Source organism: Vombatus ursinus, unplaced genomic scaffold, assembly GCF_900497805.2.
Source record: "Vombatus ursinus unplaced genomic scaffold, bare-nosed wombat genome assembly UNPS02014769.1, whole genome shotgun sequence".
NCBI lineage: Eukaryota > Metazoa > Chordata > Mammalia > Diprotodontia > Vombatidae > Vombatus > Vombatus ursinus.
The window spans coordinates 1811616-1955794 of record NW_020954547.1 but is presented as its reverse complement, the minus strand read 5'-3'; the positions used below and the strand labels follow the sequence as shown (position 1 = coordinate 1955794).

General features: G+C 36.9%; 2 protein-coding genes and 1 long non-coding RNA gene across 6 annotated transcripts in view; 1 reads left to right on the top strand and 2 right to left on the bottom strand.

The window, feature by feature from the left end:
- The window catches only part of ALG14 (ALG14 UDP-N-acetylglucosaminyltransferase subunit), an 87816-nt gene extending 64752 nt beyond the window's left edge, over positions 1-23064 (bottom strand). Inside the window, exons 1-2 of one of the 2 annotated variants that reach the window (XM_027862619.1) lie at positions 22198-23064; positions 16881-17032 (exon numbers count right to left, since the gene is read on the bottom strand). In XM_027862619.1, coding sequence (XP_027718420.1) covers positions 16881-17032; positions 22198-22336 — 291 coding nt within the window. In that variant the 5' untranslated portion in view covers positions 22337-23064. The remainder of the gene's footprint in view (positions 1-16880; positions 17033-22197) is intronic. The other variant, XM_027862618.1, reaches the window with a different exon arrangement.
- A 36754-nt stretch (positions 23065-59818) lies between these two features.
- LOC114043566 (transmembrane protein 56-like) lies at positions 59819-139399 on the top strand. 2 transcript variants are annotated; one of them, XM_027862624.1, is made up of 8 exons: positions 59819-59902; positions 85927-86006; positions 86369-86528; positions 95202-95291; positions 97914-97972; positions 98992-99086; positions 131662-131735; positions 133791-139399. In XM_027862624.1, exons 3-8 carry the CDS (start codon positions 86380-86382, stop codon positions 134107-134109), a joined length of 786 nt encoding a protein of 261 aa, XP_027718425.1. In that variant the 5' UTR covers positions 59819-59902; positions 85927-86006; positions 86369-86379; the 3' UTR covers positions 134110-139399. The 2 variants fall into 2 exon arrangements, with proteins under 2 accessions (XP_027718425.1, XP_027718426.1); XM_027862625.1 differs by lacking the exon at positions 59819-59902 and adding an exon at positions 74111-74180.
- LOC114043568 lies at positions 63229-69959 on the bottom strand. Of its 2 annotated transcripts, none has more exons than XR_003569129.1 (3): positions 69883-69959; positions 69476-69655; positions 63229-63306 (listed from the first exon to the last, which is right to left on the bottom strand). It is a non-coding gene; the product is annotated as an uncharacterized LOC114043568 (long non-coding RNA). The 2 variants fall into 2 exon arrangements; XR_003569128.1 differs by having other exon boundaries at positions 69528-69655.
- Positions 139400-144179: the final 4780 nt, after the last annotated feature.

Here is a 144179-nt window from a genome sequence, read left to right as displayed (position 1 = left end):
CCATGCAGTCCTCTATGATGGGAAATTCTATCATGTGAAAGTCCCTCTGCTTCGTGGTTCTAGGGTGAGGCTAAATCTCTTTATAACTAAAGAACTATGTGATCTGTTGAACTTTGTGAATTCAGTGTTTGTTGAACTGAACTGAACTAAGGCCAGGCAAATTTATCAATCTCAGAAATATAAAGTTCTGCTCTCCCCAGTTTTTGTATAGAGTGTGACATGAAGGAGCCACTTGAGGTCACCTTTGCAATTTCAGGACATGTCTAGAACCCACTGCCAAATCCTGTTTTATCCAGTTCCATGACAGTAGTAATCTCTGCAGTGAAGGAATGCTTCTCAAACACCCTTTTATGTCCAGATTTGTGAAATATTGTTCAATAACTTTAAAAAAAAAATAACATTTGGAACACCAGATGGAGGGGAGAGAAAACTGGGCAGGTACTGGGAAGCTAGGTTTATGCAGGTTTAAGAGAGGTCTGGGTGGTAGTTCCAGCTAGGAGCGCCATCTGCTGGCTCATGCTGAAATAGCACTCTGAATAGCTAGACAGGGCTGTGGGCAGGTGCCAGGGCACTGCTGCCCCACTGCCCCACACCAGGTCTCCTTCCTTCAGTGACTACAAAATGGCAGGTGCTTCTACACAGAAGGAAATGACCAGTTCTAGCACTCCTTACATATAAAAGGAGGATAATAATGACTGCAGCATTTGCCTCACTGGACTGCTGTAAAGCACTTGTAAATGTGAACTTCTGTTACATTCTGTTCTGTTGTCCCATCAAGTGGAAAGGCCAGTGATCTGGTGCACAAAGAAGGAAGGGGTCAGCAGACAATTTGGCTTGGTTGACTCCCCTGATTCTCCCTCTCTTTTTAACTAGTTTCTTGTTGGCCTTTCAGCTGTAGCTGTTTGGCCTACAGTTCCAGACTTGTGACTCACCTTCTTGAGCTTTGTCTCTGCTCAACCAATTTCTTTTCAAAATCAATACTTACAGACCTAAATTGCTCACATTTCTGTTAGACTCCCAGATTTAGCCCCTTTAGTTCATCAATGATACTGATCTATAGCATTCTTTCTATGCTTAATCTTTCCCTGTTTAGGTATCAGATTATATTTGTCTCATAAAAGGATTCTGGTAAGGTGCTTGCTTTCTCAATTTTTGAGAATAAATTGGGGGGGCAGCCAGGTGGTGCAGTGGATAGAACACCGGCCCTGAAGTCAGGAGGACCTGAGTTCAAATCCAGCCTCAGACCAAATACTTGACACTTAATAGCTGTGTGGCCCTGGGCAAGTCACTTAACCCCAATTGCTTAAAAATTAAAAATAAATAAATAAAATGAAAATGAGAATAAATTGGGAATTATGTGTGTTAACTACTCTTTAAAAGTCTGACAGAATTCTCCAGTGAATCCATCAGATTCAAGAGTTTTTCCTTTGGTAAGTTTCTTTACAGCTGAATCAATTTCCTTTTCTGAAATTGGGTTATTTAAGAACTTTATCTGGTCTTCTGGTAGTTTGGATATTTTATATTTTTGAAGGTATTCCTCTATTTCTTTTGTGTTTTCAGTTTTGTTATCATATAACTGTGCATAATATGTCCTAATTATTCTTTTCATTCCTTCTGGTTTTTGCGATGATTTTACCTTGCTCGTTTTCTATTTTATCGATTTAATTTTCTGCTTGCTTTTTTAATCACATTAACTAAGGTTTTATTGATTTTATTGGTCTTCCAAAAATCAGCTTTTGGTTTTATCATTTCTATGGGTTTTTTGTTCCTAATTTATCTATTTCTTCTCTAATTTTTTAATGTCTCTTCTTTTCTGCTTGTTTTAATTCTGGGCAGTTTTCTTGTAATATCTGCTTCATTATGGTGTTAAGGTTTTTGGGTTTTTTTTGTCCTGTCATGTTCTTCTGGGAGACTTATGATCCTTAGGTTGTCTTTACCCATCTTGTCTCTGAAATTCACATGTTTGGCTTACATAGTGAGCATACTTTCTTTGAAAGTTTTTGTTGTTTGCTTCTCTTCTAGGTTATCCTTCACCTCTACATATTTGCATTCCCAATCTATTGTTCTCTCTTTTGCTTCTTTGGTGAGGCTTGCCATCACAAATTCAAATTTTTCTATTCTGCTTATAATTTTTGCTGTGCAAGACAAAAATTCTGCTATCATAATTTTCATTTCTCTTTTAAATCATTCAGGAACAGCATGTTGTGGTTCTATGTTCTCAAATTCTACAGGGTCCTCTGTCTCTCTCATCAAGTGCTAGATCATTTTCCTTCATTTTACAGATTTTGGTTTCTTTGGGGGCTGGATCTCAAAATGTCTCAGCCTTCTCCCACAACGGGCAATTCGTGGTTCACCAGCCTAGATCCCTGCCCCAATTGACTTTTGAGAGGTCAGAAATAGCCCCAGCGAGGTGCTGTGCTCTTTCCCTCAGTCTTTTTGGGAGTACAATGTTCTGTCATGGTGACCTGTCTCATCCCTCTGTTCTTAGTTCTCTGGCCCAGCACAAAGCCGAAGCAAACATCTGGAGCCTGAAGCCAGGATATCAACAGCACTGAAAAGAGGGAGGAAGGACCAGGGTCTAAGTATGAACTTTGATATAAGCCTGTGTTGTGTCCCTGCTTCTGCTAGTGTGGTTTATTGCCAGTAGTGTGGGAGGTGGAGGAGGGGTGCTCAGTGAGCTCAGGATCAGTGTCAGTTCCTAGGTGTGGGTATTTTGTTTCATTTTGTTTTCAACCTTGTTTTGGATTCTGGGTGTCCTAGACCATGAAAACAGCTGAAACACACAATTTCTCTTTTGGAGAGGTTTGAGAAGTTGTAAGGAATCAGAGAAAATGTATAGTCCATGTTACAAGATGAGGTCTGATGGTCTTGGGGCCTGCATGAAGGCATCCCATTAAGGGAGGCTGTAAGCTTATAAAACATACTCATGAAAAGATACTGACAGTAATATTTTTTGAAGTTTAGCACAGCCATGTCCTCCAAATAATATTTTGTCTACCAACAGCTTGTCTTTCTCCTTGATAACAATCCCCCAGATAATATTTTGCCCTGACTTCTGATATGACAATTGGTCAGATCCAAGTGGCCATCTCACAAAAACCTCACTCAGAAGGGCAACTCTTTTTGCTGAATGGACCCGTCTCTGCGCTCCCCAATGTACTGCTCACATGAGTTATACTGTATGCTTGAATTGTAGTATGTTGGGTCCCCTTTTCTGTCTCCTTTTCCCACTGCTTGCAATAAAGCTTAGAACTGAACTGAATCTCATTGTCTTACACATTATTCTCAGCATCTGAACTCACTAAGGGGTTGTTTACCCCCAACATCTCTGGCTGGTCCATAGGCCTTCCCTTAACCATAAAGCAGGTCCCTGGATGACGGCTTAACCTATTGTCAGCTGCACATACACTGGGGGAGTATGGCAGTGTGAGCCCAGCTGTAGACAGCAAGGGTCAATAGGGGAACCCTACATCCCCCTAGGAAGGTCTCCCTTATGTCAGAGATGTCACAAAGCCATCTACAGTCTTGTCGCTCAAGTCCATGGAGGGATTTCAAGAGCATTTGTGAACTGGAATGAGAAAAAAATGCACATCCTTATTTTTACTAACCCTTAACTGAGACTGAGTATTTCCGTCAATTATTTAAAAACATTCTAAGAAGAGTCCCATAAGTTTCGTAAGGCTGCTGAAGGAGTTCAGGGTATAAAATAAAAGGGAAGAACTCCTTGTTCTAGAAGGAGCTGCTCAGCTTGACAAAGCACTGCTGGGCCCACTGTTGCCTGCTCCTGGCTCAAAGGAATCAAACTGGTTGAAGCAGTCCTTTGGCACTGATTTATTCTTCTACCTCCTTCCTGGTCTCCAGTATCAAAGAACCACAGTTAAAGGTTATAGGAGAAGCACAATTTATGGCTCCTGCTCTCATTGGCCTTTTAAGGTAGAAAGGGAAGATGAGGCCACTGGAAAACCGCCCGAGGCTACTTTAGGCTCCAATCTCTTCCTGCTCTAATCCATCACACACTGTCATATCAATCTTCCTAAAACATAGCTCTGTCTACATCACCCCTCTGGTGAGAAACTTTCAGCTCTTCTCCACTGACTATAGTATAAAGTCCACACTCTTTAGTCTGGTATTCAAAGCTGCCCACAATCTCCCCCTACCTATGTCTCCATATTTAACTCCTACTATGCCAAAACTGATCCCTTCTCTATTTTCCATATACTCCATGGCCATCCCTGCCTGCAGGAGGTTTCTTCCTTCAACTACTGGCCATCCTCTATAGATTTTACACTATTCTGCCTTCCTATTCCTCCATTTGTGCCTGATGATCCTTAGGCCTAGCCCCGCCATCTGCCTGTCAAATTTCTATTGCATCCTTTAAAGCTCAAGTAAAATATTATCTTTTCCAGGAATTTTCCCATGATCCTTGCTTTAACAATGATTCTTTCCTTGGACATCACAGCACAGCACTTTATTTACCTTTCTCCTAGATGTGTTAGGGGAATGCTGTTCAGTAAAAAAACAATTTTCAGAAGGCAAGAGAATGCTACTTAAAATTACATAAAAGTTCAAATGTATATATTTATTGAGGGATCGTTGTACCAATCTAGGAAATTTGATTCAGGAACCTGGTAATGAAAAGGGGCCAATTACTAACATCTCATGCTATTCTAAAATAATCTTTTGCTTTATGTAACAAAATCACAAGAATATATGTGTTTTGAAATGCTAAGATACACAGGGTATTTTTTATTGAGCAAATATAAAATTTTAAATTTTAAAGCAGAAGGAAAGAGTGATACACAGACCCACCAGCAGGCTAATGCTAATAATGTGAGGCCATGAGCGCCTGCACCTCAGGGGTGGCAGTGTCAGAGAAGAGAAGGGGGCGTTTTTTGAGGGAAGTTACAAAGGTGAAATAGACAGGCCTTGGCATCAGATTGGATATGGGAAGATAAGAAAGAGTGAGGAGTCAAGGATGACATTTAGGTTGAGAAGCTGGGGAAGTGGGAAGATGGTGGTACCCTCCACAGTAACAAGGAAGTTTGGAAATAACAGGAAATTTGAGGGAGGAAGATAATGATTTCAGGTTTGAAAATATTAACTTTTAAATGTCTGCAGGATGTCTAACAGGTAGTTGGAGATACAAGACTGGAGGTCAGGAAAGAGGTTAGGGCTGGATAAGTTGATTTGAGAATCATCAGCTTAGAGATGATGAAATCAAATGAAATGTGAGGGAGAAAAAAAGATGGCCCAAGACAGAGCTTGGTAGATACTCCTGGCTAGTAGGCATCACCTGGACGAAGATCCAGTAAAGGTGGCCGAGAAGGAAGAGTCAGATAGGCAGTAGAATAACCAGGAGACAGCAGTGTCACAAAAACTTAGAGAAGAGGCAGCTAGGTGGCGCAGTGGATAGAGCACTGGCCTTGGAGTCAGGAGGAACTGAGTTCAAATCCGACCTCAGACACTTGAAACTAGCTGTGTGACCCTGGCCAAGTCACTTAACTCTGATTGCCTCACCAAAAAAGCAAAAAATAAAAAAACAAAAACTTAGGAGAAGAGGGTGATCAACAGTGTTAAGAGCTGCAGAAAGATCAAGAAGGATGAGGAGTGAGATAAAAAAAAAATACTGTACTTATTTATTAATTTTCAAAATCACGTTTATCATTTATTTATAATTGCCAAATATTGCATATGGCAATTAAGAGATCACCAGTAACTATCCAGCAAACAAGTAGGTTGGAAAGGAGGACATTAGCGGTTGTAGGAACCAGGAAAGGGTTCATGTGAGAGACCGTGCCCAAGCCGTACCTCAAGGGAAAAAGGAAACTGTGACAAAGGTAAAAAGAGTGAAATATGGGGCCAGTGCACAGTCACTGAGTTGGAGTGTCTTGTGTGAGGAACAGAGAGAAAGCCAGTTTGGCTGGATTGTAGAGTGGTGAAGGGTGATTATTGTTTAAATGAACACATTCATTGCTATAAACTCGTTTCTTTGCACACTTTGCAGATAAGGACTTTCCTCCTGAGTCCTGTCCAGAAAGCGATCAAAACCTTTAGAGAGCAAAGATTTAGTTTCAGGCTTCATTTTCTTTCCTATAACGCAGTTTGATTTAGCAGTTGCATTGGAAGATGTTTCTATGCAGATCCCAGCTCTCTTAGTGGAAAATTTTACTTTGGCTACTATTTACTTTAGAACTAATCCCAGTGGAAATTGTTTTTGTTTTCTTTAGATGGCATTTAAAATTTTTTTTTTACATGTATAATTCTACAGTTAACCCATTCTTCCTATGTGACTTGGTGACTCCTTCTTCTTGTCTAGTCTCAACTGCAGCTAGCTAGAGGAAGCCTGCTTTCTCTTGGGAGATTATCTGAAGTCTTCAGGGAAAGACAGCAAAGATGTCAAAGAACATACTATTTTGTTTCTTTGTTTGTCTTAAAGCATGGCATACTCATTTCTCTTTTATCTTTCTCAATTTATGAAGTCACATAAAAATCATAAATCCTAGGGAAGATAAATCACTGGATATATATGGCTAAACCATTTCTTTTGTTAACCTAGTGCAATGAAAGTTATCGGCCTCAACTTATTTCAGGGTAAAGAATTTTCAGGATCTAATTAAAAATAGTTATCTAACTTTATAAAATAATATTACTAATATAAAATGTAGCTCAGAAGCCTAATATGCATTTAAATCTGATATAGGTTGGTAGAACACAGCATTTAAATATTAAATTTGTTTATTAAATTAGTTAGTTTTTAAGAAACTCACTACCAAAGCAATTTTCAATCTCTAGATTGATCATCGAAATTTAGTTATGAGTCAAACTACAGAAAGCATTCCTTTTCACTGGTGTAACTCAAATAAATGATTAATGGCTCCTCATTTCTGTCTTAAGGTTTCTGTGAAAATTTTGCTTTGCATATATTTTTTTAAAAGAATGCTTTGCTGAAAATGTTATTCTTGGCTCCTCACTAAGGCATTGTAAAAAAGTAATGTAAAAATATTTCTGAAGTGAGAGACTTAAGTGAAATGCACTATAAAAAACACAAACCATCATTATTGTTAATGGTTCAGGAAGGAGCAAATTTTCTGATTCATTTGCAATATCTTAAGAAATGAAGATTAAAAAATAAATAGACACGGGCCCCATATTATCCCACAGTAACAAGATATATTTGTTGTATTTGGCCCACTCATCATTTCAAAAAATCATCAAGGAGATTTTTGTTATTTAAGACCTAAAATGGGCCAGAACTGATAGAAAACATGGAAGTTTGAACTCAAAATGGAGAAAAGGAATTATATAAAATTGATTTCTGAATGTTTAACAAAGGATGAAATAATAGCCAGTTACTATAAACATCATTTAAATGTAGAATCTCCAACATAATTTGACAATACATAATATATTCAATTGGGTCTGATAGTATCAATATAGGCATTCCCTCTATACCTGCTAGAGTTCTCCTATAGGATTTCTAATAGGATCCAATGAAAATGCCAGGGACCTTCCCTGAGTTCTCCTGATAATCTGGAATTACAAATTGAAGCAACCAGGCTGTCAACGGGTTTTCCCTTGCTTTTGTCACATGACCAATCCATCTCTTTTTCAATCATACATTTCTTTCATGACATTCTTTACAACTCTTCCTAATTACTTATGTTTAATATTACAGCCTACTCACACTTACCACACACCTCTTCCATTACCATTTGGTAATCTACAATGTCATTTCTTCAAAAATTGTGGCACTCCATTACTTACTGCTCCACAATATCAATGGAAGAACACTGGTATTAAAAATATGAGCCTTTAGTTCAGAGAGAAACTGGGGATCATTAAAAGAACTTTGTAATTTTCCCAAAGGCAATCCTTTGGCAATGCTGGTCTTTCCTTATTCAACTCTGGGCCCAACTTATTTCCATTTATAACACTGGTCCAAGATGTGTATAGTGATGGCCAAGCCCTACAAGTTATCTATCCAACTATATCAGTCTGGATAATAGGCTTGGTGTTTTCTGTGTGAAATAGTTGGGTCAAATTCTTTTGAATGATTAGTAATCTCATTTAGGAGGCTCTGCAATATTTGAGAGTTTGATGAAACCAAGACAATGAAACCAAGCATATGGCGACCTTCACCATTTATAGAGTATCCTTCTTTGACTGGAACCCTAGACTGCATCTCCTCCAAGACACTGTTTCCTGTTTTATGCCTTGCTTAATTTAAATTTTCAGAGGGCTGAATAAACTTATTTCAGCTGTCATATCTTTCAAGTAATCTGACATAATACATATATATATATGTATATATCTACATACACATATATATATGTATTAAAAAAAGAGGCACTCTACTGTGGAATGTCATTTGTGAAAGCCTAATTTGACTGTTTGTAATATGGAGGATGGCAGAATATTATAAGCAATATTGTCCCATAATACAATGACAAGTAGTAAAGATTAAAAAGTTTAAAGAAAGCTTGGCAAGAGACCTTACTAAGTAACGTCATCCCAAGAACATTTAAGGATGAAAACAAGAGCAAATGAAAGATGGAAAGGATCTACTAAGATTTTTATAACCAAGTCTTTTCACCATTAAGGAGAGCAGAACCACCATATTTGAACTCTTACATCATAGACGTTCTAGATGTGCTTATAGAGGAAACTGAACTGCCTTAAGGAGTATAAGTAATGGGAAAATCAGCTGTATTGAACTAAGTGTTTGAAGAGATCTGTGCTGGAGAAGACACAATTTTAAGGGCACTGAAGAATCAATCCTCATGAGATCTGAAGGAAGGAAAGATACCAAAGAAAAAAGTCTCAAACCCTATTATGGATAAATGAATGAAAAAGCATTTATTAAGTGTTTACTGTATGCTGGGCACTGTACTAAGTGCTGAGTGCACAAATATAAAAGCAAGGCAATTAATTCCTGTTTATATCTTCCCTAGGGGGAAAGCACATATATGGGAAATGTGGAAAAGAAAGGGAGTCCCTGGGAGTTATGGCAACCATGGTGAGTTGATTCACAGGACATTCGGGTGACACACCCTTTCCAGAAACAATGGCATTATGATAATATTGATTTGATTATTGAGGGGAGGAGGGTGCTAGACAGCAGAGCTAATGGTAAGATGACTGGGCTAAGGTGAACAGCTAGAAAGGACTGGTTTGGTAGTTTGGAGCTGGCTAGATAGAATGGACCAGTTGAATCTCTGCTTACTTAGTCACTCACCAATCAGGTGGAAGTTCCAAAGTTAAGGTGAATTAGTTCCCCCAGGGATAGGGGACATTAGTTTGGTTTTTGTTGTTGTTTTTTTTTTCCCCCGTCACTCATATCCAGAGGTGCCATTCCAGCTCAGGGGGAAGAAAGCAGGGCTATTCTTACCAAAAAACTTCATAGTACAATAATTTTTTTCTCTAAGTATTTTATTTATCATTGAAGAAAAAACACAGCAGTAAGTACTGTATTGGCTTCAATAAGACTAAAGAGTTAATAATTAACATGGCTACTACACTTCAAAACTGAAGTCAACACAGTCATTACTACAATGCAGTAATTTTTTAAAAAGAAAAACCAGACCAGACTCAGTAGTCCCCAAATCAAAATGACACATACAAAGTGTGCTGAATCAAATATATGGCAATTTTTCTCAAAATGGCAGATTCACTTAGTTATTATATTGAGAAACTGGGACTTCTGAAGGGTTTATTTTTTGCAAAGAAATAACTATGAGTAAAAGAAATGGAATTGATAACCAAGTCTTTTCACCATTAAGGAAAACAGAACTACCATATTTGAACTCTAACATCAGAGACATTCTAGATGTGCTTATAGAGGAAACTGAAACTGCCTGAAGGAGGATAAGTATGGGAAAAGCAGTTGAATTGAATCAATATACCATAATTAGACCAGCCATTTCCCAATTGATGGGCACCTCTTAACTTCTAGTTCTTTGAGACCAAAAAAAAAAAAAAGCTACTTTAAATATTTTTGGATACAAAGGGCCTTTTTCTCTTTGATCTTTTTGGGGTACAGGTCGAGTAGCAGTAAAGAGTACTGGGGTAAAGAAAATGTACAGTTTAGTTAGGCACAGTTCCAAACTGATTTCTAGAATTGTGGGACCAAAATGATTCCATCAATAGTACATCAATGTACCTATTTTCTTGCAACCACTCCAACATTTGTCATTTATCTTTTTTTTTTGGCCAACTTTACCAATTTGAGAGGCATGAGGCTTTAGTTTGTATTTCTTTTGTTATTAGTGTTTTGGAAAATTTTTTTCATTAGGCTACAGATGGCTCATTCCCTTGAGAACTGCCTGCTCATTTCTTTTGCCCATTTCCCAATTGAAGAATGGTTCTTATTCTTACAAATTTTAATCAGTTCATTATATAACTTGGAAATGAGACCTTTATTAGAAAAACTTCCTGCAAAGCTGCTTTCCCATCTAACTGTTCCTCTAATAAATAATCTTAGCTGCATTAGACTGGTTAATGCAAAAACATCTTAATTTTATGTAATCAATTGTCTATTTTATCTTGTGTGATCTTCTTTATCCACTGTTTGATCGTGAACTCTTGCCCTATCCATAGATCTGAAAGATAATTTCTTTCTTGTTCCTCTAACTTGTTTATGTGACAGTTTAGATCTAGGCCACGTATTCATTTAGAGTTTATTTTGGTGTATGGTATGAAGTGTTGGTCTTAATTTAATTTCCACCAGACTGTTGTCCAGTTTTCCCAATAGTTTTTGTCAAATACTGGGTCCTTACCATAGTAGCTGGAGTCTTTGGATTTATCCAACACTAGTAGATTGGTTTGCTTCAGTATGGAGTAGCCCTAATCTGTTCAACTGACTGACCTCTATTTTTCGATCAGTATCAGATTGTTTTTGATGATTACTGCTTTGTAGTATAGTTTTATGTCTGATATCTAGGCCTCCTTCTTTCTACTTTTTTTTCATTATTTCCTTTGAGACACCTGACCTTTGGTTCCTCCGGATGAATTTTGTTATTTTTTTTTTCTAGTTCTACAAAGTACTGTGTTAGAAATTTGATTATTATGGCACTAAATATGTAAATTAATTAAGGCTGTTTTGCCATTTTTATTTATTGGTTTACCCATGATCAATTAATACTTCTCCAATTACTTAGATCTGTTTTTATTTCCATAAAGTATTTTGTAGTTGTATTCATATGATACATATGTGTCTTGTTCTATAGTTTTTGAATGGAAATTCCCTTTTTATCCCTTCCTGCTGGGTTTCATCACTAATATGCAGAAATGTTGATGATTTATGTGGATTTTATGTCCTGCAACTTCGTTAAAGTTATAAGTCTTTTCAAAAAATTTTGTTGATGTTTTAGGGTTTTCTAAGAACACTATCATATTATCTGCCTAATGTGTTAATCTTGTTTTATTTGTCCCTGCTAATTCTCTCAATTGCTTTTTCTTATCTTATTGCTATAGCTAGAATTTGTAGTATCATATCAAACAGAAGTGATAACAATGACTATCCTTGTTTCACCCTTGCTCTTACTGGAAAGGACTCTAGTTTATCCCCATTATATAAAATGCTGGCTTTTGGTTTTAAATACATACTATTGACTATGTTAAATAAACTTGTTTCTCTTGTTTTGAAGGCAACTAGGTGGTGCAATGGATAGAGTTCTGGACCATAAGTCAGGATAACCAGAGTTCTAATCAGGCTTCAGATACTCACTAGCTGGGTGACTTTAGGCAAATCACTTAAACTTTGTCTGCTTCCATGCCCTCAGCTGTAAGATGAGAAAAATAATAGTATCTACCTGCCAGGATTGTTGTGAGGATAAAATGAGGTAATATTTATAAAGTACTCAGCAAAACCTAAAAGGCTATAGAAATGCTAGTTACTATTATTATAAATGGGTGTTGCATTTTATCCAAAGCCTTTTTCTGTATATAGTGATACAATCATACTATTTTTGCTGTTCTAGATAGTAATAACTTATTAATATATTCAATTAGGTATTTTTCCTATTATCAAACCAATCCTGCATTTCTGTATAAATCCAAACTGGTCATAGTCAAGAAAGATTTATAAAAATTATATGATCTTTGTGATATATGGTTTAGCCTCTTTGCTAATATTTGCTAATATTTTATGTAGCTTTTTTTCTCTATTTTGACTTTCCCTGGTTCAGGTATCCAATCATATCTGCATCATTAAAGGAATTTGGTGGATCCCTTCTTTTCCTAACTTTGTAAACAGTTTATATAATATTGGAATTAATTGTTCTTTGAATGCCTGACAGAATTCACTTGTGAATTCATTATTTTTTCCTTTGGGAGTTTTTTATTTGATTTCTTTTTTCTGACATTGGGTTGATTAAATTTTCTATTTCTTGTTCTGTAAGATTGGACATTTTATATATTTCTGTAAATATTCATCCATTTCTTTTAAGTTGTTGGTTTTGTTGGCACATAGTTAGGCAAGCCAGTTTCTAATCACCTATATTTCTTCTCCATTTGATGTGAATTCTTTTCTAATTTTTGAAACTGATAATTTGGTATTCTCTTTCTTTTTAGTCAAAGCTAACAGTTTACCTATTTTATTTTCCCTTGAAATAAAACCTGTTCTTTATGGGGCTGAGTCCAAGGTCCCCTCTCCCAAAGTACAGCCATAGAGTTACTGGTCTTTGCACCTGGTGGTCAAGTCCTAAGTCACAGTTCCCTTTTCTGGAATAAAGTGATCAGTCATGTGAAACGCTGAGTTTCACATCCTCCTCCTGGGGATCGTGATGAGAGCAACCACACTGGGGCCATGCTCCTTCTCCAGTCTCTGAGCCTGGGGGAGGGCTGAATCACATGGTCAAGGCCAAGTCTTGTAAAGGTCAGGAGAGCAGGGCTCCAAGTGCTTCCTCCTACTTTGCCATGTTGGCCAGTCCTTTCTGCTGAAATTGATATGTTCCTTTTGAAGCACCTCTCGCTCATGGCAGCCCTTACTACCATACTACCATGGACTGATTTCATGGTCTATCCCACCTAACACCACATCCAACTAGAGCCCCAAGTCATTACAGGATCCAATTTTAAAATGAGTCTTTATAGGGAGAACTTTAAGAAAGAGCAAACCCCTGAGGTGAAGACCTTCACATGGGGTTCACGAATACTTCATCCTGTCCAACAGACAAGAACAGCAGGTACACCCAACCAGGCCACAACAATGTGGGGAGGGAAGAATGGAGAGTTATTTCAGTCCTTTTAGGAAGGTTTATTTTTCTCTCCAAAAGGCAAAAATATTTGTCTTTGATTTTTATTTTTAACTGAAGCAATCTGGCTTATATATAGCAGGGAAAGAATTTTAACCCTCCTCACCCCCAAAGGAAAAGATAGCTATGAATTATTGTTGGTAAAGGATAACAGATTTATTTATAGATATGTTTTGGCATGTACTTTCCATGAATACACCAAAAAGGAATTGTGTGCTGCCTCAATATAACAATAATTTTTTAAACTCATATTTATATAGTTTTAAGATTTACAAAGTATCTTCTTCTTACAAACTCATAAGTTTAGTAGTACAAGTATTATTATCTCCATATTTCAGATGTGTAAATTGGAGATTACATGTTTTGCCCCTGGCCACGTAATTTGTAAATGTCAGAGCAAGACTCTTTCTAATATATCATGGTTTCATATTTTCCCTAATCCATCATACGTTGCCAGGTTATGTTGTAAAGAGATAGCAGAGAAGCCAATATAACATTCAATAGAGAAACACCATAAGCATTTCAACTAAAATCAGATCCAAAGCAAAGTATGCTCTTTCCTATTGGTTTTATTTGATATGTTATTAGAAATTCTAGCAATAAAACAAGACTAAAAGGGGTTAACGCTGGGATTGAAAAAGTCAAAATATCATTATTTACACGACATGGGACCATATCTAAAAAATCCAACCATTTCAACCAAAATGTTACCAGAGACAATGCATAAATGGAAAATGACTGTAATGTGAAAAATAAAATTATTATTTTTAAAGCTCTTACTAAGTAGCATCATCAAAACTACCTGAGACTGGGCAAAAAATAGAGAAGCAGATAAATGAAATAAAATAAACCAGACATCTAATCAAATGTATATAAAAGATAACTGTTTAAGAAAACTTTAGAAAAAAATTTTTTTTATTAAAATGGGAAAAGGATTAATTATTTAATAGAAACAAAAAAATGGACTGAAATCTTTCTCTCCATTGTGGAAGCGAGATTTTTTTTTTTTTTTTTTGCTTTTTGGTGAGGCAATCGGGGTTAAGTGACTTGCCCAGGGTCACAGAGCTGGTAAGTGTCATGTGTCTGAGACTGGATTTGAACTCATGTCCTTCTGACTTCAAGGCCAGAGCTCTATACACTGTGCCACCTAGCTGCCCCGAGATTTTTTTCAATTTAACAAATGGAAGGAATTATTAGAGACAAAAAAAATATGCCTGTCTACATCAATTTTTAAAATTGTACAACCAAAAGAAAAACATACTGAGAAAAAATTTTGGCAACAATTTATTTCATTTAGTAATCTTTTTGTAATGTTTTAGAGGCTGGAAGTATAAGACCCTCTTCATCCTTCAGCTGCTTCTCTCTTGGCCAATTAATATTCTTGTCTGCTTTCTCTTCCACACAAACTTCATTTGATTTTGTATTATTCTATATAGAAGTCCCTTAATATACTGATTTCACTAATATGGGGAACTTCCAGATGATACCAATACAGCTCAGCACCTTCTCTGCAATTTATAGTCTTCAAGAGTTGCCTAGAAAACACTGAGAAATGAAGTGACTTTCTCAGGGTCCAACAGCTAGTATTGTGTTAGAAAAAGGACTTGAACCCAGGTCTTCTGATTTTGGGGTCAGCTGTCTATTTGCTATGTCAATCTGGTCTTAGATGGAAAATATGACAAAAACTAACCCCTAAAATATAAAAGGAAGTACTAGTAAGTCACACTGGTAAGTCCTAACCTACAAGGGGTAAACAGGCTAGGAATATAAACAGCCAATTTTAAAAAGGGAAATATAGATTATTATTTACTTGAAAAAATATTAAAGTTCACTAACAGTCAAAGAAATGCAAATTAAAACAATTTGAGAGTAACCCCATAGCCATTAAATTAGTAAAAGTGATTAAAAGCAACAACATTCAGTGCTGGTGTAACATGGTGATATGCACACTCATTCATTCCTCATGAAACTGCAAACTTGTAGAGTACTTTGGGGTAGCAATCTGCCACAATATACAGTCAACAATAAAGTGATGGTCATACCTCTATGATCCAATAATTCTATTGTTGGGAATATACCCTGGTAATGCTATCAAAGACCAAAAAGAAAGGTCTATTTGATTAAAGATTTTCATAGCAACATTTTATGTAATTAAAAAAAGCAGGGAAGGGGGGCGCAGCTAGGTGGTGCAGTAGATACAGCACTGGTCCTGAAGTCAGGAGGACCTGAGTTCAAATCAGGCCTCAGACCAAACACTTGACACTTACTAGCTGTGTGACCCTGGGCAAGTCACTTAACCCCAATTGCCTAAAAATAATAAAAAAAAATTTTTTAAAAAGGGGGGGGCAAGTAGTCTAACAGGAGAAGGGTTAAAACAGGGGTGGTGAACCTGCATCCCTAAGACCACATGTGGCCTTCTAAATCCTTAAGTGCAGCCTTTTGACTGAATCCAAATTTTACAGAACAAATTTTGTCCTAATCTGTTCCTTAAGGCCATGTGGCCTTAAGGCTGCAGGTTCCCCACTCCTGGGTTTAAGTCAAAAAACCAGATCCAGAAAGATGGATGACACGCTAATGACCGCCAGATGAAGAAGAGGAAAGAAGGATAAATATACCAAGAATTGCAATGGTACTTGGAGGGAGAGGCTGGAAAGGTGTGGTGATCACTTATTTGGATGAGGCCTGTGATTTCATTGGTCTAGAGAAACAGAAGGTTACCCTGGCTGCCACTGGGAGGCTTAGAGAACTGTCCAGGGTCAGCCAAGATGTGGCAGATGCCACTTCCCCATGCTGCCTTTCATAATAACTGATCGTTATAACGTGATGGCACTAATATAATGAAATGATTTATTAATAGAAATTCATTTAAATGTACGCTAAGTAAATTCTGTGGGTTGTACTAATGTTCAATATTCAGTTTTGAGAAGGCAGCTCTGGAGTCAGAAGATTTGGGTTCCTACCCGGATTCTGCCACTGTGCCCTGAATGACCTTGGGCAAGACATTCCTAACCTCTGGGCCTCACTTTCTGAAGCTGTAAAAAAGTGCTACATTACATGACTTCTGAGGTCCTTTTCAGCTCTAAATCTACAATCCTACAAAATAATTTAATTTAAAATTGGTAGCATAGTATACATAACACATAAATGAATATACACAAATGAATTTCAAGGCAGATAAAAATATAATTTGGAACATAATAGAAGAATTAGTTAGAAAACAACCCCAAATTACAAAAAATCAACAAAGAATTTTAACGAAGAGCTAAGTAAACTCATACATACATTTCCATGACACTAGAGTCATCATAAACCCCAAGTTCCAGGGCATACATAAATGAAACAACTTGATTTAAAATAGTTAATATTTAAAATATTAAATCAAGCATTAATATTTAATATTCAGATATTTCTAGACATTAGGTAGAAAACTTTTTTCACTTAAAATTTAATGTTTACAAGACTAAAACAATTCTGGAGTTATATTTTTGCTAAGTTCCTTTTCTAAGGTTAAATGAGGTAAAAATTGAATTTCAATAATAATCATAATTACACCAATCTTGGCATTCAGTAAATTGCATTTAAACCCCATGAAAACTCATATATAGCTTAGAAAAGTGACTAACTTACCAAGGATTCAGAGTCTCTCTCAGCTCTCTTCTCTTCAAACGAACGTATTTTAACAGCACTCATCTTATCGGTATCAGCAAAGACATAATGTCTTGGATTATAGTGTTTGGACAAGCTCCCAAGCAGTCTCAGAATTTCTGTGGTATGCCCACCTGAAAATAATATTGAAGATCATATAGATTAAGAAATATACAATGTAAATCAACAATTAACAAGCAACAGGCCTATCTGCCCATCTGATTTTACAGTAAATATTTAGATAGAAGACTACAGTTCCTTCCTAAGAAATAAATAAGGAATGGAGAGATTAATCTCTGCCTTCATGCACCATCCAATCAGAGTGGCAGCAGCTTCCAGATACCTGGTCTTATTTTTGGCCCAGCATCTGTAGCAACCATACAGAGAAGCAATTCCTATGGAGAAAGGAGCTAGCCACCCCCAACTTCCATCTACTGACCTAAGGAGAGGGAAGTTCTCCTCAGAATAATGTTTTTCTAAACTAAAGGAAATGCTAACTTTCACATAGAGATGAGTGAAAATAAAGATTTACTGTCCTCCCCCACACCTCTTGCCACACACACATTTATGGACACTCTGAAATCTACCCACTGACCCAAGCTTAAGAACCCCTGATTTAGAGAGACCTTAGAGGTACACCCTCTATCTCTCTACCTTGCTCTGTGTGTGTGTGTCTCTTTGTCTGTCTCTGTCTCTTTATATCACTGTGTGTATGTGTGTGTGTGTGTCTCAGACAGTAACCTGCAAGAATGTATTAATATCAAGAAAGGCTATTCCTCTTCTCTTTGGTTTAGTTAGAAGAGATCCTCTGACTCCTTTTCACCTCTATAAATGCTGCAGGTGGTACAGTGGATAGCGCACTGGGTCTGGAGTCAGGAAGAACTGAGTTCAAATTCTGCCTCAGATGCTCTAGCTATGTGACCCATGGTACCTCACTTAAGTTCTGTTTGCCTCAATTTCCTCAAATGAAAAATGGAAGTATCACCTACTAACCAGGGTAATTATAAAGATTAAATGAGATGCTATTTGTAAAGTGCTTTGTACAGTGCCCAGCACACAGTAGGTGCTTAATAAACACTCATTTCCTGTCTTCCTATACAGAGTCTTGTTTTATGACTGATCAAAGAATTTAATGAACAGTTTACATTTTCAAGATTTAGTAGCCACAAATTCTATTGCCATGTAGAAAGCTATCTTGAGAGTTAGCTTAATCCTCCAAAACTTTATCACCACAATGCCTAAAGAAAACCTTAAATAGACATATAGCAAGATCCTGATTGATGCGAATAAATAATGAAATCTCATGAAGTGGTTGAATTATTCAAAATGTGTACTGCGTGTTTCTACAGGGTTGGAACCAATGACCACATTTTACACAATTATAACTTCAAGTAGTGTGAATTCAAATACCACTTGAGGGGATTTATTATTTGCACTAATCAGGACCCAGATGTAACACTTCGATTTTCCTTTATTCCTCTAACCCCAGATTTTGCAGACCCAAGTCTCACAGAGTCAACTGTCTCTGTTCATCTAAGTTATTAGTCACCTCTCAGTTTTTCTGGATGACCATCTACCTACATAATGCTCTGTGTCTACCTACATTGGACTTTCCATGTTAAGAGCAGATGAGGTTCATGTGTTTTGTTATTCTACTTTTTTTAAAAAAAGATTTATTTATGTCTATTTTTGATGGGCATAAAAAATTTCCCAATATCGTTCCCCAGCATCCATCACAGAGAAAAACAGTTAAGTGACCAACAAAATGGCTATGCACAATAATGTATACAACATTCCACACTTGTCAAGTCAAAACAACAAGCCTTACACATCTAACCTGTATGGAGTTGCTTGCCTTCTCAATGAGGGTAGGTGGGGAGGGAGGAAGAGAGAAAATTTAGAACCTGAAGTTTTAAGAACAAAAGTTGGAAGAAAATAAAAAACAAAAAAACCAAACTAACACCAAGCATTTATTAAGCACCTACTATATACTAAGCACTGTGCTTCAAAGCATTCAAAGACAAAAAGCAGTCCCTGCTTTCAAGGACCTCACAGTCTAACAAGGGAAACAACGTGCAAACAACTATGTACAAACAAGCTATTTAGTGGGTAATTGGGGGTAGTATCAGAGGGAAGGCAGTAAGATTAAGGAGGGCTGGAAAAGGGTTCTCACAGAAGGTAAGACTTTAATTGAGACCCAACGGAAGCCAGGAGGCAGAGAAGAGTCAGGACAGAATTCCAGGTACAGTCAAGGAACAGCAAAAGACTACCATCACTGCATCCAGTGTTACTGCAGGAGCAAGATATAAGAAGATAGGAAAGGTAGGAAAGGCCCAGGTTGTGAAAAGCCAAACAGAGGATTTTATATTTGATCTTGGAAGCAACAGGAGTAGAATGAATAGGACAGGGTACCAGACAGAGCTGAGCTTCCAGAAGGTCAATCTGAGAGCTGACTGGAAGAGGGGAGTGACAAGACCCAGGGAAACCAAATAGCAGCAGGAGGTGATGAGGGCCTGAGCCAGGGTGGAAGAGTGTTGGATGATAGACACAACATTCCACATCTGTAGTCCCCACACCTTTCTACCAAGAGGGGAAAAAAATGTGTTCCCACACCTGCCTGCTGGAACCAAGGCTGCTCACTGCATTTAACAGGAATGCTGGTGCCTAGAGGTGTCGCTCTTTTTTATCTTATTATACTCACTGTGCAACCATTTCTGTTTCTGCTTATTTCATTTCGCATCAGTTCACGCAAGTCTTCCCAAGTTTCTATTTCCTGATATGTGTAATTTCTTACAGCGTAACACTCCACGACACTCACACAGCACAAATTGTTTAGTTGTTTCCCAACTGATAGGAACCCTTTTATTTCCAATTTTTTAATACTACAAAAAGTAGTAGGACTTTTCTTTCTTTAACCTTCTTTAGGTACATAAGCATAGTAGTGGAATCTCTGGGTCAGAGGATATGGACAGTTTACTCACTTTTCTAGTATAAATCCAAATTATTTTCCAGAATAGATAGACCAATTAATTCACAGCTCTACCAAGAGTGTATTAATTAATGTGTCTGTTTTCCCACAGCTTTTTTAATTCCTTTCATCTTAACAAGGTATTATGTGCTTAATAAATGCTTCTTAGATTGGATTTATTGTAAATATTTACAATTTAGCTTTATTTCAACCTAAATATAAGAATACTGTTGTGAAGCTCAATGGAGAGGATGTAAAGGTGATTTGCAAATCTTAAAGTGTGATAAAAGTGTATGTAAATATGAATATATAATGTATAAATATAAATGTATGCATATACACATAAATATAAATGTATGTGCATATAAATAGATATAAACATATACTGTGTAAGCAAATATTTAAATACAAATAATATAAATGTATAGGTATACAAATATAAATATGAATGTATAGGTATATTTTGTTATGTCATTTTTCAGTCAGGTCCAACCCCATTCGGGGTTTTCTTGGCAGAGATACTGGAGTGGTTTGCCATTTCCTTCTCCAGCTCATTTTACAGATGAGGAACTGAGGCAAACACGGTTAAGTGTCTCATCCAGGGTCATAGCTAAGAAGTTCCTGAGGCCAGATCTGAATTCACAAATATAGGTGTGTATGTGTATATACATACACACACACACACACATATACACACACACACATATATATATAAATGCACAGGCATATAAATAAAAAATGTATAGAGATACAAATAAATTCAAATGTATAGGGATATAAATCTAAATTAAAATGTATAAAGATATAAATATTAATGCATAGGCATAGGAATATATAAATAAAATGTATAGGCCGTATAAATGGAAATATAGAGATATAAACATAAACGTGTGGTATATAAATGTATAGGTTTAGAAACATACAAAATGTAATTACAAACATATATGAACACAAATATATAAATACATATACAAAATGCATACAAATAAATAGGTACATGTAAAACTATAAATAAATGACTTATAAATGTCTCTCCAGGTAATCTCCTTCAGAACTGGGATTGTTATCTTTGGGCCTCCAGTACCTAGTACAGATGGCTCATGCTAGGTACTTAATAAATGCTTGTAGATTCATCCTATATTTGCATTTATATGTATGTGTACACACACACTAATGCCTAGTGGGAGACCCTGAATGTCAGTAACCTGTGGGATTATGAAACTTTCTATCCAACTGCCAGATCAGAACTTTGCCTCACTACTCCATGCTAGAATTGTGTGTGTGTGTCTATATACACAGGTATTTATTTCCATATTTATGTACATATACATGTATATTTGAATACATTTATATACCTATACATTTCTAGAGAGAGAGCCACTGAGGCTGCTCATCTCCTAAGAGGGGGAGCCTGGTTCTGTGGCAAGTTTCTCTATTTGTTGTCAAAAGACCTAGGTCTGAACCCTGGCTCTGCTGCTTACTAGAGCGGGTGATAACCTCTCTGGGCCTCACTTTCCTCATGTGTAAAAAAGAAGTCACTGGACCAGGTCCTTCCCAGCTCGAAATCTGCGGTCCTAGGACCCCAAGTCCTAGGCAAGGAGGTGACCAGTATGGGGGGAGGAAACTCACATGGAGGAAATCACAGAGGAGTCAATGAGAAGCTTCTAAGTTCTAGTTCCCTGTTTGGGGGTTTTCTTGAATTCAATTAAGAGGAATCTAAGGGTGCAGCTAGGTGGCGCAGTAGATAGAGCACTGGCTTTGGATTCAGGATGACTTGAGTTCAAATGCGACCTCAGACACACAACACTTACTAGCTGTGGGACCCTGGGCAAGTCACTTAACCCCATTTGCTTAGCCTAAAATAAAAAAAAGAGGAATCCAGAAAGCTTCAACATAGGTAGCTGGGGGGTACAGTGGACAGAGGGCAAGACTTTAGATCTGGGAAAACCCGAGTTCAAATCCTAGCTGTGAGACCCTGGTCAATTCACTTAATGTCTCTGCGTCTCAATTTCCTCATCTGTAAAACAAGGGCTAGGGCATCAATTTTCTATTTGATGCTTTAAAATCGATTATGTTATTCATTCGGATCATTAACGTCACTGAGCCCCAAATCTCCAGTTAAACGTGGATTCATCCCAGGCCAGTAATTCACAAAAACCACATAGACCAGCATGCAACGCTTCAAGCAAAGCAGAAAGCGAAAGTAGGGGGTGGGGGGCGGAAGATGAGAAACTACAAAGCCGCGTTGTCTTCTGGGTCTTGTAGTCCTGAGGGAAAACAGGGCGGGGAGATGTCATGTGACCGGTGAAACTACGACCTCAATCTACTCACCGGACCCGGCCACCACCAGCACGCTGACGGACACAGTCTGCAGCCCCTCTTTTCGGGGGCGTAGCACCAGCCACAGCCGCAGCAGTACGAGAACGGCAACAACACCCCCCACAGCGATCAGGCAGAGGAAGAAATTCATACTAGCCGAGAGGGTCCATGATCGCCGCTACCAGGAAGGGAAATCGGCCGTGGAAGTTCGAAAACTACGGGAGCCGAGGAAGCTCGAAATGTCTCAGCCCCGCCTCTTTCCCTTACGTTCTCAGCTGCCTGGACGCCGATTTGCTCGAGAGGTGGCGCTCGGGTCTAAGGAGGGCGGGGAATGATGGGAGGTCGTAGTCGTCCTCTCATTTACCACGCAGCTGTTGGCCCGGGGGCGGGACTTCCGACTGCAGGAAACGCGAAAGCGCGAGCCCGGGTACCTGTGCAGTCTCCGCCTCCAAAGATGGGCTCCTCCTTATAGAGCCTGGCGTTAATCTGTAATTACTCCCTCAGCCTTCTGCCCCTCTACCCTTAATACCACGTCCACGTTGTGTCCGCTAGGGCCCCGGATATCCTTCTATTCCTTTCGTAGTCGGAATAATTGCCGCCGCCACCTCACCCCCAGGACTAAAGCCAAGCTGCTGCTTTTAACGCGCAGGGTTCGGTGGCTGGCCCGGGTAATTAGCTCCAGGGCGGGGATGATCCTGGCCTCCTGAGCTCCATAAGCCGGGCTCTCATCTCCTGGTGCAGTCGTGGATATCCCACCTACCTTTCTTCAAAACGGTCCTGCCTGTGCAGGTGATCAAAGAAGGTGGATATCTCCAGTTGATCAATGGTCAAAGGATACGAACAGGCAGTTTTCAGAAGAAGAAATCGAAGCCATCAATAATCGCATGAAAAAATGCTCTAGATCTCTAATGATAGAGAAGTGCAAATTAAAATAACTTGGAGGAAACACCTGTCAGAGTGGCTAACATGACAGAAAAGGAAAATGACATGCTGGAGGGGATGTGGAAAGATAGGGACACTAATGCATTGTTGGGAGAGTTGTGAACTCACCCAACCACTCTGGAAAGCAATTTGGAACTATGCCCAAAGGACCTATAAGCTGAGCATGCCCTTTGACCCTGCAATACCACTACTAGGGCTGCATCCCAAGGAGCTCAAAGGAAAAGGACTTATATGTACAAAAATATTTACAGCAGCTCTTTTTATGGTGGCAAAGAATTGGAAATTGAGGGCATGCTTATCAATTGGGGAATGGCTAATATGATTGTTATGCAGTAAGGAATGATCAAAAGGATGGCTTAAGAAAAGAGTGAGAAGACAATATGAGCTGATGCAAAGTGAAGTGAGTAGAACTAGGAGAATGTTATATACTGTAATAATATTGTAATGATGATCAACTTTGAAAGATTTGGCTACTCTGATCAATGTAATGACCCAAGGCAATTCCAGAGGACCCTTGTTGAAAAATGCTATCAATCTGTAGAGAAAAAATTGATGGGTACTGAATACAGATTGATTTTTCCTGTATTTTTCTTGCTTTCCCTCTCCCCCACAAAGTGGTTAATGTGGAAATGTTTTGCATGACTTTATATGTATACTGTATATGTATTTCTTGCTTTCTCTCCTCAGGTGGAGGAGAGAGGGACAGAATTTGGAACTAAAAAAAAATTAAAATAATTTTTTAGAAGATGGATAGTTTACATGTAAAAAAGGCACAACCAGAGCAGCTGAAAGAAAATGCTAATTAAAACAGCTCTGAGATGCCCTTTGAACATCTAGTAAAATGGCAAAAACAAAATCAAAAAATCCTTTGTTGTGGGGAGGATTTGCTGTGTGGAAACAGATATATTGCTGCAAATTGATTAAATTCAAATCAACAAAACTTTTCAGCCATCTCAACCAAAAACAATTTATGGATTTAATAAATAAGTTCAGCAGAGTCTAGGTTACCAGATTAATCTGCAAAAAGACTACATTCTTATTTGTTAGTAATAAAGATTAAAAAAGTTTTTAAAAAAAGGAAACCGTATTTATAGTATCAAGGAAACCAAAATTAACTATCAAAATAAGAGAAGACAAATAACTGGTGGGTCAGTATTCATGATTTGGTAGGATTAATAGAACAAAAATTATATTCCCCAAACGAATTTATATATGTGTATATATATTCTGCACTAACAATCAAAATACTATGAGGCTAGCTTCCTCATAGAGCCAGATAATTATTATAAAACTTATGTGGACAAACAAGAGGGCAAGAATATTAAGCTGATTCTTACATTTTTGTCTTTAAATCCCCATAGCCAAGTACAGTGTTAGGCACTTCTTAATTGCTGAATTTCATAGGATCATAGATTTAGAACTGGAAGGGACCTTAGAGATTATCTAGCCCAACCCTCTAATTTTATATATTAGGAAACCGAGGCCCAGAGTGGGTAAGTGACTTCCCCAAGGTTACATAGGAAACTTGCCGAAGGTTCCATAGTCAGTGGTTGAGTTGGGATTTAAACCCAGGTCCTCTGATTCCTATACTTCCAGACAGTTGTATCAATTTGGGAATCTCACCAGCACAGACTGAAGAAATTTTACGAAAGACTGCCCTTTCTAGCCTTTGAATTATTTTGTCCCTAGTCTCACTTTGTATCTTGGGAATTGTTTATACAACCCAAGTGTTTCAGTAGGGGACAACCTTAAAAATGAAATTCTGAAGACAAAAAGAATTCTGAAGAAAAAAAAACAATTTGAATGAGAAGAAAAAGGAAGAGTCAGCAGTCAAAGTAAGGTACTGGCTTATAACTAAACTAATGTGGAAGCACAGGGACCTTTCCAATCAACTTAAATTTGAAAAACACTTGTAAGATAAGCAAGCAACAAGAACAATTAAAAACACTCATCCAGTGTTTGGCAAACTCCAGAATATAAATTAGTGAGGGGTGAGTAAGAAAAATTGCTGGGAAAACTAGAAAGCACTTTGGCAGAAATTAGGTTTGGTTTAAAATCTTACACCACATACTATAATAAGCTCAAAGTAGATATTCAACCTGAATACAAAATGTCATACTGCTTAAAAAGTAGAAAAGATCAGTGACCTTTCACTACTCTGGCTAGAGGCAGAATTTTTAATAAAATGGATGGAGGAAATTATAAAAGATAAAATAAGCAATTTAGACTACATAAAATTTAAAAGCTTGTGTAAATTAAATAACGAAGATATAATTAGAAGAGAAATGATGAGAGTAGGAAAAAAATCCCATTGAATGTCCGTAAAAGTTTAATATCCAAAATAAAGAGGTAATTGTCAGAAATATATGACACCAACAGTCATAAAACTGTTCTCCAATAAATCACTGGTCATAAGATATGAACAGTTTTCAAAAGAACTGCAAACTATAAATGACCACATGAAAACATACTCCATATCCCAAGTGTGAAAGGAATGCAAATTAAAACTGTGATGAGATTTTACCTTAGACGACGCAAATTAAGCATGATAACAACAGATGAGGAGTTAGTGTTGAAGAAGCTGTGGGAAAGCAGGCATAAGATGAAATGAAGGAGGTATTGTACTCCCAGACCTTTCAAAGTAGTTACCACCAAAACTATATAGCACTGGTTGAATGGTCAAGTTCAAAGAGTAGTTATTGACGGATTAATACCAGTTGGGCAGGATATTTTCAGTGGAGTGTTTCAGGGCTCTGAACTTGGCCCTATACCATTTAACTTTTTAGTCCCAAGTAGAACACTTATCAAATTTTAAAATGACACAAAGTTGAGAAGAATAACGAACACATTGCATGACAAAGTCAGGATCCCAAAAGATCTCAGTGCGTGGCACATAGTAAGTACTTAATAAATGCTTGTTGATTGACTGATCAATCTCAATAGGCTATATCATTGGGCAGAACTTAATGAAATGAAATTTAATACAAATCAATGTAAAATCTTATATCTAGGCTCAAAAAATCAATTTCACAAGTTCAAGATGAGGAAGGCATGATGAGTGGCAGCTCATCAGAAAAAGATCTGTGTGTTCTAGTGGACTCCAAGCACAATATGAATGAACAGTGTGTTTTGGAGCCAAGAAAGCAGATGCAATCTTAGGCTGTACTGAGAGGTATAATAATGGAACAAAGAAGTGATGGCCCCACTGGATTCTGCCTTCATGGGACCAGATCTGGGCACTATATTTTTGGAAAGATATTAATAATCAGGAGATCATCTGAAAGAGGGGAGCCAGAACAATTAAGGGCTTTGAGTTCATGCCATATGAGAATCAGTTGAAGGAACAGAAGATGTTTAACCTCAAAAAGAGAAGACTGGGTAGGGAAAAGGAGAACATGATAGCTGTCATCAAGAATTTGAAGGGCTCCATAACCTGGAAGAGGCATGAGACCTGTTCTCTTCAGCCCTGAAGAGTAGAGCTGGAGGCAGTAGGGGGAATTTGGAGACAAATTTAGACTGCTCTCAGGAGACATTTCCCAACAATTAATTGTTGGAGTGGGCTGCCTTTGGGAGCTGCCTTTGGGATCCCCTCACTGGATATCTTCAAGAAAAGGCTAGATGACTACTTGTAGAAAGGATTCTTTTTCAGGTATAAGTCAGACAAGATGGCTACTAAAATTCCTTTCAGTTTTGACATTCTGAAATTCTGTGAAACAATGCTTTCCAAGAACTTCCCTTTTTTCACTCATCCTTTCTAATTTTCAGATCTTCTTAGTCCTGATTTCCTTCTCAGTCCATCTTTATATTCCACCAGTTCCAAAGTCTAGATATTTCCCTTAGTTCTCTGTCAATCTCCAGTGGAGCAGAGCTTCTCAGCCATGATTTACTTCCTTGGTAGCCTTTTAAAAAATTTAAAAAAAATTTTTCATTTGTAGAATAAAATAAACATTGTCATAACATAGTACAAAAAAAAAGATGATTGTACATGAAACTGCAAATCTATTATGCACTTGTTATTCCTTTCAAACACATAACAAAATTATCATGGAAATTTTTTTTTTCTTTCTCTGCCCCCCCCCCCACCAGAGGTGGCTACCATTAGACACGAATAGGTAAATATATATAAAATTATTCTAGACATACTTCTATTTATCAGTTCTTTCTCTAGATGCAGCTAGGGTCTTTCTTCATATGTCTTTACAGTTAATTTGTGTATTTATAATAGACAAAATAACTTATTGGACCTATAGAAGGGAGGCTAAGTGATTGATCAAGTCTGTATTATTATTGTTTTTGTTATTGTTATCATTATTTATCATCTATTGTAACTGTAAGTGCTAGCTCTATCTTGGGAGATGCCCATCCTGAGTAGGAGAAATTTTTATATTAAGTGTAGTTTATTGTAATCCTTTCTGCTTGCACATTGATTTAATAGTTTTCTTTGAAGCGCAGCTGTGAGAACTGTGAGAAGCAAAGCATGAACTTCGAAGCGTATTTATGAGGCTTTGTAGCCTCATAAATTTGCTTGTCAAAAGTGCAGTAGTTTTTTGGTACTTCTTCTTTTAGCTTTTGCAAAAGATTCTTACCCTTTCTCCAAGACTATGATAGTTCCTGTCAAACTTATTCTTAGATTATTAGTGCAAGCTGAGCAGACTCTTCATTCTAAAATAACCACTACCTCCCAATGTCGCTAACCATAAGCCATCCTTAGATTAATTTTAGGAGTCAGTCCCTAGACAGCAGGTGCTTACATCTAAGGCTGTTGAGGGTCAGAAACCAAACACAAGTACAAAAGGGCCGTTCAAGAGCTAGCTTATGTTCTCTGGCCAATTAGCACACAGAAAAAAGCTTTTGATGAGCTCTTTAAGGCACAAAGGCATGTGCCACCTGGAAAATTAGTAATTATAAATCTTCAGGAACACTTGGAACAGTGAAAGGCCCCACTGATAAGAATTAACATCAAAGGCAGAACTTTCCCACTCTATAAATGGGAACCTTGAACCATGTTGCTGCTAAAGACCTTGTGTGACCCTCATGTGGATAAAGGCGAGTTCTTGTAATGGCGTGGAGAAAGCTGGCACAAGAATAGAAGAAATCTTATATTCCTTGAGGGGTGTGTCCGTCAGGAAATGCTCGAGGTAGTTGAGAGCAGTATTCGGACTGAACTGGATTGAACTGTTATTTCACTAGTCATGGTGTCAAGGTTACATATTATTGTGTCCAGGCCTCAGTGTTACATAGTTGCATGTATCAGGATAATATGACTTTCAACTCGGTAAGATCAGTACCTACAGAAAACAAGGATGAAGGCTGTCTAATAGATTGTAAGTTTCTTGTTGGCAAGGGCCATTTTCTTTTTTTTTTTCTCCTTTTTTTGTATCCTCAGGACTTGGTATAGAACAGGCGTGGGGAACGTGCATCCTCGAGGACACATGTGACCCTCTAGGTCCTCAAGTGCAACCCTCGGACTGAATCCTCGAGGCAGCAGGTTCCCCACCCCTGATATTGAAATTCTTTCACAGGAGATGGGAAGTGGGCCTGTGAGTTCATTGACATAAAAAACTCCCGGGTAAGGAAACTCTCCACCAATTCAATTTGACACTTTCACTATAGCTTGTAGCCTTAGAGAGTTGCCTAAAGCACTGAGAGGGTAGTTGACTTGCCCAGGGTCACAAAGCCAGGATGTGTCCAGAGTGGGACTTGATGCACATCTTTCTGACTTCAAGGCTAGCTCTCTATTTACTGTGCCATGACTACATTGTCGTGTTCATAATATATGTTTAATAAATATGCATTGAATTGTTTGAAAACGTTTGAACTTTTCAGACGTGTTGGGGGGCTTCATGTTCCCCATCATTCCTTTTGGCTATTTCCAAGGTAGAAAAAGACCAAACAATAGTTAATCTAGTGCTGGCTGTAGACAGAACTACATCTATTATCCATAGCAGATGATTTTCTATCTTTTGATTAAAGATGTGGAGGAAGTAAGATTGTATAGATTTCTTGGGTCAATAGTCGCCTGATTGTCATTTGATACTCTTGGAGCGTCTTTTATTTCCCAAGTACAGACCTCCCCTTACAACAAGGAAGCAATTTCTCTATGCCTTCTCATGCTGTACAATTTTTACCTTCTTTTTATCTCTCCAGTGCAATAGAGGCCTTCCTCATGTTCTTTTGGGATCTCTGGAGTACCAATGTGCCATTTAGACTTGCCATCTGCTATCTATTATTTTTGCCAGCTTACCAGTTTTTCCAATTGTACTCATCCCTCACACACAAATTGTTATGGGTAATACAGCATGTATTCAAATTTGCATTATTCAAAGTTATAATTGTACAAAATGTGGTAATTGGTTCCAGCCCAATGAAAATATGCAGGGTAGATTTGAAATAATATGACCACTATACCAGATTCATCATTTGTGCTAATTGAGACCTGGCTGTATGCTATATATAGCCTGAGTATGTCATCATGCATCTTTCCGTTGACTTTTAGTTTATTTATAATTTAGGGGTTTTTTGGGGATCATGGGGTTCCATGATTCATAGCTAAGTATCATCACTAAAAGGAATACTGTTGTTAAAAAAATTTTTTTCAGTAGCCAGCAGGTTGGAATCATTGACAGTACTTCAGTTTCTCAAATGTAATCCATGTCAATCTCCTCCTCCTTGATTCCAAGCCCAGCCTATTATCCATCTGCAGTGTTTATCCAAGGTACACATATTGATAGGCAAATCTGATAGTCTGCCTATCTGGCTGCATATCATAATCTGAGAAATATGCATTTTTCATCTAATTTGTTTTTTTCAGGGTAGATGATTAAATGAATCACTTTTATATCATTATAAATTTCATTGAGAAGGGTTTGTAGTGTTCTGGGGCTTGATGGAATTAGTACAACATAGTCTATAAATGGCAGTATTTAGAGAATTCTGTCATTAATAAGAAATATTTCTTTCATCTGGACACTAGTGCAGTCCTTATAGGCTTAAATTCTTCCTTGAACTCAGGTATTTCTTCTCACTAAGTGAACTAGTATGTCATACCAGTAGTTTTTGATTAATACATTTCTTGTTCAATGTGATGTTATCATGTTAACTTACGAACCACCTAGTATTCATCTGGATGTTTGGAAAATCTGACAAATGATAGAGAAAATTTGGCTACCCCATGTCATCCAGGTAAACAACATAGCAATAGAAGCTCCATCAGCCGTCCAGTGTCTCCCTGGCCTTTCCCCACCTGCTGTGAAATAGAAGTACCTCAAGGACAGGGCCTGGTTTTTGTTTTCTCTTTGTCACTTGCTTTGCCTGATTGTCCAGCACAGTGCTTTGCACATCATAGGCATGGAATAAGTACTTGTTGAATTGAATCAAATAATAAAATCTATTTGAGTGTCAGAGCATTTAGCAAGAGCCTGTTTGTCCTGCCTTATTTACCTCTAAAATCAGAATCTCATAGGAAGAAAGGGGTGGAAGAGGGGCTCGGGACCTTTTCAAGAACTTCTCTATGCCAGTCAAGAATATCTTTCCCATTTCTCAGTTTTTTTTTCCTCCAAGCTCAGCCACAATAGATGTGATACCTAAGATCCTGGAAAGGACTTGAAACCGGGGGTTGTTTTCAAGTCCTGCCTCTGAAACATACATGTGGAAGATCTGTCTGAGCATGGACAGGTCTCTTAACCCCTTAATGTACCAACAAGTCTCTAAAACTACAAGTTATAAGTGAGTTGATAATCTGTATTAGTAGATTTTCTACAATGGGAGTCCCCAAATGAATTCCTCACACCACTGATAACACAGATCTCAGAATATTCAATGTATATGTGTGTACCTACATACACGTACACACATGCAGTATAGGCATGTATGCATATATATGTACACCCATATATATCTCTATACATATACATAATTATCCATTGGCATTTTGAAATATGTGCAAGATACTCTGCTGTACGCAATAGTCCTTGTGTATAAATGAAAAACAACAGCCCTTGCCTTCAAGGAGCTTAAAATCTAATTATGTATTTGTAAATAAGTAGTATCATGGTATAATGGGAAAAATATTAGACTTTGAATTAGAAGAGACCTGAATCAATTTCTTCATCTGTAAATGGAAATAGTGCTTACCTTAAAAAAAAAAAATTGTTGTGGAGGTCAAATGAAATAATGTATAGAAAATGCTATATAAACCTAAAATTGTTATATAAATATGAGTTATGATTTATATATTTATACATGTGTGTACCTATGTGTATACATGTATGTACGTGTGTGTATCTATGTATGCATGCGCATGCATACCCAGTATATATGTGAATATAGATCAGACTCATGATTTCATTGATACAGGAAATTTCCAGAAGAAGTAATTCCCTCCATCAATGCAGGTCAGCACTTTCTCTGCAATTCATATTGTAAGAGATTTGCCTAAAGCGCAGTCAGATTAAGAGACTTGCCCCTGGCCACCCAACCAGTATATGTTAGGAGTGGGACTTGAACTCAAAAGGCCAGCTGTCTATCCCTATGACATGCTGCCTCTTCTCATGCATATATCTCTGTGTGTATGTGTATGTATGTATAAAATAAATACACACATCATCATCATCACACCCAAATCTCACAGGTTCATAATCGTTCTAAAGTTAATATAGCATGAAAAATGTATTTTAAAAGAAAATCTCTAAGCTATCCTGGGAAATATCAATACAAACCATTTTATGCTGCTCATTTATTCATGAGAAAGGCCCTGGCAGCATCTTCTTTCGTTGTCCTAGTTACTAAACTTTCAGTTCTAGAGTTCACAGAAAAAGTAAGAGCATCTCATATTTCTTGTCCTTGGATTCCACTGCTTGAATTCTCTCCAATTTGAAAACCCCCTCTCTCCAGTTTTAGAGTAACCGAGCTTAGCCCAGAGCCAGCCTCCTTCCTTTCCTTTTTCCTTTCTCTGTTTCTCTGAATCTTTTTTTCCTTTTCTCCCCTAAGTTCTTTTTAGCAGCTTAGAGAAGTGAGTTTGATACAAAAACACAAGGTGTACTTTAGTCCTTTTCTCCCCTTAACTCTATGTTCTACCTTCTCTTTGCTTGAAGAAGAGCATCCAGTGTGAAATGTGTAGTTATTTAGTGTGGAATTGGGGCAAGAACACTGGGCTTGGAATCAAGAGAGACCTGAGTTCAGAATCTCAACTGATGTTTAATAGCTCTCTGACTTTGACTTCCTTCAGCTTCAGTTTCCTGGTCTTGGAAATGGGAATAACAAACCTATGATTTGTATTGAGGAAAGTACTTTGTAAATCTTATTTAAATACTTAAGTAGACCTGTGAGCTCATCAATTTGAGAGTTCCCTTTAAGAGTGCTGATTATAACTGCAGATAATCCTTACCTGCCCATCCTGTGCAACTCTTATCCATGCCCTCCCAGGTAGTCATCAAAAGAGGTCTATATGACATCTTTGGAGGCTCTCTCTCTTTCTTCTGACATTTTGAGGGTACCAGTGGAACACTCTGGACATCCAAGTGTAATCCTTTGCTCTCACCAAATAACCAGCTCATCTTTTTTTCTTTCTTTTCCTATCATGTAATTCTTTGGTGATATTCTTTACTTCTGTTCCTTGGACTTCCTTATTGGTTATATGTTACATCCTGATGAGCATGAGTAACTATTATTCATGAAGCGTTTTGCTATTTGTATGCCGTTGCAAGAAGTAGATTGCTGTGTCTACCAAAAGATAGATGTAGTGTGGCCTTCTAATAGTTTCTGAAGTGTTAGTAACTGTTTTACTTAGGAAAGGTAGATAATACTGAAGACATTGTGTGCCTGCCAAAATCAGAGCAACTAAATTTGTGGGTTTGACTTAATGATAATCTCATCTTTCAAAACATGAAGGAATCAATGAAAGAAAGATTCTTGACCAAATTTTCACTTGGTTTTGGGTGTGGAAACTATGGGAACTTTCGGGGGAAGTAGCAGCTTAAGTCAAATGACTTATGATAGAAGAGAGAAAAGACATGCCTAGATTGGCATACATCCTAGATATGAAAAGCAGAATTCAAAGGATTCAAAGAAATGATAAGTAGGGTACTGCTGACCTAAAATTCTAAAGGGAAGTAAACTAAGGAGGGAAGAATAGCTTTCATAAGTCAAATTCTGAATATATAAAAAGAAACAATTTTGACAAAAAATAAAAGGGGATATTATTTAAAGAGATCAATGTGGATGTGCAGGGAAGTTACCAACAAATTTAGATTTTCAAAAGACGTACAGACAATGGCAGAGGGAGCAGATATTGGATGATAAGTGAAAAAGCATATCACAGTCCTCTAAGAATAATGTCATGAATGCTAAAACTAGAATAAGCTGAGGTTAGCAAAGAAAGCTAAGGATAAAAAAAGAGTTCTTAAAGCTACATTGGGTAAAAGAGAAGGATCAGAAAAGGGACAGAACTACTTGGGAGTAGATGAGATAATGCAACAGATGAAAGCGTGAACTTGGAGATGCTTCCATGAAGAATAATCTTTGAAGTAGAAGAAAGGACAGAACAAAAATAGTTGGGACTATTAGGGATAGAGAGTTGAGACCTAAGTAAGGCGCTAGTAAGAGAGGACCTTGAAGTCACCAAGCCCAGATGTAATATATTCAAGGGTAATGAAAGTGTGATATGGTTCATAAACTACTGTCAGTGATTTTTGAAATAGTAGAAAGGAAGATGTGCTACAGGATTGGAAGAGAGTTCAGATTTTCCAAAAAAGTGTGGAGTCTACAAACTATAGGCTAGTAAGCTGAATCTCAATTCTTAGCAATATTTCAGGACGTTTTATTTCAAAGATTATTGGTAAACATCTAGAAAAGGAAACAGGGATTACAGAGTGCCAACATTGCTACATCAAGAATTAGTTCTGCTATATCATCTTCATTTCCTTTTTAGACAGAGTTACCAGATTAGTAAATACTTTTTATATAATTTGCCGAGATTTTAGCTAAACATTTAACAAAATTTCTCATGCTATTCTTGTGGAAAAAGACAAAAAAAGATGTGAAATAGATAAGAAATAGTACTGTTAGATAGATTTGGAACTGGTTGAATGGTATTGTATCCAGAGAATAGTCATTAGTAGATGTTTAAAAATTAATATTGTACTCTGCAGTTGGGACACAAGTCTGCTAGAAACAATTTTGTTAACATTATTTCAAATTCAAGTATTTCTAGTATGGAGAAAAATATCCAAACTGACATAAAGTTCTCTCTCTCCCCTCTACCTCTACTCTCACCCAACGTCTTTAGAAATCTCTATGCCATGAGACAATTTGAGCTAACATTTATAGCAGTCTTGAACAAGGAAAAAGTCACAACATGTTAAAACAAAGCTTTGGATTAACATTCTACACCATTAAACAGTAATTACAATAATTATTCAATTCCTTCCTTGATCACTACTCTCAAGAATTGAATAGGTCATAGTATCAATAACTTCAGAGGATGGTGAAGACAACTCTTTTATAAAAAAAGAAATAAAATTTTTGTTGATATCTTTTGTTTTTTCACATTATCATAGTTTTCCCCAGGACCCTTCTCCCTCCCAGATAGCCATCCCATACAACAAATAGTATTTTTTAAAAGACGAAAATAAAAACAAAATAAGTGGAAAAAATCAACATAACTGATCAGTACGTTGAAAAAGTGTGAAAACATATTCTGAACAAAGCATTGCAACACTGATGGAGGGGTTCACCAGTGTTGCAGCGTGCAGCTCCATGAAGGACTGTGTTGTAAACATCTTTTCATGTCTCTTATTTCAAGTTGTGCTTGTTCTTTATAGTTTGGAACATTTACTTTTGTTTTATTTTGTGTGTGTGGCTCCATTTCCATTGTTGTAGTTACTGTGTATATTGTTTCTTGGCTCTGTTCACTTCACTCTTTATCAGTTTGTGTAGATCTTTCCATGCTTTTCTGTATTCATCACATTTTTCTTTTTTTCTTTCTTTCTTTCTTTTTTTTTTTTTTTTGCTTTTTTGGCAAAACAATTGGAGTTAAGTGACTTGCCCAGGGTCACACAGCTAGTAAGTGTTAACTGTCTGAGGCCAGATTTGAACTCAGGTCCTCCTGACTCCAAGGCCGGAGTTCTATCCACTGTGCCACATAGTTGCCCCCACATTTTTTATTTCTTAAAGCACAGTAATATTCATTACATTCAGGTACCACAGTTTAGTTTTATTTTGATTTGTTTAGCCATTCTCCAATCAATGGGCATCTACTTTGTTTCCAATTCTTTGCTATCACAAAAATTGCCACTGTAAATATGTTGATGTATATGGGGACTTTCTTCTTATCAATGATTTTCTTAGGGCATAAGGGGAGGGGAATAAATACCTACATAGCACCTGCCATATACTAGGCACTATGCTAAGCACTCATTTGATATGACATTATACTGGTTATAAGCCCAGTAACTGAATCTCTGGGTCAAACTAATGATCTCTTAATTGCCAAATCCAATGGCCTTTTTTCAATTCTCATTCTTCTTTACCTCTCTCTGCCTCCTTTGCCAGTGCTGATTACTTCTTGTTGTTTTTGTTTTTTGTTTGTTTGTTTATTTTTGGCAAAGCAATTGGGTTTAAGTGACTTGTCCAGGGTCACACAGCTAGTGAGTATCATGTGTCTGAGGTCAGATTTGAACTCAGGTCCTCCTGACTTCAGGGCCGGTGCTCTATCCGCTGTGCCACCTAGCTGCCCCTGATTACTTCTTGTTGATCACATGCTTCTTCTCGGTCTCCTCTCTTCTCTCTATGTTCCCGTGACTTTACTCTCTTCTGACTCTCCTCCTACTTATTTGCCTGCTTCTTCTCAGTCTCCTTTGCTGGGTCTTCATTCTAGTTACACATGCTAATTGTGGGTATCCATCCCACAGGGATCTGTCCTGGGCTCTCCTACACTACTTCACTTGATCTCAATGGCACAGTGGCTAGCATACTGGACTTGGAGTGAGGCACAGTGAACTTGGAGTGTTTGAATTTTTCCTTGACACTTACTAGCTGGGGAGCCATAGGTATGTCATCACATCATTTCTAAGTTTAGGTTCCTCATCTGTAAAATAGGGAAATATAATACCTATGATGACTTTCTCATAGGATTGTTATGAAGCTGAAGAGAGATAATGGCTACAAAATGCTTCTCAAACTTGAAAGGGACAAGTAAATATCAATTATTATGATTAGAGGAAGTTCTTAACCAGGACTGGTTTGGACTAGAAGTACCCTCCAACTCTGAGATTGTGTGATTCCCTGTACTAGAGTGAAAAACTACAACAGTATATCAACTGCTACCTTTACAACATCTTTTGAATGTGTCCCCTTCTTTCCTCTCATCCTGCCACCACTTTAGTGCAGGGCCTCATCACCTCCTGTATGGACTATTGCAGAAGCCTACTGGTGGGTTGGCCTACCTTAGGTCTCTATTCCAATCCATCCTCCATTTATCCTCCAAAGTGATTTTCCTAAAGTTATGTTCAACCATATCACCCCCTACTCATTAACCTCCAATGGCTCCCAGTCCCTTTTAGGATCAAATATAACATCTTCTGTTTGACCTTTAAGTCTTTTACAACCTGTCCCTTTCCTCCCTTTTGAGTCTTCTTATACTTTATTCTCCTCTATAGTTCTGAACAACCTTGGCCTGCTAGCTGTCTGTTTAATGCAACACTGTCTTCCAACTGTGCTTTTTTACTTTTTATTGGCTGTCCCCCCATGTTTGTCTTTACTTCCTGCGTTCTTTGACTTCCTTCAAGACTCAACTCAAATCCCACTGTCTATAAGTGACTTCTCCTGGTATCTGTCTTCCCCCAACTCTTCCCTCTGAAATCACCTGCAATTTACCCTGCATATATCTTGTATCTTTATAATTCTTTACATGTTGTCTCCCCCATTAGACTGTGAGCTTCTCAAGGGCAGAGACTCTTTTTGCTTCTTTGCTTAGCACAGTGCCTGGCACATAATAAGCCTTGACATTTCTGAGGCATGTAACATGGAAATGCTGTTTTCTCCTTCCCAAATGTCACTATAAATTATTTAATATCCTGCTCCACTCTTATCACTATGAAACCTCTTACTCATGGTGAGTCTTTATTCAATTTGTAATGGGTCCATTAATTTGGGTATTTGCATATGTTTTTATATAAATCTAGGCTTAGATAACTTTAGGACCCAGACTCTTTTCTACACCATGGAGAGAACCCCTGAGGGACCTTTGCTTTTTATATCTGACTTTGGATTGCTACATGAAATGAACAAATAGAAAAACTGAAGTGGTCTTAATACTCTATAATATTCAACTAGTGCTTGCCTGTGAGCTTGGGAATTATTTTGCTTTAATGAAAAACTTAGGATAAAGACCAAGCATCCTTTTCCACAGAGATGGTATAAAATTCAATAAAATATTAAAGGTATTGAATACAGAGCTACAAAAGTGACCCAGATTCCAGGCTGTATCACTACCTTCTCCAAAGGCCTCGGTATTCAGTTTCTCATTCTCATTCCCTAGAGTCTAATTGAAGGCTTAGACATTAACTAGGCCTTGTCTCAATTTTTGCAGCATAGAATAACTTCAATCTAAACTTCTTTGGTAGTTAAGCTATCTTCATCCAAAATAGATGTTAAGTTCCTTGAGGGCAGGCGTTTCCGTTTTTTTTTTTTTTTTGTCTTTGTATCTTCACCACCTAGTGCAGCAGTCATTTAATAAATGCTTGTTGATTTAAATGTCATCTCCCCTGAGGTAGTTGTGAAAACATACAGCTTTATTATGAAGAATGTGTTCCTTTATTCAGGCTTTATCACAAGGACCTAATGTTAATAAGAATTTGTATTCTTTTTAGTGCAGATCATACTGAAAATTTGATTTTCCCTGGTCTTAGTAGTGTTCTGCTGGCTTGAAACAGATCAATTTACCTATCATGGCACAAATAGAAACTTCATGACAAGCAGCAGTGGTATGGCTTCTAGCAAACAAATATTCAAGAAACACATATTATTTCCTCCCTATCCTTCAGGATTCAGGTCATAAAGCTTCTTTTCTGTGAAGTCTTTTCTGATCCCCCAGTTGGAAATGATTTTCCTTAGATTTTCCCTAACACTTTGTACTTTATTTTGTATTACTTTTGAGGTATATATAAAATTACCCCCTTCTAAGTTGTAAATTTCATGAGGGGAAGAACTATGTTTTATTTCTGGTTTTTATATCTTCATCAACACCTACAACAGTATTCTGCATATAGTGAGCATTTAATAAATGATTGTTGAAGTAATGTTTGAAATGTAATCTTACTTCAAAATTAAATCACAGTGAACTTCAAGGGGATTTCTAAGTATCTTCCCTCTCTAAAGACAAACTAGGCTGGTATAAGGGGGCGGGGAATAGTGTACTTCGAGTCAGAAGACCTGAATTCAAGTGACCCTGGACTCAGTCTGAGCTCCATCTTCTCATCTATAAAATAGGGATAATATTGGCACTACCTACTCTTAAGGGTTGGTAAGGCAAAGATGTTGCAAAGTATTATAGAAACATAAGTTGCTATTTGAACGGTATTCATTATGGTGGGATTTGATCTGATAAAAGGATTGTAGAAAGAGGTTTTGGAGATCAGTCTCAACAAAACTAATTATTGAAAATTCTCATATATATTTTACATATCCAAAATTGATTAATTTCTTCCTACAACCGAGAATTTTTATAACAATAAAGCTGTGTTTTCTTTAGTGGATTACTTTTTGGGGGCCAGATTGCCACTAATAGCTTTGTAGGTCAAATTTGGTCAGTTAATTAGCTCTTGGTATTTTTAGATTGACTTTAATTTGAAGAATTTAAAATGCTAATAGAATTAATGTTCTCTGGTCATTTATTGTTGAAACAGTAATTATAGACCACAGATGACTTTTTTAAAAAAGCCCAATAAAATGCAGACTTACATTATTTAGGTACTTAATGGTGGCTATGACTTTTAGAAGAAATAGCCCCATGTATCTGTGCTGTTTTTTTTTAAATCAGAATAATAAAAGTTCTTTTGAGTGGTTCTGCTTTTTTCCTTTTTTTCTTTTTTGTTGAATACCACGAGATTTCTGAGTTCCGATGTTTTCGTTAATTTAACTTTAGTTCTATGTGCACCTGTGTATTCCTTGTTGAAATGCTAGTAATTTGGCCCAAGTTTGAATGATTATGATTGAACTCCCTTCATCTCTTAAAATAGTGCGCCAGGGGGACTACTTTCCCTTTCTGTAACAGTAGAATATCTCTGTCATAAAGCTGAGTTAAGCCAAACAGTTAGACTTTTATGTCAGCTGTTACAGTATTCCACATGCAAAGCAGAGGGCAGTGTCTCCATAAGCACTTTCCCTGGGAAAAGGAGTTCTGTGAATCACTTCAAAGGGTTTTTCTTTTTTAAAAAAATTATTAGGTTTGTGTAATTGCTCATGCTCAAATAATGGGGAAGAGCAATTCATTTCTTAAGAATTGTTCATTCTCAATTTTCTGGCTCTTACATGGTTTTAATTTTCTCTTTCCTCTTTAATTGCAATTTCTCAGTAGGATTCCCTCCAGAACTCAGGATTTCCTGTGTGCTCCATGGCTCCTGAGTGGTGAGTTGGGGGGGAGGGTAGTCTCTGATATTCGAGGAGGATGAGAAGCTTTGATCAAATCACATGAAATGAAAATCAATTCAAGAATATTTATTGAAAATCTATTTTTAAGGCACAGGGCTAAGTCTTTCGAAGGATTATCTTGTATATTCTAATACACATACGTTTTGTTTCCCTTGATAGAATATCATTTTGGACTGTTACATTTTTCTCTTTGTTTCTCTAACAACTAGCACTTAGCAGATGCCTAATGAGTGCTTGTTTTTTTTGACATGGGCCTTACCCTTGATCTGAAATGACAAATGAGCTATAATCATGAGATTGTAGTTTTAGAGTCAGAAGAGAGCTCTGAAGCCATTGAGTTCAGCCTCCTTCTTTTTACAAATGAGGAAACCAAGGTTGAGGGAGATGAAGTGACTTAGCCAAGGTCACACAGAAAGTAAATATCAGAAGAGGGATTTGAATCCTTATTTTCTGATTCTAGAACCATACTGATGATAGAGCAGAGATGTGAGATTCAGGTTTTTTGTTTGTTTGTTTTTACCAATATTGTGCCTTAAAATTTTCAATTTTATAAAATTTTCAGCTCTGAATTCTCTCCTTACCCCTCATCTGCCCCTTCCAGCATTAAGAAAGCAAGAAAAACAAAACATCTTACAAACATATATAGTCAAAACAAATTCCTAAATGAGCCATGTCCCTTCCCACCCCTATCCCCAACGTCCTCAATCTGCACTCAGAATCCATCATCTCTCACTATTGTGCCCTTGATCTTGGGTTCTGATACTCAACACTTGACCAAGAAAGCTAGAGTCTGGGCTCATCTCAGAGAAAGGTAGTTGTGGAACACAGAAGGAACAAATACCCTAGGAAGGAAAATAACTTGGAGAATAATGACATTTGAAAGCTAATAATTTCTAGAGGGTTCAAATTAGAAAGGCTAACATCTTTCTACAAATATTGTATAATTAAGGATTTTCTTCCTGCAATTAACATAAATGACTTCTGTACTTAATTTCTGAGAGTTAATCTAGCATTGTATATGTACCTTCCCCCCCACTCCCCCCTTTTTTTTTTCTAAATGCTGGTGTATTACATGCATGGACTCTTAGATTTAGTGATTACTATAATGAATGGAAGGGACTCTATTGAAAAATACTTCATTAGGCTAAGAGTCTCTAAAATTACTAGTAGTTTTCTACATTACTAGTTGTTCACATGCTAAGTATACCAAATGTTTAAAACATATATTTTTACTAATGTTTTATCTTTCCCTCCCCTTTCCAGAGAACTATCCCAAATAACAAACAGTATTTTTTAAAGAGGGGAAAAAAAATCAATACTACTGAATAGGACATTAAGAAAGTCTGAAAACCTGTGCAATGTGTACCACCTATGGACCTCCCATCTCCACACAGGGATAGTTGGACTTATCCTTTTGTATCTCTTCATTCAATTCATGCTTGCTCTTTATAATTTTGTTGCGTTCATATTTGATTTTTGTTTGTGTCATTGTTCTTTCCATTTACATTGTAGTTTTATGTATATTGGTTTTTTTTTGTTCTGCTTACTTCGCTCTGCATCAGTTCATGCAGATCTTTCCATACCTCACTGTATTCATTTTTTACACCATAGTAATAATAATTCATTACACTCAGGTAATTTCTTTAGCCATTCCCCAGTACAATGGTCATCTATTTTGTTTTCATTTCCTTGCTATCACAAAAAGTGCTACCATTTGCTTCCATATTATAGTGCTACAAAGTGCTACCATATTTTGGCATATATGGGAACTTTCTTCTTATCAATGGCTTCCTTGGCATTTAAGCCCAGTAATAGTCACTGGTTCAAAGAGTATGGATATTTTAGTCACTTTATTAGCACAATTCCAAATTACTTTCCCAAATGATCATACCATTTTACAGCTCCACCAACATTGTATTAGTGTGCTTATCATTCCACAAACACTTCAATACTGACTAATGCCATTTTTTTTGCCAATTTTCAGGGTGTGAGGTAAAACCTGTCATTTTCATTTTAATTTCTCTTATTATTAGTGATTTGGATCTTTCTCTCATGTGGTTGTAAATACTTTATAATTCTTCTTTTAAGAACTGTTTGTTCATATCCTTTGACCACTTAACTATCAAGGAATGACTATTAATCTTATATATATATATTTGTTAAATGTTTATATGTATTTTTTTTAAATTTTTTGCTTTTTGGTGAGGCAATCAGGGTTAAGTGGTTTGCCCAGGGTCACACAGCTAGTAAGTGTCAAGTGTCTGAGGCAGGATTTGAACTTAGGTTTTTGGTTTTTTTTGGTTATTGTTGTTATTGTTGTTGTTGTTGTTGTTTTTTGGCTAGGCGTGGGATTAAGTGACTTGCCCACAGTCACACTGCTAGTGAATGTTATGTGTTTGAGGCTAGATTTGAACTCAAGGGCCTGACTCCAGGGCCGGTGCTCTATCCACTGCACCACCTAGCTTCCCCTAAATGTTTATATATCTTACATACGATTGGAAAAATTTGATACAAAGATTTTTTTTTCTCATTTAGACACTTTCCTTCTTATCCTAGGTGCATTTTGTCCATGTAGAAGCGGTTCAATTTCATTCAATTAAAGTGATCCATTTTATCTTTTGTAATTGCCTCTCTCTCCTGTTTGATTAAAAATGCACCTGCTGCCCATGCCTGTGAGAGGTATATGACTTGCTTTTCTTTTAATTTTTTTTATGTTATGATATTTAATATTAAGGTTACATGTCCATTTAGAATGTATTGTGGAATATGGTGCAAGGTGTAAGCCTGTTTTCTGCCAGACTGTTTTCCAGTTTTCCTAGCAGTATTTTATTAAATAAAGTTTTTTCCTCTGATATAACAAATTTTAACATATAAAAAGCTATGGTCAGCACCTTGATAGGAACTTAGAATCTAATTTTTTTTCCATGTAAGAGGGGAGTCTTTTGTAGCCTGTATTTGCAGTTCAATTCTACTTTTACTCCTTTTGGAGAAGTAGGGCTTACTCAAAGAGGAAGGCACTATCCTTTGGGACCTGCAGGGAAAGTCCTGGGAACAGTGAGTACCTAGTTGCCACCAACAGCATTCTTCCTTTCTTTTTTTTTTTTTAAACCATATCCCAAATCCATTTTATCCTGTTCTTCAGCTACTATATTGTGCATTAGCACCAATCAAAGCATCTCCAAGATTTTTCATTCCGTATTATATCTGTCAGTCCTTGGAGAATAGTAAATGTAACAAAGTTTTTGAAAATGACATGTTTTCTGACCTTGCAGTTTGCTATAATAATAACCTTGTCAAGAGAATTTCTAAAAACCAAGAGTACACTGTTCATTATCTTTTTCATCAAATGGTAAAAAAAGAATCTTTCAAAATTGCAAAATAGATTCTCTCTTAAAAAAAAAACAAACTTTTTTTCTTTATGAGAAGCTGCAAATGGCCAAACATATTACAAAATTTGAAAAGGAATCACATTAATTGGCCTAGATGGAACTAGGCACAAAGATTATATGAGGTGGTTCAGAATGCAATATATACATTTTGCATATAAATAATAGATATTATTGTCATTCTTTTATGTTTTTGATTTCTAATTGTGTGTAGTAAGGAGTAGTGCCTACATTAGGGATCTGAAGTTACTTTTGAAAGTAATTCAGATATATATGAATCTGGTTGATGAGACATTAGTCATTTTAGTGGTGCTGATGCTGCCATATTGGAATTGAGAAAAATGTTGCTTTGGTAGTGATGATATTTAAGCACTTGTGTGCAAGGCAATCAGGGTTAAGTGACTTGTCTAGGGTCACACAGCTAGTAAGTGTCAACTATCTGAGACCACATTTGAACTCAGGTCCTCTTGACTCTAGGGCTGGTGCTGTGCTCCGTGTGTGTGCTTTTCGAAAGTCCTATCACTGCAGAATTTCAATCTAATGTTTAGGCATTATTGTGAGATTTCTGGATATATGCATTTGCTTATAGTTAAAATGGAAACTTAATCAGGATTGAACATATTTATGTAGGGGAAGAGAGAGAATTATGTTATAGACAATAATATTTCCAAAATTTAGATGCAAGTTTTATGAGAATTACTTCTAGATAATTCAAATGTCTAACTCATCTTCCAAACAAAATTTTATTTGTGTGAGGAACATATTGGTAATAATTTTCACCAAATTGATCCATTTAACTTTCATGTTTACAAAGAGCAAATGCAGGTTATAAAAATCGCCAACTACCTGTACATCTTTGGGCAGGTTATTTAACTTCCCTGGGCTGCTATTTCTTTAGTGGTAATTCATTCATTCATTCATTCAACGAGCTATTAGTTGGAATAGATCTCTAAGATCTCTTGCAGGAGCTAAAGTTCTGTGATTTTATGTTGCATAAGTAATGATGTCATTGTACCATCCAATCAGTATCTATTTGGCAAGTAAAGAAGTCACCAAAAGCATGACCTAATGTTCTGCCCAAAGCCTACAAAGCCATCATCCTTGGGCCACAGATCAAAGAGAGGCTGTCAATGTCAAGCCTGAGTTTTCAGGGACATTTGATATATCTTTTTCAGACTTAATTCAAACAAATTGGAAATCAGGAGAAGTGATAGTATTGTACAAACTCCTGAAATTTTAACATCAGACATTTGTCTAATACTAAATGTATGTAGTGAACTTTGTAAGTAATTCCAAAGTCAGAGCACAAAACACACATTTGCTTTAGTTATTGGGATATTTCAGGGGGAAATAGGAATTCTGAGAAACTTGAGAGGACTTGTATGAACTGCTACAGAGTAAAGTAAGAAACGCTAAGGGAATGGTGTATTTAAAGGACACAATAATATAAAGGGAAACCAAAGAAAACAACACTAAAATCTAAGGAAAATGGAATTCTACTCAGTGCAACACCCTGCCAAACATAATTAATGTATCCATTTGTTTTGATTAATTGTACTTCTTTATTTAAGGGCAGCTAAGAAGAGCAGTGGACTGGGCACTGGGCGTGGAGTCAGGATTACCTGAATACAAAGGTGGCCTCAGACATTTAGTAGCTGTATGATATTGGGCAGTCACTTAACCTCTGTTTGCCTCGATTTCCTCATCTGTAAAATGAGTTGGAGGAGGAAATGGCAAACCACTAAAGTATCTTTGTCAAGAAAACCTCAAATGGAGTCACAGAGAGTCAGACATGATTTAAGCAACTGAACAACAACAGAAAAACCAGTACTTCTTTATTACAAAAGAAGGTTCTATTGGGGATGGAGATTATTGGGAAATGACAGCAATGTTTTAAAAAGCTTAAAAAAACAATAAAGAAGGCTATAGCAACCCTCTGGATGTCTATAAAATAGTTCTTTAATGAAGAATTGTTATCAGCTAAAGGGAGTTACAGTGATGACTCGTGGAAATTAATTCTGCAAATGTTATTTTTGGCAAGTAAAGGAATTTCTAGGTGAGAGAAAGGTAAAATGTTTCCAGGGATTGTTTGGAGTATGAGAGGTATACAAGCATATGATTGAGTAATGATTTGTAAGTGATTAGACTAGCCAAAGTATAATTCTTCCTTTAAGGTTTGGAAATAGTAATCAGTTGTCTTGTTCACTTAAAATCTTCCAAAGTTTTTATGAATGAAACAAGTCAGATAGATAGAACTGAAGCAATAAATTACTTTTGTATGCTCGTTGCAGATAAAATAGATATTGGGGGTTCTTGGCCAGTGCCTAAAATTTCCATTTTGAGAACAAGTACTCAAGATCCAGGTTATAGAAGGTGCTGGTTCATAAGGAAGTAAAGCTAATTTCTTTCTCTTGGGGTTGTGAAGCAGAAGGGGAGAACTTATTCCAGTTTGAAGTATGGCTTCAGATTTTGTATATTGCCCACAGTTTTCACAGGAATCACTGATTCCCTGTTTTTAATGTTTTTTTTTTAAACTCAACATAGCATAATAGATAAGGCACTGGTCTTGGGGTCAAGAGGAACTGTGCTCAGAATCTGTCTCAGATATTTACTGGGTTACCCTACTCAAACATTTAAATTTTCTGAGCCTTAGTTTTCTCATTTTGAATCCAATGGCCTCTAACAACTCTTCCAGCTCTAGGCTTGTAATACTTAAACCTTCAAAATGTAGCTACTAGCGATTTGTTATTGTATCGTATTTGTATAATATCCCTCCTCAGTGGCCAACTGTAGCTAACCAGCATATTTGGACTGTACTTGCCTTGGCATCATTTTTCCATTGTGGAGATTTCTTGATGGAAGGTTTTCAGGAAGCAATCGAAATATGAAAATAATACATGAATATATCTCATAATTTTATAATCTTTTTAAAAGGTCATTAATTTTTTGGTATTATTATGTGCCTGTACTTTCCCCTATAGAAGTATTCCCAGTTTTTCTGGGTAAGTTATTCTCAGTTGTAAGACCATATATTTTGCCTTTTGGAATATTATATTCCATGCTTTCTGCTTCTTTATAATAGTGTCTGCCAAATCTTGTGTGATTCTGACTGTGGTTCTTTGATTACTTGAATTCTTTATTTCTGGCTGCTTATAGTAGTTGTCATTTGACCTTAAAACTCTGGATAGGAACTATGATGTTTACAGGAATTTTTATTTTGGGATTTCCTTTAGGAAACCTCAGAATAGAATTCTTTCTATTTTCATTTTGCTCCCTGGTTCTAATAAGATCTACACAGTTTTCTTTTCTGATTTCTTCAAATATATCTAGGCTCTCTCTCTCTCTTTCTCTCACTCTCTCTCTCTCTTTCTCCTTTCAGGCAGTCCAATGATTCTTTAATTATCTTTCCTTGGTCTATTCCCCTGTTCAATTGTTTTTGATGTGGGTTATCTTTTTCTTCCATTTTTCAGTCTATTGAATTGATTTTCATGTTTCTTGATATCTCTAAGCTTCTTGTTATCACTTAACTTTAACTTGGCTAATTCTAATTTTCAACGAGTCTTTTGCTTGGGTAAGGTATTGTATCATTTGAACAAAGCTGTTTATTCTCCTTCTTTGGAAGGAGCTTTCTTTCTTCTCCCCAATGTTTTCCTCTAATGCTCTTATTTCATTTATAATATAATTTCAAACTCCTTAAAAACACTCTTGTTTTATTTTTTTCAGGAATTCTAGTAGAACTTGTGTCTAAGGTATGTTTTAATTTGAGACTTTGCATGTAGATGCTTTGAAGTTAATCTTTTTGGACTGTATCTTTGATGTCTCTGTCACCATAACTGCAGATTATGGTAGAAGTCATTTTGTTGTTGTCATTTAATCATTCTTCTAGCCTTACATTCTGAAATGGGACTTTGTATCAGGGCCAAGATCTGAGCACTTCTGGAGGAAATGTCTGGGGCTTGATTTGTCCTGTTTTGTATTCTTAGGTCTTGCCAATACTTTCTCTGGGTATTAAGTACTGTATTTTTCAATGATCTTAGGGGGTCATCAAGGATCTCTGGAGGGTAGCTTAAGCCAGAGATTTGCAAGCTTTTAGTGTCCCCCAAAGCTATTATATTTGGAGCAAAGTCTGATCCTTTCCCTTTTAGCCTGAGTTTTATAAATTCTGGACCCCAATTTGGGTATGAATAACACAAATGTAGGCTTGCCCCTGTTGGAGCTCCAGTAGACTGCTGCTAGCTCCAGTTACTATCAGTTATCTGGAGGGCTTCAGCTTCAGAGCAAAAGAACTTAATGTTCTTCCTTGGACTGAGTTTTCTGCCCTGGTTATTTAGCTTCAGGCTTTGGATTGGATTTAAGACCCTGCTCTAGAAACAGAGGCGTGTAGCTTCTGCTCGTTCCTGCTTCTTGCCCAGTGCTCAATCTTAGGAGTTTTTTTGCTCTGGTTTGTTTCCCCTAGGGAGAAGGTGCCTTTCTCAGTCCACACTGGTTCTGTTATCCAACTCTGGCTTCAGAGCAATAAAACTGACAGCTCCTGTTCCTATTCCTTATACAAAATCAGGCCTGTCTGCTGACTCTAGGACTTCTTCTTGCCCTAACAACTTTAGGCCTCACTTCAGTCACTCTACTGGAAGGTTCTATACTCAACCACGCCCTTGGCTAGGCTCCTATCCCTAGTGTTCACACACTTCTATCTCCTTACACCAGTTTGTACTGAAAAAGTGAGTCACTATTATTCTTCCTTAGATTTATTGATCAGGATTTTGTCTGGTGCTCTTTGTAGGTGTTTGTGTGAACAGTTGTGGATGAGAGCTAGATTGTACTATTTCCTTCTGCTCCACCATATTAACTGATATCTTGTGCCTTATAGTTTCCCAAAAAGTTTTCAGCAACTTTAAAAAACTTCTTCCATGAACCTTCGTCACCTGATTCCAGATGTTCTTCAGAATGTTTGTCTTTCATCACTTCCTTTACTCAAGGACCCATAAATATCACTTCTTTGGTTTTAGCCTCACTGATTCTTAGAAATTTATATTTTAGTTGAAGAAAAATTATACCATTGCAATTCATCCCTTTCACAAAAATTTTCAGCAAACCAAATTAAATGCACAATTGTAAGAAGAAAACTTTTTTTTCTATAACCAACCGGCGGTTGGCTTACCATATTTTTCTTTCTTGGAGTCAATTCTTGCCTTTGAGGTCAGAGTTTTGGCATATTTTTTTTTCTCTCTCTCTGCTTTCACAAAGAAAGTAGTTGTTCTTTTGGTATACCCAACTTGTAATCTTGGTAAAAGGAGCAATCATTTTCACATCCCCACATATGTACCAAGAATACTTTTTCATTTTTAATGCTTATCAAGACAATTTCCATATTTTTTAACATATTTTGGTGCCCTCCTAAACCTATCTGATCTCCTAACTTCTCTATTTCTGGCAAAGGCAACACCATCCTTCCTTGGACTTGATTGTTCACTTTTAAAATATATATATATACCCCACGTGTAAAAACAAATCCCACATCTGACCATTTGCTAAGTCCTGTCTATTCTACCTCCATACCACCTCTTGCATCTATTATCTTTCTCCCTATTCATAGAGCTACCATCCTTGTTCAGCCCCTCATCAACTCACACTTTGTAATTATAATACTCTTCTCACTGATCTCCCTTCTTTCAGTCTCTCCCTTCTCCAATTCATTCTCTAAACACCTGCCAAATTCATATGCTTAAGCTCAGGTCTGACATTCATCTGTTTGAAGAACTTCATTGGCTTCCTATTGCCTCAAGGATTTGTGGGTTATTTAAAGGTCTTTCTAGTCTGGTTCCAATCTATATTTCCAGTCTGATTTCACATTACTGCCCCTTGTACACTCCACACTCCAGACAAATTAGACTAATTTCTATTTCATGTACACAATACTCCATCTCCCAACTCTGTCTTCCCCCTTCCCAGAAGGTTCTTGCTTCTCATCTTGACCTTCTAGAATAATACCGAACTGCCCTCAAAGCACAGTGACAGTCCTACCTCCTTCAGGAGACCTCTTCTGATTCCCCCCAGTTGTTAGTGCTCTCCTTTCCCTCAAAATTTATTTGTATTTATTCTGCGTATATATTGTGTATATACTTATCTATATACATATTGTTTCTTGTTTCTCACCCTCCACTTACTAGACCACAATCTAAAGAGCAGTTTCATTTTTGTCTCTGTATCCCCAATGGCAAGCCTCATGTCTGGTAGTGCTTAATATATACTCATTGAATTCAATAAAATTGAATTGATTCCAGACTTTTTTGTACTAAAGCTTCAAGTTCAGCTTGCTCTTTGGATGTTAAGGTCATGAACAAGTTCATTTAAATATGCTTAAATTATGCCCTCTAAGGGGGTAAATGGTATGTTGTGTCACCTTAGTTTTCTCCTTCCTTATCATTCATGGCCTTATCACTGCATTCTGAATCATTGGGATCATCTTTATCCAAATTCAAGACTTTTGTTGATTTTAGTACAGCCAGTTTTTTTTTAAAATTTTTCATAAACAACAATGACAATAATCACAAACATTTAAATTTACAAAGAAGAACAAGAAAGGAGATTATACAAGAAACTGTGATTTGTGACCTCTTTTTAAAGTAATATATATTTATAAGTTTTAGCAAGGTTGTAATAAAGTTAACTATATTTGCCTTCTGAACTTTAAAATTTTTCTTCTTTTAAAAAAGGTTTTTAACTTTTAAAAAGTTTTATTAATTTATTTTCATATCTCTCACTACTCACTAGCCTATTCCTCCCCACAAGACCTTCTTTGTACTAAATATATATAGTCAAGCAAAGCAAATCATCACATTGCCCATGTCTAAGAATGCATATCTCATTCTGTATTTTTAGTCCTTTCTCTCTCAGCCAAGAGGTGGGAGGTATGTTCCATTATCAATCTTTTGAAGTCAGAGTTATTCATTCCTTTGATCAGAGTTGTAGTTACTTTATTATGTAAAACAAATTTTAGAGCTGATGGTAGATTTAGATATTATACAGGATGTTTAGACTTAGAGGTAATCTCTGATATTAAGCAAAAATAGCAATCTGTTGAATGATCTTTTTTGTTCTTTCCAAATCATAAGAACTGTAAACGGCTTGTGACAAGACCCATGTATCCAGCCAATTACTAATCTAACATGTGATATAGCACAAGTGAAGGGCCTAAGGCTCTGTAAGGTTTCATCTCAGATATTTAAAACTTAACATATCGTATTCATAACAAAAAAGTATTCAGATGATTGACACAGTTGTAGGATTTAGAGCTGTTTACTTTAGAGATCATAAGGACTAACTCCATACCGAGAATTTTAGTACACCAACATCAACAAAATACAAAATACTTAGGAAAATAGGATTAGAAACAATAGTCATATTTACCAAATGACTCCCAGAACACAATTGACAGAAAGGTCTGTTACATGTTTGAGAGTTTTACTTTAATAATTAACCTCTAGACCTGGAGGTTCCTAAGTAGGGACTTTACATAGTATACAGAAAAAATTCTCCTACCTCACCTGCCTCTCAATCAAATCGGACTTTATTATAGCCTTTTATCGCAGCCTTTGACACTGGTAATCACCCCTTCCCCTTGATACTCTTTTCTCTGTAAGTTTTTGTGACGCCTCTTTCTAGATTCTCTTTCTACCTTCCTGACCTCTCCTTCTCTGTCTTCATTGCTGGATCTTCATACACACACACACACACACACACACACACACATACACATCATGCTTTGGATGGCCCCCAAAGCTCTGTCCTGGGTCCTCTTCTCTTCCCTCTCTATACTATTTCACTTGGTAAAATTTCACTCATCAATTCGCATGGTTTAAATTATTGTTATACTGATGACTGTTGGATCTGTTTGTCCAGTCCTAACCTCTTTCCTGACTTCCAGTCTCATATCTTCAACTGTTTATTGGACATCTCAGACTAGATATCCTGTAGACATCTTTAACTTAATATGTGTGTAAGCCAGGCTTCTCTGGGTATTTCCTGTTCTAACATGGAGATAGAGGCCTTTGGAGGGCCTTTTGCACATATGTGGAGTCTACTGCGTTCTCTACAACATGGGTGGGAGAAGTCTCCTTTGACTGGCTGCCTGCATCTTTAAAACTGATGAGACTGAGCTGGTACTTCTTTTTGGCTTTGCTCTTTTTTGCCATCTTTTGTATAGGTAAATTGAAGCCATTAATTGAATAGGTGAGAGGGAAGGGAAGTCCTTCCTCTGTTCCTTTTCTTTTACCCCTGGCCTTGAGAAATGGTCTGGGGAGGAGGGGGTGTGTGTTTGTTTCTGTTCTGTGTTTATCCTTAGTTTCAGGTATTAGAGGTGATCCTCAAGGGAACCATGGCAAACTTGAAGCCAGGATTATAAATGGGATGGTGGAGCCAACCAGCCCCACATGGAATCTCTGAGAAAGCAGGGTTCCTAGAACTTGAGCCTGAGAGGTGATTTGGAATTAGAAGTGCCCAGAAGAAGAAAGAAGAAGAAATGCCCAGAAGAAGCTCTGAAAACAACAGTAAAGACTATGCTCTATTGGAGGTCCTGGGTTTTTGTGGGTTTTGGTTTTTTTTTTTTTGCCTTTTTGGTGAGGCAGTTGGGGTTAAGTTGTGAGGGATTGTCTGATGTTGGCTATGTGCCACGTGGGGGTTGTGGCAAGATGGGGCAGGGACAAGATATTAGGAAGTAACCGGAGCTCACGCTACCGAGGCAGGGGGCCGTGCCATGTGGAGTTGTGGTAAACTGGGGTAGGAACAGGATACGGGGAAGTAGCCGGAGCATGTGCTCCTGAGGCAGGGGGCTGTGCCACGTGGGAGTGGGATGGCAGAGAACGAGCTCCCTTTGTCTAGTCCTCTCCCTAGGTGCAGCGCTAACCCCAGACGCTTCCTTCTGGTATCCAGACCTAGCTTCCTGTGTCACGTACTCTCCCTTTGTGCAGCGCTAACCCCAGACGTCTCCTTCCTGTATCCAGGCCTAGCCTCTTGTGTCACGTCCTCTCCCTAGGTGCAGCGCTAACCCCAGACGCCTCCTTCTGGTATCCGGGCCTAGCTTCCTTTGTCATGTCCTCTCCCTAGGTGCAGTGCTAACCCCAGACATCCCCTTCCTGTATCCAGACCTAGCTTCCTGTGTCACGTACTCTCCCTTTGTGCAGCGCTAACCCCAGACATCTCCTTCCGGTATCCGGGCCTAGCTTCCTGTATCACATCCTCTCCCTTGGTGCAGCGCTAACCCCAGACATCCCCTTCCGGTATCTGATCCTACAATCATTCACTGGTAGGCGGGCTGAGGAGGAGGGGCTAGGAAGGTATATAGGGGCGGTAGGGGTGGGAGCTCGCTCTCTCTTGCTCTTGCTCCTGCTCTTGCTTTCCTGCTTGGCCTTGCTGTGATGGCCTCTGAATAAAGTTCAAGTGCTTGCACCTCCCGATCGGCTCGTCTCTGTGTTTATCCGGGTGGGCTCCGAAGACTGGTAAGTATGACCTTGGCAGCCTGCTCCTGTTAGAAGGAGAGTGCACGGCGCGACCGGCACATAAGTGACTTGCCCAGGGTCACACAGGTAGTAAGTGTCAAATGTCTGAGGCCAGATTTGAACTCAGGTCCTCCTGACACCAAGACCAGAGTTCTATCCACTGTGCCACCTAGCTGCCCTGACTATGCTCTATTGGAACCAAGCTAAGCTATGAACCCAGTTCTCTTCCCCTCCCCAGAGACTGAGGTGGTTCAAGAAGGAAGGAGGATTATGCCTTCTATGTATCGGGGGAGTAAGTTTTTTAATTTGTGATTATACCTTCTAAATTAAATGTTTTTGTGTAAAAGCTAATCTGACTGTTCATAGCTAATGGAACTCAGGTGAAGGGGAACCTTCCTTATACTTGGTGGGGAGGAACACTATTACTGGGGGCTAGGGCCAGTGACAGAGAGCCTAGATATCCTCCAGTCCCCTTAGGGGTACCAAAGAACCTTGAGGGAAGAGACAAATCTAATACACCTGGACTTCAGGTGGTGGGGGTCAGGTGGTCAGTGTTACACATGGGGTACAGTGTTATGTGTACAAAAGCTCATATCACCCAACCCTTCCCTCTTCCTAACTTCTCTGTTATTGTGTAGGGTAGTGCCATCCTCCGAGTTACCCGAGTTTGCAACCTAGGTGTTCTTGACACCTCACTCAGTCTCACATCCTATATCCAAACAATTGCAAAGTCTTATCACTTCTACCTTTGTAACCCCTGGAATTTTGCAATAGCCTGCTTGTTGTTCTTGCTGCCTCAGTCCTTCCTCTATTCAACTGTCAGATTGATCTTCCTAAAGCACGTCTAACCATGTCCCTCTCCCTACCTCCCATTCAATCAAATTCCAGTGACTTCTTATTGGTTCTACGATCAAATGTAAAATCCTCTGTTTCATTTGTAAAACCTTTTATAACCTGGCCTCTTCCTACCTTTCCAATTTTCTTACATCATATGCCCTCCGTGTATTCCATCTATCAACTTTGAACATTTTCTCTGGCTGTCTCTTATGCATGGACATCTCCTTCCTCATCTTTGCCTCCTTGCTCCTCTGACTTCCTTCTAGTCTCAGCTAAAGTTTCACCTTCTTCAAGAAGCCTTTCCTTATCTTCCTTAATATCCATTCCTTTTCTCTGTCGATTATCTCTAATTTATCCTGTCTATATCTTGTTTGCATATTGTTGTTTGCATGTTGTCTCCCCCATGGGATTATGGGCTCTTTAAGATCAGGGGTTGTCTTTTTGCCCTTTTGTGTATCCCCAATGCCTAGCACATACTAGGCACTTAATAAGTGCTTGTTGACTGGTTACTTTATATAAAGGTTTGTGTGTCACACAATAATGGTATTTCATAGAGATATTCTGTTTTCATTGTTGAATTCTGAGTAAAATTATAGAAAATACCAAGAAGTTTCCAGATGAAAAAATGTGCAGAGAACATTATCCTTTCTTCTTGCTACATGACCATCCCATCTCTTTTTCTAGCCATATATCTCTTATATTTTGTTGTATCAGTTCTTACATGCAATTCATGAATGGTAACATAATAACAATAACTAACATTTATATAGATTATTGCATTTGAGGCCACAACACTCATATGAAGGAGATATTATAGGTATTATACCCATTTTAGAGATGAGGAAACTGAGACTTAGAGATATGATTTGCCCATATTATTTGCCTTAATATTTAAGGCAGCATTTGCCCAGGTCCGTTATTCTCTCCTACTATAGCACACTGCCTTTCAATATATGCTACTGCATAGGCCCACCATATATACTTCTGTTGTCTTTTGGGTAATGAGCAGTTTTGATTATTCAGAGATTGTAGTGTTCCATGATTCACAGCCAGATAGCATCACTGAAAAGATGTTGGTGTTTAAAAGATGGGTCTCTAGGGAGAAGCTTAGGGTCTTTAATAGAAATGTATTATTTCCCAAAGGTAATTTAACCCATTATCCTACTTTTCTTCAATTCTGGATTCATTTCATACATACTGATGGACCAACCTTATAAGTGTGCATCCAACTGTATTCTGGATTGATTATTCACCTCGCCCCATGTGCCTTTTGAGGCCAAACTGTAATGTGTTTATAGATCTCATTTAGGAAGCTCTGCATTGTCCTGAGCCTTGATACAATGGGCACAATGTAATTTACAAACAGAAATATATGGGGGATCTTACTAGGGAGGCAGTGTGGTATAGTGAGGAGAATATTGCCTCTGGAGGCCAAAGAACTGGGTTCAAATACAACCTGTAATGGCAAGACACATCATATAACCTTTCTGGTGTACGTCTCCTTCTCTGTAACAAGAAGAAATTAGAATAGATGGCCTTTGAGGTTCTGTTAGCTCTAGATCCATAAAGAACCTCTCCAGCATTTGGATCCTTCACCAGAACTTCTCAGACAGCTGCGTCTTTGGCTCAGTTTATGCTTTGCTTTATATTAAGAATGAGGAAGTCAGTGGGTAGAGCCAAGATGGTGGAATACAGACAGCAGCCCAGCTGAACTCTCCCAGTGTTCCCCTCCATACAATTTTAACATAGCTCCTCAAATCAAATTCTGCAATAGCAAAGTCAACAAGAGGTCTGAGTGAGATATTTTTCCAGCCTAACACAATTTAGGAGGTCAGCAGGAGAGGTCTGTTACACCAGTGTGGGGGCCAGCCCAGAGCACATCAGCAGCACTAGCAGCAGGCCTTGGAGGCAGGCTTAACAGAGGCAGCAGCAGCTTTGGCAACTCTCAGCCCAGAGATGGTAAGGAAGAGGGTCAGAAAATTGGTCGGAAGGAGATTACAGGAAATCCTTTGCTGGCACTGGGTACAGGGCCCAGCACCGATTGGCAACTCTACTTCCCACAAGCAGTTCTGGGTCACAATTCCCATTGGTCACAAGGAAGCATGGGCCCTGGTCACAGTTCCAAGGCCAAAAGGAGTATTAGCAGTTGTAGCAGCAGGGGAGAAGGGGCTCTTCCTGGGTAAAGATCGGAGAGCAGACCAGGAGAGCAGTGACCATGCCTATCCCTGGGCTACATCAGTTTGGAAGCAATGAAAACTTGCAGATGCCCAGAAGAAGCTCTGAAAACAACAGTAAAAGAAAGCTGAAACTTGGGACAGTATCTCTCCACCCCCACATGAGCAGAGTCCAACTTTAATGTAAAGTTTAAAGTGAAGAAATAGGCTGGAAAAATGAGGAAAAAAATAATAACCATAAAAAGCTGCTATTTTGGCAGGAAAGACCAAAGCATAAACTCAAAAGAAGATGACACTGTAAAAATAGCTATAAGCAAAGGCTCAAAGAAAAAATACTAATTGGACTCAAGTCCAACAAGAATTCTTGGAAAGTTAAAGAAAGAGATAAAAGTGGAAGAGGAAAACTTGGGAAAAGAAATCAGAGTAATGCAAGACAATTATGAAAAAAAGAATTAACAGCTTGGTAAAAGAGGCACAAAAATACTGAAGAAAATGACACCTTAAAAAACAGAATAGGCCAAATGGAAAAGGAGGTATGACAATTCACTGAAGGAAAAAACTCCTTAAAAAGCAAAAATTGGTGGGGCACCTAGGTGGCGCAGTGGATAGAGGACCGGCCCTGAAGTCAGGAGGACCTGAGTTCAAATGTGACCTCAGACCAAACACTTGACACTTACTAGCTGTGTGACCCTAGGCAAGTCACTTAACCCCAATTGCCAAAAAAAAAAAAATCTTATCTTACCAATAGGGAAATAGGAGGGGAAGGGGATATGCAATATGTATGTATGTGTGATGAAAGGGAGGGTGGATTGAGGGAAGCAGTAAACAGAAGCAAAACAGACTTTTGAAGAGGAACAAGATAAAAAGAGAGAGAGAAAAGGATAAATAGAAGAAAATATGGTGGAGGGAAATACATAGTAATCATAATTGTAAATATGAATGGGATAAGCTCACCCATAAAATGAATAGCAGAATGGGTTAGAAACCAAAATCTAGTAATATGCTGTTTACAAAAGACACATTTGAAACAAACACACACACACAGAGTTAAAAGAAAGGGCTGGAGTAGAATCTATTATGCTTTTGCTTAAGTAAAAAAGGCAAGAGTGGCAATGATACTCTCAGACAAAGCAAAACAAAAAAAAAAGGCCTAATTAAAAGAGATGATCAGAGAAACTACATTTTGCTAAAAAGTCTCATAGACAATCAAGCAATATAAAAATATTTACAGCTAATTTCTCTGATAAAAGCCATATTTCTCAAATATATAGGGAACTGAGTCAAATTTATAAAAATAAGAGCCTTTTCCCCAGGCAGTTTTCAGAAGAAGAAATCAAAGCTCTCTATAGTCATGTGAAAAAAAAACCCACCTAAATCACTATTAGTTAGAGTAATGCAAATTAAAACAACTCTGAGGTACCACTTCATACCTATTAGAAATGACAAATGCTGGAGGGGATAAGGGAAAATAGATAACAAACCGTTGGCGGAATTGTGAACTGGTTCAACCATTCTGGAGGACAATTTGGAACTATGCCCACAGGTCTATCAAACTGTGCATGATCTTTGATACAGCAATATCACTACCAGGTCTATACCCCAAAGAGACCAAAGAAAAATGACCTATATGTTAAAAAATATTTACAGCTGTTCTTTATGTGGTGGCAAAAAAATTGGAAATTGAGGGGATGCTCATCAAATGGGGAATGACTGAACAAGGTGTGGCATATGATTGTGATTTATATTATATATTATATATTTATACATTGTGAATTATAGCACTATTGCACTATAAGAAATGATGAGGGGGGTGGTTTCAGAAAAAAAAAAGATGACAAGACCCTTATGAGTTGATGAAAAGTGAAGTGAGAAGAACCAGGAGATCATTTTGCACAGTGATATTGTAATTCTGATCAACTGAGAAACCCTTGGCCACTCTGATCAATTCAAGGATCTAAGACAATTCCAGTCATCTCATTCCATCACTTCATAATGAAAAAAATGCTATCCACCTCCAGAGAGAACTGATGAACTCTGAATGCAAGTATAATTTTCTCAATTTCTTTCTTTTCTTTCTTTCTTTTTGCTATATGACTAAAATGGAAATAGGTTTTGCATGATTTTACATGTATAGTTGATATCATTTGCTTGCCTTCTCGGTGGTGAGGGAAGAATGGGAGGGAGGGAGAGAATTTGGAACTCAAAACTTGAAAAGAATGTTAAAAATAAGTAATAAATTTGTGTTTTTTTTAAAGAATGAAGTGCTTGAACAAAGATCATTGTGTTTTTCAAGAAATCGTGTATGATTGTAATATACTGAGACAGCTTGTTGACCTTTAATTCTGCAACTTTATAGAACATGATTTACAAATCGTGCTTATTTTTCTTACCTCTGACCAATGAACATGAATTTACTAAATTCCTAATTTGTGCAGGTCACTGTGTGTGGTGTTGGAGATACAAAGATCAGATGACATTGACTCTGTCCTCCAGGAAGTAACATTCACCTTTGGGGGAATGGGAGGTTAACAAATAAAGAGTAAGTTATGGGTGGTTTGACAAAGAAAAACCCCAAGTACACTAGGAAAATCTGAATGAAGGAAAACTTTTAGCTGCTGGGGGGGTGGGTGGGTCATATTAGTGAAGGTTTCAAGAAAGTGGTGAGTAAATTTTCGTAGATAAAGATTTGTCAACTCTGTATTTGTATGTGTCCACATGTAAGTCAGCAATGCGAAACCAGAATCTACTTGCCAAGGATTTGAAGTATTTGAACTGACTGTGCTAAAGAAGGGTGAACGCTTGTAAATTATATGTGATCACCTCACTAGAGCCAGGGGAGAGTAAGAAATTCCTCCTTTTAAATCCTTTGCATGGGAATGGGAATTTAGGAAAATTTTGGTCACAAACATGTGAAACTGTTACTGTATTCTTATATTAAAGTATTCTTTATTTAACATATGGAATAGAAATCCTCATACACACATCCTTGTACACACATATGTATGAAAAGATATATATACATATATGCCTGTGTATATAGGCATATGTATATACATGCATATGTACCTACAATCTATAATATGCAAGTATGTATGGCAATCTATACACGTGCACACGTATATAACATGTTATACACAGAATGTGTAGACACATGTGTATGTGTTTGCACAATGCACATTCATACAGTGTATATGTAAAAATAGGTATAATTAGATGCATGTGAATATATGTGCACATATGTATATATGTGTGGGCAGCTAGGTGGCAGTGGATAGAATTCTGGATCTGAAGTCAGGAAGACTCATCTTCCTGAGTTCAAATTTGGTCTCACACACTTATTAGCTGTGTGACCTTGGTTTTAACCGTGTTTGCCTCAGTTCCTCATCTGTAAAAATGAGCTGGAGAAGGAAATGGCAAACCACTTCAGTATCTTTGCCAGGAAAACCCCAATTGGAGTCAGAAGAGTCGGCAGGACTTGAAACCACCGCATAACAAAAACATATATGTAGGTGTGCATGGGTGTAAATATATGGGTGTACATAAAATACATGTATATAAAATATATGCATGCACATATATGCACACACGTGTAGACACGTGTGTATGACACATAGGTTTATAGATAATATATGTGTATATAATGTGTATTTGTGTATATATGTGTACTGTGTAAATATGTGTGTATACACACGTATACATCAAGTCTCTCCATTTGCCACGCTATGATAATGCACCTTGGGGCATCCTACCTCCCAAACTCGGTTGTGGAGCATCCTCGCGGAACCCTCCAGACCAGTTTTGAGGCTTCCACGTGTCCCGGACTCAGGGCGGTCCTGGGTTCGCCACGTGGCCAGGAGCGTGCCGCCCCTGCCCTTGCCCGGATCAGGGCAGTGGGGGTGCCTGCCCCGCCCCGCTCCACCCCGGCCCGGCCCGGCCCGGCTGCTGGTCGGCCGCACGCGAGGGGGCCCCATTGCGCCGGGCCCCCTGTGGGGAGGGGAGCTGTCCGGGGGCTGGCGACCGCCCAGGGGCTCGGGAGCGGCGGCGGCGGGGGCGGCCCCTTTAAGGAGTCGCTCTGCGGTAACCCGAACCCGCAGTCGTGGCGCAGCGGCCGCAGCGCTTCGGGCTCCTCCCGGTGGCGGCGGCGGTGGTGGCTCGGAGCTCGGCGCCTGCTTGCGGCTCAGGGGAGGCGCGGGCCCAGGAGCAGACAGCCCTGCGAAACGCAGTGACCCTGGTCCAGGTGACGTGGGCGCGGCTTGGCCGAGGGGCAGTGGGGCGAGGGTGGTTACCGCAGGGCACGGCCCCGCTGCAGGTGGACTACGAGCACTGATGCACTCAGTCCCCGGCCCGCGCGGTCCTTCCACGCGCGCCGGGGCGCCACGCCGCTCGGAGTGGTCCCGCCGGAGCGCGGCCCTTCGGCACGGTACACAGTCCCGTCGGGAGGGCCACGGGGAGGGAAGCCAAGACCTCCGAGCTCCGCGCGTCGGTGGGCACTGTCGGAGCAGGCGAGGTTGGCCAGGGTAAAGTCCAGCGTCTGCAGGCTTCCCTCAGGTGGCCTGTGCGGGTCCGTGAGGCGTGCTTCCCGCCGTCCCTCCCGGGGGCTGCTTAAGGCGAGAGTGAGATGAGCCCTCGCACCTGTAGTTGATCCCTGTAGTTGATCAGGCCGGCTTCTCATTTGCCATGTGCCTTTGTTTACCCAGCTTTGAGGCAGGAAGGGGGTGCAAAAGGATGTCTGCTTCTTCCTGTCTTCAAAGGAGAACTTTTAGTTTAGGATGATGTGGCAATAAATAAGGCAACCTCTGAAAGAGGTATCCTCTTTAAAAAACAAAAACCATGCGTTATGATAGGCGCCCTTGTTTCCTTAATCGATGTCCTGGTCTGCTGTTATCTGATGTGGGTAGGTATAGGGTGATAAGTATCTTTATGAGGCATTTTATGAGAACACCCTTACGTTTTGGATTTGTCATCACAGGTTATGACCGTTCTAAGTTCCAGCTTTTTTTTCCTTTTTAATTTAAAATATAGTGGAGTGAGTCCAGGTGACAAGATGTAGAGAATTAACATTAATGTCGTAAATGAATGTGTAAAGTGGAGACGATCTGTCAACTTTTAGGAACGTTTTATTCCGTCATAGATTGAGCTGGATGGAATTAATCTACTGAATTGTTTCATAGTGAAATACTGCATATATGGGAATACCCTAAATCAGGCATTCATTTCTATTCATACAGTTAATGTAATAAAAGCAGAGAATCCAAGTGCTTTTAAGTTTTTGTCAAATAGAGGATTTTTCTCTGAGTTTTTCCACTCCTTTCTTTCTCAGTTTTACAGTTGTGTGTGTGGCAATGAATGTAGCAAGGCATATAGACAGGTCCCAAATTATGCATATGAAAATTATTGCTGCTGCCCCGATTGGGACAGGGCAGTCACTCTCCTTTACAAAAAACAAGTCTTACAGATACTTTTAAAAAAATTGCTCTCATTTACTATATGCCCTTGCTCTTTTCCAATCCTCTTTTGTTACCAAGAAGTACAGATAAGCAATTCACTCAATCAACATTTATTAAGCATGCCTATTGACCTACTAAGTGCCAGGAACTGTGGCTGTATCATACTGGGAATACCTCAACTCTCCAGTTTTTACTGGCAGGCCATACTTACCTTCCCATTACTCTCTTTCCCATGCCAGTTTAAGTTTATGGAATCTGAGACACCCTCAGGCCAGGTCTGCTTCAGGGGTAGGGACTGCAGAGGGTGGGTGTATTGGAGGTGGCAAGGGGGATGAGAAAGAAGTAGCTTCCATAGACTCTCCCTCTACACTTCACTCTTATGTAGCTTTGCCCTTATCTAAATCATGGAGGAGTCACTGGGGTAGTGAAATAGGGGGATTTTCTGTTCTTTGGGAGGTGAAGGGGCCAAAAATACTTTTCTGTTATCTACAACTGAAACACTAAATGCATTTTCCCATAGAAACATTGTTACCTATGGTGCTTAGGTTCTGCATTACTATAGTACTGTGTGTGTGTGTGTGTGTGTGTGTGTGTGTGTGTACACACGACAGTACAACACCTTTTTTACATTATAAGTAGACTTCTTTGGGTTGACCTGAGAGTTTAACCATCATTTATATCATTTGTCTGTATGTAAAAATGCACTCTACTGTTTGAAACAACTGATTTTGACCTTGAGCAAGTATCATTAAAGTTGATAAGAATAGGGAATGGACTTCTGATTTCATCTGTACTGGAAACTCACAGATGAAGAAACTCCCTCTATTGAGGTTGACAACTCATCAAGGTCAAATTTTCCCAGAACATTGACAGTTTAAGTGACTTGCCCAGGGTCACACAGCTAGTAGGTGTCAGAAGTGGGACTGGAATTCAAGCTTTCTTGGCTCTGAGGCCAGCTCTCACTTCTTATGCTGTCTCTGAAAACTTTGTTTGATGGGTAGACTGAGAATTTATTTACCACTTATTAATCTCCTGGTCTTTGAGATCACTGTGGTAGCTGTTTGAGATTGTAGCTATGTACTTTCCCTCTGATCAGGATCTTCTTTTTACATCTTATCACCTTCACTAGCTTTGATGTTTATATTGCCTTAATCTTGAGCTGGCTTTTTACAAAACCACATAAAACACCCTTTACCCTCAATCCTGGCTAATTGAGAGTTGAATAGAAAGGGTACTGTCCTAGGACCTAAAACTACCCTGTAACCATTAGAAAAAGAATAGGGTGTTCACTTATATATTTTCTGCATTGGGTTAACTCAGTTATTATTTTTTTTTGCCTGCATGTCTATATGAAAAATATTCTATTTGATTTTGTTTTTAAACTTTTATGGAAGGGAAACCTGAGCCTGTGTTCAGGAAAGTGAATTTAATAATGTAATCTCAACAAAATTAGCAACAAAAGTTATTCTTGTTGAGGTTCAGGGATTTAGGGTTGCTGGGACCCCAAAATCACAACACGTGGATCCTGCCCGAAAGAATTTGACCCAAGCCTCCTTTCAGCCAAAGACAAGGTTTATTAGAACATCCGTCATATTGGGCAGACTCTTAAGGAATCTGAATGTTAGTGAGCTATTGGCTAGATTGTAAAAATCTGAGCAGTAGCTAGATTTTAAGAATCTAAACACCTTAATGGAGGCAAGATGGACCTTATGTACAGAAAGACTGTGGGAGAAATCTAGGAGTGGCCAAGTAGTCTGGGGTGGGGGTGGGGCTGAGGGAAACATTGTGGACCATGTGGCCAAGGGAGAATGGAGCCTAGCTAGGATTAAGTGTGGGAGATGGCCCGGGGCCATAGGGAGGTAAGACAATGGAGGGGAGATTGGGTGTAGCCACAATGAAAGGCCAGTTGATGGGATTATAGCCTCAGGGGAACGCCAGAGATTTGGCCTTGTGGGAAAGTCCAGGGTTTTTCCTTTCTGGGGTCTAGATCCCATCCTCATCACTAGGAGGGGGAGAAGGGGAAATTCAGTTTTCTCAGACCAACGACAACTTATTTTTTTTCCTCCTCTTTCTTTCCTCATTCCCTCACCAAACCAGCGGTAACTCCTAACCTTACTTGAGAATCACCGTTTCTTCATTAGCTTATGTGCTGCTGTGAGCTGGTTCTGTGGTAAAATATCCTGGATGGTGAAACCTGGCAAGAAGGATAAACCAAGTATTGTCAGTCAGTCATCAAGTAAATACCTACTATGTGCCTGGTGCTCTGCTAGTCACTAGCCGAAATGAAAAAAATCTCTTCCCCCCAGGAGCTTTCAGTCTAGCCTGGAAAGACCGGTACTTATCTAGATATGCATATACAATACAGAAACAAAGTGCTTTTTGAGAAGGTGTCACCAACCCCTGTGGAGATCAGGAAAGCCCTCAGGTGGAAGGTGGTACTTGAGCTAAGCCTCAAAGTTAATTAAGGCTTCTGAAAGATGAAGGTGAAAAGTGAGTGAATTCTAGGTAAAGGCTTGTGCAAAGGCTGCAGATAACTGTGTGTAAGGAACCACAAGAATGTCTATTTGGCTAGATTGCAATATGCCTGGAGAGGAATGCTGTCACCTAAGGCTGTGGTAGTAGGGTGGGGTCAAATTGTGAAGGGGTTTTAAATGCCAAATAAGATCACTGTATTTGATTCTGGAGTGATAGGGAACCACTGAAGAGACACCCATTTATACCCATTTATTGAATGTTCCAGGTACTGTGTCATTTGCTGGGGATATAAAAAAGCATGGTCAGATTTACATTTTAGGAAAATTAGTTTTTCAACTGTGGGAAGGATGAATTAGGAGGGAAAAACAAGGTAGGGAAACCATTTGGAGACTATTATAATAGTCTTGGCAAGAGGTGGTGAGAGTTTGAGTTTCTTGGTAGCTTTGGAAGTGGCAAGAAGATGATGAATTCAAGAGATATCCTGAAGGTAGAAATTATAAAATTTAGCAACTGAGTGGACAGGGAGAAGTCAAGGATTACACAGTGGTTATGAACCAGAGGGACTGGAATGATGGTGGTGCCTGTTACAGAAACAGGGAAGTTCAGAAGGGTGAGTTTTAGGTGGAAATAATAACAGCTAATGTATTGGATTTTAAGATTTTCTTGGTACATTAGAAATGCTTTCTCATTTGATCCTCAGAACAACCCTGTGAGATACCTGCTACTGTTATCTCCATTTTACAGATGAGGAAACTGAGGTGGAGAGGTTAAATGATTTGCATAAATTCAAATAGCTTGTCTATGTCTGAGGCAAGATTCAAATCAGTCTTCCTGATTTCAACTCTGACACTTTATCTGCTGTATCTCTTAGTTATAAGGATGATGAAATAGTTTCAAATGTTAAGATTTTGAGATGTTTATAAGATATCCAGTTGTAAAGGTCCAATGAGAAACTGGGACTCAGGAGGAAGATTAGATCTGTGAGATTCCTGCTTAGAGATAACTGAACCCATGAAAACCAGTGAGATCACCAGAAGAGAGAAGAGGGAACAAAGATATAGGATTATATCTTTCAGGCATGACTGAGGCTAGTGAGGGTCTTTTTTTTTTTTTAAGGGTAGGGGAGGCTTGGGCATGCCTGTAGTTGTTTGGGAAAGAACCATTAGATAGGGAGACATTGAAGATTAAGGAGTGAGGTATGATAGAGCAATCTGCTGGAGAATTCAGGAGGGAATGGAATCTAGAGTACAGGTAGAGAGGTTGATCTTGGTAAGAAGAGCTACCTCTTCATCAGAGATTGGAATAAAGGAGGAGATGGGGGTTTTGAGTTGAAGAGAGATCATGACTAATGACATCAGCTTTCCTTAGCAAAGTAAGAGGCAAGGTCTTCAGCTGTGAGTGGAAAGAAGGAGGTGTGGGAGCCTTAAGAGAGAAGAGAAGGCATGAGAAAGCCACTGTGGGGAGGGAAATAGGGAGTCAATTAGAATAAAATGATTACCTTGCTGTAGTGAGGATCCAGTTGATATTAGATAACATAAATGTATAATAAATGCTGTTCAGCACCATTTGTGTGACTTTCCAGCTCTATTTAGTAGCAAAAGGAAAAAAGGAAGCAAATAGTGACAGTAATCCAGGGTTTGGGTTTGATAATGCTTGAAAGGCAATGGAACTAGGACCTAAGGACTAAAGAGTAGAGGTTAATATAGAATTGAACTGGGCAACTAAACAGTTTAGACTAGGAAGGAAGGAAAAGAGTGCTAGAGTTAATGATGACCTGAGAAAGCACTGAGGGGTGGAACAAATAGAGATCATGGTGAATACAAGAAATAGGTTTTGAAAGAGTAAGATATAGGGCAAGAGAGAATGTTGGATGGATAGAATGATAGAATCATGATCAGATAAAGGAATTTCGAAGTTCTTTTTTTTTTAGGCAGTTAGGGTTAAGTGGCTTGCCCAGGGTCAATACAGCTAGTAAGTGACAAGTGTTTGGTCTGAGGTCAGATTTGAACTCAGGTCCTCCTGACTTCAAGGTCGGTGATCTTTCCACTGGGCCACCTAGCTGCCCCTGAATTTCAAAGTTCTTGATCAGGGAGGTGGAACGTTTGTTTGTAGTGGAGAGATCAAGACTAATACCATTGTCCTTCATCACTGAAGTGCAAAGGAGGAATGGGTTATAGGAACTGAGCAGATTGAGGAACTGGAAGGTAGAAGCATTTGAGGGAATATTAATATGTATGCTTAAATCCCTAGTAGAAGGGTGGCAGTTGATCTTGTGAGGAAAACTCTTAACCAGGTACTAAACTGCTTGGGAAAGAAAGAATTTCTTGGAAGTTGATAGATTACAGCCACCCTGATAGGGATTTGGTGATAAATTGGGATACCATAAAGATCAGAAGAGGAGAAGTTACTGAGTGATGGTGGCAGAAGGAGGATCTAGAAATGGCAGTGGGTAGCTAGGTATATTCTGCCTTTCTTTTTAGGACCATTGTGTTGGGGGATGGTAGAGAATATGAGAGAAGGCTCAAGAAGTTTTAGAAAGAATGGCCAGGTATGCTAGTGTCATCTGAGGCAGTGCAGGTAGGAGGAGGATGTCAGTTCTCTGTGAGAACCAGAAGATGGAAGGACCACAAGAAAAAGAGGTCTAAAATAAAGGGAATTTTGTTAAATATGGGGTGGGAATTAAGAGGTAGGCAGAGATATGGCGTGTGTTATTGGAAATATAGGGTTGAGGTGGATGGAGAGATGGCAGAGGAGGTGGGGGGGAAATTACCTCTTTGGTGAATGGAATTCAGTATCACTGTAATTGATAATATTCATATACTATATCACCAATTAGAAAATATTGATGAGTTTTACTTGCTGCTTAACACCCTATACATCTTCAGGTAGGGCCTGTGAACATTACCTGTGGACAGAGATAAAGGACCAACTTTTGGAACTAAGGATGAAGATAAATGGGGTATCATGGAGGAAGATTTTCAGATCAAATAGGAATTTAGAGACAAATAACCCTTGTAATAGAGATGTTGGTTCCCAACAGTAAGGAACAAGACTTTAGTTAAGTTATAAGAGCCTACCTTAAGTACCTGGCAGAGAATAACTAGGTACTGTATTGAGAAAATCCATATTTTTTAATAACTATCAGAAATGAGACCTGATTGCCTTCAGAAAATTGTAAAGCTCCTTTAATGACTCCATAATTCCCCTGGAAACTAAGGCCCATATTTTTTAATACCAGCAGCATATTACTAGTGTTTTTAAATAACTTTGAGACCTGGATCATAACAGTCTCCAAAGAATTGAAAATTAGTAATATGCTGAATGAAGCCCATGGAGAGCTACATGAGTGTGAACAGGCTCTAACATATAACCACTAAGGAACTTTGAAGAACAGAAGTAAAAGATGCCATTAGGTACATGTATTAGAAAGAAAAGAGGGGCTGGTCATGTGCAAGAATGAGGGATGGCAAGTGGCTAGCTTGAGTGCTCCACTGGCATCCTTGAGACATCAGACAAAATAAAAGCCATTTAGCATTTTAGGTGGACCCCCGTTGGAAAATTTGGGAAGCCTGGTTGGGAATTGCTCAGAATGACAGGAATGGTTGGGTTTCTATTTTTAACATTGGAGGGAATATCATCATCAATGGTATCACTGATCCATTTGAAACTCTTCAAACTTATCTATATTAAATGGTTGTAAATACTGTTATGGATTTTGTGTTTGATCACAGTTGAACTTAAATCTGTTTGGGTGACTTTATTAGCTGTATATCTGTAGAAAAATCTTTGAAGTTATTAAAGGAACGTACTATTCTCTGCAGTCTTCTTGGCTTTTAAGTGCAGATGCCCTTTCCTGGGTAATGGGAACACACTGCTCTTTCAACCTCTTCAGCTCACTTCCCTTACTCTTCAGTCAGTCCTTCCTGTTTTCTAAATCTGCGGTCCCTGAACTTTTAAAAATATTTTGATAACTGTATTTCAATATTATTGGTTTCCTTTGTATGCTATTTATTTTATTTTATGTATTTAGAAGCATTCTGAGAACGGGTTCATTGGCTTCACCAAATGGGTCCAGGACACAAGAAAGGTTAAGAATCCACATTCTAGGTGGATCCTTGGTCTCCTATGTTTTTTGCCCTGGTCTGTTGTCCTCAAACATATTCCTAAATCAGTTTCTTCAGTTTGCCTGACTCACTTGGTCATTGGTCAGTGGTCTCTTATTGTTTTGCATTAAATGCATACTTATTATCTCAGGTTGCCTGATAATACTAGCTCAAGAATATTAACAGAAGTGTAGATTCAGGTGAGGATATGATAGCTGTTTTTGAAGGATTTGATGGCTGCTTGGTTCCAGAGAGCACAATTAAGATCACTGGATAGAAGTTGAAAAAAAGGTAGTTTGAGGATTGATGTAAGTAAAAACCTTGCTAACAATGAGAGGTATCTGAAAGTAGACCAGGCATCCCTTTGCTAAAGGTCCATAAATGTACAAGTCTAGGTCATCATTTGTCAGAAATGTTGTAGACAGTATTCCTGCTAAGGTAATTGTTAGATTCGAGGGTTGGTCTCTTTCAATTCTCAGCTTACTTGACATTGGTCACAGGCATTAGCCTGTGGGGGAAAGGGGAAAAACTAGAGAGCAGCTATTGCTGACAAGGGAACAAAAGCTTTGAATCTTATTTGTACCCTCTGTTCTCCTAAGTGCTTTCCCCTGCCAAATTATCTTTTAGTTTATATAAATTATATGTACAAACTGTCCCTCAATAGAATGTAAGCTTCTTTAGGGCAAGGACTGTTTTTGGTTTTGGATTCTTAGCATCTGATATAATGGGTAGCACATAGTAGGTGCTTAATAAATGCTTCCTGACTTGAGTGGTATAGGAGATCATAGATTTAAAGCTGGTTGGCTCATCTAGAAAAGAACACTGAAGTTGATATCAGGGGATCTGGGTTCAAAATCTACTTCTGTGACTTAACAATCTGCTTCATCTTGTGCAAGTCACTCATTTTGGGCCTCGGTTATAGAATGAGGTGTTTTCTCAGGTCCCTTCCAGCTTTATATCTATGATCCTCTGAACCCCCTCTGTGATCCTGTAACTAAAAATACCTAGTCTCTTCATAGCCACTCTCACATAAATTAGGAAAATGAGTGACCAGACCATATGTCTGGAAGTGTGGACTAAGTAACATCTTCACTGCCAGATTTCCTAGATGGTTATAGTGAAGGTCAGAAATGTATTTGTACCTAGGTCTTCTGGACTGCCATGTCTTGTAGGCTATCCATTCTGGGCTGCCTTTCAGACAGAAACAAAGAAGTTCTTGGGCACAAGGAAATTATTTATTTCTTTCCCTCTGCATCTGCATTTTGTTCTATAAAGTAAAATAGTGATATGATCCAAAAACAAACAAAAAAAATTGGAGATGATGAAAATAGACCTGTGACCCTGAGAATCCTATAGTCACTAAACTCAAGTAAACTGATCTCTGTGGAGACAGGTACCCATGTTTCCAGGACAGTATAGGATGTCAGCATAGAGATCAAAGTATATAAATTTCCTAGAAAATGTAGGTCAGCATTCTTTAGTCAAGTGCCTTTAATTCCAGCCTCGAAGAAGTAATTGAAGTAATTGTGTTAAAGTTGGAGGCTGAGCTGAGGACAGGTTAGTCCTGGGAGAGTACAACTTTCTGGGAAAGGAACCTACTGAACTTTTGTCTCTCTGTGGAATGTAGGAGTAAGAAATATGATAGGATGAGTTAGGCCATGTCAGGAAATAGTGACAAAACCTTTACCAAAATGTTGCTGGTTAAAAGCTGCTTGTGGTTGTATTTTGACATGTTTCTTATTCACCTAGGCATTGGTTACAAATGGAATCAACTCAGAAACTCACATTCATAAAAATCAGGTAAACTCAGAAAATCAGATAGATGGTTGGTTCTTACTGGGAATCTGTTGCTGGGTCTCAGAGGAACATTGCCAAAGAATTAAACAGCTTAGTCAGCACTGTAAGCAGTAGGCCCTTTGATTTGGCACATTTGAGAGAAGTCTTTGTGGCTTAAGTGGAGACACCCTGGGAACACAGAGGAGACAAGTACAATAAAGAAAGGGGTCTAGGTCAGCACAACACCTTCTTCTCCCTCCCCCCAACTGATGCCATAGCTGACACTTCCAAATCAGGACAGGCAAGGGTAATAAGGAGAGGGGACTAGGGCAACACAATTCTTCCTTCTACCCCACCCCTCCCTCAGAGACTTGGACCAAACCCTGTAAAACAAGACTGAGAAACAGGCATACAACCAAGGATATCATTAGGAAGCGTTGGTCATAATGATTTCAGGCCGTGGCAGAAGGAAGAAATCCTTTATGGTGTTGAGAGGCTGCCAGGTCTTGGTACACCATTACCTCAAGCTCTCACTGAAATTCTTGGGTTCGTCTTTGCTGTATGCATCAGGACAGTTCAGGTTTTTTATGAGGAGGAGCAGAATCCTGTTTGGTGAGTCTTACTGGTTTCCCATCTCAAAGGTCAAAGGCAGAGTTATGCCAATGAGCAAGGAAACTTCTAGAATGAAGGTTCCAGGTATAGAAGATTTTAGATGGGGTAGGGTTCTAGAAAAGGGGAAGAACTATGGGATACTAGGCAGGAGAAAGGGGTGCATCTAGGACATAAATAGTTTTTTGGATAGATAAATACTAGGTATAAAAAAACCTGTTTTTTTCTCTGACAATCACTGTGGTAATGGTGACAGTTTTAGTAGCATTTCAGCTGGTGTGCTGTCCTGTGATGGGACTGGTAGGGCAAGTGGTTGAAAAGGTGAATGAATGGCTGATGTGGGAGGCAGCCCCTTCCAATTTAATTCAAGACCTACTTATTAAGCAGCTACTGTATGCAGAGCTCTTTGTTAGCTACTGGGGTATACAAATATGAATAAAATATATTCTCTGCCTTCATGAAACTTACAGTCTAAGAGAACACACACATACACAAATAATCACTCCGCAGGATAAAATATATTATTGGTATAAACAAAGTGGTATATGAAGAACAAAGAGAAAGGTTTTCATATTGGGAGGGAGGGGGAGGGTCACAATTTAGGCAGGATCCATGAAAGCGATATCATTTGAATTGGTTCTTGAAAGTATTTTAATAGGCAAAGATGGTTAGAGTTTTTAAAGCATGAGAGACTTGAGCAAGGGAATACAGGGTGTGTAGGTTGGCATGAGATAGTAGACGGAATAGTACAAAATCAGTTTGGAAAGGTAGGATAATCCTAGACTGTGAAGGGCCTTGGATTCTAGACTAATGAATTTGAACTCTATTCAATACTCAGGGATTTATTGAGGATTTTAGATGTGATATGATCAGATCTATGCATGCGGAAGATTTACTGGGAAGCAGAGTGGAATATGGGTTGGAATAAGGAGAGGGTGCATGCAAGGGAAACATTCTAGGAAAAGTGTAGGTGGGAGGTAATATGTTAGAATGGCAATGGAATGAATGAAGAGGTGGCAATGATGTGAGAGAGGGGGTAAAATCAAGAGGATCTGGCAACTAATTGGATATGAGAGGAAAAGGCTAGGGAATAATCCAAGGCCATCAACCTTGCCTTGGATGATTATGGAGGAGTGAAGAGAGAAGGCTTAAACTCAGGAAGAGAGCTTTGGAGGAGGAGAAGATAGGACCAGGCTGACCCCAAATGAAAAATTAATGGAATCCTAGTCTGTTTTGGAAAGAATATGTCATAGATTTTTACCAACGAGATGGGATGTGTTTTTTTTTTTTCCTTCTTAAACTTGTCTACTTTTGAGGTGTACAGCCATGGTACCTCCCCTAAATGATGCTGGTATTTCTGCTCAACTTGCTGAGTGGAACTCTAGTGGAGGTTCATAACCACCTCCCTGAGGAAGGAAAAATGATCTTTTTACCTTTAATTCTGAGTGATTGAGAAGTAAAGAGGAGCATAAGTGACCTAAGAGCTAAATAAAAATTGGAGAAGTCATTGGATTCATCAGGACCTTGACACTGAGGTAATTAATAGACAGTTATGGTTTTGGGACATAATATTAATGTATGTCAGATTGGTGGTATGTTCTTTTTCATTTTTTTAAAATTGGGGTGAGGAAACACTGCACATAGGGCAAGGTGAGCTTAGTGTTGTAACCACTTATCATTTATAAAAATAAAAGTTAAGACATTTAATGATGTGTACAATAATGGTGCAACATTGTATTTCAGTGCTGCTAAAGTGTCCTTGTGTAGGGGTTGGAGAAGGATACTCCACCATCTCAGATCAAAACCCCTTTGCAACTTAGTAAATGACTTTTAAGAGTTGCTGTGCCGAAAAAATTCATCACCTGTCAGCCAGCCTGGTGGCGATCCTCTCCAAACTAAACTGATCCTTAGAGAACAGACATGTTTGATCTGCTCTTGGATTCTTCTTCTCCTTCTTCTCTTTCTTCTCCTTCTTCTCCTTCTCCTTCTCCTTCTTCTTCTTCTTCTTCTTCTTCTTCTTCTTCTTCTTCTTCTTCTTCTTCTTCTTCTTCTTCTTCTTCGTCTTCGTCTTCGTCTTCGTCTTCGTCTTCGTCTTCTTCTTCTTCTTCTGGCGATTGGAGTTAAGTGACTTGCCCAGGATCACACAGCTAGTAAGTGTCAAGTGTTTGGTCTGAGGCCGAATTTGAACTCAGGTCTTCCTGACTTCAGGGCCGGTGCTCTATCCACTGCGCAGCCTAGCTGTCGCCTTGGATTCTTCTTTAAAACAGTTCTAGCATGGTAGTATTTTTTAAAATTAAATCTTATTTTATTTTTAGTTCCGAATTATCTTCCTCCACCTTTCCTCTTCTCCACCCTTTGAGAAGACAAGAGAAACAAATCCCTACATTAGCCTTGGCCCAAAAAAAAAGAGACAAAGAGAAGAAAATATGCTTTAGTTTGCACTCTGAGTCCACCAGCTTTCTGTCTGGAGGTGGATAGCATGTTTCTTCATGAGTCCTTTGGAGATGTGATTGGTCATTATGTTGATCAGAGTTACTAATTCTTTCAAAGTTGATTATCTTTACAGTATTGCTGTTACTATGTGAATTGTTCTTTTTGTTCTTCTAATTTCACTTAGCATCAACTTTGCAACATGTCTTCCCAGATTTTTCTAAAACCACCCCCTTTATCATTTCTTACAGTATTCCATCACATTCATAGACCATAATTTGTTCAGCCATTTCCCAAACAACCAGGCATCTCCTCAGTTTCCAATTCCAATTTTTTTGCCACCATTGGACATAATTCCATTTTATCTTTCCCTATAAACCATCTCACTTCCTAACTTCCCTATTACTGTTGAGAGCAACTCCATTCTCTCAGTTCCTCAGGCTCCCAACCTAGGTGTCATCATCAACTTTTCACTCTCTCTCTCTTCCCCCATATCCAATCTGTTGTCAAAGCCTTACTGATTTGACCTTTGCAACATCTCTCATGTATACCATCTTCTCTCTTCTGACCTTGCCACCACTATGGTGCAAGCCCTCATTACCTCATACTTAGACTATTGAAGTAATCTGCTGGTTGGTTTGCCTGCCTCAAGGCTCTCTCCTCTTTAATCTGTGCTCCATTCATCTGCCAAAGTGATTTTCCTGAAGTTCAAGTCCAATCATGTCACCTCCCTACTCAATAAATTTCAATGGCATTCTATTGCCTCCAGGATCAAACAAAATTCTCGATTTCATTTTCAAATCCCTTCATAACCTAGCTACCTCCCATCATTTCCAGTCTTCTTAAACTTTACTCCCCACCACCATACTCTTTGCTCTAGTGAAGACATTCTACCTCTTCAATTCTGATAATTTTTTTCTGGCTATCTCCCATATTCTCTTTCTTCATCTCTGTCTTCAGACTTCCCTGACTTCCTTCAAGTACCAACTAAAATCTCCTCTTCTAGAGGAAACCTTTCAAAATCCTTCTGAATTCTAGTGCCTTCCTTCTTTTAATTATTTCCTACTTATCCTGTATATAGCTTATTTGTGTGTATTTCTTTGCTTGTTCCCCTCCCCCATTAGATTGTGAGCTCCTTGAGGGCAGGGACTTTTTTTGGGGGGGGCCCCTCTGTTTGTATCTCTAGCACTTAGCACAGTGCCTGGTTCATAGTAGGCTCTTAATAAATGTGTATTGACTGACAATTCTAATCTTTCTAACCCTGCTCAAGTAGAGATACTGTTTACTTTAGTCCACTGGCATTCTAGATATGATTAACATCTGTGGGTTGTGTATTGTCCACGCCCACTAGGTACATAAAATGGGGCAGAGAGCAAAAAAAAGACTGTCCTAAGATAAGAACTCACTTTGGAGTTGTCTCTCCCCTTGACTGGTTATCTCTAACTCTGACCTTTTGGACTGTCTCTGTGCCACCTGTCTAATCTTTTATGCCTAACTTGACTTCTTACTTTGACCTGTTCAGTGGTATTTATGTGATTCTCCCACTTGCATTTTCTTCAGAGTTCTGCTTCCTACCTCCCTGACTTATGGTATCTACTTGTCAAGGAGCAGGATGAATAGAAACATCCTATTGTTAGGATACCTGGAAACAGTGGTAGAATTGGTGGAGTTGTAGGTAAGTTTTACATCATGAGACATCTCATTAATGAAATTTCAGTCGCTAAAGCCTCAGAAATATATGGTGACATGTTCACTGTGAAGCTGGAGAAGATGGGGAGCCAGAGTTCTAAGAAGGAAGATAAGAAACTAGCACTGAAAATGGCTGGGAAGGAGGGGTCTCAAAATTCAGAGGCCTGGTTTGTTGGCTGTGAATCCTAGAAAGTAGAAAGGTGAAGAGCCCAGCATGAGAGCAAGCCAACTGAGAGTTCTTTTGCCTGTGGGAATTTAAGCATTTTAAATTTCATTAAAATGCTTAATGGGAGCTTCCCCACTATAAGGTCCAGGCTTTCTCAGGATTCATGGGTAGGTGACCTCATAGGGATTGCTAGTGTGCTCAGAGATGAAGAGGATGCCTTGGTTAGTTTAGTTCGATCCAGCCTTCCGAAACAGATTAGAAGAAAGATGTAATTATCAATGGCTTAAACATTTCCAGAAATTTTGAAACCGAAGAACACTTTATATATGTATAAATACATAAAAAAGTTAGATGATGCAGTTTTTTTATTCTGGATCTGTGATGTTGGTATAGGAAGTTCTTTCCACCAATGTAGATCAATACCTTGTCCCTACTTTATAGTTTTAGGGAATTGCCTGGGGCACTAAAAAATTAAGTGACTTATCCATGGTACTACTATTAGTATATGCATAAGACTTCCTGTTTTCAAGATTGACCTCTCTAGCTAACATAGTTTTTTAAATCTTTTTTCAAAAAAATCTTTAAAAAGAAATCTCTAAAATGATTTTAGAGAACAAAAATCAATGAGTTACGAACTTAAGAATGTATTAGGTTTAATGTGATCTGGATGGAAAATCAAGCAGTATTGACCTAGTGATGTACTAGTTATCATGTGAGGTCATCTTGACCTAGTCAACTCCAAAAAGACTGTTTACCAAAGATTGACTCGAGGTGATTAATTGGCCATAGAAGCTTATGAAAAGCAACTACAAATGCCTAGGGAGATCTTAAACATAATTGGTGGAGGGAATATCCATATATTATATATTAGTTTGTCCATAAAATAGGTTACGTTGAGTTTTTAAACTTAAAACTATAATTTATTCAGGTAATTTATTCATATGATATCACTAATTATTCAGATAATAATTAAGAGTTTTGAAATGTGTAAGTTCCTTGAGGAGGGCAAGGCCTATTTATACTTTTTATTTGTATCTTTGCTCTTAGCGAACTACCTGGCACATATTTGCTTAGTAAATGCTTGTTGAAGCAACCATCAATACAGGATCATTTTTTTAGTGCTGGAAGGGACCTTGGAGCTCAACTAGTCCAACCTCCTCTTTTAATGGGTGGGGAAACTGAGACCCAGAGAAGTTAAGTGACTTGTATGAGGTTACTAATAAATAACTCAGTAAGTCATAGAGCTAAGATTCAAATCTCAGGCAGGTCTTGACTCCAGATGCAGTACTTGTCTGCTTACACATTAAAATAAAACAAAAAAGTTATGTTTTCTGGACTACAGAAGACAATCATTTTCTGAACATAAACACATGTTCAATTTTGCTTTCTGACACTCCCCCCCCTACTTTTGAGGCTTGATTTTTTTTTTTTACCTTTATGGATTTGTGAAAAGTGACATTTTGACCAGCTTGGGACAAATGTATCTATCTATTAATTTTTTTATCTTTGATTAGGAACATGAAACAGATCATTTTTTTTTCATGTACTGTAGAAAATGAAGCAATCCTAATCTGGTAATTAATGGGAGCAGTGAGAGGTTGTACAGAGACTTTGTCATTCCGTGTTTCAGAAAGGATAGATGGAGCAGAATCCCAGCCTACTTTCCTCTGCCAAACATCTGAATGTATTCTAGATTCTGTAATTCGGTAACATTTGAATGTATTCTCCAAATCAGGTCATAATTCATTCTTTGTTTTGTAATTTAGTCAGGTACAATAGTTAGGATGTTATCACCTGTATTTCTGCCACAGAATCTTAGACTCAAGGTATTAGATCAGTATGAACTGATGAAATTCCTACCACTTCTTAATAGTCTTTCATTTTCCTTTTCATTTTAATAAACATGAAGTATTTACTGTCTGTAAGGCCCTGTATGTGCTGGGAGTGGGGGATGATACAAAGACAAATGGGAAATAGTGATCATAAGGAGCTTGTTTTATTTTAGATCTTTTTTTTTTTTTTGTCATTTGAGTCTCAGATAGCTGAAGATACTCTTAAACCATTAGAACTTTTCTCCTTTCAGGTAAAATAAGCTTTGATGTGGTGATTTCTGAAGAATTTGGCTTTATGTGCTTAAGGGACTTCTTCAGTTGAACACAGAAAAAATCCTTAAATACTGTGTTCCTTTTACTTTAGGTTCCTCACGTATTGCTGTTTACTGAAGGGCTTCTTTATTTTCTCATGAACCCAAAGTTAATTGAAACAGTCATTTCCTGCTCCATTGACTTTTACTAGGTGATTTCATTGTCAGTCTTTGATTTTTCTTTTTTGTAACTTAGTTTAATTGATTTGATTTAAATTAAATTAATTCTTATTGCACATAGCTAAAATGTGAATGGCCTTTATTTGTTTTATAAGTTAGCTTCTCAGTCAGTCTTCTGCAAAGAGTCCAACTCATTATGTCATTAAGAAATGAAGTTTAGTCCATACATTCTATTTTTCCCATTGATTTTTAAAAATGTTGTTCTTAACATCACATAGTATCCTAACCTTGGATTACTCCCCAATCTCTTTCTTTAGCCCCTATTCATATGCTGCTAAATAATGCTGGAGAAGATCATGAAACCATGATGCTTCTACCACAGATTTATGTTACATAATCTCAACTGGGCGCTCACTACGTCAAAGCAGTTCTTTTATAATTTCCTAATTGATTCAATATCATACTTGTCCTAGCGACTCTTCCAAATACCTTTGTCTCCTCCATTCTCAAATAATTCTCATTTGATTTGACCTTCCGTACTAGTTAGTTTACATGCCCTTCTCTTCTCTTAACATAGTCACCACCCATTTGGTGTAGGCCATCATCCTCTCATCCCTAGATTATTGCAAAAGCTGCTGGTGGGTCTCTCTGTCTAGTCTATTCCCCAACCTGATCAGTCACTAAACTGTTCTTCTGAAAATGCAAATCTGACCATGTTCTCTCCCACTTTTCCCTTCTCAGTAAACTCCAGAGGTTCCCTATTACCATCAGGATCAAATATAAACTCCTTTGTTTGGTATTTAATACTGTTCGCAACTCAGCATTCCCTATCTTTCTAGATTTGTTGAGGTTTATACCCCATTGAAAAACTCCATGGTCCAACTATAAAGGCCCTAATTATTGTTGTTTACATATGACATTCTATAACCCGCATCTATGCCTATGTCCCATCTGTGGAGTGCCCACCTTCTTCCCCTTTGCTTCATAGAATCTCTAGTTCCCTTTAAGACTCAGCTCAAGCACCACTTAACACGGAAGACCTTTCCCAGTTCCTTCTACCCTCACCCCCAAATGACCTGATCCTGGAATTACTTTCCATTTACATCAAATATATCTTGTATGTTCATAGTTATTTGTACATTGTTTCCCCTGTTGACATGTGATCTCTTTGAGGTCAGGAACAATATTTGTGCCTTTGTATCTATAGTGCTCAGTACAATAGCTGGCAAATAGTAACCACTTAACAAAAGCTTGTTGGTTGACATTCATTTCTAAGTATACCACTCCCTTTGCCCCTCCCCATCAAGCCTGTAAGAAAGATTTGTAAAACGGAAAAAAATGTTCAACAAAACCAACCAACATGTGGACCACAACTAACATCCTATGCAACATTCTACATCTATGAATGAAGGAGGGGAGGGAGGGAGGTACATTTTCTCAAATCTTTTACAAGGCTAAGCTTAATCATAATTACACAATGAAATTTTTATTTAAAAAATCAACAGAACATTTTACTTCCAATCAAATTGCATATTGCTCATTTTTCTTAGGTTATATTTTACTACATGAATATTTAGAGTTGATGAAGTCACAGGCATGGATTTATTATGAACTTTAGGCTTAAGTTATTCATAAGTCAATTGACTAGAAAGCTATTAATTATTTTTTGCGGGGAATATCTTAAACAAAAACACAGAGTATATATTACAGTATTTAAGAAATATGTTGATAACTTGTCTTAACATATCACAAACATTTCCAGAATTCTTCCAATTAAATATCCTCTACAGTATAGGTTCTCCAAAAAGAATTATGACTGATAAAATGTACAACCCTTATACTCTGGTAGTTTTCTGTTTTATAAAAGAAGGGACAGATGTATTTTTTATATGTTACTACCAATGATGTCCAATGTTTAAGTTTTGTTGCTTATTATAGCTATGCCAACATTTTCAGTAATTTTAACCAATTTTTAGCACATTTTAGACCATATATTATATATGTAGCAATATATGATATATTGCTTTTTTGTAAATTTCAGCCAAAAAAATACTTTAAACTCCTTATCTTTAGTGGGACTTAATATAAGCCTACTAGGGTATATCTTCTTTTCTGTTCAAAGCTTCTATAAAAAGCTAGTTGAGGTATTCTCACAGAATTTTTTTTCTTTCCCCCATATATTTCTTTATCCATTTGCTATCTCCTGAACATTATAAAGCTTCATCAATTCTGACTTGCTCAGATGTCATTTTTCCATTTTTGTTTTGACATTAAGGTTTGCTTATAGAATTTGTGCTTGGGAAGTAGCGTGATGTTTATTAGCCTGTTTTCATTGATTTGGCAGTGGCTTTCCTGAAGTCCATATAGAAGCTTACTTTTTTCTTGATTTCTAGGTATCATTTTTACATACAAAAGAAGGAAATGAGAGGGATTTTTTTTTGGTATAGTTACTTATGATATTTGTTTACTTGAAGATGTCCTTTACTTCTGGGCTGAAAATGATGAAAAGCAGCATTTCTTGCATGCTTTCCATTGCAAGCTAGTTAACATATAGAAGATATCCTCCAAGTGTGTAGAAAACACTGTCCAAGAATCTCTGTGGTGATCTAAGTAGTATTTGGAAATGCATATTTCATTTAACAGTTATCTTCAAAGCATAAGTTTCCTCTCTGAATAACTTCTAGTGTAGATGTATTTCCATTCTAAGTTGACTTTACCTTTTTGCTGAGAGGGATTGAGTTAAAGATTTGGAAAAGAAATTCAGCTGAGTGACTTGCTTGCAATAAACTAGCACAGGGCTTGATATATAGTTCTTTGACTCCTAGTAGATTGAGAGAGGTTGAAGATTGAGAGAGGGGAATGATTGTGGAGGTCAACTTCCTGGAGAATGTGGGTGGGTTTGGAATCAAGGGTAAATGCAAAGGGAGTTGGCATTGGCAAAGAGACTAGAAGAAAGGAAGAGAAAGGAGGATTGATGTAAGGGTTTTGGGATATAGGGTGACCTGAAGACAAATGGCTTTAACTTTCTCAGTAAAGTGAGAGTCAATATCCTAAACTGAGAGAGTGGGGGAAAAGGAAGAGGTGGAGATTTGAGGAAAAAAAAGATTTGGCATAGTTTCTGTGACCAAGTGAAATGGAATCAGGAGTAGGAAGGAGTAGGAAGATTGCCTTGTTAAAGTGAGGACCTGTTAGCAAGATTTTGTAACTTTTTCCTGATCCATCCAGCAGCAGGACAGGTTTGGAGAAAGTGCTTGATGAGAGTGATCGAGGACTATGGTTGGGCAGCAGCTGAGTAGCAATAGGACAAAGTGGTGAAGGACTCAGTAACAGAGCTGTGTAGAGTTGAGTTGGCTAATATTCATATTGGGATTGGAAAGGGGGGACAATGAAGTCAAAGCAGAGTTAATGACCTGAGAAAGTACTGAGGATTTGGAAATATTGGAGGTTATGATGAGGGTGATTGTTGGTTTAGGAGTGGTGAGGGATATGAAGCAATAGAATGATAGGAAGTTATGATCATATAGGGAAATTCCAGAGTTTTTGATCAAGGAAATGGAATATTTTGGGGAAGTAGAATGGAAGAATAGGTCCTGGGATTTGAGGAGGTTGAGGAACTTGGTTGGAGGTTAGGGTGGTTGAGGACACCTTAGCATCAGTGTTGAAGGCTACCAGGTTAGGGGCTTTTAGAAGAGAGCAGAACTATGAGCCAGGGGTTGAATTCCTTGAGATGTATCAGAAGGGCCTAGAGTAGGGGTGGGTAACCTGCAGCTTCAAGGCCACATGTGGCCTTCTAGGTCCTTGGGTCCAGCATTTTGACTGAGTCCAAGTTTTACAGAACAAATCCTTTTATTAAGGGGATTTGTTCTGTGAAGTTTGGATTCAGTCAAAGGGCCATACTTGAGAACCTAGAGGGCCACCTGTGGCCTTGAGGCTGCAGTTTTTCCACCCCTGGCTAAAGGTTGGTTGACAACAGCCACCATGCTCTGTGTAAGATACAAAATGTTAATAGAATAAAGCAGCAGAGGTTGCTGAATGATGGAAGAAAATTGGGGGTTGTAGTGTTATATATGGAGCATTCCAACTCTTTTTTCAGGACCAGGATCTTGGGGGTGTGAGGGAAGGTAGATCCAGGGCAAGAGAGGATGGCTTGGGATGCAGTGAGAGCAGAGAAGTGGAAGGACTATGAGAGGAACAAGTCTGTAAGGAAGGGAAGTTTGCTCATCATGGAACAGGAATTACAGCAGCATAGTGGAAGGGGTGGGAAGATTTAAAGTGGGTCACAGGTAAAATAGGTTTAAGAAAGATGATGATGAGACAGTGGGAGGTATGGGATAAGAATAATTTACTTCTTAGTAGCTGGTAAGTAATCCAGAGTTAGGGAGAGTAACCACAGGGGTTCTACATAGGTAGGTGGCAGGGGGTGGCAGGTGAATTGGGACATGCTATCCTCACAGAATGGTGTGGGTGGCAGGTGAATTGGAACGCTGAATTTTCACACAATGGTATTGTGGGTGGCAAGTGAATTGGGACACTCTGGGTCTTCACAGAATAGTGTCCTGGGCAAGGTCAGCAAATATTTCTTGTGCCTACTACATGCCATGTACTGTGCTTAGCACTGGGGATTGATTCAAAGAAAGGAGAATCCCTGCTGTCATGGAGTTTACAGTCCAAGGGGGAAACAACATAAATATAACTATGTGCAAACAAGATATATACAGGGTAAATTGGGAATAATCACAAAGGGAAGGCACTAGCATTAATGGGGTTTTGGATAAGCTTCTTGTGAAGGTGGACCTTTAATTGGCACTTGAAGGAAACGAGGAGATGGAAATGAAGAGGGAGAAAATTCCAGGCACAGGGGACAGCAATTGAAAATACCCAGAGTCACAAGATAGAGGATGTTGTTCAAGGAATGGCAAAGAGACTAGTGACACTGGATCAGAGTACTGTGGGTAGAGTAGGGTGTAAGAAGACAGGAAGGGTAGGAAGGGGCCAGGTTATAAAGAGCTTCAAAAATCAAACAGGGTTTTATACTTGATCCTGGAGGCAGTAGGGAGCCAGTGGAGTTTATTGAGTTGGGAAGAGTGGTGACAGGGTCAGTCCAGCACTTAGGAAGATCATGTTGACAGCTGAGTATATTGAAGTAGGGAGACACTGTTTCCCTGTGTAATCCTTCTGGCTAGGTAGAGATAGGGTGGGTGATTGCAATAGTAGGCGACTCATAGATCTTAGAGCTGGAAGGAGCCTCAAAGGCCATCTACTACCTAAAGGGTTCAACCCTTTATTTTACAGATGAAGAAACTAAGGCCCAGGGATGTTAAGTAACTTGTCCAAGATTATGTAGGGTCAGGGGCAGAATTTGAAGTCCTTTGGCTCCAGAGCCAGTATTCTTTGATCGTTCAGAGACAGAATGTGTTCCATGAAGAGTTTTCAATCTTTTAATCTGCTAGACCTCTTATTTATGATAATTTACTCACTACAGCAGATTTGTTTGTATATGTGTATACACACATATTTAAAAAGCAAAAAAAGGAGACAGTGTACTATTAACAATAATTGAGTTTTGCATATCTCTGTCAGGTTTGCAAAGCATCTTATAAACATTTATCCCATTTGATTCTCCCAACATTCTTTTGAGATAGATTCTCCCAACATTCTTTTGAGATAGATTCTCTCAACATTCTTTTGAGATAGATTCTTGAGGAATTTATCCCCATTTTACATGAGGAAAGTGAGGTTTAGAAAGGTTAAACTATTTGCTCACAGTTTCAGAGTTTAAACCCATGTCTCTTCTGACTGTAAATCTAGCATGTACTGTTTATCTTCTCATCTTATTTTTGTTGAAGAATCTAAACTTTTCATTTAAATTTTACAAACCCTCAGTTAAACAACTAGAAATATACCTATGTAAAAACCCAGATTAAAGAAATAAATTAGGAGGAAATTGTTTCTTCATGTGAATATGTTGTCTTAAAGCAGGGGTTCTTAGCCTTTTTTGAGTAACGAATCCATTTTGTAGTCTGGTAAAACCTTCTCAGAATAATGTTTTTAAATGAATAAAATGAAATACTACTACAGATTTCAAAGGAAATCAATTATTTTAAAATATCATTATCAACATTTTTTTAAAAGGTTAATAGGCTCCAGGATAAGGACCCTTGTCTTAAAGAAATTCCTAATAGGTTTCATGCTAGGGGCCATTTATGTCTAGATCTCCCTTTAGTTTCATTCAGCAGATACAAGCACTGTACTTACATACTAGGAATCCAGAAACAAAACTGACCCTTCCTCTTTAGGGAGGATATGGCTTCTCCATGCATTCCTCAAGGTAGGACATGATAGATTTAAAGGGGAGATCCATTTCATTGGCATCTCTTTCCAAATGTTTTAACTTTTGTTGGGGAGTAAAGAGAAAAAAAATTGAGTGTTAGGGTCCTTGCCAGTGCGATACCAATCAGAAATGCAGTTTAATTCAGCAGACTTTGGGGGGCATTTACTACATGCAAAACACTGTACTGGGAGTTGTGGAAATTACAGTGATGAAGACAATTCCCTGTTCTCATGAAACTTTCAGCCTAGCAGGGAATCTAGCAGATATGTAGACAAATAGATTGCAAAACAGAATGTGACAGGTGCTTGTGAAGTACAAAGTGCTATAAAATTTCAGAGAAATGAAATAATTTTTGGAAGAGGAAGGCTTCATGGAGCTTCCTAAATTGTTTCCACTTCCTAAAGTTCATTCTCCAAACTGTTTTTCAAACAGCTGCCAAAATAATGTTTCTAAAACATATGTATGAACAGATTCAGTGCCCTGCTCAGAAATAATATTTCTTATTACCTAGAAGATAAAATACCAACTCCTTAGCCTTACCTAGCCGTGTCTCCACTAGGTGTCTCCAGCCTTATTTCACACTATTCCCAGTCTACTCTAGTCCATTAGCTCTTCACCACTGTTGTCCTGCATTCTCTTGTCTCCGAGCATTTTCATGGGCTTCCTTGTTATGTGCTGTCTCTGTATTTCTTCTGCCTGTTGAAAACCTTCTTTTCAAGGACTAGCTCATGTCCTGCTTCCTCCATGAGGCCTTCCTTGATCCATCCAACAATGATTTCTCCTTCCTCAAATTTTCTCAGCACTTTCTATTTACTCTTATTCTATTTTATTTTGTTTGCATATGCATATGCATATATATGTATATATGTATGTATGTTGTATTTTCCCTCTTAAAATATAAGTTCCTTGAAGGAGAGTGTCATTTTTCATCTCTATACCCAAAGGTAGAAGGCATTCCTTGCTTGGAACTAAATCTGTGAACTTAGAAAGCTTAGGGTATAGTCAAGGAATAGTAGAAAATGACAGGATATCTTTTGTGGTCAAGATGTGGGCTTGACCTTTCCTATGAATTTGGAAGCAACAGAGTGAATGGACCCAGAATTATAGAATGTGAGTAGGAGGGAATCTAATTGTCATTTAGTCCAGTTGTTGAATAGTAATCCCCTCTACCATATTCTTGATAAATGGTCATCTAGCCTTTACTTGAAGTCTTCCATTGATGAAGAACCCCTGCTTCATGAGGCATCCTATTCCACCTGAATATTTTCCTTACATTGAATTTTAATTTGCCTCACTTCAACTCCTGCAAACTATTCTATTTCTGCCCTCTTGGGTTAAGGAGAACAATTCAATTAAATTTAATAAGCAATTATTAAACACCCACTACGGACAGGGCAGTATGCAAGGTCACTGAGGACAAACAAAATGAGACAAATCCCACCCAAAGGGAGTTTACATTCTCTTTATACACCAAACGAACAGAGCACTAATAATGGGGGGGGGGAGGTGGAGGAGGGTGGGTAGGGGGGGAAGCTAGAACAGTCCTGTTGAGACCTGGGCTGAGCCCTGAACAATTCAAGACTTTGGAGATCTAAGAGGTAGAGATAAGGAGGTGTTGCATGCTAGGTGTAGCTTCTGAAAAGGCAAAAAGGAGGAAGATGAAATGGCACATGTGAAGAGTAGCAGGTAAGGCCAATTGGCATATAATGTATACTTAGTGGAATAACATGGATTAGGACCATAGAATATACAAAGAATATTCTTAATTCCACCAACCATATATTAGTGTGTCTATTGTCCTACATCTTTCTTATGTTGCTTTTCTTTTTGGTCATCTTGGCCAGTCTTAATTACCTTTACTGTATTTCAGATTTTTCATAGGACTACAATGATCAAATGGAGTTCTTGTGCATATTAATGATACTTTCTAAAGGAGATTCAAATAGAATGGCCACATGTAGTTTTAAAAAATCATTAATTGTTTGTAAATCTTTTAAAAATATGAAATATGACATCTAATATAAGGCAGTGTTGTGACTTGGAAAGGAAAAGTTCTTAATGGTGGGTACTTGTCTTCTGTTAGAATAGCTAAATTAAAAGTTTCTACAATAGCTAATGTTATAAGATGTCTGCTTTAAAATATCTCCTTAGTAATGTGTTTTTCATAAGCAAACCAATATGGAACACAATAATGACAGTATATATTAAATTTTAGTAAAAATAAATGAGTAATAAACTTAATGGACTCACACTGCAAAGGATTTTAATATCAGATTTTTAAAGAAACAAAGTACAAAAAATGAATAAGGAAAGAATCATTACAAATACAGGAAAACATTTGTATGGAAAGCAAATTTTCATTATGGTATTCGAGTGGAAGAAGATGAAGTTATGTTATTGCTGAAGTATTCTGTGACTTATTTTCACTGGAGAATTGCCTTCAATAGATGACTTTAACTATAATTTTTCTCATTAGGCAGTGGGAAATTTATATTGATTAATTTTCTTTTCATCTGGGTTCAGCTTTATCAAAGAGAGAGCCCAAAAACTACTTTTCTACTGCGTACCAAAAACATACTTCATTCCATTCTGTGGTCTGAATGTTATTAAAGTTTTTAGGAGTTAAATGACTTTAATATCATATAGAAACATTTTAAATTGTATGTGTTTGTGTGTTATATTCCTTTATCTTCTGATCTAATTTTTATCATCTGAAACAATTTTACCATTTATGAGAGAAAATTACATGGAAAAAATTTTAGGCATGACATTCATATTACTGTAGAATAAATTTAAAATTAAGGTACTACTATGAACAGAATTAGTAATTTTCAAATTAAATATAATTTGTATGTTATATTGATCTCTTGGGTGTTTAATATACATTTTATTTTATATTTAATACATTTTATTGTTAGACATTATTTTTCTTGTTGTTTAAACTCTTTTTTTTTATTGGTTTACACTTGTAGGTGAAGGCTAATTTCTATTCCAATGTGGGAGTATGAATTGAGAGATCAGAAAAGTGCTCAAAGGATAACTGTGGTTGTGGGTGAGTTTTTATAATAATAGCAATTATAAAAATAAAATTAGATAATTTTTAATGTGGCTGTGTTGAAATTGGCCCCTAATGTTTTAACTAACATTAAGAAAATACCATTTAGATATTCTTTTGACTATCTAATATAAATGTGTACGTAAAACTTGACTAACTAGCCAGTAGACATTGAGAAAAACAGTCAAATCCCTTAAATGTCCTGTCGCTTCTTTATGTTTTATTATTGCTCTAAATTATTTAAAATTGTTTCTCAGCATAAAGCCATAGACTTGACTTTAAACATTTAAACTTTAAACAAAAGCTCTTAATTCTAGAAACAGTTCATAGGAGTGATTATCCACTTCCTCTCTTAACAGATTGAAGAAACATGGATTTCTACAGCGTCATTGGCATTGTTTTTACCAGTTTTCTCATGTTTCAACTTCTTTTCCATGTTGTAAGTTCTTGGTTTTCAGCACAAGTAACCTCAGGTTTTAACAAACTAAGCACCCAAAAGAAGATTGAATGGAACTCAAGGTAAAGTTTCTAAAACTAAGTAATATAGGAGAATATTAAGTCACAACTCCCAGAAAACTTGACACCAGACTATAGCCATATGGTCACTTGAAACCAAAATATTTTGAAATATTGTTTTCTTTAGATTTTGTTATATATGCTATAGATTAAACTCAGTTTATTTTTGATCAGATTATATTAAACACATTCCACAAAAACAAAAAGAATCAATTAATATTTATGAAAAGGAAGGAGAAAGTGAATTACATAAATCATGTTAAAATGTTTTCTTCATTGAAAGATGTATAGGAAAGAAAAGTATTTTTTAGTGAGTTTTGGGTTGTTGACTACCTCATTTTTCACGTAAAATATTATGGTTCTAAAGCATCTCAGCTTACTACAGTGCTTTGTACACAGTAGGTACTCAATAGCTACCTTTTCAAATATTCATTTCTTTGTAACTTCAGTTTTTACCATGCTGTCACTACAGGAATATTATGTACTTTGTATTATTTAGATAAAGGTAATACTTAGGATAAAATTATTTCTAAAATTTCCCTTTTTGGGGGCATGGGAAAGAGGGCAGCAGAAAATTACCATTTGATATTAAGTTCGAAGAATATTTGCCAAAAGTCCAAGTTCTTCTGAGAGAACAGTTAAGTATTTGAGCTGAAGCTTTGATCTTTATTCTGATTAGAGATCAAAAACTTCTAGTCTGTATTCATTATCTTTCCTTACAACTGCTTTGGTTCATGCTGTGAAAAACACATATCTTTAAAAAAGAGTTATAGTTTATTCAGGCATTTCATACATGCCGTGTGTATGGAATAAGCATTTTTTTGTGTCTGGTAGAACAACAATTAAAGGCAGAATTTGCTTTCTTTCAGAATTATAAGTTAGAGTTAAAATATTTTTTATGCATAGATTTATAGAATGGGGATATTGCTTCTCTTATCCTCCCTACCACTCCCCCCCCACCAAAAAAAAAAGGAAAGAAAAGTGAAGGTCTCTTAAAATTGACTACTAGGCAATGGCGGCATTTTTTGAGAGATGTTTTAATAAAAATAAATATCAGATCAAATAATGCATATATATATATATCAAGTAAAAATTTCAAATGCAAATAAAGAATAGTGTTGGGTATATTAACGCAGCAAACATCAAAGACTGATGAATTCACACAGCTATCTCAGTAGAAATGAAGAACATCAAAGAACTAAATAAATTGAAACATTGTTGCAAAGAATAAATATCTGAACATTTTTTAGTGAAAGCATGGTTAAATTGAGCAAACCCTTGCTTGTATATCTACCTTTTACCCTCAAATGTGTTCTGTTTTTTCATCTTAGTGACTGATGGTTGTGTTATTTTGGCTGATAACTTAATTTCTTTGCATCTCTGTTGTGTTCCTGTAGCATGTGGGTGATACTCCATCTACCTCATAAGTAGTTATGAGGAACACACTTTGTTAACCTTAAAGGCAACAAGCATTTATTAAGCACCTACTGTATATCAGGCACTGTGCTAAGTGCTGGATTAAATATGTTCATATTATTGTTCAGCACATATTAAGCTTACCCTGTACAGACCATTATGTGTGCTTTTGGGGGAAGAAAAGATGTGAATTTTAAGTAAGACAGGTTCTTCTTGCCTTTGTGTCTGGAATGCATTTCCCTTTCATAATAGCCTCTTAAACTTCCAAGTTTCCCTCAAAACTGAGCTCAAATGCAACCTTCTGCAAGGCATTTCCTGATTCTACCCTCCCTGGTCCCCAGCTGGTAGTGTTTCATCCTCTATACAGTCCTTAAATATGTTTTCATGTATTCTTGTTATATATGCATGGGTTGTCTTTACCCCTCCTTCCCTTAGAATGTAATCTTCTAGAAGACATCCAATGTTGGACTGTTTGGTTTTTGTCTTTGCATATTGAGTGCTAGCACAGTTAATGCCTGGCACATGTAGCTAATAAAGCTTTAAGAGTCATTAAGCTTACAGTTTAGTAAGAGGCAGACACTAGTAAGCATGTATAGCTAATACATAATATTACTTAAGTGCATCAGAAAGAAATATAAAACTCTGAGTACTTCAGGTAACTAAGACAAGTTAAGGAGCAGTCACTCGGCTGCTTGAGTGGAAGGACTGTTACAGTTATTTCAACTATACTGTTGAAATCTCATGCTTGGATCAAAATACTCCTCCCCCCTCATTAAAGGTGTGTGTGTGTGTGTGTGTGTGTATGTGTGTATGACTTTCCTCCCTCACTTAAGGAAAATTCCACTTTCCAGTTAAGAAAAATTATTCATGTTTTTCAGCGTTTGTCTTCTTTATATATATATATATATGTACATATATATATCACTGTCATGCTCCAATGACATCCCTCCTTGCCAGAGGATTTACTTTTGTAACAAATAAGTTCAGTCAAGTAAATTAAATAAACAAATTGGCTATGCCTAAAAATGTATGCTTCATTTGGTACTGATAGCCTACCACTCCTTTTCAGAAAGGCAAGCCATGCTCCACCACTGGACTTGCAAAATCAATGCTTGGTCACTGCATTGATCAAGTTTTCAGTGATTTTTTACCCTTTACATAATTGAAGTCATCATAAAATCAGTCATTCATTAAGCATTTATTAAGTATCTGCTATGGGCCAGGCACTGAGCTAGGCACTAAAGATAGTAATATAAATTTGAAACAGACCTTGCCTTCAAGAATATTATATCCCAGTAGAATATAGTATTCACATATAAGGACATATAGAATATATACAAAATACATAGGGAAGGAGGGATACTAGTAACTGGGTAAATTAAGAAAGACTTCTGGAAGAAGTGGGTGCTTGAACTGGTCATGGAAGGAATAGCACACTACAAACTGGTAGGAATCAGTGAAGGTATTGCTGAGTAAGTAGCACCTGGTAGGAACTTTAAAAGGAACACTAAGATTCTTAGAGGCAGAGATGAGATGAAATTTCATTCCAAGTTTGACGAATGGCTCTTGTATGAATGGATGAATATGGTAGGTAGAGCATTGAGTGCAGGGGAATATTATTCCAATATGGACGAATGTAGAGTTCATGAAGAGAAGTAGTCAGAAGTACAGCCGTTGATAGATAGATTGAAACTAGAATGTAGAAGGCATTAAATGCCACACTAATGAATTCGTATTTTATTCTAGAGACATGGAGGAGACAATAAAGTTTTTTGAACTGGGAATAATATATTTTCCTGGTTCTGTTTCACCTGTATCAGTTCATGTAGTTCTTCCCAAGTTTTTCCAAATTCCTCATAGTTGTGATTCCATATGACATGGTATTTCATTTCATTCACATACCACAATTTGTTAAGTCATTCCAGAGTCAATGGGTACTTACTTTCCTTCTAATTTTTTGCTTCTGCAAAATGGGCTACTGTATTTTTGTATCTAAGGGAACTCTCTGTCCTTGACTTACTTAGGGTAGGTACCTAGATGTGGTACCATTACATGTATCATTTAGTGACTTTTAAAATTATTATTCCAAATTGTTTCCCAGAATAATTGGTTCACTTCACAGCCCCACAAAGAGCGTATTAGTTTGTCTTTCTATTTTCAGTTGTAGTCAGCTTGGCCCATCTGATGTGTATGAGGTGAAGTCTTAGAGATGATTAATTTGTATTTCTCTTATTACTAATGATTTTGAGCATTGTTTCATATGCTTACTGATAGCTCACATTTCTTCTTTTGAAAAAACTGTATCAGGGCAGTGAGGTGGTGCAGTGGATAGAGCTCCAGCCTTGGAGTCAGGAGGACCTGAGTTCAAATCTGGCATCAGACCAAACACTTGACACTTACTAGCTATGTGACCCTGGGCAAGTCACTGAACCCCAATTGCCTAAAAAAAAAAAATGAAAAAACTCTATCCTGTGACACCTTACCTCTAGCCCTTCTCTTCTTTTTCCCAGAGTAGCAAAAGTAATAATAATTGTTGATATTTATATAGCACTTTGAAAAGCACTTTTACATACATTATCTCATCTGATGCTCACAACATGTACTGTAGATATTATAATCCCCATTTTGTGATGAGGAAACCAAGGTCTCAGAGAAGTTAAGTAACTTGTTCATAGTCACACAGCTGCTAAATAGTATTCAAACCAATGTCTTACCTGACTGCAAATCCAGCATTCTTTCCACTAGGGTGTGCTACCCCAAAATGGAGTTTTCATAGTGGCAAAATGAAAAATTGAGCAAAAAATGGAAAAATACCTGGGACAGGCGGTAGAAAGTTGAATCACATTCCTATAGGCCATGGATTGACAGATTTAATGGTTTCTGGGCATTCTGTGTATTAGTAACTAATATTACATAACTTAAAAGAAGGCAGAAGCAGCAGTCACTGACCAGTCACCAGTCACCACTGTATAAATGAAAAATAGGTCTCCCAAGAAATCTCAAAGGAAAAGCTGTCTCTATAACACTAGTTCCAAGTTGGAGGTGATTCCTGCTTCCTGAAACCCACCAGGTTTGGCCTTTCCCTATTGCACAGTTTTCCTGGTAACTTGGAGAGAATAAATTAATATAACACATGCTGATGCTTCCTCACAATCAGAGATTGCCTAAAAGTCTGTGAACCCTGGATGGTCTGAGTCACTTAGGAAAGCATAGAAAAATCCCCACCAGAAAACATTAATTTGAGTGGTTATAATTGCAATTGAGTCATTAAGCTTAATTGTTGCTCTTACATAAAAGATAAGAATTATAGGTATTATTTGCCACAATAATGTAATTTATTTCTCCTTCCTTTATTCACTTAGTTCCAGCATTAGCCAGATGGACACACTTAGCATGGAGAATCCTACTGTGCTGAATTACTCATGATTTATTTTTTTATTAGCTGGTCCACTAATTAAGCTTCTGCTTTTGTCTTGTTTTAGATTATGCAGTTTTAGTTGTTAATAAATGGACTACCTAAAAATGAGTAAATCTCTAACTTCTAAACTGCCATTCTGATGTAATTATTAATTATTTCTTAGAAAAATTTTTACAGACAAATTTAGTATGCTAAATAAAGTTTAAAAGAGAAAAATGTATTTTATATTAGTGTGTATTTTACCATTCCTTCTAAACAAAAAGGCGTTTGAATTACATGTGTGCCAGGAATTAATATTGCTTATAAAGTGACCTGTGGCACTTCACAAAGATGTTTCTGAAGGTATGTGAAATGATAAGTTACAGAATTATATTTTAGGATACGCTTTATAATACAGAATAATTGGTACAGTATGCAATATTTGCTCCCATTGTTCAGCGTGATATAGTATTTGTTGTTGACAAACAGAAAAACAAAGATGAACCTGGAAATTATGATATGACTGATTGGTTGGTATGATTTGACTAGGCACACATGTTTTATTTGTTTTACATTCCTAAGATGCATCTTATTTTTTCCTAATTAATTTTATTCTGTTTTTTTTCATGCTTACCATTTCACTGATATGTTAAAGTTACTTTGTATTCTTTTTCTTGTTTTGAGGTATTTACAACTCTACCCAATTTAAGATAAATCTGTACACAACATAGTAGAATTAGACTGATTGAGAATGTTGCTATATCCAATCAGTGAGATACAAATAGGTAATTTCCTAAGTAATTTGGCTGTCTGCTTTTGGACTTTTTTAGTTGTATGTACAGGCAGTAGTTGGTTAATTGTTGATTAGTTTATCTCAAGTGCTTAGTATGTCCCAGGTTTTGTGCTAAGTGATGGACATAGAAAGGCAAAAACATTGTTTCTTTTCTCAGGGAGCTCACATTCTAACTGAGGAAACAACATGCAAGTGACTATTTATATACAAACTATTTATACTGTAAATGAAAGGTAGTCTGAGAGGGAAGGTAATAATGTATTCAACCCAATAGAATTTTGGTCAGTGTCATTCTGATGTGATACATCCAGATTTATCCTCTAAGTCATGGACAAATATCTGAACACTCGATTAGAGAGATATGAAGTGATAGATAAAACCCGAAAACCATTCCTCCAGTAGATGAGTAGTCAAAATATAACAAAAAATACTCAAAAGAACTGCAAACTATGAACAACCATTTGACAGAATACAACAGATCCCTAATAATAAGAGAAATGCAAATCAAAACAACCCTGAAGTCTCACCTGACAACCAGAAAATTGGAAAAAAATGACAAAAGATGGGAATAGTTTATGTTGAAAGGGTTGTGGAAAGGCTCACTAATGCATTGTTGCTGAGGCTGTGAATTAGTACAACTTTTTGGAAAGCAATTTGGAATTACACAATGAAATGATTAAATGTTCATAGCCTTTGACCCAGAGATCCTGTCTCCATATACAGCAACATATTTATAGCAACTTTTTTTTTTTTTTTTTTTTTGGTGGTAGCAAAGACCTGAAAGCAAAGCTCCTGGCTGTCAGTTGGGGAATGAGTAAACAAATTGTGGTACCTGAAGGTACCACTTACTGTGCTGTAAGAAATGACAAATATGTTGAATACAAAGCTGCATGGGAAGACTTAAATGAAATAATGGAAGTGAAGTAAGCAAAGCCAAACCCCACCCTGCCCCCCATTATACACAATGACTACAGCAATAGAAGTGGAAAGGGTAACCACTGCAGAACAATAAAAAATCAATGTTGCAAAATTACAAAGAAAAGCCTCGCCCCAAACAGAAACTATGATAAGATACCTCTTCTCCACCCCCAGGCCTTTGCAGAAGTAAGGATATCCACAAGTATGGAACATTGCAAGTGTCGTCAGTTTTTTTTTAACGTGTTGATCAGTTTGGTTGAAATTTTTTTCTTTTCCTCTTTTTTTTCTTTTCTAAAAGAGATCTTTATCATAAGAGATAACTTTTTGAGAGGAGGATGGAGAAGGATATGGGGGAAAATTTAGGCAATGTAAAAACAAAAGAAATCAATATACTTTTTAAAACATGGGGGCCTAGTGTGAAATGTAGGTTAATTATTTATATTATGAAAGGACTTTTCACTTTACAGAAGAATTCGCTGCAGTGAATTCTTTAAATAGTGAGCTTGACAATATTTAAAATTCTGTTTGACTTTGTCTGATTTACACATACCTTTTTAGGAACACTCATTTTGATAATATGAACTCTCAAGTTTGTTTTACTATGAGGTTATTTTGTAATATTGAACTGCATATTGATGATTACGTTTTAATTATTTTAAAGGGATGCCATTTGATGTTATTAGAGAAAAAAGTGCTTTGGACTTGAGAAAACTCAAAATAATGCTCTTACCCTTTATCTTTTTTTCTTTATTCCTGTAAAGTTTTTAAAGCTTATGAACTATTTTGTTATAATTTTGAGGTTAAGATATTTATAGATCTACAATTGTTAACTAAGATAAATGTTCATTGTATGAGAGTTTATAGGACAAGATACGTAGATAAATATGATTTATGTATATACATACGTATATAAATATAATGACATAGAAATGTATACATGCATAAATTGCACATAAAAGTAAATAGTGTATATATACAACATGTGCACAAATACATATGATACACACATGTACATAAAATTAAGTTTGTATTATTTGGTTCATTTTGTCAATATTGGTCAGATATAATTTATGAGAATCCTTTTTACATTTCTGCTGAGAAGAGAAATAATACATGGCAAGGATATATTAGGTGCTTAATAAATATTGGTTGAGGTTGAGTTGAATTTTCCCCAAAACTTTAGGCCTTCTTTATAAACAGAAAATTAATCTTAACTAGTTGATATCTGTAGTTTGCTTTTATGTATTTCTGGCCTTTAATAGATCAGATTTTGGAAAAGAACATATCCTAAATGTGATCAGGTTCCCTAGTGTGTCCTGACAAAGATCAGTTTTCAAATTGTATTTTCTTACCAGTTTGCAGCATCTGATAGCAATGTATTTTGAAAGAACATCAGAGTAGGAGTGAGAAGACCTGGGTTCTGGTCTTAACGCTTCTGCTTATTAACCTCCATCTGACAGTGGGCAGGTCACTTAATCTCTCTTGACCCTTACTTTCCTCCTCCATAAAATAGAGCTAATGGTATCTATGTCTTTGGCTATTTTCAAAATTAAGCAAAATGTCCCTAAAAGCAGTTTAAGCCTTGCCATGGAGGAGTTACGAAAGGACAAGGACAAGTGTTGTACAGAATGAGAGGGCATGAATGGTTGGCAATCTGCATCTTTGGAGGTAGTACCCATATTGATTAAATCATAGATCTCTTGAGGTATTTGAACAAAAGTACCCTGAAGAATGATTGCAGCTGACAGTCCGTGTTATATAACTTGTGAGCAAGCTTAGCCCTTTTTTTAAGTAAGAGAATTAAAGGGAGAGTTGTGATTGGTATTGGCAGTGTTTAGAAAATACTGATAATTTGAAAGCTGTAGTTCTATGCTATACTCTTAAGAATAATAATACCAAACATTTATATAGCACTCAGGTTTAGAAAATGTTCAGATTACATTATATCATTCCTCACAACAGTTTTGTGAGGTAAATACGGCAGGTATTATTATCCTCCTTTTACAGATGAAGAAAATATATCTCAAAGAGGCTAACTGATTTGCCCATGGTCACAGGCAATGTTTGAACTCAGGTCTCTACTGATGCCTAAATGAGGTAAGAATGCATTTCAGTCTGAATAATATTGAATGTATTTTTTTTCTCGTTTCAGGATAGTATCCACATTCCATTCCTTGCTGGTTGGTTCTTTATGCCTATATATCTTATTTTTTGATGAAGCTACTATAGCTGATCCCCTTTGGTAAGATATATCCCCAAATGGTTTGATTTCATTTATGCTTCTGAAAAGAATGTTTATTTGTAAGATTATTTCTCATTTACCTTGAAAATATAAAGGGTTTCTGTTTACATATCAGAGTTTATAGATCAGTTGTGTTGGAGAATATTTCTAACTTGAACAAGACAGTCTAGTCGGAAAGTATTTTCTTGTTCATTTGCTTCAGTTGTGTCCAACTCTTTATGACACCGTTTAGGATTTTCTTGGCAAAAATACTGGAGTGGTTTGCCATTTCCTTCTCCAGCTCTTTTACAAATGAAGAAACTGAGGTAGATAGGGTTAGATGACTTGCCCAGTTAATAAGTATCTGAGTGCAGATTTGAACTCCGATCTTCCTGACTTCAGGTCTGGAGCTCTATCCACTGAGCCACATCTTCTTTGATCCAATCATTAATTTAATATTTGCCTTATTGTTTGACATTAAAGACAAAAAATTTGGATTCCATATTTTAATAGGGAATAGGGACTAGACCTGTGATTTCATTGATATAGGAAGAGGAAACTCTCTTTCCCAAAGCAATTTCTTACCTTTGGAGTATAAATAGTCTTTGGAGTTACCTAGAGTACTTAGACGTTAAGTGACTTGCCTAGGGTCACTTAGCTGGTGGGTGTTAGAAGTGAAACTTGAACTCAGGTCTTCCTGATTGCAAGATTCAGTATTCTAGCCACTATTCAGAAATTTGAACTTGAATAAAATTCTAACTAAGGTAGCAAGATTTCTATTGGGTTATCACTTTTGAAACTTGTAAATAATATTTCTAGTAATGAGTGTGTTGCAGTGGATAGAGTGATAAGTTTGTCCTTGGGTTCAGATCTTTTTTTGTTGACCCTAGGCAAGTCCACTTAACCTCTCTGTGCTTCAGGCAATTTCCTAGCAATTATCTCCCAAGTTATAGGTGTGACATAGTGGTCAGAGTTGTTACTCCATGAGTTTCCAACAATCACCCATCCTTTATCCCAGTAGTAAACATAAGCTGAAAATTTTCTTTCTATTTGTGAATGGTTTGATTAGTTCAGTAAGATTGATGGGCTTGTGTTATCACAGGAGCATTGCATTCAAGAAACAAGACATCTGGGTTCTAATCCCCCTTACAGCTTTCCAGCTGTGTAGTCTTAAAATTATTTAGATATAATAGTGCCTTATCTACCTCAAAACAAGGGGACTAGATCATTTTTTGATTATTTCTTGATTATTTCTTCCAGTTGTGGGATTTTGATTTTTACTTTTTTTTTTTTTAGCATAAACAGCATTTGTATTTCGAAATTCCAGTCAGTCACTAACCATGCTTGCCTCAATTTCCTATCTGTAAAATGAGCTTGATAAGGAAATGGCAAACCACTCCAGTATCTTTGCCAAGAAAACCCCAAATGGGGTCATGAAGAGTTGGACATGCCTGAAAGGACTGGACAACAAAATTAGTAAAATGGCCTAGCTGGAAGTTATGTTTTTGGTTACTTTGTACCATACACTAGTCATTACACATGTTGACAGACTGTATTATAGTACTTAGTCCTATGTTTTCTACATAATTATGGACACTTAATATTTATTCATTTGATATAATTAGTTGAGGGAGCTAATGCTATGATATTCCCTATAATCTTAGCATTTGTTGCACAGGGTTCCTAGCTGTCCTTTGCAGCTCAGAATAATCACTACTACTCTTTAATCTCTACTACTGTAGCTATTCTAGGGATTTGGGTTTGGAACAGTGATGAATCCAAGGACTTACAGATTTCCTGGTGTTGTATGTGTTTTGAGAGGGGATGAAAAAGGAGAAGTATATTCCCAATTTAAAGAATTGACCGGGAGTAAATTTTTCCCCTGTGTTCCTCAGTGGAGCAGGGCAGTTAGATGGCACAATACATAGTTTTGGGCCAGGAATAAGGAAGACGTGAGTTCTAATCCGGCTGCATACCCTTAATAAATATGTGACTCTGAGCAAGTCGCTTGACCTTGGTCTGCCTCAGTTTCCTCATCTGTAAAATGAGGATAATAATAGCACCTACATCTCAGGGTTATTGTAAGGATAAAAAGAGATACTATTTATATAAAGTTCTTAGCAAACTTTGAAGCACCATGTAAATGCAATTATCATCAACGTTCTTCATCACCATCAACCTAGTCTGGACCCCTCAGAGCTAATCATTGTCCCAGAGGAAACTTTGGAGACTTGGCTTAGGCCTATAAGAGGCTCCCCGTTGAAACTATGTCCTAAAGCATATTTCTCAGTTAAATTTCGTTCTTTGGGGTCAATTTAAAGGGATTCCCAAGTTGTCAGAAGGGGTTGCATTTGAGGCATCCTATGGACAATGCATTTCTTCTAGAATTTCCAGTTTGGCTGGAATATCCTAAAACCTTTCAAGTGACATCTGAGGAAGTGTGTCATGGCAAACTATTAGAGTGCTGATATGATTTACGTACAAAACAGTAATTTGCCAAATAATGATATAACAATTTTTCAAAACATTTAAACCATGGAAGAAAAAACAAATGTGCTAGAATGTTTTCTTACAAAAATTGCACCAAAAAATCCCCAAGTTGTATGGCAAAGACTAAAACTTTATTTTCATGTTTATTCACAGGGGTGAGCCTTCACTTGTTCAAGTGAATCTTGCCATTGCTTCAGGCTACCTCCTCTCTGGTAATTATGTGATATAGTTAAATGGTGATTATGAGTAACAAACAGTTTTATTTTGATTCATATTTCTATAGCTATGCTATAAAGAAATAGAGCCATCTTTTAGTTCCTTTATGTCAGCCATACCTTTTAAGAATGGAAAAAAAATTATCCTTTGATTATGTGTGTGAAACCTATCCCTCTTTGCCTTAGGGCTAAATGATTTATCCTATTCTTTGAAAGGAGCTTATGAGGGAGAAATGCATCCTGTAGCAGATGAGCTAGATGTCAAACAGCAGGGACCTGGTCACTTTGACTTTTGGTATTCTTGATATCCTCTTTGTGGGTCTTCATTCTAGCCAGCCACTCTTCTGCATTTGCAGATTTAATGTGCTTTTTGTGATATCAGTTATTTAAAAAAATAGCTTGAATTATTTCCCCCCATCTTTTAAAGTAGAATATTGAAAACTCTTAAGTTTCTTAACCTAAATCCCTTATGTCAGAAAATGTTCAGAGAGAAATTTTAGGGCATTTTGACCTCTTCATTGTATTTTTATTTTATAATTAAATCTTTGGATAATTATTGTGCTAGAAAACAAATACTCTACATGTTCTTTCCATGACTTTCTTCTTTGATGACTTTAGATCACGAATTCAAATTTCTTGAATTTAAATAAAAGATCAAATGTTATAAAGCTTTTCCCACTTAATTCCATACCTTTTAGTCAGATGGGCTGTATTTTCCCACCTGGAATAGGGTAGCAACTCTGCATAGCCATTCACTTCATTTGCTTCTAGGTGAGGATAAGTGCTAGATCCTTACAGCAAAGGCATTTATTTGCCTTCTCTGTGACTGTGTCTAATTCTGTATTTTGTGCATCTCCCAGCATTTAATGCTTTTGTTGTTTTAAATTGACATCTGTTGCTGATATGTTTGAAGTATCAAGCACAGGTAACAAGTCATTTTGAGTAAGTCTGAAGTGGTGCAAGTTTTCTACATATCTGATCTTTTACTTTGGTAATTTTTTTTTTCCTTTTTGCAGATATGTTTCTTATCCTTTTATACTGGAAGGTGATTGGTGATAAGTTTTTTATCATTCACCATTCAGCAGCTTTATATGCATACTACTTTGTACTGGTGAGTGCCATATGTTGCAATAGTCTAACAAGCAGACAAGATTGAGAAGAGCGACTAAGGGTGAACATTGATCTCAATATATAACTCTAGGACTTACCCCCTCCCTTCCCCCCCCCCAAAAAAACATTCCAAGAACACTGAAGTCATCTTAGTGATAGTTCCACAATGTTGATTAACTCAGATTTTAGTATTGTATGCATACCTGTATCTGTGAGTTTTTGTGAGTATTTGTGAATATATCTAAATAAACTCTGAGAAAGGTTAGTGCATACATTTCCTTGAAATTGTGTTCAAAGAACTTTAAGACGTTTTAGGGACCGGACTTTTAATGTACTGTTATTGGTAGTTCAGATAATTTATGATTATTTACGATGACATAGTTCCAGGCATTTGCAGATTCCTAAAAAATAGCTCAAATCATCATTCCTACTTAGTGACATACTTAGGTTAGAAATCTAATTCTGGAATATTATTGGATGCCTAGAGTTTCATTTAAGTCCTAGGATTGAATGAGCAAAACCAGGTTAATTTTATTAAAGGTAGGAGAGTAAAAGAAAATAACAAGTCTCATATGTATTTCATATAAAAAATTATTCTTCCAAATGGAAATTGTGTCAGTAAGTTATCTCCATGCCTTCTCTAGCATGAGATATACTAATAAGTACAAAATAAATTTCAAAACAATAAATATTTCTAATCTTTCTACAAAAGTGATGTGGCAAGATATCCTTTATGTTTTTACTTTTAAAGCCTAAATGTGAATACTGGCTTTTTTTTTTTCTTACTGTTTCCCCTCCTCCCGCAGCTTTTGTTTTGTAGGTGAATGTTCATTCTGTATCCTAATAGATTTTTCTTTTTAAAATTTTATTTTCTACCATAGACTTTCATAAAACTTTAAATGAAGGAATGTTAGCAGCTGTGAACATGAGTTTGTTTTGTTTTTTTTTAAGTAACAGAAATGCATATGAGAAAAGCTCTTGGTATTTTTATTTTTAGCTGTCACTAACATAAGATACCATATTGGCTTAAATTTCTGTTATAGCAGAAAACTCTTTGCCTTTTTGGTGACAGGCCAGAGTGAGAATTTTACATTTTTTTATGTTATGTTTAGTGTTAAATTTTCAGTAACTAATACTGAATTCAATTTTATAATTTCTATAGTATTATACATGACAGGAATTCTGCTGATAATATTTCCCCTCAAAAATTAGATCATAGTATAATAGATGTAGAATTGGAAGGAATCTCAGAATCCATCCAGTCCAATCCCCTCATCTTACAGATTAGAAAACCAGTGGCCCAAGAATGTTAAATTATTTCTATGAAATCATAGGTGTAGTGAGTATCAAAGGTGGGATTTGAGCCTAAGCCCTCTGACTTCAGATCATTGCTTTTCTCCTGTACTGTGTCTGTACAAATCACCCATCTGAAGTATAATAGCTTTAATTAAAGCAAATATTTACAGCAATAAAATACAATTTTAAGTAGATATAAATATGCCCACTTGTAGCTACAAAAAGACATACACATCATCAGCTTTCCCTGGAGCATGTGGATGTAAATAGAAGACAGAGCTCGCTTAGAGTTTTATATCTTTTGTCTTCCTCTCATTAATATATTAGGTAGTTATAAAATAAGAGATTCTCATGATATATTGACCTTTTTTTCAGAAAACTAAATAAAATACCAGTTTTTGATGCTATAGCTTCAAGGTTTTTGTTACTTCAAAAAGAAAAGAGTGGTACAACCTAAGAGTATATGTGCAGTTCTCTTTCTTATAACCTTAGTTATTTACTTTATATTGATCAATACCTATTGTAGTTGCTAATTTTCATTGCAATGTAACTAATAAAAATGTAGGCACACTATTTGGAAAGACTGTGTGTATATGTGTGTAATGTCAGGTAACAATTTAAGGAAAAATATATTTTCTGAACACAAATCCTAGTAACACATATGCTATGAAAACAATATGACCTAATGAAAAAAGTTTTATGTTTTTGAATGTTAATTCTTATTAATATCTTATAAATCCCCTTCACTCTTGCAGATCACAGACTTGATAAATAATAGCTTTGCATGAACTTGCATGTTATGTTAAATGTTATGTTTGTGAAATGGGTACTGATTCTCATTGGACCTTAAATTCTTTTTTGCCTTTTTTGTTAAACCAAAGTAAGTGCATGTTAGAGTCTAATTTTCAATTAGCTTATTTTTCTCATTAAATAATATTGATGGATAAAAATCAGCTTTAATTCTAAAGGTGGTAGATTAGTGTGTAGATATATTAGGGTTCTATCTCATTGATTTAATGCCGAATACACTAATAAAAGTGAATCTATTCTTATGAAACCCAAAAGGAAAATTTTTAGAGGTATTAAAATTTCAAATATTTGATAACTTTTGGACTTAATGTAACAAAAGTACATGCTACATGTCAAGACCCACATTAGAGGGGCAGCTAGGTGGTGCTATGGGTAGAGTACTGGACCTGAAGTCAGGAGGACCTGAGTTCAAATCCGGCCTCAGACCAAACACTTGACACTTACTAGCTGTGTGACCCTGGGCAAGTCACTTAACCCCAATTGCCCCCCCCCCAAAAAAAGACCCACATTAGAGTTTCAGGATGGAATAACTATTTTGTGTAGTATAGCTTTTATGCTTGTATTTCTTTATCCTCACATAGGCCTTCACAAAGCTGGTGCTTTGATTTATATCATTATTTATTCTTAATACTGGCCTAATTTCCATTTTAAGAAAATAATCTTTTTTTTTTAACCTTACAATATTTATGACTAAGGTTTTTACAGTAAGTTTTCTTTCTGAAATAATGGTTCTTTTGTAGCTAATTTAGAATTTTACCTTCAAGAAGCAAAGAATAAAAGCAAGGTAGCAATTAACCCTATATATTAACTCAGTTAACCTTATATAAACATTCCTACATAAAAATAAAGTTCATATAGTGTATTTGAGCTATCCCTTAGTTTGGGGAGGTAAGAAGCTTTATTTTCAAAGTATTACTTTAATGCCTTGAATTAAGGTCTTAAGAATGAAGGATAGGAATTTTTCCCCCATCCATCAAATTTACTAAGAAAAAAAACTTAATATTGACCTGAATGTAGGCATGGTAGTTTGGAACTTCTTTTTTTGTGGTCTCTATCTTTACATATTTTTTTTTGAGTCTGTCTTTAGATAGCAAAATGCTACAACTGGATTCAACAATTTCCTCTTTTGATAACTTACCAAAGTAAAACTTTGTAAGCTTCTCTGTTGCCATGGAGGGAAATTAATCCATTTATGTTAGGTATTTAAATACACACACACACACACATATCTCCATTGTCGTAGATAGACTCCTCACTTTTTGACACCATTTCTTGAATAAGAGTAGAACTTAGATATCTTTGGTAGCTTTTTAATCTTCTTTTGTGGGGGTAATAATAATAATAATGGTAATTATTATTATTAATATTTATGTAGCATGTTACAGTTTGCAGAGCACTTTGCCTATGTTATCTCATTTGATCCTCACAAAAACCCCCTTGAGGTAGACACTGCAAATATTATTCTCCCTCCCTATTTTGTATATGACGAAACTGAGATTCCAAATGGTTAAATGCCATGTCCATGCTCATGTAGCTGGTGCTGGGCAAGATCAGAACTGGAATCTTCCTGCCTCCTACTCCAGCACTCTGTTCATGATGCTACCTCGTTGATATTCCTTGCTGATAGTTCTGTTCTACTTTCCATAAGGTGTAGCTCTGGCCACATTTGTAGTTGCAGTATGTTTTGATAGTTTTCATGTTTCAGGATTGAATTGAATAACAGTGAGGATTCTTCCCACTCCCCCAGGCAATGTTATCATGCTCATCCTCTAGCGAGGTGGGCTGTGGCTACTCTCCCTCCTGAAACTGCTCTTTGGGGTCTATGTCGTCATTGATCCTGACTGCTTGATAGTCTCACATAAATGATACCTTAAATGAAAAATGAATCTTCTAGGTTGTTCCTAATGTACTGTCAGGATTTTAACTCATATATCTGAAAAATAAGGTGCTAGTAGCATAATAATGGCTGTTTATAATTAATCACTATTTATGATAGTTTTCCTATGAGGAAATTTGTTTAGCATTCTCACTTGAAATGCTCAGAACAGTCCCTCTGGCAGTGATTTCCGCATCTCTCACCCTGGACTGCTAAGCAGTCAAATCGAAGACTCTTGTCCACCACATGGTGGTGTTTGTTGCTGCAGCTGGGGTTGAAGTGAGGCGGGGAAGATGGTGAAGGTCTCTTAGCAAGACAAGGAAATCTGAGTATGAAGTGTTTGGAAAGAATTGAGGGAGATTGATTTCTCTTTGCTCTTCCATTTACTCATCCATTTGCTCTCTGCCCCATAACTGATGACCCATCTTTCAACAGTATCTTTTTTGTCTTCTTTCTGTTCTGTAATCCCTTTCTCTTTTCCCAGCCCTTCCCTTAGCCATGAAAGTTTTAGAGCCTTGGGAATAGAGTGGCAAGATAAAGGGATACTTCTCTTGCAAAAAGAAGTGAGGGTTTTTCAGGCTCTAAAATGGCTTCCATCCTTCCTTCCTTCCTTCTTTCCTTCCTTCCTTCCTATTTCCAGGGAAAAGAGCAAAGTCTCTATTGCCCTAGGGAGAAGAGGGAATATTCTTTTGGTAGCCCAGATTAGACGGTTATAAGAGATTGGGGTATGTAAGGGCTATAAATTCACCAGTCCAATACTGGGGACTATCCATAGTTCCTTTAGAGTGTTCCCCAGAATAAAAGATAAAAAATCCAAACTATCTTATTGTTGTATCAGAGTACAACCAGTACTAATACTTTTTTTTGTTCTTTCTAATAACTTCTCTTTTTTCTGCTACTTTTATTTCTATTTCAAAAGCTGAGGTACTGCCTTCCTGTCCCTCATGCCATCTTATACCACTGAAAGTGTTTTTAAACACAGTACTTATACACACTTGAAAATATTTTGTTTTTCACAGGATGCATGATTTCTTTTTTGTTAACCATCTATCTGCATCAGCTCCTTTAATCTGTTAAAACTGCATTTTGTAGTACAGGCGATTGAAAGTAAGTCTGTGATATAAGTGGTTGTATGTATAGTGAACTCAGTCAAGCCTATGTTCAGTTTGTTTGTTTGTTTGTTTTTTGCTAGGCAATGGGGTTAAGTGACTTTCCCAGGGTCACACATCTAGTAAGTGTCAAATGTCTGAGGCCAGATTTGAACTCAGGTCCTCCTGACTTCAGGGCCGGTACTCTATCCACTGTGCCACTTAGCTGCCCCTAAGCCTATATTCTGAATGAGCATTTTATTTTCCTGGTGCTCAGTTTGCTAAGCAAAAATATCTCAATAATTCTCTCAGGTTTCCTATGGCTCTAGAAGAACAGTAAAATATCTATAGTCTCTCTCTCTCTTTATATATGTGTGTGTGTGTGCGCTTGTATACATGTATGTGTGTATGTATGTATGTATGCATAACCTTCTAGGTCCTTAGGTGGGGCCTTTTGACTGAGGATTTGTTCTGTTAAGTTTGGATTCAGTAAAAGGGCCACACTTGAGGACCTAGAGGGCCACATGTGGCCTCAAGGCTGCAGGTTCCCCACCCCTGAATACATTCTGTCTTAAAACCTACCTTGATTATGATACTAGTTATAAAGTGGAATTTGGTATAGAACACATGTATTTTGGATGTTGTCTGCTCTAGTCCAAGTGTTGTACAGTTACTCAGGCTATAACTGTTTCTTTGTTTGAAGCAACAAAATGAAGCCGTATTGTGAAAGGCTGACTTAGAAAGAAAAAGAAAATTACATAGTTGGTTTTTTTTTTTAACTCTTCCTTCGTCCCTACCTACTATTCTTTATCAGGGAATCTTTCAGGCTGAAAGTTGAGGCTAACATGGCTTTCTGTAAAGTTAATGAATTTCTTTTTACCTTTCTGGGGTTAAGTGAGTTAATGAAGTATTTTAGTAAAGATCAGATATATACCAGTTAACAAGAGTAAGTAATTGTAAACAGGAGGAGCTAGTTAATTATTTGTTTTACTTTTTGGACACCCAGAATTTATTTCTGGAAAGGGACCTTAAATATTTCTTACACCACCCTCATTTTACAGATGAAGAAGCTTGATGCCTATGGAGATTAAATGCCTTCTTCAAAATCATAAAGCTAAATAGTGCAGAGCTGGGACTAGATCCTGCTTTAACTGTCATCCCCTTGCTCTTCACACTTAGGTCAAGTTACTTCTGTTATCATTGGCATTAAAAACAAGATTAACCTTGAATTAAACATCAGTGATGGTAATTAGATTATTTCTACTCCTTTATAACTAGTTGTTTTTATTAAAATGTCAAAAAGATTTTAAAATATTAAATATTTCATTGAAATTTAAGTAAAAGAGAAATCTAGACATACTAGTGAAATCTTACAGTTAAATTTTCATGAGAACGTACATGGTTTCATGAAAATGTGGCTCTACTATAATTTAGTAGATAGATGTTATCTATTAAATAGGGAATGGTCTGAGGCTAAGAGAGGTTATGTAAGTAATTTGTCCATGGTCATGTAGCTAGTAAGTGTATGATATAGGATCTGAACCCACATATTCCTTCCTCTAAGGTCAACATTTTCTATCCATTAACTCTAGTATTATAAGGTAAGCACGGAAGGTTAAAATATCAAGTGCTTGGTGTGGTTGAGGAAAAGGGGAAAATCAGGGAAGGCTTACAGCAGAACTAACCTTTGAGTTAAACTTTACAAGATGGACAGGAAATCATTAGGCAGAGATGATGAAGGAAGCCACTTTAGACACAGGTAGCTGTACAGAGACAGCAGCTGGGAGGAGAGAGTGGTATGGTTTTGTTAGAGAGACTGGGTAAAAGGAGGTAATCCGATCCAATTCAACAACTATTTAAGTGCCTACTATGTGCACGGCAGAATGCTAGGTGCTAGAAGTACAGACACAATTTTAGAACATTATTTTGTTCTTGATCTTACATTCTGCTTATTGGATACAACATAGAAACAGATAGGAGTCAGTTGAGGAAGACGATGATATGTAAACTAAACCTTGGAGACTGAGGTGAGGGAGAATTGTATTCCAGGCTTAGAAAACAACGTATATAAAAGACACAGAGATGGGAAATACAGTGCTAAATTCACAAAATAGCAAGTAGACCTGTTTAGCTAGAACAACCAGCTTGTTATGCAACAAGACTAGAAGGCTATCCTGGAGCCAGATTGAGAAAGACTTTAAATGCCATGCTAATGAATTTATATTTGACCCTAAAGGCAACAGGAAGAGCCATTAATGTTTCTTGAGTAGGGAAGTCCGATGGTCCCACCTGTGCTTTAGGACTATCACTTTGGCCTCTTTATGGAGGATAGATTGTCAAGGGGAGAGTACTAGAGACAAGGAGACTTCCCAGAAGGTCATTATAATAATCCAGGCGAGAGATGACTAAGACTTCTGAAGTATGGGGGTGACTGAGTGATCAGAGAGAAGGGGCAAGATGCAGGAGATGTTCTGGAGGTAGGATTGACAAGACCTCATAATTAATTGAATATGGGGGATGAGGGCAAGAGATGAATGGAAGTTGATTCAAAGGTTTGAACCTCAGTGACTGGAAGAATGGTGGTATCCTAAACAGAAATAGGGAAGCTAGGAGAAAAGGGGACTGTGCTTGGGAGGGGTGGAGATAGAGTTCTCTTTTGGATGTTTGTTGACCATGTGATTAAATAAAGGTTATCCAGGTGATGTCCAGTAAGCCACTGTTGATGTAAGACTAGCGCTCAGGAGGAAGGTTAGCATTGGATATATAGATCTGGGTGCCGTTTGGATAAAGATAATTAAACTACACCAAAAGAGAAATAGTAGAAAGAGAAAAGGAACCAAGACAGAATCTTAGGGGACACTTACTGTTAGAGGGAGGAACATGTATTACGATCCAGCAAAAGAGACTGAGCAAGAGCAGTCAGATAACGAGGAGAACCGAGTCAAACATCTTGGGAAGAGATTATCTACGAGGAGGGGGATGGTCAACAGATAGATGCTCTAGTATAAAAATTGGGAGTAGTCCATCAGACTTAGCAATTAAGAGATCAGTGGTAATCTTGAAGAAAGTAGTGAACTACTGTAGTTCACACATGAGTGGTGGAGTAAGAAGTTATTGTATTTAATCTGTATCAACATCAGAAGCAAAAAACATTTTCTCAAGACAAAATAAAATAGATAAACACAGGAATTAAACTAACAGAATTAAAGTAAAAATTGGAATTAAGGAGAATAAATGAAAAGAGAGAGAGGGAATTGGGTGCAGTGAAGGATCCTAGGATAAGATGAAGCTTAGGAGTTTAGACATATCTATAGGAAATATAAATACATCGTAGAAGCACTGATGTGGAATAATTTTACTGGAAGACATTGGCAGAAGGAACATTAGCAATAGAAAAACAAACCTGGGAAATATCCCACCTTTCTCTTTCTATCTCTCTCTCCTTTCCCTCCCCTTCTTTTCCTTTTTCTCCCTTTCAGAAGATCTGGAAGAGTATAAGGAGCCAGCATAGGAGATGGATTGTTTAGAGAGACAGGAGGAAAAATGTTTAGAAGCAATGCAGATGAAAATGAGGGATTTGGAGGACAAATAAGAAGGAACAATTATAGGCTTATTGAAAACTCAGAAGAGTGAAAGAATCTGACCATTCTATATCAAAAAAATGAGGGACAGATTATAGTTAGAATTTACAAATGCTAAGATGGAAAAATTCAAGATTCAATTCAGTCATACTGTTGTCAAGTTTTAAAACTTCATTGACAAAGAGGTAATGCTGTAAGCCATGAGGGTGAAAGACTTAGGATCTCAGATGGACAGCTAGAAAAGGCCCTTAAAGGCCATTTAATCTAAACCCCTCGTTTTAATTCATCCATCCTAAAATATGAATTAGCATTTCAAATGAAAATTTACAGAAGCTGAAGGGTGTCATAGAGACTTAATGACCAAATTAGTTTCCTAGAAAGTCAAGCGTTCTCTTCTAAAATAAAAGATGAGCATTTAAAAATCAAGATGACTGAGTAGCGATTCATGGAGAAAAGGCCCTAGCTCAGATCTATTTTGCTTTGAAAAAACAACAAATACCGAAGGCCTTTGAATTACTTACAGGCTGAAAAGAACAAATTGAAAGATCCTGTAGAACAAACTCAGTTCACTGAATGTAGTCCTTTGATCAATAGATATTATACAACTATAACCAGATAGAGATTTCAAAGGAGTTGTCATAGTGGAGGGAACACATAATGATGAAATTATTTTGATGAGTACTGAGGGATGGAAGGTGGAAAAAGGAAAATGGAAACTGAATTCTCTTTTAAAATTATGTGGAAAATAGGTATTACAGAGAGTGACAAGGAGAAGAATGAAGGTAAAAAGAGGGTATAAACTTAAGTCTTAAACCAAAAGAAGATAAGCTGGAAGGAATTACATTTGTGCTGTTCTTTTAGAGTTAATAATATTAAAATAGGGTTTTGTTGTTAAGTGTGGGAAAGGATCTCAGTGAAATAAAGAAGATTGTTAAATTATTCATTCTGGGAGAAAGGAATAAATAAAGAACGGTAGAGAAGTCAAATTTATCACTTGTAATTGAATGTAAATGGATAGTCCCCCAATGAAGAGGAAAAGGGCTGATTAAAAACCACAACTCAATAATATGCCGCCTATAGGAAAGAGTTCACTCTCAAAGGATGTACATAAGTATAAATTGTGGAGCAGACTAAATTTATCATGTTACAGTGAACTTAAGAAAACCTAGAATTACAGTGATAATAGCAAGCAAAGGTAAATTCAAATTGAAAAAGAAAATCCTCCCTCTGATGCTTACTACCTATCTGTATGACCATGGTTGCTTAAACTCTCTGAGTCTTCATTTTCTTATTTCCTCCATAAAATTACTGGTTAGACCAGATGATCTCTGTCCATTTCTGCTCTAGATCTTTTATCTTATGATCATATGTCACATTTAAAATTACCTTAAGTAATAGAAAATTCCTAATATTGAACATCTGTATACCTAACAACATAACAAGTAGATTTATCAAGGTAAAGTTTACTGATTTGCAAGAAAAATGAGAAAATCTATAATAGTGGGAAATATCAACATCATACTCATGGAATAGAATTATTAAAATGAGAAACATATACTTGTAAATATAGCATTTAAAAAACTGGATTTGATCAACATGAGAAATGAATGGAGGAGGTAGATAATATACTTTTGTCAAATGCATGTAATATATAGAAATAGATTATGTTTTAGATTACTGTGAAGTTTATAGATAAATTCATTAAGGTAGCATTTTAACCATTACATTTGTGAATCATAATGTAGTACATAAATGATAAATATATACATAAGCCTACATGGAAACTAAAAAAAATGACTAGATGATTAAAGTCTAGACTAAAGAAAAAAAAATAAAAACCATAGTAAGATATTAAAAGTAACAAAAATACAAATACATCATATAAAAATTTGTGGAATGAAGCTAAAGCAGTATGCAGAGCCAAATTTATATCTAAATTTAAAAATATTTACTTCAGGTAATTTAAGATATAGGTCTAGAAAAATTCAGTTCTAGAGTTAGGGATTTGAGAGTTATCTGCATAGAGATATTAGTTGAAGCTCTGGAAATGATTATAATTCCTTTAGAGAAAAGATAAAAGGATCAAGGATTGAATCATGTGGAACACTCATCCTAAGGGGTATAGAACAAGATGAGGAAGTAGCATAAGAGATGGAGTGTTTAGAGGTATGAAGAGAACTAAGAAAGTGTGGTGTCATTGAAATCTGGAGGGGCTAATCAGCAGTGTTGAAAGCTACAGAGATAGCACAGAAGGTGAAGACAGAAAAAGCATCCACTGGATATAGTGATTGGGCCATGTTGGTGATCTTACAAAAAATTAGGGTGTGTAAAGTAGAGGGAGTGGGAGCCAGCTTTGTATGAAGTTGAGATAAGAGTGAGTAGTGAAGAAGTAAAAGTATCAGATATACACAAGTTCCAAAAGAAATTCAGCTATGAAAGTAAAGAGAGAGAAGAGATGGTAGGTGGCATCAAGACAGTGCTTTTTGTATCTTTTCTTTCTTGTTTTAGGCTATGGCAAACTTTAATATATTTGTGGCCATATAGGTTAGAAAGAGATTAAGATATATGAAAGATTAGGGCTGACTGCTAGAATAAGTTCCTAATCAAGGTAGGAAGGGAATGTGTAGAGGGATTGATCTTTGTGAGGAGTAGGGAAGGATTCCTTGTCTCTTCTGACCAGAAAGAAAATCAATGAATGATAATGCTAAGGGGTTTTGAGGAGTAGAAGAGAGGATTCAAGGGAACTCATGTTGGATGGCTTCAATGGTCAAAATATGCTAGATCATCTGCTTTGTGACAGAAAGTAGGTTTGTTATTGGGAGCAAGAGAAAAGAAGGAACATTTTGTGCTAGTTCCTATGGAGAATAAGACTGACTCAATAAGAATAGAATAGAAGTATTGTTGAGTAGCAGGTAGGGCCTAGTTGTTAGGTACCGTAAATTTGTAGTGGATGAAATTAACTTCATTTGTTTACTTTATGGATTCTTAGCTGACTTGGAACAGGAGTGAAGAAATTTCATACTGGAGATGACCCAGGGACAGTAGTTCACACATGGGAACAGAAAAAGACAAGGGAGATTTGGGATTCTAGAAGGAACATTTGAGTAACACATAATGTAATATCAAGCCTGGTTACTGAGTCAAGTGAAACTAGTTTGAAGGGAATGAACAAGAAGAGTAAGGATAGGTCAAGGGATCAAAGATTATGAAATACTTGGGTTTACTTCTAAGCAAGCACAGAACAAAACAGAATTTGGCCACAACCCAAGTCAGTGAGATTTTCAATATAAAATCAACATAGTTGATAAAAGCCTAGTTTATGATAAGTTGTCTTTGTTTTCCCTTTAACATGATAAGTACACCTTGAAGTTAACCAGTTCTTTGTCCCACTCAATTGAATTAGTAATTCTCAGGCCAGTTTTAGAAGGTAGAGGCTAGAAGGTATATCTCTGAGATCAAGAATTACTTTAAATTCATGGTTTTAGGTAAAAGGCTCTCTGCTGAATAATTTTTTCTTGCCTTTTCCTTCGCAAAGAATGTTAGCCTTTCAATGCTCTTAACACCAATCACCTCTAGACCAGTGGGTGTTAGCAAACTTTTATTATTGAAGCATAGTGTTTCTCTTTTGTGAGAATTTGGATGATTTAGAATGGGAAATAAATTTTTTCTTAGTCTCTGATAAGTGTTTACATTTGCTTTTTAGTCAGTCTACTTTGTTTTCCCATTCGAGGCCATACAGGCAAATGTATGATCTCAAGCAGGATCACTTGAACTGCTAGCTATTACTGGCATTAATAGATTGGGCTAGGGTTGTGGGCCAAAAGGTTCAGGATCAAGAAAATGCAAGTATAGCCAATATAGCTCAGATTGGTCTATATGTTGGAGTATACAAAATAAGTAATAATAAGATATTATTATTATGTCTTCTATTTTTTCCTTTTGATTTTGATTGTTTCTTGATGTCTCATGAAGTACTAACTTCTGCTTATCCAATTCTAATTTTTAAGGATTTATTTTCTTGAGTGAGCTTTTTTACCTCCTTTTCCATTTGGCCAATCATAAGGAGTTCTTTTCTTTTGTGAATTTTTGTACGTCTTTTTCCATTTGGCCAATTCTGCTTTTAAGAAGCTTTTCTCTTCAGTGGATTTTTGTGTCTTTTTTTTTTTTTTAACCATTTGGCCTCTTCTATTTTTTAAGGTCTTCTTTACTTCAGTATTTTTTTGTGCCTCCTTCCTCAAGCCGTTGCCTCTTTTTTTATGATTTCTTGCATCACTGTCATTTCTCTTTCCAATTTTTCCTCCACCTCTCCGATTTTTCAAATCCTTTTTTGTATTCTTACAGAAACTGTTTTTTTGGGCCTAAGACCAATTTATATTTTTCTTTCAGGCTTTGCATGTAGTTGCTTTGATTTTGTTGTCTTCTTCTGAGTTTCAATGGTCAGGTTATTTTTGTTGTTGTTTCCTTATTTTCCAGTTTCTTTCTTGACTTTAACTTTGTATTAAAGTTCAACTCTGCTCCTGGGGTGGAGGGGGCACTATCCCAAGCTTCATGTTTTATTTTTTGTGCTACTGGTTTTAGAACTAGTTCTGGAGATTCTGTATAGTTTCGGTTATTCCAAGGTGGTATGATCTAAGAAGATGTGTGGTCTGCTCTCTTTGCCTGTGATCTGCTCTATGGGCAGCTACAAGCGTATTGTCCTTGGGCTGAGAGCTGCAGAAGTTGCCACTGTCTGTTCAGTCACCCCCAAGGCCAGCTGCTGATTTTCTGGGGCGTTGCCTATGCTGGATTAAGCTCCACTCTCACCCAAGTGAGACAGACCTTTCCTGCCAATCTTCTAAGTTGTTTTGGGCTGGAAAATTGTTTCATCCCACCCTTCTGCTGGTTCTGCTACTTCAGAATTAATTTTGAGGTATTATTTTAGCTTTGTTTGGAGGGGAATTTGGGAGAGCTCAGACGAGTTCCTGCCTTTACTCTATCTTGGCTCTACCTCTTCACCTTATTTCTTGATTTTGAACTTTATATTAAAGTTGGACTATGTTCCTAGTATGATGGGGAGTGGGACACTGTTTTAAGCTTCAGATTTTTCATGCTGCTGTTTTCAGAGCTAATTCTGGGGGACTTGGAAGTTTTTGGTGCTTCCAAGGCAGTGTGATCTGGGGAGAGGTGTGGTCACTGTTTTCTTGGTCTGCACTAGTTCTTACCTGGGAAGATCCCCTGATAGGACTGCAAGTGATACTGTTCCTCTGGGTCCCGGATCCCTTGTGACCCAAAGTGATACAGTTCCTCAGGGGTCCCACTCCTTCTTGACCACAAGTGTTCCTCTCTGTCCTTGACCTATGATCCACAAGTAGGTATAGGCAATAGAACTGCCCAATAGTACCCAGTCCTGTGTCCAGTGCTAACACAGGAGTCCCCTGTAATCTCTTTCTGACCAGTTGCCAGGTTCCCTTACTGTCTCTGGCTTGAGAGCTCCCAAAGCCACTGCTCCTTCTGTCCATAACACCTGGTCCCACCACTGATTTTGTGGGCTCTGGATCAGCCTTCACTCTCATGTCATAGACCTCTTAAGTTGTCTTTGACTGGAAGAATGTCTCACTCTGACCTTTTATTGGCTCTGTTACTCCAGAATTTGATTTCAGGCATTATTTTAAAGCAGTTTAGAGGGTAATTTTGGGAGAGTTCAGCTGACTGCTTTCTCTACCATCCGGGCTATACCCTGGAAGTCTTCCCCCAATCACATGGAATCTCTTTCCTATTTTGTTTCATTCTCTTCTATCAAAGAAGATGATCGTTAGACTGAAAAGGGTAGAATACCATGCTTAAGAGGAAATGGGACCCAAAGATAGGTCAAAAGGTAATAAGAGGATGCCTAGGAACTCCAAGTGAGTTCAGATCTGAAAGAACTTACAAATGTTATTTGCTGACTGTTGTCAGTGATCTCTGAGGTACTGGGGAGTATAAGAGAGATGTTCATTAAGATTTCTGAATGGGGAATAACAGATTCTGGTGACTATAAGCCTATCAACTTGAGGTCATTCTCAAGTAGAATTCATGAAACAGGTGATTTATGAACCTTTAAAAAGTTGAGTAGTGATCACTTGAATACAGTAATGTCTAACTCCAAATAAGTCATATGTAGACTAACAGTTTCTTTTTTTTTTTTTAATGGTGTTGCTAGATTGGTAGATAAGGAGAATGCTATAGATATTGTTCATATCTGGAGTTCAACATGCCTTTTGAAAAAACCTCCTTTCATTGTGGACAAAGATGAAAATATGTGGTCTGGATAATGATATAGATAGGTTGGTTTCAGAACTGTTAGATAACTACCTCTAAAAGAGTGAAAGGTCTTTCTTTACTGCAACACTCTGTCCTTGGTCCTGTTTGATTAAACATGTTTGTAAGTAGCCAGAATGAAAACCTTAATAGCATGCTTACCAAATTCAGGAAAAGGAACTTAGGAAGAATAGTGAATATGTTGGATATCAGAATTAGAATTCAGAAAGAGAGTGGAATGAAGGTGAAACTTTATAAAGATAAATGTAAAGCTCTGTGCTTAAACTCAAAAAATAAAATGAGTTGTATAAGGATAGGGAAAATGATAGGATGGGGAAATATGGCTTGATAGCAGTTCATCTGACAAAAGGCTAGATTTCTAATTGATCTATATGATATGCCTATCCATAAAGTTAAATATGATAATAGAGATGGGGCTAGAGATCATATCTTCATCTTCCAGAATATAGGGAAACTCTTTCTACCAAAGCAAATCGTCGGCGTCTTCTATTCAAATGCAATGTAATCATAGGCTGCATTATAACTCGCATTAGATCTAGTGCTTTAAGTTTTGTTAAATACTTTCTTCACATTAAATCTGTGAGATAGGTAATGCAAACATCACCACTTTTACAGATAGGAAATTGAGGCTAAGAAGTTGTGACTTGCTCAGTATCGTGAAGCTAGTAAATGTTGTTATCAGAAGAACCTGCCTGGGGTTCTGAGGGTACAAAACAAGGAAAATAAGGGATCCTTCTACTTTTTACACTGCATTAACATTATGTGTTGGGAAGAATGATGAATTCAGAGAGGAGAGGCCTACGTTTGAATCCTGTTTCTGACAATTACTAGCCATGTGACCACAGGCAAGTCATTTTAACTTTTCAGAGGCTTAGATTCCTAATATGCAAAATGGGTTATTACTGTCTGTAGGACCTATCTGACAGGATTGTTTTAAGCCATGCCTGCACACAATCTGTGGCTGCCAGCTTACAGCCCTCAGTCTGCTTATAGCATGCCTAAGGATTTCCTCTACATACAAAGGATGTTTTCCCTTTACATTTTTCGTGGGCTGCCTGAAATTCTTTGCCATGGGCTATAGGTTGTGCAGGCCTGTTTTAAGCCTCAGATAAATTAATATTCAGAGAGTACTTTGTAAGCCTTAAAGAGCTATGTAAGTTTTAACTGTCATTAAAAGGGACATTGACAAACCTGAGTTTTCATTCAGTATTCAGCAAAAATTAATTAAACACATACTAAGTGCAAGGTACTGGGAAGTACAAACATAAAATATGGCTTAATCTGTATTTAAAAGACCTTTTCCCTGTCTATAAAATGCCACAACATGTATAAGCATTTGTGTAATGCAAAGAAAGAAATAATGTGGGTAAATGAGGGGCTCAGACAAAGCACTCCAGGAAAAATTGAAGAGAGAGAGAGAGAGAGAGAGAGAGAGAGAGAGAGAGAGAGAGAAAACATTTAAAGCTCAGGAATCAGAGATGGCCACACAGAGAAGGTAGCTCCTGAGCTAGGTCTTAAAAAGTCAGAGGAAGATTCTAAAAGGCAGAGATGAGGAGAGACTGCATTTCAGTGCAAATGAACAGAGGCAGGAAATAGCTATTACCCTAATTTGGCTAAAAAGAGGGTCTTAAAAGGAATCAGGGTGAAATAAGACTGGAGAGGTAGGTTGGAGCTAGATTATGGAGAGCCTTAAATACCTTATCATAGAGGCACTAGGGAGCAACTGAAGGTTTTGGGGCAGCAGAATGACGTGGTTTGACTTGTCCCTTAGGAAGATTTGCTTCTATGAAGTATAGATAGAAAACTGGAAATAAGAAAGCCATTTAAGAGTCTATTATAATAGGCAAGAGATAACAAGCACCTGAACAAGGGCATAGTTGTATGCATAGAGAGAAGGGGATGAATGCAAGAGTTGTTTTGGAGGTAGCATGAGCAAGACTGGCAGATTGTTCAGGACAATTCCACAGTTGTAAACTTGTATGACTGAGGGGAGGGGTAGGTTTAAGGCAGAAGATAATAAATTCTGTTTTGGACATAGTGTATTTGAAATAATAATACCATTAGCTGATGTTTGGTAAGCACTTGGTAATACAGGGCTTGAGTTCAGGAGAAAAATCAAAGTTGGATATATATGGTGTATTCCCTGTGTGTCTGTGCACACACATATATTGGTTGGAAAAAATTGCAAAAAGGACTTGGAAGGGACCTACTAACTGTTTTGTATCTGAATGATTGCCCTGTGGAGGATTAGACTTGGTTCCAAAGGACAAAACTAGAAGCAATGAATAGAACTTAGAGAGAAGCTTGATAGGAAAAATTTACCAGTATTGAGAGCTGTCCAAAAGTGAATGTATTGCCCCAGAAATCAGTGGCGTTTCCTTCATTGGAGGCCTTCAGTCAATCAATCAGTTCAAAAAAAGGTTGAATGACTACATGTCACAGATGTAGAGTAGATGGATACCAGCTCAGGTTTAGGTCTGATTGTATGATCTTTCCAATTCTGATATTCCAAACTGTTGATATTGAGGAGATTTTTTAAAAATCGACTTAAGGGAACAAGACAATTCTGTTCACATATTTGAACATGTTTAAGGAAATTGGGTTAAACTTATTCCATGTGCCTTCTGAAGGTAGAAAGAGGACCAATGGAAATTATGGGGAGGTGATTTTCAATTCATGTAAAGAAAGACTTCAAGACCATTAGAGCTATTCAAAATGGATTGAGCTATCATGCTTAGGTAATGAGCTCCTCATTCTGAAAGTGTTCAAGCAAAAACTAAATGACAAAATGTTGGTGAAGTTGTAGAAGGGATTTGATTGTCACATAAGGATTAGATTATATGATCTGTAAGATCCTTACCAACACCATGATTCTAGGGCTTTATGAATAATTTTTACCCTACCTTTTTTTTATAGGGATAGTATGCACGTATGCAGTGATAGCATATAATATATACACACACACTTATTCACACACACACACACTCATATGCTTATTTGCAAATGATCCACTTTATCAACTTCAACTAAATATGCGGGGGGGGACCACAACAATAAGGATTACTCTGCCAATGAAAATGTTACCACATTTTGAAAGTGATCTATTAGAGATCCAAATTAGCATGGCCATATTGGTAACATGATAAATATAAATAACTAAACAAAAATAAAAGTATTACAAGATACTTGTGGAAATTATAGGCTTGAGAATTAAATTTGAAGTTAGAAAGGGAGCAGCAAGCAAACTAATTACTATTTGGGCAGAGATTATTTTTCCTGCTCATCTATAATCAGAGCCTAAAATCTGAATGGTTTTGAATGGCCCTAAAATTAATTTCCACTTGGGCTGGCTCAGTGTCAGAATATAGGCAGTACTCACTATAAAGTGCTTGGACAGTGGAACATAGCTACCTACTAATTGAACATTTGAATGACTCTGAGAATGATAATATGAGAGCCTTAGTGTTCTTAGAAGATTCTGCTAGGTAGTCTAATTAGTGCCTGACATGACAGAGACAAAAGGAGTCCAGTTAAGTTTTTGTGATTATTGTAGAATAGGAAAGGTAGAAGATTTTATCTGTGGAATATGCATTTTTGACAAATTCACTGTTTTTTGGTCTTGATGGAAAACATAGAATGGCATCCTGTTTTATTCTGTACATTGAATTTTAATACTCAGTGTTGAATTTGGAGTAACCAGGTCTTAGTTCATTTCCCAACTCTTTATATCTGTGTCACCTTGGGCAAATCACGCAACCTCTCTGGGTTTCTGTTTCCATTTCTATAAGGTGAGGGAGTTGGAATAGATGGCCTTCATCTCTAACTCAATAATCTTAAAAATAAAATGAAAGTTTTCAGTATGGAAAGACCTAAATAATCATTGTTATATACTGGTAAGATAATTTATATTTCTTTACTTGCGAAATAGAAGGTTGAAAAAATACCTTAGGGGCAGCTAGGTGGCACAGTGGATAGAGCACTGGCCCTGAAGTCAGGAGGACCTGAGTTCAAATGTGGCCTGAGACCAAATACTTGACATTTAACTAGCTGTGTGACCCCGGGCAAGTCACTTAACCCCAATTGCCTAAAAGTGTAAAAAAAAAAAAGAAAGAAAAAGAAAAAATACCTCAAAAGTTTGTATTACAAAGTAAATTTAATTTTGAATTCTACTCTTGGTTTCAATTTTTTTGGAATTCTTAACTTTGGGTTTACAAAGATCATCTTTTATAAAACTTACCTATTACTTTTCAAATCACTTGTCAACCTTTCCCAGCAATTAAACCTCTTCCTCTTTTTTTATGATTGTACTCTCTTAATTTTTTTTATTTATACACAAGCATTTCTTCCAATTTGCATATTAAATTACAGTGAAAATAATTATATATTCTGTAAACCTTTGTAAGTCCATAATATTTTAAGCATATTGAAAATAATTCTTTTATAATATACAATAGGATTTAAAAAGAAATATCACTAATTTTGTGATTCAGTTACTCACAAAAATATATGTATATATGTATACACACAAATATAAATATTTTTTAAAACACAAAAATGAAATAGGTATAATTCAGCTATTGTCTCAGGTGATACATGTATTGGTTAAACATGTACTTTCTCCCCAAATCTTACATGTTTAAAATAAAAAAGGATATTAGACTCCTGCTGTAGGACAAAATCTTAAAACTGTGTTCTAGAAGTAGAATAATAATTTATTTTATGAAAGCATTTTTCTCCAAAGAAAAGTGTCAGTTACTTCAAGCTTTTAGGGGGAAAGGTTGAAGTTATAAATTGAAACTAGAACTAAACTGTCAAAGCAAAAATATAGTAAAAAATTAAAATGTTAAGCAGACCAAAGCTGAAGGAGAAGGGAAAACCAAGTGTGATGTGTGTCAAATTGCAAAAAAGAAAGAAAGGAAGGAAGGAAGAAAAAAAAGATAAACCTTAATGTTATTGAAGTTGTGAGAAATGATAAGAAGTGACAGTAAAAATTGAAATGTGGTCCATGAAATCCTATGTAATATCAAAGTAAAAATCAGTGCAATAAAAATTTCAAGCTATTATGGAAAACTTTGGAAATAGACAATTTTTTTGTAATAAAATTTTAAATTAATTTTACTAGGTTGTGGATTTTAATTTTATAGAAAGTAGAAGAAGTAATCTATAAAAGGTCAAAGCAGAAAGGGTATAAACATTTTGGAACTCTTTCTCTGTTTTATAGTTGAGAAATTATTTAAATATTTGGGTTTGCTAAGTGGTCATTAGTTTTTTAATCACTTCATATACATTGCAGGCAACATATTAATAGTAATAGCTAGTATATAGCCCTTTAAATTTTGCAAAATGTTTTACATTCATGATCTTATTTTAGCCTCACGATGACCTTTTGAGCTATTATTATTGTTATTATTATTACTATCTTCTATTAACATGTGAAGAGCCTGAGACCTAGAGAGTTTATATGGCTTGCCTGGATCACATAGCTAGTAAACATCAGAAGCAGAATCCCAGGCTGGTCCTTCCTGTCTCTAGCCCTCTTCGTTGTCTCCTATGCTAATGCCTTCCGATTTAAGTCTCATCAAAGTGTATATTCAGTTCAGCAAGGATTTTTAAAATTGCTACATCAAAGGCACTGTGCTGGATGCTGAAGATAAAATGATAAAATACATTTTCTTAGTGAGGTTAGAACATATACATTGTTAAGTATTATGTAAAGTGGAGTATGATGAGGGCAAAAGAGGGATTCTGAGAAAACAAAACTGAGGCAGGAGAACAGTTTCATCTGGAAGAGTGGAGCTCCATTTTGAAGAAAAAAGCTCTTGATTTATAAGTATGGGTAGTATTGAATCAAGTTCAGCATATGACTATATGCCATATGTAAATGACCTGGCTTTTACAAGAGAGTGGCAATTGGAGAAGAAAAGTTGGAGAAATAGAATAACTCTCCTTTTAGCACTTCCTGTATGCATAAGACTGTGCTAGGACCTGGGTGAAATGTATAATTCAGAAATCGAATCTACTTTCACAGCACCTTGCATGCTAGAAGGTGAGGGGATACAAGACATTCAGCAATAGGCACTTTCACAAATATATAACAACTCGTGAAAATAAATACATCATTAATATTAGAGAGGCATGAAGTATATTACGAGAATTTAGAGAAAGGAAAAGATCATCTCCGACTGGGAGAATCATTGATAGCTTTGTCAAGTAGGTGGCATTTGAGCTGAGTAAAGCTCCAGAAGCAGAGATGAGAATTGTCAATGAAGAGCTCTCCACTGGGAAGGACAAGATGTAAGTGAACATAACTTTGCCTCAGTTAGCAGATAGCCAAGTACAGACTGGGTGTAGTGCAGAAGAGTTAGAACTGAGCAGTAAACCTAGGATACCCTGAATAAGTTAAAGATAATAGGTCAGTATAAGTCACATAATTCTGGATTTTTGAGGATCTTTTCTCCTATTCACTTATTCAGCAAGCATTCCATATCTATTTTATTCAGGATACTACTGCTTCCCTTTGAAATCTTGCACTAACTGGGCAATTTCCCATGATTATAAATTATGTGAATTGCATTGTTTTGTTTTTGGTTAAATGAGTAGATTTTTTTTTTTAATTAAAAAGGCACTAGTGAACTCGTAGCTTCACTAAGTATATGTTTGTAGTTAATGATAATGTCTTTTAGTTATCCATGCTTGAAAAAGTCTAATCACTCACTCGAACTGTGCTGCTATCATAACCATGCCTCACCACTTACCCTGAGATTAGAGATCATAGCCAAGGAGGAAATAACAAATCTCTAGGATCGTCCTAAAATTTCAGCTCCTTAGTTGTGACAGCAGGAAGAAAATACCTAATTTGGAGAAATACTTTACTTTTTAATTAACTCTTTGACATCTCTTGGATAGAAAAGTATTGAAAAGCAAAAATACATTCTAGTACAGAATGATTTTACTGCTTAAACTAAGTTGCTATTTTTAGCTCCTCCATAAGCTGTCCTGCAGCATACATCTAACTCTGGCTTGTTTGTACTTTACTCAGCCCATTGTTAATCATGTTAGTTATGCTCACTTATTCACCCCAGTTTTTCTTTTCAAACACTTTGACTGTTAACCAGCTTCTGTGTCAAGACCTCATTTCCTCCTCCCCAACTTACTGTCTCTTCTTCTACTTACACATTTTTTGGTGTTAAGGTATCCCCAAATTAGGAGATATTTTCAAATTTTTGAAGTCTTTCAAAATGTTTTGTTTAAATTTTTTTCTAGTTTTAAAAAGAAATTTATAGTTCTTTCACTATAATTTCAGGTTCTATTATCTAATCAATTTCTTCACCACATTAAAATCTATGTATATTTTTCCTTTCACTTTAGGGAAAAGTTTTAGGCAGAAATTACTGGATGGGCAGGAGGAGAAGGCTGCTGGTGGACTTGCAACAATATGGACTTTTGGAGAGTTTCCTAACACTGCAAAGGAAATATTCTTTGCAACATGTTCATGATCAAATATGACAAGGCAGCATAGAGTGGTACATAAGGGACTTATAGTCAGGAGGACCTGGGTTCAAATCCCTCACTAGAAATTGCCGGTGTGATCCTGAGTGAGATATTTAACCTTTCTGGGCCTCACTTTCCTCATCTGCAAAGATGGAAGGAGGAGGTGAACTTGATGGCCCATATGGTTCCTCCTACCTCTAAATCTATAATCCTATGAAGGTTAGATTTTATTCTGATATTATTTTTGTCTCTTGGTCAAAAAAAATTTGGGGGGGTGGGCAGGGCAAGACTTGTTATTCTATCAGTTTTCCCACCATGAAAACTTCCTTCACCAATACACATAAACAACTCATCTGTGATTTTATAATCAGAGAATTGCTTGGGTTGATAAAAGGTTATGTGATTTGCCTAGGGTCACAGTATATGTCAGAGAGTGAACTCAGTTCTTCCTAAATAAAGCCAGCTCTATATCCATAAGGTCACACTGCTTCTCTGATCAAAAATTGTTCTAATTCACTGGGAAATTTGTGAATGATCTAAGAGTGTACAAGGAAAGGATTTTTTTTCTTAAATGTTACGTTTTATTATTATTTTTGCTTTTTATGAGGATGAGGATGACAGGATTTTTTAGTATGTCCTTTTATAGAACCAGAGAATTTTAGAATTAGAAAGAAACTTGGAGGACTTTGTATCTGTTGGAGATTTATGACATCCCTAACCAGCCACCATCTGTCTTTCTCTTGAAGACTTCCTGTAATGGGTAATTCAGTAATTCCCAGGGTAACCCATTCCATTTTTGTATTGCTTTAATTATTAGGAAGGAGAGAATGCTAAATTTGAAATCAGTGGACTGAATTAAAATCCTCTTACAAAAAAAAAACCCTCCCATATTACCTTTGTGACTTTGGGTGGTCTCTTATTCTCTCTTGTGCCTCAGTTCCCTTATCTGAAAATCGGGATGTTAGACCGTTTGTCCTCAGAAGCCCCTTTCGGTCCAGAGTCAGTGACCTTATGTATGTCCTTACATTGAGCCTCTGAATCTTCTACCCATTGCTTCTCTTTTTCTGTCTGGGCCTAGACAAAATAATTCCAACGCTTCGGCATGACAGGCTTTCAAATACTGAAGACAGTTATGTCAACAAACAAAATAGCAGGTGGTTATTGAGTACCCACTGTGTGCAGTTCATCGTATTAGATATGAAAGATACAAGGTTTAGACAAGACACTAAGGACTTACCCTCAAGAAGCTAGGCTAGGAGGGAGAATGAGGCACCAGCATAGATGTAAGACACAGGATTACATAATTTAATAAGGGCATCAGACAGTTACAAAACAAAAGGCTCTGTCTCTGCCCAAGATTTTTCTCTTCTCCAGACTGAACATCCCTGATATCTTCAATCAGTCATTTGACATAACCTTGATTTCCATTTCATGACTCCTTTGAACATCGGTTTGTCAGTGCCTCTAAAGCAGAACACAGTACTTCAGCTGGGGGGCTGAGTATGTCAAATTTCTCAGGGCTACAGAACTATTCTCTCCCCCTTTTTGCACATTTCTTCTATTAATGCAGCCTAGGATTGTTATGTTTTAGCTGCTGTATCACGCTGTTGAGTTTAATTCATTTGCAGTCCGCTAAAATTCTTGGGTCTTTTTCACAGGAATTGCTATCTAGGCGACAGTATCTTCCATGCTGTGCTTGTTGCAATTGATTTAAAAAAAAATTCTTCTTTCGAACTACTAGACAAACACAAACATTTCCTTCTACAAAGAGCAGAAAAAGTATATTTACATTTTCTTCTTCATCTTGATTTCAAACATAAAAAATAACTTCTATTCGCGCAGCAGAACCCCCAAAGCACACTCCATATGATACTGTGAATTTTCATTTCATGCTACTTTTTAAATATATATGTATATATAGAATGATAAATTCTATACTTTGCTTTGAAAAATGTCCTGCTTGTTTGTATTTCCTTCTCTTCTGTTCATTTAAAAAATATTTCAGGGCCTTCTCTGGCAACACTTTTGCTAATCTCTCCCTCCCAATCAACTGCATCCTCTTCCACTTAAAAAGAAAAGAGAAAAGAGGGGAAGAGGGTGGAAATGACTTGTAACAAATAAGTATAGTCAAGAAAAATCCACACAGAAACCAGGTCCAGTCTGCATCTTGTGTATGTTACCTCTGTCAGTAGATGGGTAACAGTTTTCATTCTTGTTTCTTTGGAGATATGGTTGGTTATTGCTTTGATCAGAGTTCTTAAATATTTTGATATATATTTTTTTCCACGTTATTGCCCTTATATAAATTGTTTCCCTGGTTCTGCTCACTTCACTTTGTATTAGTTCATACTATCCTGAATTCTCTGCATTTCATATGGAACATAATATTCCACTATAGCCCACAACTTGTTCAGCCATTCCCAGATTGTTTAAGAAGTGATTTAAGGTACCCCCTTAGACTCTAGTTCTTTTCTTTATTTTTCCACATTTAATTTCCCCATCAGAATTAGGAAATTTCTTTTTCTTGTAACTATTCCTTCCCTGTGTTTTGGAGGGGTTTGAAAAGTCAAGGGGATCAGAAAATGCCTAGTCCTTCAATTTGTTGGTCATATGACCTGAATACCTCATGCAAACATTTCTGAACAGTCCTAAGTATACTACCATCTAGCCCACATATCTCTGTTATTTCCACAAAGATACCATAAGAGACATTTTCAGATGCCTTGACAAAATTCAACAGCAACATTTATTTAGCACCAACTCTGTGAAAAAGTACTCTGCTTGGTATTGAGAATTTTGTTGTTGTTTAGTTGTTTCAGTCACGTCCAGAATCCTGGTCCAGAATCTGTCTTGACATCTTCTTAACTAATAGCTAGGTGGTGTAGTAATTAGAGCACTGGGCCAAGAGTCAGGAATACCTGAGTTCAAATCTGGCTTCAGACACTTCCTAGACGTGTGACCCTGGGCAAGCCACCCTTTATTTGCCTCAGTTTCCTTGTATGTAAAATTGGGATAATAGTAGCACCTAACTTCCCAGGGTTGTTGTGAGTATTATATAAGATAATAATTGTAAAGTGCTTAGCACAATACCTGGCACATAGTAACTGCTGTATAAGTGTTAGCTGTTATTATTAATATAACTCTATAGTCTTCTTTTCCCTTTATTCTTTGGACTTTGCTGCAGTGCTTCAGCTGCCTCCTTTCTGTATGCACCTGGCCTCCTTCTCTCATTTTTGAGTTCTTCCCAATACTTGCATTTTGAGGAAGGGCACGGACCAGCTCTCCTTCATTCTCCAGATTCCTCATGACCATGCCTCCACGTGGGGACACACTGTCCTTCCCATTGTCTTTTACATGTTGTCTTCTCACATTAGGATTTAAGCTCCTTAAACGCAAGGACTGTCTTTCTTTCTGCTTATATTTGTATTCCCAGGGCTTAGCAGAGTGCCTGGCTCATGCCAAGTGCTTAACAAATGCTACCTTTCAGATGTGGTCACTGTAGGGCTGGTAGATAGTAGCACTATCATTTTCCTAACTCTGAGACCTCTACTTTTAGTAATGCAGCTTATGATCACATTAGACAACCTGGCAAACTCACATTGAATTTTCAAACCAATAAGCTGAAAGCAAGCAACAATTATTTATTAAGAAAGGCAGTGTGTCAGTATATTTGTTTTTTCATCAAGACCTTGAGGTATTTGTGTTGTTTACCAGGAGGTGGGCTCTAGTGTCTGTCTTTGCTCCAGAATCTTGGGCTCCTTTGCCTGAATGGTTTGAGAGCTGCCAGAGCCCACAGTCCTGGCTGCTCCGGCTTCTCTCTGGGTCGAATGCGGTAACTATTGGCTCTTGCGCACGAACTCCTGCATGATGATCGGGAAAATCTGGCTCTAGTTCAGCTACTGATTTCTCCCATTTCCCTGCATGGAAGCAGAAAGTTTCAATCTCAAGGGCAATGGATAGAAGGAGATTCCAGACCATACGCCAGTCTACAAATCATGTATCCCCTGTATCCTATGAGCATTGTCATTGTCATTTTCATACCACCACTACTACTACTACCATTAATGCTACCACTACCGCTTCACCATAGCTACCACCACAAGTACTACTACTACTGCTCCAAGTACTACTAACACTACCATTACCTCACCACAGCTACCACCACCACTACCACCACTACTACTGCTATCACTACTGCTACCACTACCACTTCCATTCTACCATAGTCACCACTACTACTGCTACCACTACCACCACCACTACCTCTACCCCACTATTACCACTACCACTATCACCACCACCAGTATTATTACTAATAGCAGTACTACCACTACTACTACCACTACCATCCCCACCCCACCATAACCACCACTACCACTATTACTACCCCACTACAACTAATACTGCTACCACTACCATCACCACAACCACCACTAATACTAGTACTACCACTACCCTACTATCACTACTACTACTACCACTACCACCACCCCAGCACAGCTACCACTACCACTACTACCACAACTGCTACCATCACTGCCACTACTACTACTACTACTACTACTACTCGCTAACTTTCATATAATGCTTAAAGTTTAGCAAAGTGTTTTATATATGTTATTCCATTTGATTCTCATAGCAATCTTGCGAAGTAGATCCTATTATTATCCCTATTTTATAGGTGGGAAAACTAAGACAGGTCACTTAGGGCGGCATATCTGTCAAGTGTCTGAGACAGGATTGAGATTCAGGTCTTACTGGCTGCCAGTACAGCACTTTTTCCATTGTGCAATTAGTTGTCCTTGTGGTGTAGGGTATGTCTGAATGTACCACCCTTTCCCTCAAAATCATCACCTCCTTTTGGTCCAGAGGAAAATTATACCCTGAGTATAAGAAGATATGTGTGACATGGGAATAGGTTGGTTGTTCATTGGCTGTGCAAGAAAAACTTTGCATGACCCCAGCTACTCATTGAGACATTCCTTTTTGCTTTCATACTTGCTAAAGTTTAGATGCTAGTTTCACTGTGCCTCTTGCTACTAATTGTTGGGCTAAGAGGGCAAACTGTGTTATTTGTCCTTGCTTTTCACTCTTCCAGCCCCCTTCCTGCAGAGGACATTTCCTATCTCTTGGTATTTATTGTTAGTCACTGCTTACAGAGGTGGTTTTCATATAATTAGCAGATTCTTGACAACACCCTGTGCAAACAGTAGCCCTCTTTGGCTGAGAATGTCTCCTGGAGAAATCCAATTTCAACCAGTTCTTTTTTCTTCCTTTTTCTTCATTCCTCAAGATTGCACAGGCACTGGAGTCTTGTTCTCCCCTGGCCTAATGTCTCCTTTTAAACTGCCATATGCTTGAATCATTTTACTCTTCTACATAGATCATCTGAGTATCTTCTTACTCTAAAATATCTCAGAGACCATTAGAGATGCACTTTACATTGTAAAAATGCAGTTTTGAATGACTTAATTCTGATCAATTCAGTGATCAAGCATTATTCCAGTGGACTGGTGATGAGTAATTCCATCCACTTCCTGATGAGAAGTGATGGACTAAATATACAGAATGAGGAGGGGGAATTTGTTTTGCTTGATTATGCATATTTGTTTAAAAATTCATGTTACAAGTTTAAGAATGCTGCACCTTATTTACTGCTGTTATAAAATACATGTGTATCTACTTGGAGGATTTAATATTATCTGCTACAAAAGACATTGTAGAATTCATCTGGGATTGTATCTCCATTCAGGAATATAATCTCCAGATTTTAAAGGTCCAATTAGTTTTTGTACTCAGTGCCAAACTGACTGATGGTTTTAGCTCACCAGATTTATATCTTGCCGCTAATTCTGCTTTCAGGCCCAGCTGAGGGGCAGGGACAAAAGAGGTAGTAAAGGAGCGGAGGATGTGGGGACATTAAAGGTTATGAATGACACTTGAGAATATAGATAGGGCTGTCCCTTGTTTTTAACCAGAAGTTCAGTAAAAAACGAACAAACCTCCCAAAACTAGAAGGCTGGTACTTTAGTGACCAAGAGAGATGTTTGGAAACTACTGACCAGTTTTACATATTTTAAAGTCTGTTAGACCTCTGGCATTAAGTTGTTTCAAGCCTAGAAGATATTTTGGAAATCATGTATTTTAATGAATTGGGTACATTTTTAGTTAAATGCTGAGCCCTTTGACTGGAAGCAGTTAAATGAGGAATGTCATTGTATCTGTGATATGCTAATCTTGTTTCTAGGGTTATCCATTTTTTCATATTACCCATTACAGCTTCACTGAGGACAGTGACCTTGAGATTACAAAAACCAATTTTAATTGACCTCTAAATTTCTGATTCCTAAACTTTAGGAGTTCCAGAATTTACATACAAAAAGTGGTGCAAGTCCCAAAATAATTTAGAGTTAAATATGTTTCTCCACTTTTATAACATTCCCATTGACATGGGAGCAACTAGTTTTAAAAAAAGGATGTGGGTTTTAGTATATCTTTTATTCTAGGGAGCAGCTATTTCCTACGGCACAAAATTAAAAATCCTGGGTGTCCTACCATTTGCTCAAACTCAACTTATTCAAAATAAAGCACAATATATTTTTCTGCAAACCTGCTTCTTTTTTGTAATTTAATTATTTCTATTAGCAACATCGCCATCCAGCCAGTCTCCCATTCTTGAAATCTTGACTGACTTTTTCTTCTTTACTTCTATAAACCAAGGTTTCTAGGCTTGATCCAAGCTTGGCTGGAAACTTGGGTTATTCTTCTCCTATCCAGCCTATTGCTGAGTGCTAAAGATTTTACTGCTACTTATGCCTCTCATTTTTCCTTTTTACTCCCACTACAACTGTTGTTAAGTCATCATTACCACCTGTCTGGACTATTGGAATCCTCCCTTCCCAGGTCTTTCTGGTTTTGTTTTCTGCTCTCTAATCCATCATTACTTCATACTGCTGTAAGACTAGTCTTCCTTATGCATACATCAGATCGTGTCCTCTTTCAGTCAAGCTATCAATCAGCAATCAATTATTAAGCATTTACAATGTGCTAGGTACTGTGCTAAGTGCTAAAGATACAAAGAAAGGCAAAACCAGAAAAAACAGTCTCTTCTTTTAAGGAATATCATAGTAATGGTGGAGACAGCTTGTAAATAAATAAATAAATACATATAAAATACATGGTAAGGGAACAAACATACACTGCACTAAGTGCTTTACAAATATTAATCTCATTTGGTCCCTTACAACAACCCTGGGAGGTAGGTGCTATTTTTATCCTCATTTTGTAGTTGAGGAAACTGAGGCAAACAGAAGTAAAGTGACTTGACTGGAATCACACAGCTACTAAGTGCTGTAAGAAATCAGAGTTCAAATTGCATGCCATCTTGGTGGGGGGAGGGGAGTGATGGGGAGAAAATTTGGAACTCAAAATCTTGTGGAAGTGAATGTTGAAAACTAAAAATAAATAAATAAATAAATTTTAAAAAGAAAAAGAAATCAGAGTTCAAATCCAGCCTCAGGCACTTCCTAATTGTGTGGGCAAGTCATTTAACCTCTGTCTGCCTCAGTTTCCTCAACTGTAGAATGAGAATAATAATAGTACCTTCCTCCCAGGGTTGTTGTGAGGATCAAATGAAATAATATTTGTAAAGAGCTTATCACAGTGCCTGGTACATAATAGGTATTATATAAATGTTAGCTTATTTTCATTATTATTATTATTATTATCATTATTAAATAAAGTGTGAAAAGATTGGAAGGATAGGAAGGAGCCAGGTACTGAAGAATCTTAAACACCAAAGAGGAGTTTACATTTAGAATTCCTTTGAGACTCAGCTTAAGTCTTACCTTCTACATGAGACCTCTCCTAATCCCCCCTTAGCTTCAAGCACCCTCCTTTCCAAAAATATCTCAAATTAATTGTTTTGTATATACTTAGAAGTTCACATTTTATCTCATCCTTAACCCCCTTTCAGATATAAACTCCGGGGCAGGATCTGTTGTCATTCCAGTCTTTGTACATCCAATGCTTAATTCCATGGACTTTTTGATTGATTGATATCTGTGCCTGCAACATTCTGCTTCCCCCTCTTTGCCCCTTGAGTTTCTGTACATCTATTAAAATCCAAGGCTTGAATGCCACCACCTCCATGAAGTCTTCCTTTATGTCTTTAATAAATCATAACCTCTACCCATTAACTCCCATCAGTAACATGTAGTACTCTTTGCCTCTCTAATGCTGTCATTGTTTTGCATTAATCACTTGTGTATGTGGCCTATGCTCCAACTACCCTATAAATATCTTGCATCCAGGTATCTTGTTTGATCTAATCTTAGCACAATTCTCTGCATGTAATAGACATATTGAATAAATGTTTTTTATTGAGTTGAAACAGATATCTACATTTTGTCAGTACAAATTTGGTAGATTAAGTTAATTTGGTATATATATGTTTGGGCTATAATATTAGAGTTTGCTAAATCTTCAGTTTTTTTCAGTTTTTTTTATATTGGCAGCTAACATATTACTGATTTAAGACTTTTTTCTTTTTTTTTATCCTGAACTTAAGAAATAAAACAAGCAATTCCATAACAAAGTAGAATAGAAAAAAAGATTACACATGAAACTATTATATGCAACTTGCTTTTCCTTTTAAATAAATAATAAAGTTATCATGTAACTTTCTTTTTTCCCCTTTCTCCCACCCTAGAGATGGCTACCATTAGACACAAATATGTGTGTGTATTTGTGTGTGTTTATGTGTGTGTGAATCCATACTACACATACTTCTATTTATTATTTCTTTCTCTGGATGCAAATAGCGTCTTCCTTCATAGGCCCTTTGTAGTTAATGTGAGTGTTTATAATAGTCAAAATGACTTAGTCACTCAGAGTTGTTCTTAAAACAATATTACTTTTACTATGTACAACATTCTTTTAGCTCTGCTCATTTTGCTCTTCATTATTTTGTGCAAGTCTTTTCATGTTTTTCTAAAATCATTGAGCTCATCATTTTTTTTATAGCACAATAGGAATCCATCACAGTCATATACCACAACTTGTTTAGCCATTCCTTAATTGATGGGCATCCCTGCAATTTCCAGTTCTTTGCCACCACAAAGAGAGCTGCTAGAAACATTTTAGAACATAGAGGTTCTTTTCCTTTTTCCCTAATCATCTTGGGAAACAGACTTAATAGTAGTATTGGTGGGTCAAAGGGTATAGGCAGTTTTATAACTCTTCGGGCATAATTCCAGATTGCTCTCCAAAATGATCAGATCAGTTCACAGTTCTACCAACAGTGAATTAGGGTCCCACTTTTTCCACATCCCCTTTAACATTCATCACTTTCCTCTTCTATTATTTTAACCTATCTGATAGATGTAAATGATATGTCAAGGTTGTTTTAATTTGTAATTCTCTAATCCATGATTTAGAACATTTTTTTCATATGACTGTAAATTTCCTTGATTTCTTCATTGGAAAACTTCCTGTTCATATCCTTTGACCATTTATCAATTGGGGAATGGGGAATGACTCATTGTCTTATAGATTTGACAACGTTCTTTATATATTTAAAATATGAGACCCTCATCTGAGAAACATCTATAAAATTTCCCCCCTAATTTTCTACTTTCTTTCTGATCTTGGCTACATTGATTTAAGATTTTGTTAATATTTAATAATCAATATAAAATTCAAGTTAAGTGATTGGTATAAACATGCCAACCTTTAAATTCTAGTCATTTAAGAATACAGTCCTTAATTATTACTATTTTTAGAACCTATATCGTTTGGGAGCTCTATTTGAAATTTCTTCCTCAGAAACAGAAATGGTACTGTATGTAAATGATTTGCCTTTTTTTCCACTCTTAAAAACAAAACCCCCTCTAATTCCTAACATTCTTCTATAGAATTAATAAAATTATGAATGGTAAAAGAAGAGAAAATATTCATCTTTGTTTTAATATTAAAATTCTTAGTATTCTTAGTATTAAAATATTAAAATTAATATTAAAATATGAAGAAAAGTTTTTACAGTGGAAATAGATATAATTTGTATGTTTTCTTAAATAGCTAGAAATTTTGGTAAAAGTTGATGTGCTAATTTTTTTGTTTTTAATGTTTATAATCTAGGCGAAAGGATTGCTGGCATATTTTGGTAACTTTCGTCTCATTGCAGAGTTTTCTAATCCTTTTGTGAATCAAAGGTAGGTTGTTAATGACTTTTAAAGTTGGCCATGGTAAGCCATTTATTTTAGAAAATGATGTTCCATTGCCCTGGTACCTCCATCTCTAAAATCATTATTATAATACTACCCTGGGGGCTCACTATAACGTAACTTATAATACAGAGTGAAATTAAGTACTGGATATCACAGGTTCTGTCTTGGACCCTTCTAAGTGATTAGTTATTGTAAATAATGAGCATTTCACAAATATTAGAAGCTTTTTCATTTATTACCTAGCATACAGTACCTTGCTCACTGAGCAGACTCAATAAATATATATTGAATGAATGATCTCATTTGATAGTGCAATACACATTATATTCTTTGGGCATAAGACTCTGAGTATCATAATTTTGGGGGAAGATGATCTTTGCCAAATCCAAGAAGATTCCACAGAAAGTATGACTCAGCACCATAGATTTTATAAGACACTATATTTTTTGTAACACGTGATATACCCATACTTGGGGCAGCTGAGTGGCATGGTAGATAGAGTGCTGAACCTGGAGTCAGGAAGATTCATCTTTTGGCCTCAGACACTTAGTAGGTACTGTGTGACCCTGGGAAAATCACTTATCCTCATTTGCCTCAGTTTCCTCATCTGTAAAATGAGCTGGAGAAGGAAATGGTAAACCACTCTAGTATCTTTGCCAAGAAAACCCCAAATGGGGTCACAAAGAGTCAGATATGACTGAACAGCAACAAAGGTGGGGCAGCTGAGATGTAGAGAGATCATGTGACTTATCCATGGCCACACTACTAGTTAGTGTTAGAGGTAGGAGTGTAGCCTCGATCTCCTGACCCCAAATACAACCCATTACATGACACTACTCCACCTCTACAAGGAGACCTGGCCCTTTATGGAGACCTGAACAAATCATTTACTAGCTTTCAGACCATGGCAAATCACTTAAGCTTGATGATCCTCAGTTTTATCATCTACCAAATAAAATTGTAAGAGATGCTGTCCTTTCTTTACGAGGTTATTGTAACTTGCCTGTGTTTACAAAACTGATACTATAGATAGGAATATTTTGTTAAAAACTTCTTTGTCTATTTACCTTCTAAGTCAAGTCACCAACCATTTATTAAGCATCTACTATGCCAGGCACTGTGCAAATGCTGGAAATACAAAAAAAAAACAACAACCAAAAACCAGTCCCTTGCTTCTAAGGAGCTGATGGTTTTAATGGTGAGTTAATACTCTAATAACTATGTACAAAAAGACACAGGAAAAATTGGAGATGATCTCAGTGGGATGTGTGGGATTGAGAGAGGCTTCTTGCAAAAGGTGCTATTTTAGCTGACATTTGAAGGAAGTCAGGAGGCAGGAGGCATAGGGGACAGCCACTGAAAATGTCTTGGGAAGGTAGAATGTTTTGTTTGAGTAACAGTAAGGAAGCCAGTGTCAGAGTATGTATGTGGAGGGAGAGTTAGGTGTAAAAAAAGACTGGAAAGGTAGAAGGGGTCAGGTTGTGAAGGGCTTAAAAAGCTAAAGAGAGTTTTATATTTGATCCTGGAGGTAATTGGGAACTGCTGGAGTTTATTGAATATTTAAATAGTTGCCCTTGATTACATATATTTTTCTTTTTATTGTTTTTAGACCCTTACTTTGATCTTTCAGGTTTACTGTAGATGCTAGTAATGTGTCCATTATATTTAATATTGATACCATATATACAAATTTTTTCTTTCTTTTTTAAAAAAAATTTTTTAAGGCAATTGGGGTTAAGTGGCTTGCCCAGGGTCACATAGCTAGTAAGTGCCAAGTGTTTGGTCTGAGGCCGAATTTGAACTCAAGTCCTCCTGACTTCAGGGCCGGTGCTTTATCTACTGTGCCACCTAGCTGCCCCATATAAATTTTTCCTTAAAACAATGATATAAAAGTTGGCAAAATTAGTATGGGCACATATTTGTCATGTAGAATGGAAAAAAACCCATTGCATTCTAAAAGCAAAAATTAAAAGTATTCATCTTTACTGTATATCATCTATGACATATAGATTTAGTTTAATAAATGTTTTTATTTTTCAGGTGGTTCCTTGAAGTGCTAGGATATCCCAAGTCTTCAAAAGCTAACATCATCAATGGCATACTAATGACAATAGTATTCTTCATCGTAAGGATTGCAGTCATATTTCCTTTCTATAGTCATATTTATGCTGTATTTGGAACAGAAGGTTTCAACAGACTAGGATTTGGTGCCCAAAGTGCCTGGATTGGTTGCAGTGCTGTTTTAGATGTAATGAATGTAATGTGGATGATCAAAATTTCAAAGGGATGCCTCAGAGTCATCTCTCTCATAAGAAAGGAGCAAACCAACAAGAGTCATCAAAATGGAAAACTTGACTAAAAATGGCATATTGAAAAACAAGCTACTTCATTACAACCTAACATTTGTGCTGATATGTGCTGATATGATGTTTCGTGGCATGGTCTGTGCTTCTTTATTAATATTTGCTATTCAAGATTTCCATGACAACATCTGTTTTTAATTTTAGGAAAGAAAAACTAAGAGTAGCTTTTATTCCGAGACACCTTTTCAGCTTTCCAGCTGCCTTATAAGCATGAATACAACTTTAGGAGTTTAAAGAACAATTTACAAATATAATGGAGATTCTTCAGAAATGTATTACTTGCACTGGCATTTTTCACCATGAAAAGATGGCTGTGTTCATATGTGTGATGCACTTTGTTTTATCTGGTTAATTCTGTCGATAGAATTTAAATGACCTTCAGCTCTCTTTTCTATCAGTGTTTTCTTGGCAACCAACACTTGTATGGGGTTTAGCTTCTAAATAGTCAATATTAACCAACAGACTTTGGGACATGAAATGGTGACTCTGGCACAGCTTATCCATTTAAATAATAGGATGAAGTACTTTTGCTTCATTATATGTATCTAATTAGCTTAGTCATGGAAAATATTTCCTGCGTTGTGAGATTTTTTTTAGGTGTATGGGGATTTTGTATATGTGCTCTTTTTACATTTTTTTCCCTTGTTTATCACGTCTGAACATAACATTTTGGTTACTTGGTAATCAAATTTTGGGGTTGGCTCAAATAAAAAAACAACCTTAATTTCAGAGGTATTTTAACAACTTGGAATTTCTTAATTCCCAGTTTAAAGCCTGGGTTCAAATCCTGTCCTTCCTGATGGAAGAAATCCATGTTATTAGAAAACTTATTTCCCCTCCTTTTCTTAATAATTGACTTCAAGAGAACTGTTTTACACAGTTTTCTCTAGAACCGAGCACATTCTTCCTCGATATGTGTTGATGAAAGAAGAGATTTGGGAAAAATAATCAATCAGCCAACCAGTATTTAACATTAGTAGGCATGTCAGAAGGACATTTTGAATGTGCCTGTTCTAATATTTTGACTCCATCTCATTTTGCTAATCCCTCTAAAACTTCTAAATATCTGTTAGCATCTTGATGACAAGATATACTAATGTTCATCTGCCTTCTTATTTGGTGTTTGAAATAATCAGTCTTTTACTATCAGGAAGTAAAGTCTTTCACTACATGTGGTCATTTACTAAGGAAAGCTATTCAATAGGTTTTTTTAAATTGTTTTCTTTAGCATTTCATCAAGTTATTACTGTGGTCTATTTTTATATTATAGTAAGACCTGGCGTAGACCTAATTAAAAACTTCCATAAGAGAGGAATGATTATATGGTTAAAGTAAAAGGATGAATTGTGAAGAAAAATGCTATGATTTTGCTGCCTTGTCTCCCTCTCCACCTACCTTGCAGAAGATAAATGATTCACTTGTGATTTGCAAAATCTTTGCTGCATTTAGAGCCCAATAATCATCAGTACCAGAGGTCATCTTGTGCATTATGATATCCATCAGATGCTTGAGGTAGGCCATTTATCTTCCTTTTTAAAAATACCCTAAAAATATCTCAGGGTTTTTTGTTTTATATTTTTGTTGAGTTGAGACCCAGTGATGTATAGACAGTGCTTTTCAAGTTTTTGTCTTTATTTTCATTTGGTCTAAATGACAAAGGACGATAATGAAATTATGTACATGTGTTGATTATTATCACATGTATGTAAAATAGAGTAGTTTATTTGCTGAAAGCCTGGTGCCTGAACTCTGTTGTTTTTGTTCTACCTATGAAAGGAAAATACTGTTTTTATACAACCTAGGGTGGACGTCAGGGATTAAATTAATTTTAATAAAAAAAGATTTGTTTCAGGTAGGTTTCTAATTTTGCACCAAATTATTTTCACTCGAATAGAACTTTCACTGTTCATAGTATGATGAAAGTTCCACTTTGGGTTGTAAATGGCCTGATAAAGTTAGTATTGAGTTACTAAATCAAACTAGAGGTTTTTTTTTCCCTTACTCAATTCATTTGTCCAGTCTGTAAGTCATAAAACCATTTGAAGAAAAAAACTTAAACAATTTAGTTAAACTATTGGCATTTATTTTAAAAATCATTAATACTTTTTTATCTTTAAAATTAATGGCACACTACCAGCACCTTGCACATAAACAGTCAATAAATATTTATTGACTTCATTATTTAGCTGGAAAAATAGGACAAATATTTGTCTCACCCCTGCCTTTCTGACAAACATGCATACATACATACATGCTGCTTTGGAAATGCATTCCTTTAGAATGAAATGAATTTTTAAATAAAGACCTTAGCCCTAAAAATATCTTGTTAGTTCTGAACACAGAGATTAAAGAGCTGCTTAAGATAAAGACAGTGTAAATTTAATATTCCTAGATTCAGTACAGTATTTTCAGCTAAAATTATTCACATTATAACTGTCATGAACAGTACCTTCATTGGCATAAGTACCTCAAATATAAATCTATTTGACCTGCCATTTATTTTTGCTTACGTTAATCAAATATTTACTATTTGTCTGTGTATTTACTACATATCATTTACCATAAATTCCTTAATTTTAAAATCTAAACTCAGTCCAGTTTCATTGCTGATATAAAACACATGAAATGAAAGATAGGCTAATTTAATAGCTTGAAATTCATAGTCACAGAAAATATATTTCCTCAAACTTAGTTGTAGTGTGATTATAACATTCTGATGGTTTAGTGGCTGAGGATGCCTCTGGTTAAGAGATGAGATATCTTAGCAGCTAAATATGCTAACTAGATGGATCTTAAATGAATCTTTTAGGGGCTCTAATATTGGATATGTAATCCAAATATTTTTCAAAATACAGCAAGTTGACATAAAGAAATTTTCTAACAACCTTTTTGTAGGAAATTGATTGCATTATTGGTAACTTGATATTACCAAAACTAAAACTTTCAAACTGCGACTTTAAAAATCAGCAGAAAATTTTATTGCATAAGTTCAGTTAATTACTCATGTGGTTGTCCATGCGAGATCAGAGTTAAAGTATTAGCTGTGTAAGTAATTAACACAATTAAATAGTTTCTTTGGGCAAATGAAGGAATTAGGAGTTTGAGTTATCTTTCTTATGTATAAAATCCTCTTAGTGAAGAATGTCTGCAATTGTTTAAAAATCAGAGTGATAGGTTACAGTATGTTTATGTAAGATAGGGAAAGTTCTTATAAATTTGTTTTCAGTCCAGCTGCTAAAAATATGTAACATTTTTGGAAAAGTCCTGCATTGAAAGAGATATAATAGTTACATGCCTTGATCAACTTTAAATGACTTTAAGTCACTTAAATGTACTGTGCAGAATTCAGTATAGTCTTAAAGGTCTAGTTAAAATTTACATCGTTTGCAGCAAACATTTAAATAAAACTCTTTTCTAAAATTTAAAAAGAAATTTGACTCGAATTACATTTTTACTAATACAGGTTTTTAAAAAAAAATATATAGGCTTAAAATTTGTATAACTTCTTTGAAGTACATGTGGAGTTTTGGTGGTATAGTCACCAAAAATTGGCCTTCATTTTTTGAGAAAAGCTGACTTCAATGTGAATTGCAAGATTAGTTTATCGTACACGTAGCACAAGAGTTGCCCAATAAAGGTGTGTAGGAGTAAGTATTGTTGTGGTTTCCAAATGTGTTCTTCTAGTTCCCAGAAGAAAATTTGCTATGTCCAAAAAGTGGTTGTATTACTGGGGATATTTAAAATAAGTCACTTTAAATGTTTTTTAAATTTTTAAAAATTTTTAAAAATTGCAATTGCCCCAAACCAAAAGTTTGGCCAAAGTGGTTCTAAGCGAATGCTAACCTGAAAATATGTCTATAATTGGTAATATCAGTGATTCAGCACATAACATGAAGTTGTAGACTTAAAGTTCTATTAAGAAGTAAATGAAAAACATATCACCAGAAGATATGTTGCCCAATTGGCGCACAGGTGTGTGTGTGTGTGTGTGTGTGTGTGTGTGTGTGCGTGCATCACACACACGCACACACCCCTGAACTAAGCTAGAGTGGCTAATGGCTCACTAGGTCTGAAGAAAGCAACTTAGATCCAGTGGGGCTTAGAGATGGGGTAAGGTTATCAGAGAAGAGCTCTTTTACCTATGTGTGAAGTATGCTTTGAGCACAGAGACCCCTCAGTCCCTCTCTAACCCAGACCAGTTCACCGTGTTTTTCACTGGTAGTACAGAGAAACATCACATTGGTTCCTCTGAGCCTGCCTACCACTACCATTCTCCCACAGCACGTAACTAGTATACCCTCTGTTAATGCCTCTCTTCCATTAGACTTTCGGTCTTTAGGTGTGTTGGGCAAATTAAGAAATTTATAAGTTAATTGTGGCATATACGTGTACAGAAGACTTGTAAGCATTATATGAAAATATGAGTGAAGACCAATCAAATCATGTTTTATTAGACAGCTATGGAAAGTCATTCAGTCCAGATAGAAATGGTTCTTTAGTATTTAAAACTATTTAAGAATCCTAACACCCATTTATTGTGTGAGGGAAAATCAAAGATGTTGTGGTTTCACTGGAAACTATCTGCAACTTCTGATGAGAAGGTGATTGGGTGATATATACTTTATGAGCTACTTAGGGACTTAAATACTTGGTGTTGGCATTATCTATTCAACAATTCCACCAGTAAATAAATGAGTTGTTTAAGATACTTTGCAAAAGTATAACACTGATAATCTTTCCTTTTCCAAATTTGAGTCCCAAGTAGCCTATAATTTCTTTGATGACAACAACAGTATGTGAATGGGGAGAGCATTTTGGAGATGAGTGAAGAATCAAAGGCAGCTATAATAAAAGGATGATTTGCAGTGAAAATGTTTACATTGATTCACTTTGAGCAAAGGACATGTCTTGATGTGAGGCCCTATGCTTGGGACCAAGGGCAATGGAAAAGACTATTTCCATATTGAAAAATAAGTTTCTTTGCATAAAGGAATACCTCTGGCTGAAAACTCGTTAAGCGTTGGCTATATAATTTTTCCCTTGTATTTCTGTGTAATCTTGTTGTAATTAAATGATATGAGGGTTATTTGCTACTTTCTGGTAAATGAAACCTAAAACACAAAATCAAATAAAACATTGTGTATTTTTTCTTCCTCTCTTGCCTGATTGTTGAAATATTGTATAATTATGTCTATATTTTAAGGGCTTTTATGTAAGCATAGAAGACACTAGATTTTTAGTACTTGCTACCAAGAAAATGTATGAGAATGTTTTAAAATTTTTTATCAAAATTTTTAATATAAAAGTAATTTAAAATTATGGATTTTATTTGAAAAAATATATACATACTGCAATAAATTCAAATATTTAGATATTTTAGATATAAATGAACTACATATGTAATGCTTGCACACAAATTCTATGTAAAAGAATAAACAGCATATACTATTTAAAACCTCATGGTTCTGTGCATAACTTTATTCCTTATTCTAATCACTCTTAAACTACTTGCTTTAAATGTGGCTAATAACATAATTTAAAATAAGTGCCATTGAGTGCTTAGATTATTGGTATATAATCTTATGTAAAACAGGTTTTTTAAAGATAAAGTACTCTGTCTTCCTTGATCAGTTGGACAAAACAAAATCTTGCTTAAATTTAATGGAATTAAATCAGTAATCTAACATTCTTAGTGGTGCATATTTTGTTTTTTTTTTATTGGGGTCTTTGGATGTTCTCTGAAGAGAGCATATAATATGATTTAGAATTTTTCACTAAAACTATTAGTAGTTGAATATGGTATTTATAAGTATATGTAATTTTGAGATGTGCAGTAATATCTGGGCAATAATCTTTATGTTGTCTGCATGATTAAGTTTATAATAAAGAGAATGCAGTTTTATCCTGTAAAATTATATTTATTTAAAAAGAATAAGTAAATTTAAAAAATCTTGTACTCTTTTATTCAAGACTTTTGATATACTAAAATAAAAAGCTTTGCATTCTGTGAAAGAGAAATATAAAGAGAAAGAACAATCACAGACTAATTCAGATAGAAAGTTTGACCTTAAAGGCCTATATTTCAAATCCTAATTAATAAGCTGACCTAGTTATCTTTCTTCAAATCTAAATGCTTTCTGCCCCACCAGCTTCCTTAAAAGAGTGAAATATTCAGAAATCACTATGTTATAGCAGAGCTTGCTTTCTTCTCAAGTTCTGGCCCTCTAGCAAACATAAATAGGTTTGAGATAGATAAAATAAGTATCAGCCAGAGTTGGTTAACAGAAGGAACTGTGCTTGGCAGTGTCACCCAGTTAACAGGCTTTTTGAGATTAGATTAAGAAAAAAATGGCATTTGTAGTTTACATTTCCCTTTCTCTGTGCTCCTATCCCTCCATACTCTGATTTGTTCTCTTCCATTTTGGCCCAGCTGTCTTGGCCACGACTCCTACCTTCTCGTGTTGTGGTTTGATACCAATTCAACCTTAGGACAGACCAGGAAGCAGGGCCCTAACGAGATGCAATGCAGAAGAAGACTAGCAATTGGAGAATACAATGAGTCATCCTTCTAAACATGACTTTATCATATTGGGAAAGTCGGTCAAAGGAACAGCTGAATTTCAAGATTAAAATAGTTGCAGCTGTCATTTGAGAGATAAAACATGGGTAAAATTACAAATAGGTCAGAATAAATTTGGTCCTATCATTTTTATGATTAACAGTAAAGTCCTGTGTAAATGGAACTTCCTGTATTTCACATAACACATTCTCCACTCTAGACTGTGTTAATAGTCTTTCAATTTGTTCAATAAAATAGAATGCCTTGATGAAACCCAGGTATTCTGATGACCATTGAACGGAATTATCTTCACAACAACATCTTTCAGTCTTACATACTTTAATATATGCATGGGACATTAAATGTGTGTATTGACATGGTGTCTCCTGCCTCCATGCATTTCTGAAAGCTGCTGTCTACCCTGCTTGGAATGCATTGTATGAATCTCTCCTTTGCCCCATCATAATCTAACTTGTATTATACTTCTCCATGTTTATGTGTCCCCTCCTTCATTGTTTCCCACCCCTGCCCCTAGTAGAATGTAAGTTTTGTAAGAGGAGGGAATGTATTATTCATATATTAAGTGCTAATAAATGTTTGATGAATTTGAATTTGACACAGAATGCTTGTATTTCAGCAAGTTATTTAATAAAGTTCTATACTTGTGAACAAAATGTAAAGAGGTAGGCTAATACAAATCTAATGTGTAATAATATAGTTGATTGAATTGACTGGTTAAATGACTAGGTTCAAAGTGTATACATTAATGGTTTGATGCCAACCTGGAGCAAGATTCCCTAGCATTTGTCCAAGAAATCTGGCCCTGGTCCTATGCTGGTCACCATTTCTGTCCATGACTTAGATGAAGATATAGATGATGTACTTACAAAATTAACAGGTGATGGGAAGCTGGGAGAGAAAACTAGGATATTGGTTGACGTATTCAGGATAAAAAAAAATCTTAGTAGGATATAACAATTACCCCTGTCTAATGAAATGAAATTTAACAGAGATAAATGTCAAGTCCTTTGTTTGACTTCAAGAAATCAACTATACAAGTTCAAAATGGATGGAGATATGACTAGAGACTAGGTAAAGACCTGTGACTAGGTATCAAACTAGAGGCAGAATCCCCATATTGAAAAGCATAATGAATAAAATCAGGAAAGTGATAGTCCCACTTTATTCTGCCCTGGTTAGGTAGTTTGGGATGTCACATTTTAGAAAATATTTCAGCAAACCATGCTGTGTTCAGAGGAGATCAATTATGATGGTGAGGGGAATGAATGACATTGTATAAAAAGCATCTTTGGAAAGAATTAGGAATATTTAACCTGGAAATGAGAAGCCTTGTTAGGGTTGGGATGGGATTGTGTAGAGATATGATATTTGTCTTTGAGTAATTTAATATCTGTCATGTAGAAGAAGATTTAGAATTGTCTGTTTGCTATGAAAGGTCAGAATTAGAAGCAATGAATGGAAGTTGCAGAGTTAAATGTAGGCTAAAGTAAGAGAATGCCAAACATAAGGCAGGAAAGGGTAGTGATAAAACTTTTGTTAATTTAAATCAAGAAAAGAAGCTGGGAAGGAGGAGCAGTGGGTAGAATGTGGCTTCAGTTAAGTTATTTAACCTTTCAGGTCCTCAGTATTCTCATTTGTAAAATAAGGGGGCTGGACTAGATGAATTATAGGTTTCCCATTATCTCTAAAATTCTGTACTTTTATAAATATGATCTTTGATTTGAAATAAGGTATAGAGCTACCTCTAGATTACTGCACCAATTTTTCACTTTAACTGATAGTTTGGGATCCCCAGAAGGTAACTGCTGCTTACTCTCAGGGTTTCTGGCCACAGCTCTCATAAGCCCCTATCCGTGTATTTCTCATTAGCTACCAACTGGTAGGTTAATAAGCTTTTTTTTTTTTTGGCAAAGGCATTTGTTTAGATTATAGGGTAAGAGAAAATGGAACAAAACATTCCCTCCAAAATTTTGGGTCATACCTTCCCCAAGTACATTCATATCAAGATTGGAAATACATTGGTAGTGAGGCACACAAAAAGTACACACATATGATGAAAGGGTAACTCATAGTTCCTGGTACTTTGTGGTCTGGATTCTTGGCCACCATCCATAGCTAACATTTTTCTCTGGTACAAAGGGCCATGGTTCTTGAAATTGCCTTTTTTTTTGGTTAGGCAATGGAGTTAAGTCACTTGCCCAGGATCACACAGCTAGTAAGTGTCAAGTGTCTGAAGCCGAATTTGAACTCAGATCCTCCTTACTCCAGGGCTGGTTCTGTATCCACTGTGCCATCTAGGTGCCCCAGAAACAGCCTTCTTCTTTAGGTGACTGTATTTTCACATCCATTTGTCCTTTATATTGAGTGAAATATAATCTTCTACTGGTCTGATCTCTTTAACAGCATGATCAGTTCCGGTGGGGATAGGATGGGGGTGGGGTGGGGAGGGGAAAGAGAGATAGAGAAAAAAAGAGATCTTCCCCTCGCATCCCACCCCCAAGAGCAATTCCCCCTCAGGGGTCTGGTTCCACTTCTGGAATCCTCAGCTCCTGAATTTGGAATTCTCTACTACTGAACCGATTCACAACTGCTGTTGGTTGTTGTTTTTATACAAAGACCCAGAGACATGTCTCATTCAATCAGTCACAAGATTTTTCCAGTATGGTGTCACTTGCTTTCATCCAATGGCCAAAACTTTCCTGTCCTTTCAAATTGATTAATGATGCCACACATTATTATTATGGGGTTGTAGGAGAATCCCTTAACAACTAGTTAAAGCTTTTGAGTCAATTTAGGTCTATGACCCTTCTCTGATTACATTGAGAAGGGGGTAGAACCCAAACCCTCATAATGACAACTAGGAGGAAAAATCCAGTGTAGGATTAGTAATGTGATCAGAATGATGAGGCTTCATGATGTAGGGGAAAGACAACTGTATTTGAAGTTAGAGGACCTCGGTTTGAGTCCTAGCTATGCTACTTATTCCTTATGTGACTTTACCCAAGTCACAACTTCTTTGAACCACAGTTTAAAGTGAGGGGGTTGAAGACCTCTGAGCTCTAAATCTGTGAACCTATAACATATGGAGAAGCTATGTGAGGAAGTGAAACAGGAGTGAAGAAGGAGGTAGGATACAGGAGATCAGTGAAGAAATTATTCTAGATATAAAATGACTAAAGCCAATCTTTCTTCCATTTGACAAACATTCTGTACCTGCTATGTTCAGTTAGGTATTTAGGGGGATACAAAGTTTAGATTAGACACTACGTTTACTCTCATAGCTTTGAATCTAGTAAATCATGAGCATAGGTAATTATAATACACAATATTGCATGATAAGTCCATTAGAAAATTGAAGCTAAATAGAAAGATTGCTCACAGATACTTTGTGGTGAGTTGAATTTATCATGCATCCAAAAGAAACAATAAACATCATTTCATTGGATATTTGGTTATAACCTATTGCAATGTTTATAATAAACATGT

What these genes read in the sequence shown, in the direction of transcription:
- LOC114043566 (XM_027862624.1), top strand. Translation starts at nt 86,380, where the DNA reads ATGGATTTCTACAGCGTCATTGGCATTGTTTTTACCAGTTTTCTCATG. An exon ending in ACTATAGCTGATCCCCTTTG is followed by an intron (nt 95,292 to 97,913) that starts GTAAGATATATC and finishes GTTTATTCACAG; the next exon opens with GGGTGAGCCTTCACTTGTTC. An exon ending in ATGCATACTACTTTGTACTG is followed by an intron (nt 99,087 to 131,661) that starts GTGAGTGCCATA and finishes TTTATAATCTAG; the next exon opens with GCGAAAGGATTGCTGGCATA.